The 144,179-nt window shown below is 47.9% G+C and overlaps 1 protein-coding gene and 3 long non-coding RNA genes across 14 annotated transcripts; 2 read left to right on the top strand and 2 right to left on the bottom strand.

Annotated features, from left to right (window-relative positions):
* Window positions 1-1,089: 1,089 nt before the first annotated feature.
* Window positions 1,090-13,930, bottom strand: LOC103692012 (uncharacterized). Of its 5 annotated transcripts, none has more exons than XR_001837492.3 (4): window positions 13,446-13,921; window positions 8,158-8,292; window positions 5,535-5,610; window positions 1,090-1,566 (listed from the first exon to the last, which is right to left on the bottom strand). It is a non-coding gene; the product is annotated as an uncharacterized LOC103692012 (long non-coding RNA). The 5 variants fall into 5 exon arrangements; XR_005503392.2 differs by having other exon boundaries at window positions 13,717-13,917; XR_010066051.1 differs by having other exon boundaries at window positions 1,090-5,610; window positions 13,446-13,918.
* Window positions 13,931-48,502: 34,572 nt separating this feature from the next.
* LOC102546740 (uncharacterized) lies at window positions 48,503-91,498 on the bottom strand. 3 transcript variants are annotated; one of them, XR_010066047.1, is made up of 4 exons: window positions 91,364-91,498; window positions 66,865-78,885; window positions 49,788-66,209; window positions 48,503-49,479 (listed from the first exon to the last, which is right to left on the bottom strand). It is a non-coding gene; the product is annotated as an uncharacterized LOC102546740 (long non-coding RNA). The 3 variants fall into 3 exon arrangements; XR_010066046.1 differs by having other exon boundaries at window positions 49,788-78,885; XR_005503391.2 differs by having other exon boundaries at window positions 59,589-78,885.
* On the top strand, window positions 91,376-99,849 carry Insig1 (insulin induced gene 1). 5 transcript variants are annotated; one of them, NM_022392.2, is made up of 5 exons: window positions 91,419-91,824; window positions 93,559-93,683; window positions 94,547-94,713; window positions 95,142-95,241; window positions 98,011-99,633. In NM_022392.2, the coding sequence occupies exons 1-5, from the start codon at window positions 91,467-91,469 to the stop codon at window positions 98,038-98,040; spliced, it is 780 nt and encodes a 259-aa protein (NP_071787.1). In that variant the 5' UTR covers window positions 91,419-91,466; the 3' UTR covers window positions 98,041-99,633. The 5 variants fall into 5 exon arrangements, with proteins under 5 accessions (XP_063142729.1, XP_063142728.1, NP_071787.1 ...); XM_039108310.2 differs by lacking the exon at window positions 91,419-91,824 and adding an exon at window positions 92,100-92,942 and having other exon boundaries at window positions 93,559-93,696; window positions 98,011-99,849; XM_039108311.2 differs by lacking the exon at window positions 91,419-91,824 and adding an exon at window positions 92,801-92,942 and having other exon boundaries at window positions 98,011-99,849.
* A 24,839-nt stretch (window positions 99,850-124,688) lies between these two features.
* On the top strand, window positions 124,689-142,104 carry LOC134486707 (uncharacterized). The gene is made up of 2 exons (XR_010066048.1): window positions 124,689-130,580; window positions 137,543-142,104. It is a non-coding gene; the product is annotated as an uncharacterized LOC134486707 (long non-coding RNA).
* Window positions 142,105-144,179: the final 2,075 nt, after the last annotated feature.

Here is a 144,179-nt window from a genome sequence, read left to right as displayed (position 1 = left end):
TTTGGAGCTGCAAGCCAGGCATCAGTGGAGCCACAGACACACACAGTTAGCTAATCCTTCATTCTAGAGAAAGCTACGTGGGTCTCAGGAATAGTATAATGCCAATTTAACTAATTCCAGTGATAGTGACTAGTCTAGAAATACATGTGACATAGGACATGAATTACACTCATGGAGGCCCAAAGGGAAATGGGTTGTTCTTGGACAGTTAAGTGAACTTTGTAATGGATGGACTTGAGGTCCCACGGCTTCTATGCCAGTGGCTACCTGCTAGACAAGGGACCTCTCCAGGGGACAAAGGCCAGGCAACTCACCAGGGTCAGAAAGTACTGGCTCCAGCAAAGAAAGGATATGCTCACCTCCCAGGTCATCCCTAGTGGGGTGACCTAAGAACGCCACTTCCAGGAATTGCAAATGATTTATTCTATTACTTGTAACTTCCCAGGATTAGAAATAGCTAATCCTGCAGATAACTCAAGGACCAACACATATTCACACGCAAAAACAGAATTATCATATATCCTGTGAAAATATAATGAAGTCAAGGTCCACCACACCCATGCATGCTGCTCACGGTGTCTTTCTGCTTAGCGATGGCACAAAGTGTACAAAACAATGACTGAATACAATGTGAATGGTGGCTCTCTGGGGACCATGCCATTCTGCCCACCTCAGGGAGGGGACATTCTTAAGGGCCTGGCTGAACCTCACAAGAGACACAGCCACCTGTGTAAGTCACCTGACCCCAAGAAGCTGTGTGAGCTGGGACCTCAAGACCCTGACTATGTGTTTTGGTCTGTGGTGACCATGAATGCATTTGACAAACCATCCACTGGGCTGCCAACCTCCTGCTGGCTTGAGACACTACCCTTCCAACTGAGCATATAAGAAATCAGTCTCTCTAGATTTGCTATAATGTTGTCTCCCGCTGGTCTGAATGAAGCATGCAGTCTTGCTTTATGTTTCTAATGCCTAACCCTGTATAATACTTATGCCACTGTAAGTATTAGGGTTGTCTTAACATTATATATTTTAGTCAATGAATGATGACCAGGTTCCCCAGGAAACAGATGCTAAGATGAAGATATGCATGTGGAAATTTATTAGGGTACACCCTTGGACCAGCGCCTTTGCAGGCAGATCAGGAGCAAACCGCACTGCAGTGTGGAGAGGCCAGTGTTCGGTGCCATGCCCAGTTGACAGCATAAGCAGTATCTTTTTTTTTTTTTTTTTGCACTCCTACTAGCAATGGAGTAGTGTTCTTCCTGCTCCACATCCTTGCCAGTATGTGCTGTCTCTTTGGGTTTTGAACTTAGTAGGCAGTATCTTTGTATCTGCTGTTGACCAGACGTAGGTGAGAGACTGTCCTCAGGGTTAGACTCAGGGATGGAGAGTCATCCTGGAGAAACAGCTCTGCAGGCTCTCCTGAGAAGAGGAGCATCTGTGAGCTCTGCCCTGTCCTAGAGAGGGTCTCAGCTGCTCCCACATGGTGGCATGTGTTCACACGCACATCTACTCAGGACTGTAGGTGTGCCTGCAGCAGCAGCTGGCTTCCTTGTCCGTGTCCTGCAAAGGAAATAACCCAAGCTTTTATTGTTAAACACGGTGCATAGTCTGTTGTCTCAGTTAGGGTTACTAGTGCTGTGGTGAAACATCATGACCAAAGGCCCAAAGACAACTGGGTTTATTTCACTTACAATTCCATATAACCGTTTGCTATCAAAAGCAGTAAAGACAGGAACTCACACAGGGCAGGAACCTAGAGGCTGGAGCTGATGCAGAGGCCACGAAGGGTGCTGCTTACTGACTTTATCCACATGGCTTGTTCATCTGGCTTTCTTATAACATTGAGGATCATCAGCTCAGGGCTAGCACCACCCACAATGGGCTAGACCCTCCCCCACAGCTACTGATTAAGACAGTGTCCTACCAGCTGGACATGGAGGTGCACAACTTCAATCCCCGCACTCAGGAGGCAGAGGCAGACAGAGTTCTGAGTTTGAGACCAGCCTAGTCTACAGAGAAAGTCCCAAGAAAGCCAGGGTGACACAGAGAAACCCTGTCCCAGAAAACAAACATAAAAACAAACAAGAGGAGGCTCTGCAGGCCTGCCTGTGGCCTGGTTCATGGGGACATTTTCTCATTGAGGCTCACTCCTCTCAGGTGACTTAGCTGGGATCAGGCTGACGTGAAACCTAGCCAGCACATCTGCTAACCAATTGTAAAGCTTTCTCTTTCCATGCCACTGTGGAGTGTGCGCATATGGTCGCAGGAGCTCATGGAGATCAGAGGGTCTGGATTTTCTGGAGCTGAAATGACAGTTGCGAGTCACCTGATGTGAGGGTTGGGAACCAAACTTGAGTCCTGTGCTAGAGCAGTACAAGTCCTTACTGCGGAGTCACCTTTCCAACCCCAAAGTCTGCTAATTGAAAGTAATATTCTTGACAAATTAGAGCTCAGTGATAGAGTGCTTCCCCAGCATGCTCGAGGTTCTAGGGTTGACTTCTATAACCAACCCCCTTCCAAAAAAAAAAATTATATCAGGGCTGGAGAGATTCCTCACAAGTTAAGAACACTGACTGTTCTTGAAGAGGACCCAGGCTAAGTAATTGGCATCTACCTGGTGGCTCCTAACAGCCTGTAACTCCAGTTCTAGGTCTGTGTGTGGTGCACAGACAGGCAAACCACTCATACTCATTAAATAAAATAAATAAACCTAAAAAGTAAAATTAAAAACGAAACGTGGACTAAGAAGAGGATGAGCCCGAAGCTGTGCTGTGTCGCTTTCTCGACTTTGCCCCAAGCATCTCAAAAATAAGATCTTAAAAGCCCACAGCTCAGGACTTCTGATTGGCTGCAGGAATTTCACCAGTGATGATCTTGGAACAGCCCTGCACAGATAGGGACTATGAGTGGTTGCTAGGCACTGCATCTGATGGCCTAACCCCAAGTGGGTCCCTCACCTTGCTGTGCCTTACAGGCTTTTATCTGGTGAAGGAGAGAACATAGCTCAATACCTCACCAGATCCTGCCTGGTTCCCATATGATCTATAGAAATAACAGTCCCTAAACACTCCTAAAATGTTCATGTCACTTGTCTTGGTGGCCACTGCCACTCTGATGGCTTATTTAATGACTTCTGAAAGCACATAAAGATGATATATACTTCTAATTTGGATGAAACAACATTAGAGAAGGGAGCACTCACAGCAGGGATCTCTGAGGGGTGATTTGTGTTTTAATATCACAAGGCCATGATGTCACTGTGTTGGTCTATGGATATTGAGAAGAGAGGGTTGGAGAAAGGAAAAAGACCATGGTCACAGAACAGGGACAGTCTCTGGATTCTGACTTAGGTCCTATCACTTCCTCCATTCTTTCTGATGCCCAGATACCCAACCCCACAGGTAGTGGGGATTTGGACAGGACAGAGCTGGACTCTTACTCTGTGTCATTTACTAATGCTTGTGGGAAATGGGAGGGTCTGGTACGGCCCCTGATGCTCTCATCACAGAGGGGATGGAAGAGTGGTTATCTCTCACTGTTTCAAACACTTTAAGAGGGCACAGATCTCTAGCAGATCTGAGCTCCAGCATCCCTCTTTCCAGTCCTCACTAAGATAGTTTCGCCAAGCTCCAGCCTCCCTGAGCTCTAGAATCCCTGAGTCCCAGTCTCCCTGAGCCCCAGCCTGCCTGAGCCCTAGAATCCCTGAGCTCCAGCATCTCTGAGCCCCAGCCTCCCTGGGTCCCAGCCTCCCTGAGCCCCAGCCTCCCTGAATACCAGCATCTCTGAGCCCCAGAATTCTGGTGGCTTCTCCCACTAGATTCAGATTCAAAGCTTGTTGCTGGTATAACCATTGATATAGTACCTGGTCACATATCTTTGCTCTGTCTGCAAGGATGACTAGAAAGAGACTAGCTGGATATTTGGTACCATAGTAAAAGGCAGCTCAGGCCTTGTAAGGAAGATCCCACTTGGTAAAAAGGGTGTGGATTCTAGGCAGCCCAAAACGTGAGAAAGTTTCACCAATGCTAGTAATCAGAACTCATAATTTGTGTTTTCTCTTTGTGAGACACTTTCAAGTGATTAAACATGTTTATCCACAAGGCTTTGAAAGCAGCTGAAAAGTCACCCACCTCACGCCCCCACCATGCCTAAGATACAGAACCAGCCAAGTGAAAACAGCCCTGTAGATCTGTGCTTGACTGCAGGTAGTACCCCAGGATCTTAACAGCACCCAGCTGAGTGCAAGGAACAGGGGTAAAGTGTTTATTGTGTACCCACTGGTTCTCCAACTGCTGCCTGGAAGCTTGGCAGCATCCTCAAATGTACAATCTAACCCAAAGGCTGAAAAGATAGTGGGTGTGCTTCGTTTTGCCTTGTTAAGAGTGATTCCAGGACTTAAAAGCACTCACAGTCAGCTGTTCCCACCAGTGACTGTTTGGCTAGGGTAACCCTATTCTTAGGAGCCTCAGTAGGAAGCTCAGGTTCCCGAGATTAGCATTTAGCCAACCATCAGAACCAGAGTAAGAGCCGGGCTCACCCCCACATGCAAAGGAGAGCAGCTCAGTCTGAGACTAGAGAATAAAGAGCCACATCCCAGTGACGTGGCCAGGGACTTCCTTGCTTGCAGTCTCTGCCTGCCCTGCAGATGCTGGCTATATCCTCTGAGCATCCTCTGTTGAAAGTACCCAGGAAGAATCCAGATGAGGGAAGAGAGCCAGCATCCAGCTGGCCCAGGAAACCATTGTTCCTTTGCAAACAACAGCCACCATGCTAGACAGCCTGGGTGCCATGAATTTGGGTGACACTGGGTAAGAAGGGCTAGTGGCCCTAACACACTTTTAATGTTAATCACGATGAGAACTAACTATTCCATTTGGGGGGGAAAATAACAGGAAATTAACAAATATCCTGGAACTTATCATACATATTTTGTTTTGTATGTTTCGAAATTTATTTCTTATGGGTGTGTGTGTGTGTGTGTGTGTGTGTGTGTGTGTGTGTGTGTGTACCACAGCACACTAGGGAACCGAACCAAAGGACAATTTGTAGGAACAAGTTCTCTCCTCTCCTTGCATGTGAGTTTTAGGCATTGAGCTTGAGTCACCAGCCTTGGGTCACCTGCTGGACCATCTTGTTGGCCTTCCGGTCCACTTCTCACCATTTGTCCATACCTCAGCACACATGCAGGAGTGACTGAGGCGGTCTCATCCCACGCCTCTATCACCTTGACAAAGGCTTCTATAGGCTCTAGGCACTTCATGGGGAAACACCAAGCCCTTCCCAAACTTCTTGAGCTGGGGCAGGCTCTGGTTCTGGTTTGTCCATTTCCTCATGAACATAAAAGCAAACATACTTACAATTAGATAGTTGTTGTATTTTTCCAGAAAGATCAGTAGACATCATTTGTTAATGCTCTCGAGAAAAATCTACCCCACGCAGGGAGGTCTACTCTACGTCCTTCTCACCTGCGATAACACCATGATACAAATGTTTTCTCTTTAGAAATAAGGTCTTGAATATTTACTCACTGTTGTAGCACTTAGACAGAATCATATCTCTTAGCCTTTCTTGGAGACATTGAAATGTTTTCTTCTGCAAGCAAGCCTAAGATGAACATTTCATTACACAAAGGTTTAGTAATACTCATTGTCCTAGGCTATGTCATTAGAAGAATAAATTACTAGATAAAGAATAGTTCTTTTCTAAATGCATTTTTCAGTTTGGGGAAGAGAAAAATAATTAAATAAAAGGCCCATTGGGATTTGGGAATAGCTTAGTGGTCAAAGACTTTGTTATGCACGTGTGGCGATCTGGATGCGAATCCTCAGAACTCACATGAAATCTGGGCACTGTAGCACACCCATTACCCAGGGTCCTAGAAAGAGAGGAGGCAGGTGCTGTGCCGACTGAGGTACAAGAGCACTGACATCCTATCACATGCTCTATTCTGTCTCTTAGATCAAGTAACCATGCATGCCTGGCCATCCTCAAGGATACAGCATAACACAAGCTGTGAATTCCAGGGTCATCAGGGGCCACCTCAGTGACCGCTGGCCACACCTGTAGCATGTGGCCCTCTGATTAAGACATTTTCATTGCTCATGACGGGCATCCTCCCTGAAGCCCAGACCAAATGTCTCACATGCCAAGCTATTGATTTAATCTTTTTCTGAGATATTGGCTTTTTTCAAAAGAAACTGTATTGGAGATAAACAGGGATCTGAGTGCACAGCCCCTTGGGGTTGGACTTTACCTTCTGAGTTTAAAAGAGAAATGACTTCTGAGACTCTACCCCAGCTCTGGCCCCACTCACACAGTATTGGTTCTGTGATGTGTAAATCACTGGAGTCAAGCACTTTTAATTCCAGGATGTAAAGAATGGATCGCTGGGAGTGCTTTGAAAAATCATTCAACCCAAATCATCCAAGAAAACTTGCGTTTACTGGGTGCTCAGACCGGTGCCCCGCAAGTGTTTGTGTGGAGGGAGTGGCTGGCCTGTTTTTCTGTCGAGAGATGGGCATGCAGGAGCCTCTGAGCCTTTTCACAAAGTGTGTGTGTTCACATGTGCATGTATGTACACAGAAGTCAGAGGTCAGTGAGCAACCTCACATATTTGTCAGGTGTATGCTATCCACTTTTTTGTTTGTTTATTTAACTTACTTATTTTGGCCCAGAACTAACCCAGCAGTTGAAGCTGGATGGGCAGTCCCCAGCTCTGGGAATATAGGGGTGAAGCACCACTTTCACCTTGCAAATAACATAAGTCCCTAACTTCTAATGGCTGCATTTCCATTTTTTCCCAACTGTACAATGGTGTAAGAATGCCGTGCATCCTGTAGAAGTTGTACTTCAAGCTCTGAGTTCTGATCTCCCCCGGGGAAGGCGAGCGGGACGCTCCAGCAGGTGGTGTTAGACATCTAAGGAACAGCACAGTTTACCACACTGCCCTGTCTGATGCCCTGACCCCTTTTGGTGATGTTTGTTGGCGCTCTGGAGGTTGTATGCCGATCCTACCCCGTTCTTTTTTTACTCTGACAACTATAATATTATCTAACACTTCTACACATCATCCGCCTCAAATGCTTGCCTGTTAGCCTGTGGAAAGCAGCAGCCACTGAGCAATGAAAGCCAGGGTCCCTCTGCAAGGCCCCAGAGTACCTGATTACCTTACATCTCAGCAGTCACACATGGGTGCCTTTACCGGGTGACCACAGACTGTCAGAATCCTGTGTGACTTTACCTTGATGTACCTCAATGCCACCATAGTAAAACTGCTTAAGGGTGCTACTTAGACAGGCTTTCTTTGGGGAAGATCTGAAAACTGTATGCTGCCTTTATCCTCAAGAAAGTAAGAGAAAGAGACATGAGGAGATGGAGAGGAGCAAGGCCTGGCCTGGGGAGCTTAGAGTCTTTGTCTCCTGCTGTGTATGCAGAAGCCATCCTGAGCAGAATGCTGCCTGCCTCCATGTTCACAGCTGTGAACCCTGACCTTTCCCAAATGTCCTGACCTTTTCCAGACAGATTCGGTTGAGTGTGTAGTTTTCTTATGGTGTCAAGAACAGTGTTGCTTTTCTAGGCTCTCCCTCATGTGGCAGGGTGATGGGCGGTATGGGAACAGCCAACAAAACACCACGAGATGCTGACTCGCCACTGTCCAGGGCCAGCTCTTGATGGCAACTCTAGCCTGACTGCAGGCTACACACTCCAGGGGGAAGCTGACTAGTCCTCTCGTCCATCAGCGCAAGCCTGAGGTGGGACCTCACTTCCCAGCAGATATACCTGGATGTCTCTGTTCTAGGTGAGTACAGTCTAGCAGGTAAGTGCTATCCCAGCCACGTCACTTGTGCTTTATGGTCTTGAGATGGAAAGGTCTGGATGCCTGAGACCCATCCTCAAAGGCCAACCCCAAGTCTTTGATGGACAGACTTTCTGTAGCAAGGTGAACTTTGTTGATGCTAAAGCTTCGAGTTGTCTAGTTGTCTTCTCCAGAGGTGGTCTAGAGGTATTTCCATACTCTATCTCATCTTCATTAACTCAAATACAGCTACTTAATAGAGTCTGGGGCTAAATGTGGTTTATGTTTGCAGCATGTGTTTCTGGCCGTTCTAAACAAATGTATTTACTCCTACCACCCCCTGCATGTTTACTTACATTACAGATACTGCTCAGGGATGATGCTAATGTGGGCGAGGGAGAATCAGAACCACACAGGCGGAGGGATGTCTATGGCCTCATTGAAGCTGAAGACTCCCAGCAACTGACTGTAGACAGCTTTATCCTTGAATCCTATGGGAAAACATTATTTTAAGGGCTAAACTGAGTCCTACCTTTATAAAGATTAACTTATTCATTTTAATGTGCATGGATGTTTTGATTGCATATATGTCCATGCAGTGTCCATTGAGAGCAAAAGAGGGCATCAGATCCTCTGGAGCTGGAGTTACAGACCATTTTAAGAAACCACAGGGTACTGGGAAATGAACCCAGGTCCTCTGCAAGGATAGCCAGTGCTCTTAACCACTGAGCCATCTCTCTAGTCTCACCCCCCTTTTTTTGGTTCATTTTCTACTATTTGCAACCTGGATATCCGATGTTGAAGGAGGGCTGACACTTCAATAGACAGCATGCATTGTCTTGTGGGAGACGGCTGTATCCACTGCACAGATGAGGTAATGCCCCTGCAGTAGTCCACTGTCTCCTCTTCCTCTCACATTCACAGGTATGCCCTCCGTTGTCTATGGCTCCCGTCTAGACTCGAACATCCTTCCTCAGCATCTTGGGTCAGTGAAAGAGATCAGTCTCCTGTACCAGAGTCTAAGACATTCCAGTCTCCTGTCGCTCCTCACAGCATCCTGAGGTAGACTAGGAAGCTCCCTCCGACTCTGCTGTAGCCACGGACACATCATCAATGTCCTCCTTCAGAGGCAGGAGCCATTCTAGAGAGGATTCTTGCCTGATTGCTGCAGAGTGCTCCCTTTTCCTCTTCCCTCACCGTGCACTCTGGGAGCCTTTCTTGCTCACTGGCTTAGTGCTCTTTCCTCTTCTGTTGCCACAGACCCAACACCCCCTGCTCCACAGAGCATGTGCAAATGAGGGCATGGACATTTCTTCTCTTTCAAGGGTCAAGTGGCCCAGCAGGGCTCTTTCCCTTTCTGAGGTGGCACAGCTGGGGTCCCACCATGCTCTGTTGTGGAGAATTTCGACTGGGATGTGAGTCCACTGATTTTGGTCTGTCTCTTCCTTCCCTCACCCTGACCCAGACTGACCGGGCCCTGTCCTTATCCACAGCCATGGTGGGCCTGGTTTCCCCAAACTGGGCGTGACTTCCTAGCAGGCAGAGGGCTGCACTTATCATCTGGAGCATTGACAAATGAAGCTGTGGTTTCTGAGGAAACGAAGTCCTCAGCCCTCAGGTGCCCCTGACATCCTCATCTGTGTCTGGGCTCAGAGAGCCACAGGGCCCTGAACTTATTACTAGGAATAATGGGTAAATGCAAGCAATTATGTGTTGAGTTTGGGCTGTGCTTCAGTGAAGGGGCAGAGAAAGGCAAGTCCTGAGGCCCTTGGGTCATATCAAGGTTTTGAACCAGAGCCCAGTGTGACCCCCGGTTGGACCAGGTGCTACTGGGGTGCATCTCTATGAGTTGCTCTAAACCCTGGCAGGTTACAATCATGTACACAGTAAACGCACCCAATTTCTACTCAGCTGTCCAAGGTAAAGTGGAACAGGTGATGGATGCTTTGAGCCTTGCTGGAACTTGCCCTTCTACCCAGAAGTCTACACACAGGCCCCGGCTGCCCCGGTAATGAAGGCAGAAGACCCCAAGTGAGGCTGCCTGCTGACATACCCCAAGGCCTGTCCTGGAGGAGGGCGGATATGCAAGGACTCAGCACACTGCCTAGACAGCATCCACTAAAGCCACACATCTACATACACTCTGTCCTGGACAGATTCCTCCGAGACCCTGTGGGAAGGCACGTCAGTGGATAGTGTGGGAAATGTGCCTAAGAACATTCAGACAGCTGCTTATGCCTGAAGTCCCAAGTTCAGTCCCCAGCACCTGTGTTAAAAGCAGGGTGTGGTGGCATGTGTCTGTAATCTCGGCACTGGGGAGATGAGACACGAAGTCTCTGGGGCTCACCAGCCAACCAGCTTAGCTGAATGAGGGAGAGTCAGGTCAGTGAGAGACCCCATCTGACAAAACAAGGTGGATGGCTGTCCTAAGGAATGACACTCAAGGCTGACCTCTGTGTGACCTGTGTGTGTGCACATGTACAACTCACACACGTACACACACACATACACGTACACACACACACACACACACACACACACACACACACACACACACACACACACACCACACACCACACACGGGTAAATTCCACAGAATTACTTGGAAAAGGCACCAAATACAAAAAGAGGTCTCTTCTCTGCCTTTGCTGAGAAAGTCAAATGGACACAACACTCATCTGTCCAGCAGACAGTGGCCACTCAAGGAGGACTGGTGTCCCCTGGGATGGCTGTGGTTGCTTGGGCCAGGAGAGCCCCTGAGCTGGGAACCTATGCTTGGCATGTTTCTGAATGTTTTAGACTTCAGTTACCATCATCTAAATAAGAAGGGGAAGGCCCATCGGCCAAGACACTTGCTTGGTTTATATTAGAGCAAATGAGCAGGGAAAAGATTGGAGAGCTAGGGTGCAGCTCAGAGGAGTGGGAGACAGGAGACATCGAGTGCTAACTGAGTGGACGCACCGAGACACGTAGGATGGAAAAGCCAGGGCAACTGAACACCACTCCTCAGTTACTGCCCTGCAGTTACAGCTGGGAGGCCCCGTCTCATTGTGTGCTGCATTTGGACCATGAAATCTCCCTTCCAGGAAATAGTGTGGGAAGTAAATTGGAATCATTTTTCGTTCTCATGAAAGTTCAGACCTCAGACGGAACAAAATGTCAAGTTTAATGATCCCTCCCGGCACTGAGCTCGAAATCATTTTTTACCTCGTTTATCGTGTCACTGCTAGGTCACCATTGGACACTCAGCATTTTCCTTGAAAGTGTAGCTTACAGGTCTGCCTGCTCCTCCTCTATTTCTGCACAAACTGTACCAGTCTTTTACAGAGGAAAATAACCGCATCAATTAGAAAAAAAATGTCTCTCTAGAAATAAACTGAGAAAGTACAGATAATATGATTTACCTCCTAGAGAAAATAAAGCTGCATTGATTCTTTTTATGAAGGAAAAGTTAAAATGTGAAGTCAACACCACAGAGATCATAGGAGAAATTTCAGAATACCTCTTGACCTCACAGGTGAGGAAGCACTTCAAACACACGCATAGGCACGCGCACACACACACACACACAGAAACACACACACATACACACACATACACACAGATACACACATCACACACACACACATACACAAACACACACACACAGAGGCACACACGCACACACACAGGCACGCACACACACACATACACACAGATACACACATCACACACACACACATACACAAACACACACACACATACGCACACACACAGGCACGCGCACCCACACAGGCACACTCAGTGTGTGCTCATTAAGTCAAAGCAAGACATTCTGTTGCATGAAGTCACCAAGGTGACCAGAGACAGAAGCAGAGGACAAATACTTTCGGCCCCCCAAAGACACAGTCATGGGATCCTGAAAACAAATGAGGAAAGAACAGAGACATCACTGCCAGCTGTGGTGGGTAGAGGGTCAGTAGCTTAAAAGCAAACAGGCTGATGGGTGGAAAGGGGACTGGAGAGGATCCAAACTCAGAGTCCTGCAAGAAGCTGGGAATCAATGCCACACATTTAAAACAGTGCACCGTCAAGTGAGGGCCCCATAGACTGCACCCAAAAGTCAGCCTCCCAAAGCAATGTCAGCGTGCCTGATGTAAACTATCCTGCTACATTAATCTCTCCCCTTGTTGCTGCAACAAAATACCTGACAGAAACAACTCAACTAAGTGTTTTGGTGTCCAGTCCATGGCTCCAGCCCGCCATGGCAAGAAGGCATGGTGGCCCCGGCTTGAGGCAGCTGGTCACACTGCATCCTCAGTCAGTCAGGAAGCACAGGGCGTGACTGCCACTGCTCAGCTAGTTCCCCTTTGAGAAAGATTTACTTATTACAACTTCCATTTTATTATTTTTAATTATTTGTGTGTGTTTGTCATACGTATATGCATGTGCGTTTCAGTCTCACGGAAGTCAGAGGCATTGAATACCCCTTGGAGGTAGAATTAATTATAGGTAGTACTGAACCACCCTGCATGCTGATTGAAACTGAACTCCGGTCCTCTGCAAGATCAGAAAGCGTTCTTACCTACCGAAACATCTCTCTGGCCCCTTAGTTTCTTTTTATGTTCATCTTGACACAACCTAGAGTCACCTGGTCACATTCACCAACCCAATTACCAAGATGTCATTCGGGGGCTTGTGTTGTTAATTAATGTGAGAAGGCACAACCCACAGTGAGTGGCACAATTCCCTAGGCAGGTGGGCCAGGTTTGTATAAGAAAGCTAGTGAAGTGCAAACCTAAAGGTGAACAAACCAGTAAGCAGTGTTCCTCCTTGTTCTTGCCTTGGGTTCCTGCCTTCACTTCCTGTCCTGACTTCCTCAGTGATGGACTATGACCTGGAAGTTTAAGCAAAACCAGGCCTTTTCTTCCCAAGTTGCTTTTAGTCAGTGTTTATCACAGCAACAGAAAGAAAACCGTGCAGAAAGGGAGTCTGTCCTCACCCTAGCCACATGCTCGGTTTGACAGCCTTCTGCATTCTACTGGAAGTTTCCTTGTGCACTCTCTGCACTCTATTTTGGTCCCTTTGCCTAGGATATGCTAATCCCACCTTCATTTTTAAATGATTTTTTTGACAGCTATAGATGAGTGTTTTGGTTTGGTTTTTCAGCTATTTCTTTGATGATATTTTCTCATTGTTTTTCGGACTCCACGGTGTCCAACTGGAAGTCAGTGAGTTATTAATGCTTGCCCCTGACCTAGCCACCTACACTGCTGTAATTCATTGTCCTCCTGCATACCAGACCAACGAGGGTAAAGCAGAGCCAGGACAAATAGGTTCCACAGGGCTCCAGTCCAGCCAGGAACACTGGGAGTGTTACCTCTTAGAAGAGGCCTGGGTGACCTGTGGCATGCAAGTAGCTGGGGCCCCAGGTCTCAGGCTACAGTGGCAGAAGAGGGAAGTGGAGCTGCCTCCACTCTGATATGAGCCTCTCTGCAGGCAGCCAGAACCTGGCCAGCCAGGTGGTTCCAAGATCCAGCAGTGAATGCTTGGGGAGAGAGAACTCTTCCTCAAGCATTACAGCTCAGTAAGGACCTTCACTCTCAGAGGATCTTCCGGAAATAACACGTGTGCTTTGTTCCATGTAGACGGGGACTTTACGAACCTTCAGGAGTGGGATGGAATCTCGAGGGTAGATGTTTTCCACTGGCTGAGTTTGAGATGCTAATGATGCTCTATCTGCATGGGGAAAGACTCCAGGTGCTACCACATGACTGTGGTCTTCTCAATAGGCTGCCCTGCCTCCGGAAGCAGCTCCACTCCTGCCGTTCTCAAATCACTGAGATTCCCAGGTCTGAGCTCATTCAACCTTACCAGTGCTTATGCCTGTCTGGAGGCATGACCTACTTCCCTACATGCCTGGCTTCCCCACCCACCTGCAGAATTCCTTCCTCCAGACGGTTCTCAGGGACTGTCCACTCTATCTGTCTGTCCTGAAGAGTAGTAGGCTACTGAGACACCTCACTGGTGTGGAATCAAGAAGGAACCCCCCACTCCAGAGCTTGTGGCAGCTGCCTTGCCTCCTGGCAAGTGGCACTAATGCAAGGGAAGGGCTCACTAGGTCTATTCCATAACAGCTCCAGTATAAACAGACCCCTGATTTGTGACCTCAGAGAGATATAGAATTCTCAGTGTGGTTCCATTTCGTTGTCATTTGTATGAAGTAACAATGAAAGAGCATGTGGCATGATTGTGAGCACATCCTGGCCTCTGATTGGTTGTTCATCTATCAGAATGAGTTAAAAAGCCCTCACAGAAATCAAAGAGAAAGCAAACCCAAGCACACTGGGTTGCTTTAATGGATCCCTCCATGGCCTACGTGTGGAACCCTCTGGTCTAGGATCAGAGCTGATACTCTGTGTTGGCTGCTGAGCCTGGTATGATTCATCCTCTGGAAAGCAATATAGACAAGCTATATAACTCAGAAGGTCACCACCATAATGCCCTGACTTCAGACACCAGCCGTGAGCTCAGGGTTCATACTACTACCTAAGAATATGCTAGAATGACCACAGTATTCAGGGAGCTGGTTCTGTGTTTTGTTGTGTTGTGTTTTGAGATAGCATCTTACTACACAAGCCATAGCTGGCCTGAACTCACTGGATCTGGCTGGTCTCCACCCAACAGATCACCTGATTTTGCCACACCCAGCAGGAGTATCTTATTCTCAACTGGGAAGATTTTATTATAGTGAAAGGATTCAAAGTACAGCTGGACAAAGGAGTGGATGAAGAGAACAGAATTCAAGGGGATTCCAATATGGTGCCCTGGCCGTCTCTGTCCACGAGTCCTGGATGGTGTCACTTTCAGCATGTGACAATCCATTCATCATAGTCCTGCCTTCCAGCCAGGAAAAGTGACTTTGGAGTTCATCATACACTGCAGGCTCTCCTTCCCCAGGTCACAGCTGATAAGACAAGTGTGCATAGCACTGACCAGACACCGGCGGTAGTCGGTGGTGTCTGGGCAAATCCAAGAAGCTAAAGGCCAAGTCAGACCTACCAAACCACCTCCCCATGAAAGAGTATAAAATGCATGGATCTCTCTCTCTCTCTCTCTCTCTCTCTCTCTCTCTCTCTCTCTCTCTCTCTCTGTGTGTGTGTGTGTGTGTGTGTGTGAGTGTGTGGGGAGAGAGAGAGAGAGAGAGAGAGAGAGAGAGAGAAAGCAGGATAGCTAAGACTATCCTCAATAATACAAAACTGTTGGTGACATCATGTCCAATCTTGAATTGTACTAGAGAGCTGTATAATAAAAACAGCATGGTTTTGGCACAAACATGTTGATCAATGGAATCAAATTAATGACCCAGACTTAAGTCCACATAGTTAATGGACACCTGATTTTTTTTTTATAAAGACGCCAAAAATACTCAATGTAAAAAGACATCATCTTCAACAAATGGTGCTGGACTAACTGAATGTTGGCATGGAGAAGAGTACAGGTAAGTCCATATCTATCACCCCATACAAAACTCAAATACAGCTGGATCAAACACCTCAACATAAAACCAGATATGCTGAACCTGAAAGAAGAAGTGGGGAATTGCCATGAAACTTATGGGAACTCACAGGGAAAAGTTTCCATAACAGAACACTGACAGCTCAGGCACTAAGAAAACAATTAACAAGTGAGACCTCATGAAACCAAAAAGCTCTGAACGGCAAAGAACCCCATCATTTGGACAAAGTGGCAAGCTACAGAAGGGGAAAAGATTACCAACCATACAGCTGATAGAAGGCTAATATCTAAAATACATAAATAACTCAAAAAAATGGTGTACCAGCTGGTTTGTGTGTCAATTTAACACAAGCTGGAGTTGTCACAGAGAAAGAAGCCTTCCTTGAGGAAATGCCTTCATAAGATTCAGCTGTAAGGCATTTTCTCAATTAGTGATCAAGTGGGGAGGGCCCAGCCCATTGTGGGATGGTAATACCCTGGGCTGATAGTCTTAAAGCAAGCCAAGCAAGCCAGGGGAAGCAAGCCAGTAAGTAACATCCCTCCATGGCCTCTGCATCAGCTCCTGCTCCCTGAGCGGCTTGAGTTCCAGTCCTGACTTCCTTTGGTGATGAACAGCAATGTGGAAGTGTAAGCTGAATAAACCCTTTCCTCAACTTGCTTCTTGGTCATGAGGTTTGTGCAGGAACAGAAACCCTGACTAAGACAACTGGACATCAAGAAAACAACCCAATTTTAAAATGGGGTACATGTGTATACGTGTTAACATGTACGTAAGTACAAGTCATTAGAAAGAAAAGAACCTCAGTTGAGGAATTGCCTCTATGAGATCTATGTAAGGTATTTTCTTGATTAATTATTACTGGAGAAGGATCCAGCTCATGGTGGGTGGTGCCATCCCTTGGGTGGTGGTTCTGTATGAAAGCAGGCTGAGCAAGCCAGGGGAAGCAAGTCAGTAAGCAGCACCCTCCATGGCTTCTGCATCAGTTCCTGCCCCCAGATTCCTGCCCTGTGTGACTTCCTCCTGACTTCCTCCAGTGCTGAACAGTGATGTGGAAGTGTAAACCCTTTGCTCCCCAACTTGCTTTATGGTCATTGTGTTTCAACCCAGCAATAGTGAGCCTAAAAAACACAAGACCTACACAGAACTCTCAACAAACACAAGACCTACACAGAACTCTCAAAAGGTGAAACACAAATGGTTGGGAAGCTCTTAAAGAACGTTCAACATCCTTGCAAATCAAAATTACTTTGAGATTTTTGTCTTACATCAGTCAGAATGGCCAAGATCAGGAAAACAAGTGGCTCGTGCTGGGGAGGATGCAGAGTAAGGGAAGAACACTCGTCCATTGTGAAGGAAGAGCAAACGTGTACATTACTGTGGAACTCAGTGTGGCGGTTCCGCTGGAAGCTGGGAGCAGATCTACCTCAAGACCCGGCTGTACCACGTGTGGGCACATACCCAAAGGATTCTACATCCCACTATTAAAAAATGAAACCATGAGATTCACAGGTAAATGGATAGAGTTAGAAAAAAAATACATCTTGAGTGAAATAATTCAGACTCCTAAAGACAAACATAGACGTATTTGCTTATGTGTGGACAATAGCTGTTAAGTCTTCAATAAGCAACTACAATCTGTGTAACCACAGAGGATGGTTTAGAGTAAGGGACTGCGGGAAGGGAAAATAGAAGAGTTATGGGGAGGGTGGAACAAGAGGCTCAACAGGGAGGGGGAGGAAGGGGCAAGAGAGGGACTAAAAGGAGGGGCAGCTAAGACTAAGGGGCATTTAAGGGGCTATGTGGAAACCCAATCTAGTAGAAGCTCATTTTCCACATGTTTTTGAAAATAGACCTTTTCTTACATAATATGCTATGGTAAAAATAGAATGGGGCAGTACCAGTTCCCGTGGGTACCCTGGCAGTTGTGTTCTTGCTAGTTCCGGATCCAGCAGGCCATTAGTGCTAACGTATCTCAGCGACTCCACACTCTTAGCCCAAGTACTCTCTGACCAGACGGGTCGCTGCCACACCAGTTTCATACAGAGACCGCCTATCTCAAAGCTCTCTTACTGTGGACTCTGCTCACATTTCCAGCATCCACCCCCGGTCTCAGAGGTGTAATTTTTTGCTGCCCCCTAATAGTTATGGTATAAACTCCCAACAACCCATTAAAATCAAGACTCAACAAACTGTAACCCAACAATCAGATTTACATGTTAAATTCTCAATCCACAGTACATTCATGCAATAAACTCACAACCAGTTGATAAGGATATAAACCACCCACCTAGATAATAAACCTGACTACAGAAATCCATCCCAGCTACCTTGGCAATTCTAGGCCACCCAGATCTGGGTCATCCTTCCCTGTCTCCATCTTGATTCTCCTTCCTTCTCCTTCTCTCCCAAGTTACAAAAACTTTGCCCCTGCCTTATTTTTTTACTGTCCAATCATGACCTTGACTTAACTTGTGCCAATCCTCACCTGCATACAGACATCAACTTATAATAATATATCCTAATTCTTGTTTCCCCTCTTTCTATTCTTCCTAGTCTTCCCCACTTCCCTTTCCACTCTCTTTCTGTTTCTCACTAGAAAACAAACAGCCTTCTAGGGGACAATAGTAAAAATGACACAAAGTATGATATGGTATGATGAAACAAACCCTAATACACCTAAGTTGGACAAGACAAACAAGGGAAAGAGCCCAAAAGAAAGCACAAGAATCAGAGACCCACTTGTTCTCAGGCTCAGGAATCGCATAAAAACATAAAGTCATAACACACACACTGAGGAGCTGGTGCGACCCATGCAGGCCCTGTGCATGTCTCTTCACCCTCTGGGAGTTCACATGAGTTGACAGAGAAGCCTCCTTTCCCCGCTGTCCTCCATCCCCTCTGCCTCTTACACACTTCCCACCTCCTCCTTCACAGGTTCCCTGAGCTCTGAGGCGAGGGATTCAATGCAGACATTCTCTTTAGGGCTGAGTCAAGGTCTCTGCATAACGTCTGGCTGTGGGTCTCTGTATTTGTCCCCGTCTGCTGCAGGAGGAAGTTTCTCTGATTATGGCTGAGCAAGGCACTGATCTATGTCATTTCATTGCTACCTTTTTGGTTTTGGTTTGGTTTTAGAACAGTAGTGTTTGGTTTTACCCTAGATCCCTGGGTTGTCTAGTCTCTGGTTCTTGGACACCCAAGCAGTGTCCGGTATGGGTTCTATTCACTGGAGTAGCCTTAACTCCATCAGATATCAGTTGGGCACTCCTGTGAGCTTTGTGGCGCCATTGCTATTTCAGAGAGAACACCGTTGTAGATCAAAGGGGATGACTTGGTATTTGTGTTTCTCATTTAGTAATGTGCAGAGTACCATCCTGTGCCGAAGACACCAGGGCACAAGGGTGAAGGCTCTGTGTAGGCACCACCTTGACTTCTCCATGTTCAGTGAGTTGTGTAGCTTTGTCTTCAGCAATGGGGCCTTCCTGTCAGTGTGTGTCTTATCAGCAGTCTCGGTTGTTGGGGGATTTCCATGGACCCTTTTGCTAACAACTCCGTTAGCTGTAACCCAATCCCAGTACTGGAAGCTTCATTTGGTGACAAGAGATGTCTGGTTGGGACTCCGTCTCCTCACTATGTGTTTAGAGGCCTTGGAACACATCGGATTTCATTTCGATCACTCTCATGTATATCCATTTTGTTTGGGTATCAGGTATGGCCCTTAATGTATGTCTCTCCCCTGTGTGCTTCCCTTCATCCCCTTCCCCCATCGCTTCCCCAGAAGGTCCTCACCCCTCCATAATATCCATTTTATGTCCCTTTCCTAAAAAGATCTATCTGTACCTGACCTCTGTGGGTCTGTGCATTGTGGCTTGGCTATCAATGACTTCACAGCTAGCATCCACAGAGAAGTGAATATACACCATATTTGTCTTTCTGGGCCTGGGTTACCTCAGTCGGGATTTTTTTCCTAGTTCTATACATCTACCTGTGAATTTCATGACATTGTTTTTAAACAGCTGAATAATGCTCCACTGTGTAACTGTAGTACCAAGTGAGAGAAGAAAAGTAAGCACAAAGCCAGCTACAAACACTCTGAGCTACAGGTGTGCCCTGCCTGCGAGACACACTGTGCACAGCGGCACAGAGCTCGCAGGAGTAACCGACCGACCGTTGTCTGATTGGATTGAAGGCCCAGACCAGAGATTAGATCAGACAGAGACACAGGGAAAACCCGCTTAGTACTATTCTAAAGGAACCCACTCCTAACAACGTTCTGCTCTACTCATCCATCAATGCCTTGCCCAGCCATCATCAGAGACGCTTCCTCCTGTAGCAGATGGGAACAAATACAGAGTCCACAAGAGAACTAAGTGGAGAGAGGGGGAGAGCTCTTGGAGCACTCGGTCCTAAATGGGATGTTGCCATCAAATCCCTCCCCCACCCCCGAGTTCAGGGAATCCTGGGGAAGAGGAGGTGGGAAGAATGTAAGAACAGAAGGGGTGGAAAACACCAAAGAAACAAGGTCTCTAAACACACAGCAGGACTGACTCACATGAATTCACGGAGACTGGCAGTGTGCGGTTTAACCTATGCGGGGGGTGGGGGGAGGTGGGAGGGATGTGGGGGGAGAGGCGGGGGGGGGGGAGCAGCACTGAGAGGGGAAGTGAGCACAAGCCTCCATCCCTTACTCTCTCCAATCAATAACCAAAGGAAGAGTTAGTTTTCTCCAGCAGACTCTCACTGAGTATACAAACACTCTTAAGGCTAGGTCCAATGCCCAGAAGTAGGCAACGTACACACACACACACACACACACACACACACACACACACACACACCAGAGGCAGTTTTGAAGGTTCTTTGTCTCTTATTTCTTTGGTTGTGAGACTAGCCTTTAATGGCTGAGTCATCTCTTCAGCCCTTATCTCATAATTCTTTGAGCAGCCTTCATCATTAATTATTATCATTATTATTAATCAATTATTATTATTATTATTATTATTATTATTATTATTATTCCTTCTCTCCTCCCCTTCTTCCTCCCTTCCCCCTACAGGTCTTTTGCATATATATGCAAATGTATATGTGTATACAAATATGTGTAGGCAAATATGTGCAAATATGTGTGTATGCAAATGTATATGTATATTGGTTTCTGATGTTGTGTTTTATGGGACTTCTGTGTGTGTGAATGTGTGTGTCTCTGTATCTATATGTATTTCTGGTACTTTTTTGTTTGCTCTTTTGGTATTTGTTTGATTCAACCTATTCATGCATGCTTGCTTTTATTTATCTTATTCTATATTACCTTGTAGATGTCTATTTATATTCTAATGAGAGAAAAGGGATATAGATTTGGGTGGGTGGGGAATCAGAGGGGATCTGGGAGGACCTGAGTGAGGGGAATCATAATCAGAATATACTATATGAAAAATACTTTATTAAAATTATACTTAAGGAAAATCAAGTTCTGTCTCACTTCGCTTCTGCCTGTGACAGATTTCCAGTCAGTTCTTTTATGCATAGAGTTTGTAAAGATCAGAGTGCAATGCTCAGCTAGGATGTAAGCCGCAGAACGGCAGCCAGCCCAGGGCAAGAGTCTAGAGGGAAGAGCTGGGCCTCTGAACCATGGTGCCGTCCTGTGCTCCCCCTACTCCAGTACTTACTAGACACCCTGTGTCTGCTGGTTCATGGCTGGCAAGGTGCCCTGGCCTCAGCCATCTAGGTCACAAGGATCCTACTGTCTCTGAAAGCCCACTTGAAGACACCATAATGCTGGGACTTCCCTGACCCTTCTTCAGCCCTTGAAAAGTGTCATGCAGCATTGGTCAGTCTGTCCCTCCAACAAGCAAGTAGGTCCCACCTGCTAACTGCAGACTCCCAAACCCAGGCCTACGTGGCTCAATAGTCAGCAGCCCATGTGCGTCTGTGCGGAAAGGAGCCTCGTCCCCCAAGGCTGTGGCCTGTAATAAAAAGAGCTGTCCACAACCCCATACCTTCAGGAAAAGCCAGTCCTGCCCACATCTCGATCTGGAACTTCAGCTGCAGAGCTGCAGAAGGTGACTGTTAAGCCACCAGGACAAATTGCCAGCTGACAGAGGAACTGCCATCTTGTGGTTGGTGGAGACTTGGCCTCGCAGGAAGACCTTAGAACAAAGTTACTATTCTAAGCCAGTGGTTCACAGAGGGAGATCCCTGGCTAATAGAGCGTACGTGGTGAGATAAATGAACACTAGACACAACTGACTTCTCATTGCCCTTTTCCTCAGGCCCCTTCCCTACCACTTCAGGGGATGCTCTGAGAAATGTTCACAGGAAGGTCGACCTAGGCAAGACCCTACACTACCAGGAGTTGTCACTAGGTGGCACCAGTACCCCTGAGAGCCACAGGTTCTCACAAGGCTGGGTTCTAGTAAAGGGAGTTGGGGAGTCTAATGCTAAGTCTCATGAATTTAAATGGACAAAGGTGTAAATTGCCTTTCCTTTATCTGGTCTTACTGTTCTGGTAGGACTGCCAGTCACTGGCTGTGAGTATTGGACCCTAATTGTAACACATTCCAACTGTAAATTGTGCTGTGCTCTAAATGCAGGGTTTGCATCAGGACTGACACAAAAAGAGCAATCGCTTAGCCGTCTTGATGTTGATCGTTGAGCGCATTGGGCTGTGATGTTCCAGGGCAGCCAACTTGCTCTTCCAATGGGGGTCGGTCCTTCAGCTGGCTGGAATCTGCTCCTGACATGCCAACGTGCAGATGCCCTCAGCAGAATGGATGGCGTCTGCCTGGGGCGGGGGTTGGGGCGGGGGCTGGGGCAGGGAAGGGAGGTGGTACCTCCGAGGTGGCTGCTTCATTTCCAGGAGATCTTGGTAGATTGGCCCCTGACCTGCAGACTCACTGGTGATGGCATCATATGATTGATTACTCATCTGACTATTTCACTGCCTGGTAAACAAATCCCATACAGACAGTGGCTAAGAGCACTTCCTGATCTTCCGGAAGGCTGAGTTCAGGTCCCATGGCTGAAAACCTCCTGTAACTCAGGCCCCAGGACATCTGACAGCCACGCATGTTTTCCGTGGCCACCTACACATGTGTGGCACACACTCCACACCAACACGCTGCCTCCATCATCCTTGCCTCGGAGCCGCCACGACAGTGCCCTGCCAGGCTGCTCCTTGTCCCTGGAGAACTGGATGAGTCCAGGACGCCCTCTCTGCATGCCAGCAGCAGGCTGTGTCTGACCTAATATCCTTGTAACCATCTGGTGAAACCTCTTGGAAAGTAACAAACCACTGGCTTCCAGCAACCGAAAGGCTGAGAATGTCACCAGACAGTACTGAAGTCTACAGTGAATCTCCCCTGCTTTTCTGTACACCCACCTGTCTGATATTCCTGCTGATAAATTGGGAATGTGTCTGGCTATGACTTTCTTCCTTCTGGAAGTATAAGTCTTCTGCTGGAACATGGTATCTGGGGCAATCCATGTCCCAGGGGTCATGGTTATCATATTTTGCTTCAGAACAAACAAGTAAGGCAGTGCTTTACATCAAACCTTTATATAAGAACTGTACTAATTTCGAGCAGAAAATGAAAACAGATGCTTCAATGATGCATGTCCACAAAAAAAGAAAAGCTTAGAAAACTGCATGAGGCGGAAGGAAGGGAGGGAGGGAGGGAGGGAGGGAGGGAGGGAGGGAAGGAGGGAGGAAGGAAGGAAGGAAAAGCCTGATAGCATAGAAATGAACTCAGGGTTACCAGGAGGAGGTAGGAGGAGCCAAGTGTGAGCCTCCCCACCGTTCTCTCCCAGGGGCTGGGGTGTGCCTGGTGGCCCACAGCTGGCCACAAAGCTCACTGTCACCGTCTAAATAGATGCAGTTTCCTTCACTATTAAGGATTTGAGAGGAGCCGATACAGCTGCACCACGACCAGCACAGTAGCTGAGAGAGGGGCACTGTACCATTACAGAGATCCAAACAAACATCTGTTCACCTTGGGCAAGACCCCGTTAATTCACTGAAGGAGTCCACCCCAGGACAACTTGGTGGAGCTCATCGCCCTTGCCTAAAGGAGCACAGGTGAGGTGCTACAGTGTGCAGGTCCCCAAACAGTTGTGTCAAAGTCCCCCATCGTGGATGACAACCCCATAGAAGATGCATTATGGCGCCCCATGTTCAGTGAGCCTTCTACGTCCTATATACTCCAGCATCTCCTAGGATCACTTGCACCTGCAGCAAGGCAGGAAGGTATCATGGCAGGAATCCTGGGATGAGGATCCCGCAAGCTCCTCCTCTTTTAGTATGGAGTGCTAACTGGCCACCCTGTAGACCTAATTATGGCTGTATCCGTCCCATCCTTTAGTTTCCATGGCTACTGAACCCAGATTAGCTCTACTCCAAGGGTCATCATGTTATACCTGAAGGAAAGAGTCACACTCCAACAGGTATAAACCTCTCAGTCAACGGGAGGGGGAAACTGATGAGGCAAAAGGATTGAAAGTACCAAGCTGGTCTGGACTACACAGAGAGTTCAAGACCATCCTGGTCTACATATCAGGATCCTGTCTCAAATAAAACCAACAACAACAACAATAACAAAATTAGTGCCTAGGAACTGGGCACCAGGGTCACACCTGTAGCCCCAGCTACCCGAGCAACTGAGGAAGAATGCTCATTTGAGCCCAGTTAGCAAAACCCTATCTCAACCAGTCAGCCGTCGATTGGACCCTCCTGGGTACAACTCTGAGCTATGACTGTGAAGGTGTGTGATAGATGTCCTCTACTTGCCTTACATAACGGGGTGGCATTCTTCCCAGATAGACATTATCATAGATAAGAAGATCAGAGATCAGGCCATACAGTGGTGCTCAGCAGCTCAGAGTGTTCTGTGCTCCACAATCCAGTCAGTGACATCTTTCATCTAGTGGACCCCAGAACTCTGCAGGGAAGTGTCATGGATACAGACAACAGGAGGTAATGTGAGGTTAATGGCTTCCCTTCGTTCTCAGCTGGAACCAGCACTAGACAATGTTGGAACAACACAGAGGTGGTGTTAGTCACTTTTTTGTTGCTGTGATGTGAACCCTATGAGCAAAAGCAACTTGTGGAAGAAAGTATTCATTTTGACTTACAGGTCCAAAGGGATAAGAGTCCACCTGACAGGGAGGCACAACAGCAAGCCAAGAGCTCATACCTTCAAATGCAGAGAGAACAAAATGCACTCTCAAAGCCTGCTTCCAGCGACACGCTTCCTCCAGCAAGGCCACAGCCTTTAAACCTCCCCAACACCAGCAACAACTGGGCACCAAGCATTCGAACCACCACAAGGATAAACTGCCCTCTTCGTGGACAAGCAAATAGGACCACCCTGAGATAGTCAATCAAAAAAGGCCCGAGTTTCTCTCCTCCTGAGCCACTGTGTGCAGTACCAGAGGCCATTAGTCACATGGATTCCGGAAGTGTTGCCTGTGAACTGCCAAGTTCACATGTGGCTCCTCATCTGATCCACTGAAGCCCCAAGGCAAGGGAATGAAGCTGCCTCTGTTTACCTTCTCTGCCCTGTGGGTCTAGGTTGAAGGACAGGGCGTGGGGGTTGGAGGGTGCATTTCTGGTGCTGTAGTAAAAATCCCTGATCGAAAGAGGAAGAGGGGGCTTGCTCACTGCTTACATTTCCATGATCTGTCAGGTGGGAAGGTCAAGGTAGCAGGAATTGAGGCAGCCGGTCACAGCGGTCACAGCCGGTCACAGCCGCAGTCAGTAGCAGAGGCCATGAATGAATGTATGCTGCTGTTCCCTTAGACGAGAGCTTTTCCTCTTTTACACAGTCCAAGGCCCGAACCCAAGGAATGGTACTTCCAAGTTTAGGCTGGGTCCTCCCACATGAGTGAAGGTAACCAAGATTGGCCCCTGCAGACAAGCTCATGGGCCAATCTGAGGTATCTGGCCTCTCTGATTGATGGGGGAGCTCTTCCTTAGCCCTCCCATCTGGATGCCTTCTAGAAACCACCAACTAGTCTACACCGAGGTTAGTCAGAGCCTCCCTGAAACAGCCAGACACACTCGATGGAGACCCCGACAACTTGGAGGTGTGGGAGCACGTACTCAGGCTCACATGCATTGTCCTGCCAAGTCAACATTGACTTGGTGTTTAGATTTCACCCATATTTACCTCTAGAACTGATATAACCTGGTGTTTACTTCTGTGATCTGCTGAATGACTTTCTCACACCCTATCATTAGCCATGTAGCCTGAGAGTAGAGGTAGGTGAGAAGGAGCAGGTCATAGACCCCTCACAGAGCAGACATCAATGAGACTCATGGTTCCTGGGTGGTTCTGAAGGTCCTGTCACCTGTCAGTGACGTTCACCAGTGCTGCCTCAACTTACAAATGGCAGAATTGGAGGAAACAGCTTTCTAGGTCAGTGAAATAAATAACAATGAAACTAATTCTATCTGGCCAAGCGCGCGCACGTGCGCGCGCACACACACACACACACACACACACACACACACACACATACACACACACAAATTCACACTCACACATACACAATTTTGTATATTTTCATTATAAAAGGGAAGGAGCTTCCTATAAAATAACAACAAGACAATAGTGTCTTCAGTAAGGACAACAGTCCCTGTCATCCAATGTCACTGTTGAGCACAGGGCTCTGCTCTATAATGCAGACTGGACTGTATATGATTAGCAGCACATAGGATATATCCCACAGCATCCCAGACACACTAGACATGCACTGGACTAGGACATGATGGCTGCCAGTGGAGGATGGGAAATTGTCAGCTCCATTACTATGGTTGTATATGTGGTCTGTACTGGTTTTGTGTCAACTTGGCACAAGCTAGAGTCATCAGAGAGGAAGAGCCTCAGTTAAGGAAATGACTCCATGAGACCCAGCTGTAAGGCATTTTTTTCAATTAGTGATCAATGAGGAAGGGCCTAGCCCATGGTGGGTGGTGCCATCCCTGGGCTGGTGATCCTGGATCTATAAGAAAGCAGGCTGAGCGAACCAGGGAAAGCAAGCCAGTAAGCAACATCCCTCCATGGCCTCTGCATCAACTCCTGCCTCCAAGTTCCTGCTCTGCTTGAGTTTAGTCCTGACTTCCTTTGGTGATGAACAGCAGTGTGGAAGTGTAAGCTGAATAAACCCTTTCCTCCCCACCTTGCTTTTTCGGTCCTGGTGTTTTGTCACAGCAGTATAAACCTAAATAAGACATGGTCCACTGATGGCCAAAACATCATTATATGGCATATGATTGTGTGCATACATGTGTAAATGTTTGTGTGCATGCATGTGAGTGTGCTTATATGTGCAGTCATGTTTGCACCCATGTGTATATATATTTATGCATGTGCACATGTATATATGCATGTGTGAATGTATGTACACATGTGTGAGTACACATGTGTGAGTACACATGTGTACACACAGATGTATACACATATATGCATATGTGCGTGTGAGGACATAAGTGTAAGTATGTACACATGTGTGGGTGTATACTTAAATATATATGTTGTGCACATGTGTGAATTGTGTATAGGTATGTATGAGTGTGTGCATGTGAACATATGTGTTATGCATGTATGTATGCTCCTCTGTGTGTGTGTCCACACATAGGTGTACACAAATGCGATTTGTTGTGTTTGTGTATATATGCACACATGTGTCTATCTGAATGTGTTTGTGTGTACACATGTGTACATGTGTGAGTGTGTACACAGGCTTGCACGCATGTGAGCATTATGCAGGTATGTGGGCAAAGGTATTTGTGTGTGCACACACAAGTATGAGTATGTATGAGTATGTGCACATATGTGTATAAATTTCCTCTCCATATCCTGTCAGTTCTTCTTTCTGCAGAGCGCTAAGGTACTGGGTTACACCTTACATTCTAGAGCCAAAAGTTGCCTGCCCCACCATTGGTTCTGCTCTGAAGAAGGTGGGACTATGGCATCTCCCTGAGCCTCATATTCTGAACATGTACAAGGTCAGTTCCCCCGGGGCCTGGAGCAGCAGATCATCCGTGCAGTGACCCTCAGCCATAGCACAGAGCACGGGGCTCGGAGCCCACCAGAAGACAGCAACACGTGAGTGATCCACTGTGTATCCGCTGATGCAGAGGAGAGCAAAGGGAGACAATGATGTCGCTCGAAGGGACTCTCAGGTGGCAGCTCAGCAACAGAGGAGTAACGGTGACTCAGGAGGGGTTCAGTGAGGGTGGGGAGGAGAAACTGAGAGGAATTACAAAAGAAGTGCAGTGAGGGTCGGCAAGCCACAGCCTTAGCAGAGCCTGACTCCCAGGCTCTGCCTCCCTCAGGCTGTAGGGCCTGCAGAGGCTACGCCTTTGGATGCCAGTGAGTCTCTGTGCTCCTTCGCCCAGCTCAGTCACGAGTTCCACTGTGGACAGCCTCCTGATCCTACATGGTCCTTCTAGGTTGAAGAGGGTGACTTGAGACAGGGCACCAGTATAACATGGCAGATTGTGTGAGGGAGGGAGGTTGAGAGCCACATGTCCCGGGCCAGGTGCCACCTGTGTGCACACCACTCCTGGCACGGCTGCCAGCCACCCTTGTCCCTTGCAGCCCTGTGCTGTAACTACAGATGACACATGTAGGTTCCCACAGTCAGGACGGGAATGGTGTGGGGTGTGCCCTGGGCTCAGAGTAGCACAGTTGCTGTACCTTACCCCACTGGGACCCCCACAGGTCATCACACCTTCCCAGGGCTCTGTGGTTCCTGTCTATGGGCCACCTCCAAAACCACTCTAAACCTCAGTCTATACACACTCACCCTGCCACTGCTAGGGAGAGCAGACGAGCCACAGATGGACATTCCCAAGGTCTCTCCTGCTGACTGCATCCCATAGCAACAGAACTCATCACCTCCACTGCAAACCCCAGATGTGCACTGTTCTCTACAAAAAGACTTGCCCCCACCCTGCCCACAGCTGCCCCAGCACCTTCCAAATTGACACCCACTCCTCTCCGTGAGGCCCTGGATCCCCAACACCCCAAAGTGATTTCAGAGGACTGCCATGCCCTCCATTTCCCAACCGCACAGCCTGGCACTGCCAGGCTTTCTTGATGCTCTAAGCACAGTGTCCTCTAAGCCAGACAGAAAGTGGACCGCACCTGCCAAACAACACAGCTCTTGAAAAATCTGTGTCAAGCTGACACAGCCTAGAGTCACCTGGGAGGAGAGTCTTAATGAGGAGTTATTTAGACTGAGTTGGCCTGTGGGCTTGTCTGTAGGGGATTGTCTTGCTTGTTAATTGAGGTTTGAGGAACCACCCTGAATATGGGTGGCACCATTTCATGAACTAGGCCCCGTCCTGAGTAAGAGGGTCCTGAGGAAAGCAGGCTGATCAAGCAAGGACGTGGCTATTCTCTGCCCGGGACTCAGACTGTCACGTGACTAGCTGCTTCAGTTCCTGCCTCAACTTCCTTAAAACAATGAACTGTAAGCCTGCCAGTCCCTTTCCTAAGTCTCTGATGCTTGTTCTCAGGGCATCTGTCCCAGCACTGTGTGCGGGGGCTGCAGTGCAGTTATGGCTTGTGAAGCCCATGAGGAGTTTAAGGTCTTTGCTCAGTTTCTGATGTGGCGAGTGTGTCCCTGGTGATTCGCAGGGTGCTGTGCAGACATGGGCAGGTCCAGGATGTGACCAGGTCCTTCCTACAGCAAAGGTCACGACTCTGAGGTCACAGCTCTGACCCTGAAAACCAGCCCATGCTTCATGTCTCACAGCCACGGAGGGGAGTGAACACCCTGCTTTCTCTTCCCCAGCACAGCCTAAACCCTCCACAAACACTGATCTTCCTGACTCTATTAACTTTGCAAGGCGTTGCCCTGATGATCTGGGAGGTCAGATGAAGAGGTGAGGACACTGGGAAACCCCAGAGCCAGGCTGTGACCCAGGAGTCCAGGCTCTTGCTCAATCAGGTCAATACTAAATTAAGTTCTTGACTACTATCTTCCTATACCTAGAACCAATCTGCTTTCATGTTGTTGCAAAATCTGTACAAAAGATCAAAGGGATCCAAGCCCCTTTCAGCACTGTCACCCAACAGTCAGCATGCCGCTTCCCTGTGTCTTCTCCCACTTCCTGTCTAGGAATAGTCATAATGGAGAGGAAAGGGCTACCTGCCCCTAAATCTGCCCATGCTAATCCCCTCCCTGCTGCCTCACACTCTAGGACGTTACAGCTGAGGCAGGGAACAGAAACCTGAGGTGCAAGCCACAATGGATACAGGAACCCAGGTGCCCTTTGTCTCCTAGGGGACTCTGGGCATATAATTAACCTAGCCATCCTCCTGAACTCCAAGGAGAGAGATCAGTGTCCTCTCCCCATAATAGTTCCTCCTTCCCCAGGTACCCTAGCACTGGACCTGACCTCAGGGGAGCCTGCACTACCTGCCCATCTCTGCACAAACATGGCCTACTTCTTGTCCCCCCAAAATGCTCACTCTGCTGCCTGCCCCTAAAGAGAAAAATTATTGTATAGCTCTGAACGCACCCAATCTTGTCTGGTAGGGTTAGGTCTGGTTAGTGTATGGACGAGAGAAAGCTTCCATTTCTGTGACTGGATGCCCTTGTGTGCTCCACACCTGACAGTCCTTGACGTATGTGTATGTGTGTCTTAGCATTCATGCCTGTCACAGACTACTGGCACACATCCCTGTGATGTACAAGGAGCTCTTTAGAAAAAGAGACTCCAGCTATCACGAGTAAGGCGAAGATGCCAAATCCACAGGGCTACACTGAGAGTGAAAGCCACTTAACAGCATTTGATGTCTGTCTGTCCTCATTGCTAGAGCTGCATCCTCACAGCTGCTCTTTGGTCTCACTGACCCTGAGTCTCTGCTTTTTCTTTATAAGGTCTCTGCTTTTTCTTTATTGCGCTTGAGTTTGACTGGAAATTTAAGGCAGCAATGGGTTGCCGTGTCCATCTGAAAACTCAGCAGCTTTCCTCAGAGGAAACCTATGATGCAGGTTAGAAACCAACGGAGCCCGGTTAAGCCAGTGTCACAGGAGATGCCCCACACACGCCCAGCACAGCTTCTAAACACGATGAGTGCCTTTTGGTACTAAAAATTGTAATAACTTCAGAACGAACATTTGTTGAATCTAATATGTGGAAAATTCCATACAAACACCTTGAAGCTTTCCAGGAAGCCTGGAGTGTCCATTTCTGAGTGCACACTTTCATGTCAAAGAGCATCTGCCACTGCTCCTGATCGTGAACTTGGGTAGAGACATTGAACATTTGGCACCCAGAGGATGGAGTAGGGATACTGCTCAAACCTCCCATGATACCCAGGATAACCCCACTGCATGTCAAAAGGCCAGTACACATATCAAGCCAAGATAAAGTTCAGCTCACAGCACACAGAGCAGGAGGCAGGGGAGTGCTTACAAGCAGCAGCATCTGTGACAATGCAAAGGAAGTGGTTTGAGTGCCAATGGGATACAGGGACTGGGGTGGCTTCAGATGATGCGCTGGGCAGCAGGAAGGGAGAAGGCAACACGTGGCCAGAGGTGGGGTTCAGATGAAAGCAGAACACACAGAGGGTGAGCCACCACATGGTACCCCAGCCAGCTGGTGGGAACAAGACAACACAAGGAGTTCCCAGGAGCCACGTCCTCTAAGGACTCTGGCCCAGTCCCTGAACTCAGTAACCTGTTTCTTGACCTTGTGTTGATTTCTTCCACATTTACTTTCTAGAGACTGATTAAACTGTCCACTTATATTTTCTGCATGTGAGTTTTTAACTATAATGCAAAACACAAAGAAAATGTCAATGTTCTATTTTTCTCATTTTACCAAATACTGTGAAATTTTTTTAAAGATTTATTTATTTATTATATGTAAGTACACTGTAGCTGTCTTCAGACACACCAGAAGAGGGCATCAGATCTCATTGCAGATGGCTGTAAGCCACCATGTGGTTGCTGGGATTTGAACTCATGACCTCTGGAAGAGAAGTCAAGTGCTGCAGTCAGTGCTCTTAACCACTGAGCCATCTCTCCAGTCCCTACTGTGAAATTTTTAACATGGAGAGATACTGATTTTGAGTTTACTGTTTTATACTCTGGCCTTGGGAAGCTGCCACCAAAACGAGGCAGGGAAACCAGAAAACTTCTGAATGGTGGCGTCTGGTCTCAGACCTCATCCCCATACCCAGAGCCTGATCCTTCCTCTCAGCATGAAGGTTCAGCTGCTGTGGTCTGTGGATCTGTGGTTTTGTGGTTCTATGGTTCTGCAGATCTGTGGACCTGTGGTTCTGTGGATCTAAGGAACTGTGGTTCTGTGGTTCTGTGATTCTGTGGTTCTGTGGATCTGTGGGTGTACAGATCTGTGGTTCAGTTCTGTGGTTCTGCAGATCTGCGGATCTGAGGATCTGTGGTTCTGTGGATCTGAGGATCTGTGGTTCTGTGGATCTGTGGATCTATGGATCTATGGATCTATGGATATACAGATCTGTGGTTCAGTTCTGAGGATCTGGGGATCTGGGGATCTGGGGATCTGGGGATATACAGATCTGAGGATCTGTGGTTCTGTGGATCTGTGGTCTGTGGTCTGTGGTTCTGTGGATATACAGATCTGAGGATCTGTGGTTCTGTGGATCTGTGGTCTGTGGTCTGTGGTTCTGTGGATATACAGATCTGAGGATCTGTGGTTCTGCAGATCTGTGTTTCTGTGCATCTGTGGTTCTGTTGGTTCTGTGGGTTTTGTGGGTCCTGTGGATATACAGATATGTGATTCAGTTCTGTGGTTCTGCAGATCTGTGGATCTCAGAATCTGTGTTTCTGTGGATCTGTGGTTCTGTGGTTTTATATGAATTGCCTTTCTCATTGCTGTGATAAGACAGTTGACAAAAACAACTTAAGGGAAGAAGGGTTTATTTTGGTTCACAGTTTGAGGATACCGTTCATTGTGGCAGGGAAGGCATGGTGACACAGGCCTGAGGTAGCTGATCATATTGCATCCATAATCAGGAAGTAGAGAGCAATGGATCCTGGTTCTAACTCTGCTTTCTTCTTTGGGTACCAGATTACAATGGTGTCACCCAGTTAGAGAGGGTCTTTCGACCTCAGTTAACCCAATCTAGAAACATTCTTCCTTGTATGCCCAGAGGTTAGTCTCCTAGATCCTGTAATTCTGGACCTGACAAGTTGACAGTCACAGGTCCCAGCCCCCATCTCCTGCTCCTCCTTGAGACCCTGGCTTTGCTTTGGGTCTTTTTCACTGTTCAAGTCCCTCTGGCCTTGCCAGGCCTTCCTTTCTGTCAGGGCATTCAAGAGCCAACCCTGACAGCAGCTATTGGGTATAGTCACACAGAACTGCTTGTTAAGCTTCCCAACAGGCTCTGCCAAATATGCTCACCTTGTGGGGGACTTGCTGCAAGGTGAGCAGCCTTACTGCCCCAGGAGCAGAGAGTCACATCAACATGATGTGCAGGAGAGCTCCAGGCTACCAAGCTATTTACTTCCACATCTAAATTGTCTAGCCATTAGCTCGAGAGCAATCTACAGCCCGTGTATAGGCAGGTCTCTGGGAACAGATCCTGATGGGAGGTGGAGAGGCATGTGAATTATTGAGGTACTACCTAGAGAGGAAAGTCTCACTGAGGAACAGCTGCAGCACATCTGTCCCAGCCTTGAACACCTCTGTTAGCCTGTGGCTATGAGTGGAGTGGGACCAACACCTCATGGGGACAGAGACTTTCAATATGAGATGCTGACGGCAACCCCTACACAGTGGGGGCAGAAGTCTGGCAAAGTGAGAGGGACCTAGCCCCACCCTCAGCTGAGGTGACAGCTCCTCAAGAGCACCTATTGCCCTTGTCCTGAGTCCAGAGTCTTGTACCAGTTAACTCCACCTGCATCATTAGCAAATCCCTTGGGGAGCCATATTCTCCTAGGGCCATCCTGGGCTACTAGCCAAGACCCTGTCACAAACAAAGAAAAAATAAAGGAAAAGCAAAGGTAGTGAGAAACCACTTAGATTCTGTTTCACCTCCAATTACAAGCAAGGTGACAAAGGATGAGCCAGGGAGAAAGGCATCTCAGAAGTGCATCCTGGGAACAGTCCACACTCTCTCTAATACGAGCCCTCATCTAGCTTCCCAGCAAGTACCATTCATCAGCACACCTTAATCCTAGCACTCAGGAAGCAGAGGCAGGCGGATCTCTGAGTTCAAGGACAGCCTGGTCTACAAAGTGAAATCCAGGACAGCCAGGGCTACACAGAAAAACCATGTCTCAACAATCCAAAAACCAAGACAAAACAAAAGAAAAAACAAAATCAAAACAACAAAAACATCTGACAAGCAAGGAGATCACCTGGGCTGCTCAAACGCCAGTGGCTGTCTGTGCGCCCAGAGGTTTCCTTCTGGGGATATAAGGAGTATGTATCTGGATCTCTGACTTTCAGCTCTACTAGGGACCTTGCCCAGCCACACAGCCCCTCCTTTTCCCAGAACGGTATTTTATTTTTTCCTTTTTTTTTTTTTTTTAGGAACTGGGGACTGAACCCAGGGCTTTGTGCTTGCTAAGCAAGCGCCCTACCACTGAGCTAAATCCCCAACCCCCAGAACGGTCTTTTAAACCAGAGCTCTCTCTATTCATGGACATGAACACTTTGGGGGGTCTACACACGGCTCCATTAGCCACCTCTAGTTCCAGCAAAACCCAAGATAGGAAAAGTGAGCTTCAGGGTGTAGGCCAGCGGGTGCTGATAGACTTTCTACTAGGCCTAAAGGCTAAAATCACAGACTCTGAGGCAAGGAAACTAGGGAGATCAGCCTTGCCCTGGATGCCTGGTCTATCCTTCCTTCTGTCTTCTTCCCATACCTGACAGCACACCTTGGCCTTTCGACACTATGAAAAGGGCTGAAATCTCCTCAACCCAAACAAGGGAGGTCCTCTGTAAGACAGTGAATGTGCTTGGCTAGAGGCAGGGAGGGGAGGCTACCCTGTCTGCCCTTACTTTCCAGACAATCAAGGGCAAAAGCAACAAAAGGGAATCATAAACAAGCAATGCCTTTTACATCTGTTTGTATAGGGTGACCACAGAACCACTGGCACAGCTCGTAAAGACTGGGGTGTCTACGTGCCCTCAGGTAGTATAGTAAAATGTTAAACTGAAAACAAATTAATCAGTAAGAAATTCAGTTATGGTATAACAGAAACAAGATAACCACCCATGAAGCTGTCATGGTGATGGGGCAGAGATATATGGAAAAGCCCATCACATAGTTTTAGACAAGGGAGAACCAGGAAGAGAAGGCACCACTTAGATGCCTCCCAAAAGGTTGCACAGTAACAAGAAGAGAAAAAATACCCTGAGAGTAAAAAGAATTCCTGCACTGAAGGGAAGCCTATAAGTTGGGGGAACTTTTGTGGGGACCACTGTGGAGACCAGCACATCCTCTGACATGTGGTCTTAGCCTCCAGACCCTCATCTCTCTCCATCTCCTGGGGCCCTAGGGTGTCCCCTGGAACACTCAAGTCACCTCTCTCAGTGGTGTGCTAGGACTTAACACCTTAGTTTCTTCTAAAGTCACTGCTATCACCACAGCTCTTCTTCCAAAGAAAACATGGGTTACTCTGACACTAGCCTGAGTGGCCCTGGCAGGGTGCCAGTTATGTTTCTCATTGATTTGATCAAATACCTGACAAGTAGCACCTTAAGGAAGGAAGGGTTTGCTTTGGCTCACAGTTGGAAGGGATACAGTCCATTATGGCCAGGAATGCTTGGTGGCAGGGATATGAGGCATCTGGTCACACTGCATACACAATCAGGAAGAAACTGGGCTAGAAAACTCGCAAGGATGGCCTCCACTGACCAGTTCTTCAAGTGGCCCACTTTCCCCAGTGATGCTCCATCAACTGAAGGCTCCACAACCTTCCCAAACAGCACTACCAGTTGGGGTCCACGTGTTCAAACACATGAGCCTATGGGGGATATTTCACATGCAAACCACAAGAGCTTGGGAACATGAATATGGGTTACCCTAAATTATATGCCCACTGTGGGAGCTATGAACTTATAGTCCCCAGAGCAGAAGACAGTCATAAACCAATGAATTTACCAAATACATTGGTCGGGACATATGTTGGTAAGGACATATGTTGTTAGAGACATATGTTGGTGGGGACTTATATTGGTAGGGACATATGTTGGTAGGGACTTATGCTGTAGGGACATATATTGGTAGGGACTTAGTTTGGTAGAGACATATGTTGGTAAGGACTTATGCTGGTAGAGACATATGTTGGTAAGGACATATGTTGTAGGGGCATATGTTGGTAGGGACATATGTTGGTAGGGACATATGCTGGTGGACATATGCTGGTAGCCAGACTAGTTAGTTATGCAGGGAAATCTCTGCTATAGGCTATAGGTGCTCTCTAAAGACATTCTTAGCTTTTAGGATGGTGGAATCCAGCAAGAGATCTGTAAAGCTAACATACTCTAAAGGTCTTTCCTGACGCCCGGGATGCTAGGTCGGACACTGGAGTGGGTCTAATCTTTGTTGTCAACATGGCACATTCGAAGAAGGAACCTCAGTTGAAGAACTGCCTCCATCAGATTGCCCTGCAGGCACTGTAGGGACACTGTCTTGACTGATGACTGATGTGGGAAGGGCTAGCACACTGTTGGGAGGTACCACCCTTAGGCAGGCAGTCCTATGTTTATAAAAGAGCAGGCTGAGCAAACCACGAAGAATAAGACTGTAAACACCGTCCTTCTGTGTTCCTGCCTGTTTCTGGCTTGAGGTCCTGCCCTGACTTCCCTCAGTGACTGTCATCAGATATGCAAGCCAAATAAACCCATTCTTCACCAAATTAGTTTGGTCAGTGCTTTATTACAGCAACAGAAACCAAGCTAGAACAGCTATTTAAGAGGATATAAGCATCCGGGATAGTTTGACCCAGGACCTGCAACACTTCTGACTCTCCATCAATTCTGTCTGCAGAATCATCAAACACCCACGTGGCTAATTCAGTGAACTCCAGTTTTCAGTGCAGAACTGAACTGCAGGAATGAACCTCATATTTACAAACATGAGCTCAACTAAAAGGAATCTCAAGGACTCTTACACCCGAAAGCACTAAGGTCAACAAATCCTGACGTGCCCAGACTACATGCTGCTTCCTGGCAGCTTCCTCAGAGCTTCCTGGCAGCCTGCCACTTCCCTCATCAGGACGACTGCCCTTCTGAATCATTCGGGACTTTTTCTGGTGTTCCTCATGTTTTTATCTGGCACCCAGTCTGAGCCTCAGTTCTACATGAAGTTGGGGGATGAACATTGTCCCAGCAGCTATTATATCCTGGGGGTGGGGGTGGGGGTGGGAGGCAGGAGTGCTGACATCACAGCCAAGGATGGACCCAGGCAGACAGGCAACTGGGCTGACTCAGCATCCTCACCGGCATCCTTGGGGCGCTGTATACCTTGTCCAGGGAGACGAATAGTACCAGAGGAAACAGACATGGAGCTTCCAAATACTGTGTTGCTGGCATAAAAATATAAACTCTGCTTTGAAAAAAAAAAAACAAGGAAGTAATTCATAACACAATAGTTATGGCCCAGGAACTTGGATTCAAATTCCCCGCATGCCTCACCACAGTGAAGGTTTCCTGAACTTTCATGGTCACAAAATTAGAACACCATGAATCAACATGTTTACACAGTGCACAGGCACAGTCATGAGGAAGGCTATCGCAGCAGTGGGGAGGTGGCTGTCACAGGACTTAGAGCTTGTCTTTGCCGCATTCTTGACCATTGTGTGTGTTAGAGGGTGGGTGTGTCAAGCTTAGGTTTACATTCCAAGGGATTTATGAAAGTCATGAGGAGTTGGGTGACACTCAGAGGTTGAAAGTATGTGTTTGTCTTTTCATGGGACTATGAATCGCACAAGATTGATCATTTTGGCTCTAGCTCTATGCTATAGATTTTATACTCTATATACTCTATAATCTATACTCTATACTATATACTATATACTATATGCTATATAGCTCTTGATAATGCTAGTGTTCTACCAGCCAAGGCAGAGGCCGCTGACTGGCCCTTAGAGGAGTTCCTTCTGAGGACTGTAGTTCAGTGTCACCTTGGCTTGTCCCTGTTACCTAACACCTATCCAGCCCTGCACAATTCTGCATATGTCTAGCAGGAGCTCCCAGGCTCCCACTCGGTAACAGTCACAAAGGCTCCCTGGTAGTCTGGTATACAGTTAGGGTTTTCTAGGGCCATAAGGCATTAGTGTGTTGTCTGACTCCATGGGGCAGGGGGTCCAGCTTTCTCCAGACAGCCTTCTGGGCCAGACCTTCCCCATTGTTTGCTCACTTTCTCTTCCTCCCTCCCTTCCTGTGTGTCAGGAGTCACGAAGGTCCATGTGCACATGGATGAACAGGGACAGGTATATCCCAAACTCTCAAACATGGAGAGAAGGAAGCTTACATAGTTCCCTCTATAGCGTCACTAGAGACATGCCCTACCACCTCCCAAGTACTGCAGACTGTTGGGTCTGCTTTGATGATGAACCAACAACCTATAAGCTGACCAACAAGGCCTGCCTAGCAGCACACCATCAGAGAAACTGAAGGCAGAAACCAAGCCCACCCACAGCTGCTGGGTGGCGACTGCTAGTGTGGCCAGCCTGCGGCCAGCCTTGGGGCTGGAGGATCTGCCCACCTCTGTCTGGCATTGGTGTCTGGGTCCACCTGACCTTCATCTTACAAAGACACCAGTCAGACAGCATTAGGACACACACACACACACACACACACACACACACACACACACACACACACACACCCTGTCCTCGTTTCACCTCAATTACCTTGGCAAAGCCCCTGTTTTCAAATAAGGTTGTATTTCATCCTGGGGCCTTGCTGTTTCTTTGTGGCATGCTCTTCGATGAACATGTGGCTGGATGTGTGGTGCAGGGGTCGGGGGTGAGTTAAAGCTTCCATGGGAGGCGGTGGCCCAGGGAGGTCACAGGCAGGTGGTGCTCACTTTCCCTGGGCTTGCCTCACATTCTTTTCATGTTTAGCCGATCCTCCCTCCTCTTCCATTCAGTGTAGGGTTGACCCTGACCTCAGCTCCTGGAAAAGGCCATGGGCCAAGGCCACATGGAGAGAATGAGGTCACACAAAGACAACTTGTAAACACTCACCATCCTCCCCAAAAGGGAGAGTGGACAGAGCCCACACTGGCCTGTGGGCGAGGCACCGTGTGCATGGCTGCTGGGTTGTCTATTACTGTGTGCTACTTGTTTATCATGTGATGGACCAACCTGCAGCTTGCAACATTCAGATTGGGTTAACGACCAAGTCTTTCCTGTTCTACAGCTAGCACCCATTACAGTTATTAGTGGGATGTGATGCCCATAGTCCCATTTAACCAGGTGACTAAACCGAGGCACACAGGACAACCATGGCCTGGGACTTGCTATGTAGGCCAGGCTGTCCTTAAACTCATCATCCTCCTGCCTCAGCTTTCCAAGTCTTAGGATCCCAGGTATATGCCACTATATCCCCAGCATTTAATCAACCAGGAACTCTCCATTAATAGTTTTCTGTTAGTTAAGGTGATCAAATTTTCACAATTTTGATCTGTCCCATTCTTTTCTAGCTATTCCATTTGAGGTTGTCTTTCAGAACATTAAGCATTAATGAAGTGGCATGTCTCTTCCCCCACCAACAGGAATAAAAGAATACCCACCAAGTGTTCTCTAGGCAGCATCTGAACACCAAATGCTACCCCTGCAAGCTGTGTGCCTATCCATCTAAAGTCCCACACTCAGTGTGAGATGAACTAAGTGGCAGGGTCTGTTCTAAACATTAGAAAAATGCTAACCAGGCCCAATGTGTGCTGAAGTATTACGCAGCCACAAAAAAGTAATTGAGCAATATTGGCAATACAGGTTTGCAAAGCAAAACTGGACCCGTGCAGGTGTAGAACGCAATTTCCTCACACAAGAACCAGAGAAGGAGGGAAGACACCAGCCTAAAGTAGCTGCCTGCAAATGGTGGGTGTATTTCCCTCTAAATTCTTTCCTACGTCTCCCAACTTTCTATAGCGAGCTAAGGTTTGCCTGTTGACACAGTCTGTCCTTCTAGCTCCAGCACTGTGGAAGGATGGGTGACCTTGTCTGAGACACACTTGAGCTGCACAGCCCTTCTCTCCATGGGTCCCAGCAGTTGTGTCCAAGGGCCAGTTGCAAAGCACCATGCGTTGAAATGTAAAAGCAAAAGTGCCCAAGTTGAGGCATCTACGAAGCCTAAAAACACTGTTCTGACTGCCCTGCTCCCCCGATCCCTGCCACATACCCACCCCCGCCACACACTCAGTGTCCTCCCAGTGGCATGATAGGGAAAGGAGTGGCTGCTGCCTGTTTTGGTTGGGTCATATCAGCTCCTTCACAGCCCCACAGGAGCCCAACACTGAGCCAAGCTGAGCCCCCTGGGAAAGGCTGGTGTTGGTGTGGGAGGTCATGTTGTATTGCTATCGTTTCAACAAGCTCACAGCTGCACCATAGGCAGTAGACTTTGCATGTCACAGGCCCCGTGTCTGTCTGTCTGTCTGTTTATATCTCATTCCTAGCTAGTCTCACAGCTGGTCAATCACTTGAGTGAGTAAGCCCTTGCTGGCCCCCACAAGGGAGACCTGAAGATCTGGTGGTAACATGTAAGGCTGTAGTAGTTTCCACTATTAAGAAAGATAGCCATTTTATGAGGGAACTGAGAACTCCTGAGCTGGCTTAAGGATAATCACACCACATCGGTGTTAGACCTGCTTGTGAGGCTGCCAGACCACTTCTTTGTTGTTGTTGTTGTTGTTGTTTCGCTTGGCTTGGGTTTTTGAGACAGGATCTGGGACTACTAACAGTACTGGCTGCTCTTCCAGAAGGTCTTGAGCTCAATTCCTAGCACCTACATGGCAGCTCACAAATGTCTATAACTCCAGATTCACGGGATCTGATGGTCTCCTCTGTTCTCTGTAATAACAGAAACACAAGCAAGCAAATCACCCAGACATAGAAAGTAAAATAATTTGTTTCTTAACATCAATAGGGAGTTAAGTATGGTGGCATAGGCCTTTAGTCCCAGTGTTCAAGAGACAGGTAGGTAAGCCTCTGTGACTTCATGGCTAGCCTGGTCTACATAGTCAGTTCCATGATAGTCATGGCTACATAGTGAGAGTTCCAGAAAATGAATGAATGACTGAGTGAATGAGGTCCATGGGGGACAGGTATAACCTTACCTTGTTGTGCATGCCACTGCCAGATGAATAGGCCCCGGGCACAACCATGTCCCAACAAAAGTTGTCCAGGATTCTTGTGTACTCTCTAATGACCAGTATAAATTCTTTGGGTCACTGAGTTCTGGCCCTAGAGCTGGCCCTAGAGCTGCCCCAAGCAGAAAGACACACGTCTCTGGCCTTATCACTCTGCACCCTCGCTACCGTGTCCAAGGGCAACTTCGTCTTCCAGACGTCTAAAGCCCTGAGACATCTCATTGCTTGGTTCTCTCCTTGTCTTGCCCTGAGCTGGCCCATCTCTTCTTACTCATGATCTGTGCACACACTGGTTACCTAGGAGCTCAGAGCACACCCTGAACAAGCAGAAAGGAAGTGCTCCCAGAGAAGATGGATGAGGCAGAACAACATCCTATGTCACACTCCTTTGACAGATGTACCAAGAGAAAGCCACCCTCACAGCAGCCCTGTTTGCTCCCTGAGAACACAGGGATGGTGCCTTTGGAGCTGCTGCTCACGATGTGCTGTGAAGAAAAGAAACCCAGTAGTTGTGCCCAGGATTGGTTTGAGGCAGCCTTGTCTGTAGGTTACGGCCGTGGGATGGTTTTGTAGACAAAGTCCCTTGTGTTTGTTTTGTTTTTGAGGTGTTGGTTTATGGTCTGTGGTTTTGTTGTGTTGTGGCACAATCATGTATTCATGGTACTTACAGTACAGTCAGTTCTCATTGCCAACACACTGATAACGGTCAGTTCCCGAACGCTGGGTTTCTCACTGGTGCTGAACCTGGTGCATGTTGGGACTAACCATCAGCTCATCTTCCTCAACCTAACCATGGAGCCCGTTACAGAGCTGTTTAGTCTGTGGTGTTAATTCTCTGAGTCATCATTTTGTCTGTCCCTCAAATAGATGTCATTTTGGTAAAATTTATCCAAAACACCAAAATAAACACCTCTAGCATGACAGCACTTGAAAGCTTCAAACACTCGTTTTAAGTAATCCAAACATAAGAACAAATGACCCAGCTCCCTGCAGTGTGCCTGATGTCCCACAGCTGGTGCGTAGGCATCCAACTTCCTCCTATTTCCTCAGAGTGCATTTAGCTGTCTTTCCTCACACATCTCTGCTCTCATAGACAGAGTACTAAGCCATGCTGGGTGCTTTAGCCTTGAACACTCAGAGGGCAGCAAGGCTTCTGAGTGGCCTCCTGACCACTCAGCAGCAGTGTATGGATGGGCTAAGAGTCTTGCTGTAGAGGAATTTTAAGCCAGCAACATGGCTGCTCTGTTCACATCCAAAGACCTTCTTGGTCTGTGTGATACACCCCCCAACACACCTCAATCACTTTAACTGGAATCCTTTAGTACACACCTTTAATCACAAACAATGATATCTAATTGAGGGGCAGACGAAGTGAAAATCAGAGAAAGATTTGAAAGAATGTGTCAGAAAGGAAATGCCCAACTCTTAGGAGAAAAGCTATTTAAAAGCAGTTCAGGGAGAGAGTTAGCTTGTCGGTGAGTTGGGAGTCAGGGCAGTGGGGTTGAGTTCATTTGTGGTCTCATTCAGTTCAGTGCAGGTCAGCAGAGGCAGCTGAGGTCAGAGAATAAGAAGGAGTCAGAAGATTAGAACAAACTGCCAAAGTTAGTTTGAGGCCAAGCAGAGCAATTCAGTGAGAAGCCCAGAGAAACCAGATTGAATCAGTCAGCTTGCAGAGGAGTTTGAGCCGGAATAGCTGACTTGAATCAGTCATCCAGAATGCAGAAAGAACCAGAAAGGGTGAGCATATTCAGCAGTAAGCCTCCAAGGCAACAATTGCACCTGGTGAATATGCAAGACCATAATGTGTGAAGAAGAAGAGAGATCCAGTGTACTGCAGGCACCTGCCCTTGCAGACATCAGCAGACACCATATTGGATGTGGCAGGGGAAGACGTCTGGTAAAATGAGAAGGCAGAGTTGCAGGGTAACCTCTGAATTTCAAGTTTTAGTCTGGATTTCAGAGACAAAAAAGATATCCTAGCAGGGACATATGGGGCTTTATAGCTTAGGAGGTTCATGTCAATGGCGTGTTTTTCTGGATCATGGGGTTCCTGAGAAAAGATCCTGTCAGACAGGGGTAAGAGCAGAGACAAGAGACATAATTTCAGACCTAACACACAACCTATTTGGAACATTACATATAGGGAGTGTATGTGTCTATGAATTAAATGTGGTAGCACATGTCCTCCACATTTAAGAGATGAAGGCAGAAAGATCAAGAGTTCAAGGTCATCCTCAGCTACACAGTGAATTCAAGGTTATCTTAAGCTACACAAGCCCTGTCTTTAAAGAAAGCACTATGGATTACTAGAAGCTGGGCTTAAGAATATGTTAGTTACTGGGAGAATGCTTCAAAATGAGGAGAAAGAACCTGCACAAACAAAGAGACCAATAATAGGAAGCTGTCAATCAGAAGATCAATGTGGGAGGGGCAGAAAGCCAGAATGGGAAAGAGTAGGGAGCAGGCTAGAGAGAGGGGAAGGAAACAAGAGAACATGGAGGAAAGAGACTCAGTCCTGCTCTCCAGGCATTTGGTGAGGCGTGAGCCCTCTCAGGAAGGGCCTTGGACTTGCAGAGGTGTGGAGGTATCTATGCAGCTTGACTGCAACCGTTGGTTTATTTAATTAGAGCAATCATTTCAGGCAGCATCAAGGAGCCCTATTGGAGCTCCATACACACTGCCTGCTTGGAGGGGGCTGCTCACCTCGACCCTGAAGGCTATTTTTATCCTCCTGATCTCAGTGTGATTAGGCAATTTAGCATGGGAAGCAGATCAGCTTCAGATGCTCTTTAACCACTAGGGAAGGGCTTGCAGGCATGAGCTAGGAGTGAGTGCAGTGTGCCAGCAAAGAACACAGGAGAGTGCTGGGAGACTCTGCTCTGCCCCCAGAGGGGACTGGGTCAGAGCAGGGTCCACAGAGGAGGGGGGGACAGTTCTGTGCTGCCCTCAAAGCCACCTGTCCTATTCTGTGACTGTGTATGACAAGATACTGGAAAACCGAGTTTATCCATGTCTGACCAATCACCTCTTCTCTTACCTTAATCCGTGAAAGGTGCTCTCTGCTTTTCTAGCCTTAAACCAAAAGCCCCACCCTGTGTGGTAGTGGCCTTGGCCTTGATTGATTGACTCCGGGTCTTATCCCAGATTGGCCTTGAACTCAGTGTAGAGTCAAGGATGACCTTGAACTTTTGATCCTCTTGCCTTTACCTCCGGAGTGCTGGGATTCTAGGCATGAACCACATCCATGCTTGTTTTCTTGTTTTAGTATTTTAGTATTTTTTAACTGTGTGTGTGTGTGTGTGCGTGTGTGTGTGTGTGTGTGTGTTTGTTCTCTCCTTTCAGCATATGGGCCATAAGAATTGAAATTATGTCAGGTTTAGTAGCCAGTACCTTTCCCTGCTAAGCCATTAATTGGCTGTTTGTTTGTTTGTTTGTTTGTTTGTTTGAGATGGGCTTACACTTCTTTAGGTTTGAGAATTTCATGCCTGCACTGTGCTTTAGTCATATCTACCCCTCACTCTCCAGTGCTGTTTTAGTGGGAAAGTATTAAGCCGGAGGGAGGAAAGTTCTTTCTTTCCTTTCTTCTTTCAAATTTCTGAAACTCAAGAACCAGCAACATTTATAAGTCACAAAACAAACCAGGTAAACTTGATATTCCCACTGATCCTGTGCTGGGGAAGAGCATTGGGTATAGGTGGGGAGGGGTGGAGATTAGGAAACAAAGGACAGAGGGTCAGAGCTCTCCCTGTGGGTGAGGCAGGCCCTGAGCCAGCCCAGGAGGGACAACAGTCCTGAGCCCAGCTGGGAATGGCTGGGTACAGGGAAGGCAGACATGACCCAGGACAGCATGATTCCAGACGCTCGCTTAGAATCCTAAGTAATGCCATCTTCTCAGTTGTTCTCCATGACAGACTGCAGCAAAGCAGGCCTCTGTTCTCCTGAAGGCAAGTGCCCAGTGCAAAAAGGGACACACAGACATAACTTGCCCATAATCTGTTCTTTCCTGTGCCTCATGTCTCATCCTCTGGTTATGTCTACTAAAGTTGACACCAAGGTTTCCCTCAAATCGGTGTGTGTGTGTGTGTGTGTGTGTGTGTGTGTGTATGAGTGTGTGTGAGTGTGTGTGTGAGTGTGTGTGTGAGTGTGTGAGTGTGTGTGTGTGCGATGGAGGGAGGAGTACATGTGGGTGTATGTATTTGTGTGTGTATGTGTGTGTGAGTGTGTGAGTGTGTGTGAGTGTGTGAATGTGTGTATGAGTGTGTGTATATGAGCGTGTATGAGTGTGTGTGAGTGTGTGAGAGAGAGTGAGTGTATGTAAGTGTGTGTGTGATGGGGAAAAGAGTACATGTGGGTGTATGTATTTGTGTGTGTGTGTGTGAGTGTGTGTATGAGTGTGTGTAAGTTTGGGGTATTTGGCAAATTGAGGAAGATGCAAGTCTCTGTGTTTTGCACCTGCTCTATGGAAATCCCCAATAAACTCATTTTACTCGTGGGAATGAACCTGAATGAACAATTCTGTGGGCTGTTAGAAACATTTGGGGTAGATGTTAATTCACATCACCCTGAAAAAGTCAGGCGACAGTTTCCTCAAGACAGTCTTCTTCCAGCAATATTTAGGGTCTACAGCCTCACAACACACATATGCACCTGCACACACACACACACACAGGCACACACACGCACGCACACGCACATGCACGCACGCACACACACACACACACACACACACACACACACACGCATCCACACCAGAAGCCTTTTACTGTGACGACACTCTGAGATCCAGTGGCTACTCTCTAGAGCCTATCCATTTGGCCAGAGTGTGCAGTCTGCATAGCCCCCAGAGTAGAGAGGCACATCCTATGCTTCTGTTTTCTGATCAGGAAAATGTTAATTAAAATATGAATTATGCCTTCTTTCTCACAGCATGGAGGTCATGAGAGCTCAATCCAATTGCATGGGCCAATTGTACACATTGGGCTAAGGGAGGAACGGGAGATGGCCCTTGTGTGAAATAATTAGAAAAAAAGCCTATCTATGAAAGAAAGAACCATGGACTCTTTTTTTTTTTTTTTACTATTGCCTGACTCTTTAATTTTGTATTTAGAAATAGAGGTCCATGTCTGGTGTGGTGGTGCATACTTTTGATCCCAGCAACTGAGGCAACTGAGTCTCTGTGAGTTCGAAGACAGCCTGGTTTGCAGAGCAAGTTCCAGGAAAGCCAGGGCTACAGAGACAGACCTTGGTTTGAATAGGTTTAGCCCCCGCAGACTCATGTGTTTAAATGCTTGGCCCACAGGGAGGGTCATTATTAGCAGGTCCTTGTTAGAATAGGTGTGGCCTTCTTGGAGGAAATGTGTCACTGTGGGAGTGGACTTTGAGGTCCTATGCTCAAGTTCCACCCAGTACTTGAGAGTGACACTTCACGGTTGCCTTCAGATCAAGATGCAGGACTCTTAAGTGCCTTCTCCAGCACCATGTCTGCCTGGACCCTGCCATGCTTTCTGTCATGATGATAATGGACTGCAAGCCAGCCCCAATTAAATGTTTGCCTTTAAGAGAATTATCTTGGTCATGGTGTCTCTTTGCAACAATGGACACCCAAACTATGACACCCTGTCTCGAAAAAAACAAAAGAAGAGAAGGAAGAAAGAAGAGGAGGAGGAAGAAAAAGGGAGGGGGGAGAAAGAGAGAGAGAGAGAGAGAGAGAGAGAGAGAGAGAGAGAGAGAGAGAGAGAGAGGCAGCAGTCCAGAAAACCAAAAGCTCAATACAGGGCATGTGCTTAAGATATCTGGAAAGCTAAACAACAGAATGAGCTTCTGTGAGCCCACGAGTGCAATGTCTGTGTCATATCCAGAAGGCAGCATTTCCCAGCCCTCTACCCTCCAGCTCTCACCTTCTGTAGGGTCTGAACTATGAGGCCAGGGAGTTGGGGGGAGGGGTACCTGGGGCTAGAGTGGGGTCAAGGGAGACAGACAAGAGCAGGAGTGGAAACAAGGTGTGTCCATATCCTGGAAATCTTACCTGGCACACGTAGCCCTGTGCCCTCACTGTCCCCATCCTCCAACAAGAGGTCATGTAGCCTGGTAGCCAGGTTAAACTTCCTCTCTCCTTATAAGGTCGTGTCTGGCAGCACCTGGAATTTCTTCTTACACAATGAAGAATCCCCAGCACACTGGCCTGGCCAATGATATACACTCTCACTGACAGCCCCTACCCAAACCCCAAAGGTTTAAATGGCTTTTGTTCCCCCATTAAACAAGCAGTCTCACTGAAGCTGTCTCCTGAGAGTCTGTTTTCATTGCACAATGACAAATGCCTGTGTCTTCTGCTGCTCCGGCCATTCCTGTCTCCCTTTGCCTCCCAGGATACACCCGTTGCAATTGCAGTCGATCAAGTGATCAGGCAGGGGAAATGAAGCCTGAATTGCAACGGGGTGGGGGTGGGAGTGGGGGGTGGGGGGGAAACTAAGGCTGTATATGAACATAATATTACCCCTGACCAAGGGGAATTATTATTAATAGTGTTAACACCTGCATTCAAGAGATTTTCTTTTTAGAAATCACTTCACTCTAATTAATGCACACACAGCTTGTTTAACGACAACACTCGAACATCCATATGGCCCAAACCCTGTGCCGAGGCAAACAACCAGAAGGATCAACCTGAAACTATGGAGCTCCACTAAGTTTCGCATCTGTATTCTTAACTGTGCTGTTGATTTTTATTATGGTTCATGGTGCCTTATTATCTAAAGAGTTTGATTCAATTATTAATTATGGAAAAAGATAAGAGTACAACAGATGAAGCTGGAAGCTCTCTATCTTTCGTGACTCATCAGTACTCTAGATCCTCCCTCGTCAGCTGGTACTACACTGCCCTGATCTCATTTCTCACTTAGATACTGTGCTTCCACACACCTGTCTACATGTATATGTAATAGGCCAGGATGCATGTATGACAAACGATGTTGTTTCCTCTTTCTGAGTTTGAGTCACCTCACCCAAGTATACTACTTTCTAAGTCCACCTACTTTCCTGAAAATTGCATAATTTCCCTTATAGCTAGATAATATTCTGTATATGTAACACATGCTCATCATCTTTCATCTCTTGCTAGGCATAAATATTTATTTTGTGAGGAAGTTGTACAGGAGGGGATGTAGAGACTGCTCTTGGTTGCCTTCTTGACTGGGTTACCAGATGTCCAGCACTAGACGAATGAATGTGTTTCTGTATGGCTGTGAGGACCGATCTGCAAGGCAGTGGCTATGTGAAGAGTTTGCCTGACTGTGGGCAGCAACATCCACCAAGCTGGTAGCTGGTACAAAGAAGCTGGAAGAAGGCAGTGTGCCCACTCGCAAACCCTTCTCTCCCCTGAGTGTTTACTGCTGTCAGCCACCTGACTCCAGGTTCTTTGTCCGTAAACACCAGTGACTCCTGGAAGCTTTCAGACTTTCCGGGCAGTATTAGAACTGCTGAGGCTGTCCCTCAGCCTCCAAGGCCTGGCTTTCCTTCTGTGTCTGCTCCTGTATTGAACTTACACTCTCTGCCTCCAAGCAGAAACCACACAGCTCTGAGGTGGGACAATGTCCCAGTGGAAGGGCATCCTGAGGCACGGGAGCTCAAGGACCTTACATCTCTGAGGTGGGACAGTGTCCCAGTGGAAAGGCATCCTGAGACATGGGAGCCCAGGGACCACACACAGCTCTGAGAGGAAGCCTCCTCAGCAGAGGGGCTGCAGCTCCCAGGGTAGGGGATCCCCAGACGAGCTCAGAAGCTCGGGAGCCTCGGCCTCGCTCCTTCTCTTTGCTGCTTCTCTTCTCCTCTTCATTGCTTCTTGATGGCTTCTTCCTAAAAGAGAGTCACACCAGGCAGAAACCCTCATGAAGGAGATTTATTGGAGGGTCCAGGGTGTGGAGGGATGAATCCAGGGATGGCTGCCCTCTGCTCCTGGGAGTGGACAGTGGGGAACTGGACAAGGGGGCAGGGCTTCTATAGGACTTCTGAAGAGTGCAGCTTCTCAGGGCAGAGATTTCCAGAGTGACTTCAAGTGATTTCAAGTCCTGGGTTTGGGGGCACTTAGGGATTGCTGGAGTTTCCTGTTTAGGGATTGGTAGGTTTTTGTGCTCAGGGATTGGTGGGCTTTCCTGCCTAGGGATTGGTGGGTTTTCCTGCCTAGGGATTGTCCTAGGGTTTTACTGCTGTGAACAGACACCTAGACCAAGGCAACTCTTATAAGAACAATATTTAGGGGCTGGCTTACAGGTTCAGAGGTTCAGTCCACTATCATAAGGCAGGAGCATGGCAGCATGCAGGAAAGTATGGTATAGGAGGAGCTGGGAGTTCTACATCTTCATCTGAAGGCTGCTAGGGGAGACTGACATCTAAGAAGCTAGCATAAGGGTCTTAAAGCCCACACCCACAGTGAGACATCTACTCCAACAGGGCCACACCTACTCCAACAGGGCCACATCTGAACGTCTTGACTCTACCTCCAAGGTGCTAGCATTATAGATGGGCCCTCACCACAACACCAGAGTGATTTGTTTGTTTGTTTGTTTTGCTGGAGACCCTTTTCTTGGCAGTTTTGTGGTCAGCCAGTGCCATGCTCGTGGGGCTGAAACATTTAGAGATGCACCTTATTAGTGAGCACCTGTCTTGGATTAGCTTTTCCTAGGACAGGAGCCAGTTGGTGGCAGAAGACTGACTCTTGAGTCCTGCCCAAGGGTTGCAGGCCTCAGTGGGCCATGCCAAAGCCTCTGATTGCAGACGCTTTTCAGTCTTGACAGGTATCAGGTGTTAGCTTAGATCCTTCATTGGTGAAAGTGCCAGAGGCCACTTGAGATGACCATGTTCTGCAAGAGAGAGAGAGAGAGAGAGAGAGAGAGAGAGAGAGAGAGAGAGAGCATGAGAATAAAGTCACCTGGGAAAACAACTCCAGTTGTGGGACAAAGATGCCTCAGAAGCTGTCCCAGAGATGTATCAACTCTCTATGAAGGAAGAACCCTAGAAGCCACAGGGACCAGGCTTGGTGGGCAAGGTTTGTGGCCTGGAGACTAAAGCTGAGATCATAAAACATATTCTCTGTGGGGCCTCTGGACATGCAATTGTGTGTCACCATAGAGTCTGGGTGGTGTCTAATTAAAGGACATGTTCCACTCACAGAAAGGCAGGAGCCTGGGAGGCCAGTGGTGTCCGTGAACCTCAGTGACCTCATAACCCATCATTAGCTTGGCCCAGAAGCACGGTCTGTCTTCTTGAAGGCATCCACCTTCCTGCTCACAGAAGCAGGTACTCAGCCAGAAGGAAAAAACAAAAAACAAAAAACAGTTCCTCCTCTCACGCAGAAGACGGCAAACAAGCTCTCATGCAACAACCTATATTTTAAATTTTGAGTAGACACACACGACTGTATGTGTTTATAAGGAACGATGTGGTATTCTGATTGGTTTATCAGTCGGGCACTGACTGAACAAGGCAACTAGCATACCCTACTCTCAGCTGTCTCCACAGTGACATGAGTGGGCATGTGCCCCACTGGCAAGCTCTGAATAGCAAGGAACCAGGCTAAAGGCTGAATCTTGAAGCTATGGGGCTAGGAGGCTGCTAAAGGTGGCTCCTTGTCAGTCCTCACTGGCGCTGTCCTGTGATACGCCAGACACACAGTCATGCCAGCCACTTAGATGCTGGCTTTCCACTTCACTATTTGACTATCTCTAAGGTGACACTTCAGCCTCTATATCCAAGGTTTATTTTCTGACTTGGCTGGCTTGGATTTTAGAGACAAGATCTCACCATACAGCTCAGACTGGCCTGAAGTTCACAATCCTCTTCTTTTAGGTGTGCACCACCTTACCCAGGTCAACGTTGAGGCTGTGGTTTCTGAGGTACAACCTGGGAATCCCAGTTTTAGCAAGTTTCTAGGAATTTCTAACATGGGTTGTTGGAAACTACTATCAAGCTAGGACAGGACAGTCTAAAAACATCTTGTTAATGATTAAACTGGGACAACAACCATGAGGGGGAGGTATAGCAAGCCACACACAGGGTGACATTCTTCAGAGGATCAAGAGAGGGTTGATACTGGCCACTCCTCCGTGACCTTGAGTCACACCAATCCTAAAGCATCCCAGGAGTGTGAGGAACACCTGTGCTCTACAATTCAGACTGAAGAGCAAGCTCAAGTCTTTTTCCTGTGCCTTGGATTATTTTCAAGTGCATGAGTTGGCTCCAACAGACTAATTCTCTTCAAGGTCAAGGTTCATAACTCTCCTTTTTATTGTTGGCCTATCTTCTTCCAAAAGGAATGTAAGGGGCTGTGGAGAAGGTTAGTCAGTAAAGTGCTTGCTGTTCAAGCATGAGAACCTATGTTTGATCTTCCCAGAACCCACACAATATATGTGGGTTTGGTGGGACACACTGTAATCTCCGTACTGGAGAGTCAGAGATAGGCAGTTACTAGGGGACTTGCTGATAAGCTACCTAGATAAGTTGGCAAGCTCCAGGTTCAATGAGAGAGGCTGTCTTAAGAAATAAGGTAGGGCTAGAGAGATGGCTCAGTGGTTAAGAGCACTGACTGCTCTTCCAGAGGTCCTGAGTTCAAATCCCAGCAACCACATGGTGGCTCACAACCATCTGTAATGAGATCTGATGCCCTCTTCTGGTGTGTCTGCAGACAGCTACAGTGTACTTATACATAATAAATAAATAAAAGGGAAAAACAGAAATAAGGTAGAGGGGTGGGAGAGATGGCTTAGGGGTTAAGAGCACTGATTGCTTTTCCAGAGGTCCTGAGTTCAAATCCCAGCGACCACATGGTGACTCACAACCATCTGTAATGAGATCTGATGCCCTCTTCTGGTGTGTCTAAAGACAGCTACAGTGTACTTATATATAATAAATAGATAAATATTCAAAAAAAGAAAGAAGGTGGAGAATGATTGAGAAAGACACTTAACAATGACCTCGACCTCCAAATGCACACACACAGGAAAGCAGACCTTGCAAATTCATGGGCATAGCATGGGAGTGCACATACCCGTGAGCACATTCATGCACACACTGCAGGAGCAGAAGTGGCGTGGCGCTGCATTCACAGCATCTCCTAGCGTTCTGTAGTCCTGCCTCATTCTCTCACAAGCACAGCCAACAGCCTCTAATATTCAGACCTCATGCCCTCCTCAGTAAGAAAAAACAGATTTCTAAAATTTGTTCATGGCTATGTAGAACAAAGATTCTACATCTCATTTCTCAGGCAGCAAATTGAGGCTACATCCATGTTCAGGACATTGTATGAAAACAGGCTCAGCTCAGGGGCACTCAGGAAGTGTACCAGAAGGAATGACCATTCTTTCCTTTCCTAGAATAGTAACCTAATGGCTGTCACTCTGATAGCCAGTGTATCAAAGGGTGTATACTTCCCTCTCTCCACTGACTATTACCAGATAAATCATAGCAGGGTAAAGTTTCCCGTAGTCTACTGAATAACAGGCCCAAAGTGCAGGAGCTGGAGGGTGCTGGGAACTCTGCCAAAGAACCCCCTACAGGTAAAAAGTAAGGCTTCCTTACAGGTTTGCATGTATAGGAGGAAACATATATACACCAGGTCTGCTAGTACTTCAAATCTCAGGCAGTGCTGGGGTTCTTTGCGTTTATCCTCTGAAGATAAATGGGTGATATGCTATCCAAAACAGAGCGTTAGTTGCCGAGACGGGAAGGAAGCGAGTGAGGAGTTACCGTGAAGGGGCATAACATTCAGTTGGCACATGAAGTTGTGGTCTGCTCTGTCACAGCTGGGGTGCTTTAGAAACACACCTGGATGTGGTAAGATGGCTCGGTGTGTTATGTGCATTTTACAATAGTTGAAATAAAACTTCAGAATTGGACTTTTCCTCTCTGCATTTGCCCCTTGTCTACCCAGACTCTGATGGTGGAAGGTCTCTGTGCTGTTGAGGTCTAGCCAGAGCCCGTAGCCCTGTCTCAGCCCCTTCCCCAGCTCTGGTCTGGTCCTAAGTCTTGAACCGCCTATGGCTCCACCCCTGTTCCCTCAGAAGTGTGGATCTTTTTCATGTGACTTAAAAGACATTTATGAGGCTTCAGGGATCTAAAGGGCTGTTTAAACTTAAAAGCCAATCTTAGTAATGAGCTTTAAGAAAGCACATTAATTCTTAAAGCCAAGGTGGGGCTAGGGCAGAAAGGCTAACCCCAGGGCCCGAGGGACCAGTGAGGAGGGGTGAAGGAGCGGTGCTGTGTAAGGCTCGTTCTTGTATGTAATGATCATTTGATGAGCACTTAGTGTGTGCCAGGAGTAAGCATCAGGGCCCCTGACTCCTGGTGTCCACAGCATTGACACAGAGGACACCCTCAGCGTGCCTCCGGGGCTGTGTCTCCTGAGAGATGATGCCCCTTTGTGGTTAGACATCCTTGAAGCTGCAGATAGGTTGTCTCCGCTGCCTCAGAAACTCAGGTGCCAGGACATCCTCTGCACATCCCCCGTGGGGACCTGACCCCATCACAGTTCACTTGCTCTGTGCTTTGGACACCCACCCCACCCTGTTTGGTGGCCCAACTAAAGATTATGGGAAGAAGTATACTATCGAGGAGACGTGGGCCATCGAAAAGGTCATCTTGCACCATGAATATCTGTAATAATGTCTCTAAAATTCACCACACAGAACCACTAGGGTATCCTTCCTCACCCCTTCCATCTTGGGGTTGCCCACCCCAATCTCTCTTCATATTTGTTGGGTTTCAAATCTCGGCCCATGCCCGGACAGAACACGCCAAGCCGCCACGGTTCCACGTGGAGAGGTTTAATAAGAGAAGAGCAGAAGAGAAGAAAGGCGGGCCATGGGCACGTGGAGGGGGGGATGGGGAAGGGGACAAGAGCAGGGAAGAACAAAGAGCAAGAGGGCTTAAGAGGGGAGAAAGAGAAAGAAGAAGAAGAGGAGGGAGCAGTCCCTTTTATAGCGTCAGGCACAGCTGGCTGTTGCCAGGCAACTGTGGGGCGGAGCATACTTGGCTGTTCCCAGTTAGCTGTGGGGGTGGAGCTTAGACAGAATACCAACAGTATTTGTTTTGCTAAATAAAAAGCTGTCTGTGAGGGGCTGGAGAGACTGTAGGAAGTATGTGCTCAGTGGTGAAGAGTGCAGTCTCTCGCAGGGGCCGGAGTCTGGTTCTCAGCACGCTTGTCAGGCTACACAACTACCTATACCTGCGGCTCTGGGGATCCAAGCCCTCCTCTAGCCCTCCTCTGGCTTCCATGGCTACCCACATACACATGCAGATACACACGCAACTGAAAATAAAATGAACCTTAAAAACGGCTTGCATTTTCAATTGAATGTTTAAAATGTGTTTATAATGTGTATGTGGGGGGCAGGGAGTGAGACAGTCAGGAGAGGGCATTAGAGTTCCTAAAACCAGAGTTAACAGAAAGTTATGAGCAACCACATGGGTGCTAGGATCCAGATCCTAGCCCTAAAAGAGCAGCGATGAATGTCTTTAACCACTGAGCCGTCTCTCCAGCCCCTTAATTGAATTCTTTTTGAGACGACAAATCTCGAGGATGCTAAACTATTGTCTTCTCAGATCGCGGATCTCTGAATAAAGAGCAGTTTTAAGACTCGATTCTGTCCCTGTTCATTCCCTTCTACAAGTGACAGGCAGCAGAGGCTGATCGCACTGCGGGACACAGCCGCGGCCCGTTTCTGCAGGAGTCTATTATGCCAGCTCTGTCCCAGGCACCCATCTGGATGGACTTAGGCAAAGTCCTGACATGAAATTGGGCTAAAGGTTAAATAGCGCACAACTCTCAGCTGATTAGAAACACAAGAGAGCAATGTAGGACAGGAAGTGGGCTCTGGGGAGGTGACGTCATCTCATCCAGAACCAGGTGACAGGAAAGTAAAAATGGGAAAGGCAGCTTTAGAGAGGATTGACCAAGCAGGCAGGCAAGGCTGCCGCTCCAGGTCTGGGAGGTCATCTTGGTGGGAGGGGGTAAGGGTGTGGCCACATTTGACCTGGCTACTCTGCCAAGCAGAGCGTGAGGCTGAGCAGAGGCAGGGACATGAGATAAGAGTGGATGTCACAACTGGTCAAGGGTCAGCATGGGGAGGAACGTGGAATATGTCCCTGAACTTGTTACTGTTCTTAGCACTGGCAAACACCAGACAAAAGCCACTAAAGGGAAGAAGGGCTTGTTTGGGCTCAACACTTGCGAACGCAGTCGTGAGGATCCTATCCAGGATGGTGCTGCCAGTTAGTTAGGGTGGGGTAACCACTTCAGTTTACCTAATCTAGAAACTCCCACAAAGTTGCTCAGAGCTTGGCTTCCGGGTGATTCTTGTTTGTTTGTTTTTGTTTTTTGAGACTGGGTCTCTCTATGTAGGATTGGCGGTAATGGAACTTTCTCTACAGACCAGGCCAACCTTGAACTCGTAGAGGTCCTCCTGTCTCTGCCCTCTCAGTGGTATGAGTAAAGAAAGGCCTGGCTCCATGGTGATTCCAATTCTGTCAAATTGACCATCAAGATTAACCATCAGTTCCCAAAGCACAGAGGGCCAGTTTGGCCCGTTGGTTTGGATGTCCAGAGTAAGCAAAATGGGAGGTACTTTTCAAGTGTTTGCCTGAGTGGCCGAATGTGAAAGCTATTTGCCTGAAGTCACTGCTCCCCATCTGTAGAATAACCCCCCCAAGATCCTCTGTGGAATATCCTAAGTCCCCCCAGGCTGTAACCATGAGGCACAGCGGATGGGTGGCTGTAATAGCACATCACTTCCCACAGCTCCAGAAGTCAAGAGGCAGGCACTGTGAGATGCTGGGTTTATCACCTCAAGGGTTGCAGGATGCCCTCAGAGGGTGGAGGCAGCACCTCTGTCTCCTTTACAAGGGTTCCAATTCCTTTCTGGGGGCTCCCACCTCAGGCCCATTTCCTCATATTCCCTTAAAAGGGTGAAGGGAAGTGACAGGGTAAGTGCCACTCTTGTGGCATAACGGCAGGTTCTATGTCAGGCTGGTTAAAGAAATGCTATACCCGAGTCCTCAGTGGCACCACGCGGGTCACAGGCCACCTGTTCAGGGAGTCTGCTAGGAGCTAGACCCTGCTTTAGTCTCCTGCCCCACCACTCTCTAAGCACTGGGGATCTCCCTTCTGTTCAAATTGGTCTGCTGCCAGCTTTCTAACACCCCTATGCACAGGACTCTATCCAACAGAGGCATTCCCCAGAACCTTCCAAGTGTCCGTGCTGTTAACAAGAACCAACTCCAAGTGGGTCAAATGTGGCCCCACAAACAGAGAGTAAGGGTCCCCTCTCCAGTGCCTCTCACCAGCATTTGTTAGCATTTGTTTTCTTGATGAACAGGCTGACGGGGGTAAGATGCAATCTCAATGTATTTTAATTCAAAGTTCCCTGATGGCTAAGATTCTGAACACTTTAAATAGTGTTCACTAAAGCTGGGAAGATGGCTCAACCACTTGTATTTTTTTGAGAAATACATTTATTTCCTAAACCATTTTTTATTGTATTGTATTACGGTTTCTGTTCCTGTGAAGAGACACTATAACCAAAGCAACTCTTCTAAAGGGAAACTCTTAGCTGTGGCTTAATTACAGTTCAGAGATTTAGTCCATTATCATCATATCAGGAACTATGGTGGCATGCAGGTTGACACTGTGCTGGAGAGGGAGTTGAGAGTTCTACATCTGGACCAGCAGGCATCAAGAAGAGAAAGTGACCTTGGGTCTGGCTTGAGCTTCTGAAACCTTAAAGCCCACCCACAGTGACACACTTCCTCTAACAAGGCCACACCTACTCCAACAAGGCCGCACTTCCCATGAGTGCCACTCCCCAAACCTATGGAGGCCGGCTTTCATTAACCTTTATGGGATGTTTGGTCAGTGCTTAGCTTCTGAAGTTCTCTGAACATTCTAGATACTAATTCCTCTGCTGAGGTAAAGTTCCCAAGGATTTTCTCCCAATCTTCAAGCTAGCTCTTCCCTCACTGGCAGCTAGCAGTACGAAAACATTCAGTTTCATGAACTCCATTTTGTTGGTTGTTGACTATCTCCTGAGCATGGAGTCCTAGTCAAAAGTCCTTGTCTACCCTGTCCCTTGATGTGCATTCCCTAGTTTGTCCTCTTGCTGCTTCAGGTCCTCTGTCAAGGTCTTTGATCCACTTGAGGATGGTTTTGTTGTGCAGTGTGACAGATAATGATCTAGGTTCACTCTTCTCTAAGTGGATGTCCAGTTCTCTAGACATGTGCTGAAGAGGCCATCCTTTCTCCTATGCATGCTCTTTTCATATTTGGCAAATCATGTGGATGTGGTCATGTGACCCCCCACGTCAGGGCCCTTTCTCTATTCTATTGACCCGTATGCCTGTTCTGTGCCAGTACCATGTTCTCATTCCTTGGCTCTGTAGTATTATTTGAAATCGGGTGTGGTGATAGCCCCCAAAGTGGTGATATCCCCCTAACCCCCATTCTTGCTCAGGACTGCTTTGGCTATCTGAGGTCTTCCATGCTCCTATATGTATTTTAAGGTTATTGCTTATATTCCTAAGAGGAATGCTACTAGAATTTCTATTTGAGATTGTGCTGTATCCACAGATTTCTTTCATTGGGGCAGTCATTTCCCCAGCTCCCAGGATACACAGAGGTGGGTTTATTTTATGGACACTAGCACACGTTCTCATTAGAGGTATGTTGTCCCCAGGTGTGACATAAATAAAGCTAATGGATAGGGTCACTTCAGCTTGTCTAATGGCTCAATGGGTCTGTCAAGGCCTCCTGGTCACTCATACTCTCCTGGAAGAGAAGGCTGAGTGGACCACCCCTCCTCTTAACTCACCATAAGTACAGGGAGGATGCCAGGAACCAGAGTCCCCACAGCCGTGAGGAGAACTTCCATATTCACCCACACTGATAGTGTCCATCATGAGCAGAGACAGCGGCCACTCTCAGGGTCCCAGGGTCCCAGGGTCCCAGGGTCATCCTCTTCCGTGGCCTTTGCTCCTGCTAAGGGGTGAGCTATGTACCCCTAAAGCTCACATACCACAGCATTAACCGTTAATACCTGGGAAGGTAGCCTTAATAAGTGACAGGCTATTACGGCCAATGTAAAAAGCTAGGAGGAGGACACCTAGGAGGAAGACAAGACCTAATTCCATGATTTCTGTCCCTGTAACAAGACAAGTGAATAAAAAGAGAACGTACAGGGAGAGAGAGAGACAGAGACAGAGAGACAGAGACAGAGAGAGACAGAGAGGAAGGAGAAATGTCATCTGCACACTAAGGTACATCAGCCATCATTACAGGTGGAGAGGCCTAATGGGCTAATCCTTTGAAATTGGGTCCATCCCTTTCACAGTCACAACTGAGACATTATTTACAGTGCTGATGCTGCCTTCTCTGCAGGACCAGGCAGCTCCCATGGTGAATTTCTGCCTGACTCCATCTCTCCCAACACCTACTACTAAGCAGGTAGCACAGGAGGAGGTGTGGAAAGGGAAGTGGGTGGGGACACAGATGGGGACATAGGATAGAGACGCTTATAGGAAAGGAAGGCTCTCCAGAGGTTCTACAGAGTGAACCCATGGGCACTAGGCATCTTAAGGAAGCAAGGGCAGCAGTGGAAGTCTTGGGACTTGTCAGTGAAACAGGCGGTGTCTCTAGGAAGTGCGGATTCAGCAAAGCAGACCTGAGACATCAAGGCTCATTCTTTCTTACTCTGGCCTCTGGTGCTTACTCTGTTAGCTGCTGTCCCAGGAGCTAGCTCAGAGAATGGAGAATAGATATTATATTCTGCTCTGCAGGTGACCACAGGCCAGCAGATCTTTGTCCCAGTAGATCTCTCAGTGGTTGGACACCCTCCGGATCCCCTTACCCCCACATGGTGCTGGCATTAGGTCTTGGCATTAGCTATCAGTGCTGAGACAGCCCAGCTGCCATTTCTCTTGGTTCAGCCCAGTCTTGTGACATTATGTGGGGTGACTCAGCCAGCTTTCCGGAATGGTACGCTCTTTCCAAGGGGTGTTGCCACTTTGCACTTGGGAGACACATCCAAGTTCTCAAAAACATCCTGTTTCTGAACTTGGCTCAAGAGAGGGAAAGCAGAGAAGACTGAAACCTGATCTCTGAGCAGCACTGGCTTCTGGGAGGAATCAGGGTCAGCCAGAGGGCAGGGAGGGAGAGTGGCCATGGAGGTATGTTTGACTAAGGGGCAGGTATCCAAGATGAGTGGCAGGTGTGAGAAGAGGGGCTCACATGCCACCTGCAAGAAGCATCTAGAAAACCGGAGCTGGGACTCAGAAGCCATCCAAGTCACAGAAGCTCCCCGACGTTGCCACACTGGCCTGTGGTGGTGACAGAAAGAAGCAGATACCATATCCAGTGGGCTTTCCTAGAGGACCCGGAAGGACAGAGCTGGTTCCTAAATGCTGCCTACTGTTTACATGGTGGGAAGGAGGTCAGGTTTCACAATCCTGTCTGAAAACACAAGCTCTCAAGTAAACTCGTGCTTGCGACACTGCACCTGAGGAGGGACGCTGCACCTGAGGAGGGACGCTTCTGTGGTGCTGCTGCCTCTCCCTTTCCCCTGCATGTCAACGTGCCAACTGCAGCAGCTGGAAGAATCTGCTGACGGCATTTGGGACGAGAGGGCATAGCAGAGCTGTGACAGTGAAGCCTGCTACGGGGTCAGGATTAATATTTTCTTCATTAATAATATCCTAATCTGCATGATTAATATGTCACTATCCATGAACACAGCCGACTAATGGTATAATTGCTGAACAGAAATGCCACCTGCTGAGCAAAGAGAATGAGATGAACAGTCAATAAACACACTTATATGAAGGAGGGATCGGTTTCCCCCTGAATGTCGCCAGCGTCCAAACAACTATTTGAGGAATGCAAGGAAGAGTATTCTCCAGGGCTCTATGGGAGGAGGAGCTCTGGGCTTACCTGCCACTCCTACACTGCCATTGGACAGATCTGAAAATTCCAGACAAGGCTGATGATAGTCCGCTGGTTGAGCTCCTTGCCTGGTTTCTCCAGCTGGCCCCAGGCCAAGAGGCGGGATGTTCCAGGCCACAGTGGTGCCACCCCATCAGCCCAGATCCACCTCTGTTGACTGCAAACCTCAGCTATTTTTGGCCTGCCAGCCTGTGTCAGGAAGTGCAACAGGATGACAGCACAGAGAGAGACTCCGTGGGATGTCTTCAGCTGCCTGCTGGACGACTGCTGACGTTAGAAACCTCTTGGGAGCACTAGGCACGGAGGTCCCCTGGAGTCTACACTCCATTTTTGACCTGAACTTCTGAATGAATCAGCTGCCTGCTCTGCTCATGGCCATCTTGTTCCAAACCATCGCTCTGCATTATTTACACAAGCTAAGACAGGTCCAGTGTCACCAGGAGATCTGATCTTACAGAGCCACCATCATGGGTGTTGCTCTCTGTCAACCATCCTGTTACTATGTGGTACATGAATGTCTGATATTACATAGCAGAAACTGTGTGCAGAGAGTCTGATTTTGGTAACCTGCACAGACACATGCACATACACATGCATGTAGACAGGGATTTCAGTATACTCATACTCTAACTATAATAACTACTTCATTGTATACATGTTATCAAAATATCGTGTGATCTTTGATGTTGTTTACTAAAACTATATTCAATAAAACACAAATACATTGGCATTCGTGGGAGTTGGAATGATCTTAGAAATACATTTTTAAAATTCAAAAGAAATAATAAAGTTAGTCTTTATTTTATTTTTGAAACAGGGTTTCTCTTTACAACAGCCCTGGCTCTCCTGTCCTGGAATTTGCTTATAGACCACGCTGGCCTGGAACTCACAGAGATCCTTTTGCCTCTGCCTCCCAAGTGCTGGGATTTAAAGTATGGGCCACCATGCCAGGCAAACTTAGTCTTCATACTATGCATTATTTGACCCAGGCTATCCCAAATGTTATCTCAGCAGATAGTTTCAGGTTTCCCAGTTACCTACTGGATATCGCTCATTAGTTTTCATCCTAAACCTTAGGATTTGGTGTACACACAGCAGACTAAATGGTGGTATCTCAAGTGCCCAGAGGTCACATTACTACATCACCCCTGACACACAGCTCTAGGCCTTGCCACTAGATATCATGGGTGGAATGTTTGTGTCAGCCTAATAAACCTCCATGCTGAAGCCCCGCGATGCTGAACTTAGGAAGTGAGACCTCTGAGTGGTAACTAGGGCCAAATCAGTCATAGGGTGGGGCCCTCATATTGCAATTAGTGCCCTTATTAGAGACAGACATCCTCCCTCTTCCCTCCCTACCCAGTACAGACTCAGAGGAGAGGGCCATCTACAAACCAGGAAGAAAGCCGTCACAGGGCTGTCCATGCTACTAGGAAATCTTGGTTTGGACATGAAGCCTCTCTACGCACAGGAGGCTAACTCCTGCTGTGTGAGCCCTTTGTCTATAGTATTTGTTTCCAAAGCCTGAGTTTAGGCACAGGCTCTGCTTGGCACAAACCCAGAAGAATGGGCATCTTTGATAAAGAGCCACAGCAGCAAAGACTGGGAGGTCAAGGACCTCAAAAGCCAAGCTCATCCTGCCTCCTTGCTCATGACTGGGGAGCAAGAGTCACTGGACTTGGTGCTGTGTGCAGAGACTGAAATGTTAGTTCACAGGCCTCTGTCGGTAGGCCAATTAACATGCGATGATGCCTGAACAAAGCTGAGATCATCACTGTAGGATTCAGACAGAAGGTAGGACCACTGCAACCCGAGGAGGGGAGGGACAGCAGTTTCAAAGGCTTCTGCCAACACGAGCACGCCTTTTCTCTAGGGCTGGACTGTTGTCCAGAGTTAGGTGTTTGCCTAATGTTCAACAGACTCTGAATTTGAGCCCCAGTGTTACACACAGAACTGTGCCATGCCAAAGGTCATTCTGGCCTCTGACCACATCTTTCGTGACTCCACTGTGGTTTCAATTGTCCCTGAGTCCCACACCAATGACCCTGTGCATTTTCAGTCATTACCTTTTTCCCATTGTTAGACATAAACAAATCAGAGTCGAAGACAGGAAAGGCTGAGGTCTGAGACTGCTGGAAAATTAATTGTTCATCGTTAGCGTCAAATGCCTCAAGACCAGAACTCTGCATGCTGGAAGGGAATCCCCAGACTGTTGTGCTTAGCCTGTGGCTCCAGCAGCCTCTACAGGACAGATGAAACTGTATCATAGGACCTCCACCCCCAACCCCCACACACCCAGGTATACTGTAAAAAACGAAAGCACTTGAGGACCTCAAGTCATCTAAAAAGCCTGAGAAGGTCAAGTGTCCTTAAATAAGCACTTCAGGTCCTGGGACCAACGGAACACAGTCAAAGGCATCTGGTGTTGCTATCTGTGTTTCCCTTTAAAACAGAAAGTCTGCGGTCCACAACAAGCACAAGAAGCGAGGGCTAAAGCTTCAGGCTGCACAGTGCCTAGATAAAAAGTGAGAGTCTCTGGGATGTTGAGGGAAGTGTGCATAGCCACAAAGGAGCTCGGTGAGAGGGAGACTGTGTGAGAGACGCCCTCTGTGCCTAGTGCAAGGTCTCTGGGGGACTTGGTCGACTTCAAGGCAAAGTTCAGCATTTGAGGATGGAAATGCATTCAGGAGCTTCTGCCAAGAGGCCAAATCACAAAGCAGTCTGCTCACAGTGCTGGAGTGAGGCTTGCCTGAGAGGGCAGGGCGGCCTGATGGTGAGCTTGCTGGGTGCTGCTCATCATTCACACAAGAGGTGTGAGTCATGGCTGTCTAGCGCTAAGGGACTCAACTAAACAGGGCACCAGGGGGCTGGGCACAGCTAAGCCAGGTCAGTGCCCACAGCCAGTCCTCATGGGCTCTTTCAGAAGCCTCACTCATTTGTCACCTCGGTCACGCCCCAGAGCCTAGCCTATACCTCCATCCACAAATGCACTCTTAGCTCCGTCTCCATCCACAGGGCCCCATGCCCAGCCTGGCTGAGTCTTAGAACTGTCCCCAGCCTTCCCAGGATCACTGGGTAGTTGGACGCAGCCTGGTCTCTGTAGCAGCCCTTGACCTTGCTCCCTGCGTTGGGAATGGCAGGCTCTTTGAAGGCAGGAGTGGCCCTAGAATGTAAGCATCTCTCCCGTGTGTAAGGGTTAGCTGGGCTGCACTTGGCTGCAGATCCAGCTCAGGATAAAATTTGAATAACTGGAGTTTTCTAAATAATGCAACCATTTTGACTTCAGTTTACACCAGATTCAGATTTTCTGAATATGAACTAATGCCATCATATCATGGGGAACTGACCTATGGCTTTATATAAAGCTAGCTTTTTTATGTGCTGTTTGGGTTTGGATTGTAGTTTTTTTAACATAGGTTTTCATGTAGCCTAGGGTGGCCTTTATCTCACTATATGGATAAAACTGGCTTCCAACTCCTCATCCTCCTGTCTCTATCTCCAGAAAGCTGGGATTATAAGCACAGGTTGGCCGGGTATGTGGCTTTCACTCATGTTCGAGAACTGAAGCCTAAATTTAGATAGATTTCCCTTAACCATCCTTTATATTTGTATGCACTGGTGAGCATTCACACAGATAGGGTCACAAACATAGTATCCAGTATCTGATGGGCCTACTAGACCCCTATAAAGAAGACACCCCACAGTCCAACTGCTCACCACCATAACAGTACTCATAACAGTACTATTTCTGCATTGGTGACAAAGTAAGACAGAGGGCAAGATACCCCCACTGTACCAGGAGTCATAGGCCCATCAGCAGGTTTCACAGGGATATACAAGACATCTCTCTCTCTCTCTCTCTCTCTCTCTCTCTCTCTCTCTCTCTCTGACACAGTGTCATCTGTCCTCATGCCATCGATCTTTCTAAAGTAGGGCCAGTCAGGACCAGGCAGAGGCAATGTGACCTACAACCTCCTCTGGCACCCTTGGCTTGGTTTGAGTTGGCTGGGCAGAGCTCTCATCTCTAGGGTAAGGAGCAGGCTCACCACTCCTTACTGTAGTCTCTCACAAACACGCTCAGGGCCCAGAAAACCACCTCTGTTCTAAGGAAGTGCCACTCACACATTTGAGGAAGCAGAATTGCCCAGTGGCACACATCCCAGCCTTTCTCCAGGACCCCGGCATTCTCCCAACCACCCAGCCTGCTTTAGCCTTTATGCTTAGAATATGTAGCCAGCCTTGGCCCCAAGAGAGACTGGTGGCAAGTTTCTGAGCCTTACGTCCTCCGGCAGGAGGCTAGCGGCCACATCTTGTCCTAGGAGTTTACAGACACTGACTAAAGGACCGGCAAGAATAGGAAGGTCTATATACTAAATGAAACCCCACGCTGTCCGCTGAGGCCCTTCCCGAGCTCAGAAGGACGGAGTTGAGCTTCCAATATAGTTAACACCCAATCCGCTCCTCCCCCCTAGCTGTCAGCCATGATGGAGCTGAGACCCAGTGAGGCTTATGGAGACAGCTCTGTATAGGACATGGTGCTGACCATCCTAGGAAGACCAGTACCCAGCCTGAACAGCCATTGGAGCTTAGCTTCATTTGTTCTGAACAACATGCCCTGTTTTGCTCTGTACAATGGTCTGCTGAGCCCTGGCCACTCCCTACTACATCCCCAAGAGCATATCTGCAGAGAAGAGCCCTTGATATGGCTCCTCCATCCCAGCCCAAGTCACAAGTGCTATCACATTTGCCTGCAGCCCAGCCTAAGGGGACTGTGACATTCAGGGAATCTTTCCTAGGCCCTTGTTTCTCCAGGCTCTAGAGCTGGAAGCAGAATGGAACTGTCCCTTCTGGTATCAGAGGGACCTTGGCCCATTCCTGCTCGTAGTCACATTCACACAGACAGCCTGGGCTTCCCCAGGCTGTAGCAAATCACTGCCTGACAGAGGCTGGGCGTTAGGGAGATATGAGTCACCAGGGAAGCACAGCTTATGTAAACAACAGTCACTCAAGTAATGATGTGCTCACCCACAGAAAAGTAGTGAGTGGATCTGTGAGTTTTTGTTTGTTTGAAACAGTGCCACTCTGGAGTCCTGACTGATCTGGAACTCATAGCAATCCTCCTGTCTCACTCTTCCAAAAGCTGGGATTATGAACATGCATTACCACACCAAGCTCAGTATGCTTTTGTTATTGTGTTCAAAATAGTGTCTCTGGTAGTCCAGACTGGTCTCCCACTCATTACGTAGTTAGGGATTCCCTTGAACTTTTGATGTCTGCTTCTGTCCCCCAAGGGCTGGGATTATAGGTGTAAACCCCTCACATTCAACTTATGACCTTGTCACATTTTTATATGTAGTGTATGTGTGCGTGCTATGCATGTATATACACATGTGTGTGCAGCACAGGTGTTGACACTGCGTGTCTTCCACCCATGTACTCATTTTACCTTCAGAGACAGGGACTCTCACTTAGCGTGGCTGGTCTTGCTTGCTGGCCGGGATCATCTGTCTCTGCCTTCCTCCCCAACACTGGGGTTTCAGATGTGCCCAACTGCGTCTAGCTTTTATGTGAGTATGGGAGACCCGAACTCCTGCCCTTGTATTTGTTGAGTAGACACTTTGCTGAATAAGCCATGACTCCCAGCCTTGAGTATGTGTAATCTTTTGTTGTTGTTGTTTGGTTTGGTTTGGGCTAAGTAGATTGTCTGTCTGTCTTAAAATGCACGTGTATCTGATACATGCAATTGAGAAACATTTTGTCAGGCTGCATTTTCATTTTATTTTAAATTTCTGCTTATGTTTTCAAAAGAAAATATCCATTTTTTAAATTAAAAATGTACCAAATTCAGACCTGCAACAGCTTCCCTTTTTCAAAAATTTGAAATTCCTCTCACTTATCTTTAAAACCACTTCAAAGATAAAGGCTACCCTGTTAAACATTTAAAATAAACCTAACGGCTTCATGGTTCTTGGGTTTTTAATATTATCTTTTTTAAAGCATCAGCAGCTGTGGTCTAGGAAACTAGGTCATGGTAACACACTGGCTCCATGGAAGTTCGCAACCTTCCAGGTCACCAGTACCCGGCTGGCACCATGGAAACTTCACCATCTTCTTTATAACAGAGAGCAGGGACTACAAGAGGGGCCGTGCTGCTTGGGTGTTCTGTGCCGGTCATCATATCAAGAAAACCAAGCTGGACCCCAGCACTTGACAGTCTTCGGCAGGAAGGGGTGGACACATTCCTGGGACCCAGGTCTTCCTGGTAGGAAGGTGCTGATGGCCTGAGATTGACAGCACTTGGGCCAGAATTGGTGAGTGACTATGTGACTGAGCCTGTAGTGTTGTGTGGTGTGGGGGGCAGATCTGGGGACAGTCTCTGGTCCTATCCAAGCCCATGGGCCACTCTTGAGGTTCCTCTCCCCTCCCACTCCCTGTTTTACCTCCATTTATGGCAAGCCTGTGACTCCAGCCTCCATCACCTCCTTCTGTGAGGAAAAGGGCCCTTGAGTCAGCTGGAGCTGCCTCTGGCACTGACGTCCAACAACCATGCATAAGACACTGGTCTCTGTCACCCGAGTGACTTCTTGTGGCTTCCTTACTGTAACAGAGCTAGGGAATGAGAAAGGTATCACATGGCCCTGTGACCCTTTGACCATTCCTAGGACCAAACCAAACCCAGAGGGGTGTAAAGAGAGAGTTGGGGGGGGCGGGGAAGGGGGCTGAGTTGTTCTCCAGAACCCATAACAGAAGGAAAGAAACAAATCCCCCAAATTGTCCTGTGCACACTGAGACAGGCATGCAGACACCCAGACACACACACATACAAATATACTAATAAATAAAAAACAAAGTTCAGTGAGACACTCAGCTTCAAAAAAAATAAAAAAATAAAAATATGGAAAGGCATCCGATGTACACACACACACACACACACACACACACACACACACACACACACACGAAATAAAAAGAAGCCAGTACCAGAAAGCAGGCAATATTTCCAAAACACAAGAAACAAGAAGGGAAGTGCCATATGTCAAGCCATGTAGCAAGCAGGCATGCTTGAGTCTGTCACAGGGTGTGGCCAGGAAGTATATGGCCCCAAATTCATTTTTAGCAACCCCCCCAAATCAACCAAACCCCCAAAAAAAAAAAAAAGACTGAGCAAATAAACAGGAAGAAAAATGCCTCTTCCTTACAAGAGACTCCCAGTCAGTGCAGCCACTCCCCAGGAGGCGGGATTCAAGCCCCTTGGCTTTCTTACCAGGGTGTAGCAGGCTGGGGGCTTCCAGACCAGGGTGTAGCAGGCTGGGCTCCCTTTTCTCCCAAGGCAGTTCATTACATCTCTGCGTGGATAGCTTCCCCTCACAGGCACTGGGCCATCTTTACAGGACATAAAAACAATGGCACTGGATTGCCACCGTTGCCATGGTGACAGACAGGAAGATGCCTGGCTGTGTTGAGAAAAGGATGATTTATTTCCTGGACTGGACATAGAGTTTACTCACTACTCATACACTAAAACCTTAAAGTACAGTTTTCTGGATACTTTTACTTAAAACCTCCTGTTGGACTTGAAAAACTGAAGCTGAGGCTCCCGGACTGTGGCTCTGGACCATGCAATCCTTTCCTGGGTCTCTAGAGAATAAGGGAGGCCCTTCCACAAGAGTGGTGTGGGAGCGAGGCCTTATGGGCTTCCTGGCCAATCAGATCTGAGAGCTCAGATACTTTCTGGAGTGTCAAAGCTGAGGCCCTAGGTGCTGAACATCTCAAAGTGAAGGTAGAAAGTGGCCTCCACCCTCACGGGGACATTGACTAGCAGAGACAGAAGCCACTGCATCTTGCTCATTTCCCTTCAGCTTTTCATTCAGTTAGAATGTAATTCCCTTATGGCCTCCATAAACCTTTCCTGTAGGTTATTCTCTAGAGACCCAGGAAACTGAGAGAGGGGTAGACACAGCTACTGGGAGGGCCTGGCTGGGATGTGTGGGATGAAGGACCTTTCTAGAATATGCTTGGCTTCCTGGGAATGAACAAAGGAATTGGGGGAGGGAAAGGAACCTGACAGAAGGCTCCAGTCCTACATTTATTAGGGGACCTCCCATTGGCAGCTTAAGAAACTAAGGGCGTTGGATCATTTGCGTAACAGGCACCTAGACAGTAATACATTATAAAAGGAGGCTTCCTGGATTTTCTTTATAAAATCTAAGTGCCAGAGGGATATGGCAGCACACTTCTTAATCTTAGCACTTGGGAGGCAGAGACAGGTGCATCTCCAGGAGTTCAAGGTCAGCCTGGTCTGCATAGCAGATTCCAGGCTAGCTAGGACTACACAGTGACTCTTTCTCAAAAACAAAAGTTTCAAAGATCTAGGGGCTGGAGAGATGGCTCAGCAGCTAGGAGCACCTGCTGCTCTTGCAGAGAGTCAGCATTTGGTTCCTGCTACCCACATCAGGTGACTTATAACTGCCTGTAATTCCAGTGCAGGAGACCCAATACCCTCTCCTGGTCTCTATGAACTCCTTGTATACATGTGCTACATATAAACTTATGCAGGCACACACATGTGCAAACAAGTCATAAAGTACATGTGTTCTAAAATGTACATCCGAATCCTTGGTTATTTTTCCTCCTTGTTGTCTGTATGCCTTTTTTGAGACAGGGTCTCACATAGCTCAGGTTAGTCTCAAACTGGGTTACATACCTGAGGTTTACTTTCAATTTCTTATCCTCCTGCCTTAACACCCTCAGGACCAGAATGATAGGCCAGGGCCTGGCTGATTATTTCTTAAAACCAATTAATGTGTTCAACCCTCTCAATGTTAGAGACTTTGAGAAGGCCATTTTCTTCCCCTCCCAAACAGAAACGGTCACATGTAACAGACCCTACAGCAGAAAATCTGGTTCTGTGCAAACGTGCCCTGCAACAGTCAAAAATTTCAGAAACAAATCCATGTTTCATTTTCTCAACTGAAGTCTAGAAGAGCATTAGCGTCACTGAAAGGCCATTAGCCCCTGTGCTGTGACCCTGACCCTGCCAGGCACTGCCATCGAACGTCACTCCAGAGCACATGCACTGCCCCTGCCTGCCAGGAACCACCCCAAATCACAGACAGTTCTGCCAAGAAGGCTGGTGGAGAGACCCAGTCCTGAAGGTTTGTGGGGAAAGTACAGGAGGGCAATGACCCTGTTCTGATGGTCCAGTTGGCCCCACCTAGCTGGGACTCAGAGCCATGCCAATCCAAGCCTTCCTGACCAGTTGGATGTGACCAGCTATATCTACTGCTTTCCTTATGACTGTACCCAGATTCCTTACAAAATGGATTTTTAAAGGAAAGACAAGCAAAGCGATGTGACTGAGAGATAGTGTACATTTTCAGGTGGATATATTTATTAAAATGTTATTTATGCTTGCATAAGAGAAGACAAAAGAAATCACTCAGGGTGCCTGTGTCTTTATGAGGGTTTTTTTAAAGCTTTGCTGTGGATAAGCCAGGGGGCAGCTGTTCTATGCCTGCAGGGTAGCTGCCTGTGGGAACAAGGTTGCTGCCTGCTGGAGGGCTGCTGGGTGTGTGCTGCACTGAGGCACAGAGCTTCTGCTTGCAGACTTGGCACCTTGTCTTGAAATGGCTGTCAGAGAGAAGAGAGCGGATGTCTGCACTGGAAAGGTGGCTTCCTGGTTCAGAGCAGGATGCTCTTCCAGAGGACTCCAAGGTTCCTGTTGACTGTTTCCTTGTGCTCACTCGCCAGTGTCCTGGGTCTCCCCTCAAACAGAGGATGACCACTCCCTGATAACCTAGCACCTATGTTGCATGACTCATAGCCATCTACAACTCCAGGGGAGCCAAGCATCCTCCTCTGCCTCCATAAGCACTGGACACACTGTTTGTAGGTACATACACTCCAGCACACACACACGTACACATTGTCTTAGTTAGGATTCCACTGCTGTTATAAAACACCATCACCTAAAGTAACTTGGGGAGGAAAGGGTTTACTTATTCTAAGAGTTTACAGTCCATCATCCAGGGAAGTTGGGGCAGGAACTCGAAGCAGAAACCTCAGGAGGTGATGCTAACTGAGGTCATGAAAAAGTGCCAGTTTCTGGCTTGCTCCCCATGGCTTTCTCAGCCTGCTTTCTTAAAGTGCTCAAGACTTCCAGCCCAGGGATGGCACCACCTAAGGTGAGCTGGGCCCACCCACATCAACCACTAATTGAGAAAATGTATTCTAGGCTTGTCCACAGCCTGGTGTGTCTTATAGACTAATTTTCTCAGTTGAGGTCCTCTCTTCTTAGATGACTCATTTGTATCAAGCTGACACAAAAATAACCAGGATAATATTAAATAAATAGACAAGTATTTCTAAAGTAACTCTGACTTAAAGGAAATAAGTAAAGAGTTAACTCTGAGTGAAGTCTGAGTGACTTTATGTCCCAGGAACATGGGCTCAGGTTACCCTGGATGACAAGTCCAATCATGGAAGAAGAAGAAACATGACCATTCTAGCTGCAGAATGAGAGAAAACAATGAAGCAGTATGTTAAAAATGACACAGTGCGGGAGATGCCAGGAGGGTGCACAGCAGTGGTGGTGGAAAAGCCTGCCCTGGGTTTCCACGGTCTCTGGCTCATGGGCTTCTCTAATTTTTCCATTCTTTAGACCATACTGTATGAAAATCATCCTGGGCCACAAATCCACATTTTGCTTATGCTGGTGGGGGCCTGAGGGACATCTGCTCAGCTCAGCGGTTGTTTCCCTAGCCATTCACAAGGATGCAGGGCCGGATTCAGAGGGTGGAAACGAAAAGGAGGCCTGAAACCACCTAGAGGCATTTTGTCTGGCTGCAATTCAGCTCTCCGCTGTGACCTAGTTGCCCAAGGTTAGCCTACGGGATCTCTAACACAAAGCTAAAGCTTTGCCCAGGTCCTGTGCTCAAGGACCATGTGATCCAGTGGTGGCAGCCATGTCTCTTTTCCATTTTAGAAAGAACACTGAAGCACAATTCTGTAACTCAACCAAGCCAGAGTCCCTGACACGGAGGCCTGGAACCCCAGATAAGGACAAGGAGGACAAGGAGGACAAGGAGGACAAGGAGGACAGGGAGGACAAGGAAGGAGGACAAGGAGGGCAAGGAGGCTGAACCTACAGGTGCAGCAAAGAGCAGCTTCCCACGGGGCTCCTGCCTGAGCTAAGTCAGTGTTCCTGTCCTGCTGTGCTAGCCAATCAGCTCCCTGTTCTCCAGGGCTAGTAGAGATTGGGTCATGAGTGCCAGCAGAGGAGAAGGCACAGAGGGCCCCAAGGATACTTACTGGCTAGCTTTAGTGCTACCCTGTTGAGTCCTGGGACTCCCCGGGAATACGGGACAGCCATATCATGCTAACCAAGCAGAACATACAGGCGCTGGACAGGGAGTCCCATGCCATGATATGGGAGCTGGCATGGTTCTGGACCTGTACCTGATCCAACCTTGAGAAGAGAAAGGAAAGGAGGAGAGGAGAGTCAAAGCAATCTAGCCACTACAGATGTGAAACACAATGCCAAGGAGGTAGTATTTTCTACTTAAAATTCAGAAGTATAAAAAGTCCTTCAACCAGCCAAGCCGATGACTCAGCTGGTAAGATGCCTACTGTACAGGCGAAGACCTGAGCTCGGATTCCTTACCATGCATATCAAACCCCTGCAGCCCTGCAATCTCAACGCTGCGGAGGCGGAAGGAGGCTGGTGCCTGAAATTCATCAGTCAGCCTGCATGCACGCATGCACATATGCACACATGTGCACAGATACACACTCTGTCTCTCTCTGTGTCTCTGTCTCTCTGTCTCTCTCTCTCACACACACACATACACTCACATACACATCTGCATCTACATGCACATAAACATGTATACACACACATCTGCATCTACACACCCATATAAACACACACCCTCTCTCACATACACCTGCATCTACATGCACATAAACATGTATACACACACACATCTGCATCTACACACCCATATAAACACACACCCTCTCTCACATACACCTGCATTTACACTCCCACATAAACATGTGCACACACATCTGCATCTACACACCCGTAAACATGTACACACTCTCACATACATCTGCATCTACACACACACACACATAAACATGTGCACTCACACATATACTTCTGGCCTCTTCACTTATATCCTCTCCATAGACTCTCAGCTTATCATTTTAGTTAGATGGACACTATTCTATTATTAGCAAGAATTCGTCTCTTTTTTCCAAGAGTTTATGCAAAAACCTTAAAATTTTCTAAAGCCAAAAAGAGTGAGGAGGAGCTGACTTAGAGATACTCTGAACACCACCAGGTAGGTAGATGGGTACTTTTATGTGCAGTTGGTAAATGCCTCCTGGTGTTTACAGAAACTGGAGTTTAAAGAAGCTAATGGCTTAGTTAGGCTTCCGGGTGAATGGTCTAGTCAGAACTTGAACTTACAGACTAGGCTTCCTGCCCACTATTCTGATACCATTTTGCTGTTAGGGCCAGCAGAGGATTTCTGGGCAAGTCAACAGAGAGTGCCCAGAGAGCTGGTGGGGAGTGGGCCTGGGTCTCCACACTTACACAGTGACAATCTACATAATGTCATACTGGGATATGTCCACCTGTGCATGCAAATCTTGTTTCTCAATATCTAACCTCTTTGCAAGGTTCCTGCACTGTGTCATTTCTCTGATAGATGGATTTTCGTTGTTATGAAATGTTCCCTTGGCCTCCACATGCCTCTTATATTTACAGCACCTTCTTGGCCTCGTGGATACCTCCCGTCCTGGCTTTCCCTGCAGCCCGCCTGTCTTTATACTCTGTGCCTCTCCAGGATCGGAGACAGCTTAGCGCCAGAGTACCTGGCTAGTGTGTTCGCAGCTCTGCTTTGATCCCGGCACTGTGCACACATAAACTAACCCACTGTGTTTCCTGTAGCAGGAATTCCTCCCGGTGGCTCCTGCACCTTCCCGCCTTCCTCTGGGAGGTTCGCTGTCCCACGGTGGAGCTGACCACACTTGGATTTCTTGCTTCTGTGAAAGACCCCAGCCTAATAGCAGTAACGGAAAGACTAACAGTAGTAATGCCATTTTACAAGGCTGTATTTAGGAAGACTGGTTCCGAGAAAGGTCAGAACACTGAGTATACAGCGGCTGCCACGAAGGATATGTGTGGAGAGCCTGGCGACAGGATGATTGCGGTTGAGCGCCTGACAATGAAAAAGAAAAGTGGAAAGCCCCGGGAGAGGTCCCACACCCTGGTGGGAGGCCGAGTCAGCCATTATGTTCCAAGAAGACACTATAGAGAACTTGCCCCCGGGCTGACCCCTGTAACCATGCATCTGCTTATGTATGCTTGCTTCTGCTTCCCAGAACCCTATAAAAAGCCCATCCCTGGTTCTGCTAGGCACGCCAGTCTTCCGAATTGACTGAGATGCCCACAGATATCTGTGTATCTTGATCAATAAAAATCCTCTTGCTGATTGCAGCCTGTGGACTCGGACTGGTCATTGGGCTCGAAGATCTCCCTCCTGAGGGAAGATTCTCTCTGAGGGTCTTTCATCTGTTTTCTCCCCTTCCTGCTGTCTCTGGAGTTGATCTTTAGGATCCTTAGGCTCATACTGCATTTAGCCTGCATTTAGCTGTCTGTTTCCAATTGGCTTTTGAGCTGTTTCCTAATACACTTTCCACTGCCGATAACACACCACCAGAAGCTGGAGCCGGGGCTGGGGATTTAGCTCAGTGGTAGAGCGCTTACCTAGGAAGCGCAAGGCCCTGGGTTTGGTCCCCAGCTCTGAGAAAAAAAAAAAAGAACCAGAAGCTGGAGCCTTGGACAGAAGCGGGGTCCGTTTTGGCCCCAGGAGTCTGGGGCAAGGTCACGTCTGACAATAGCTGTCATGCTGGCAGAATCCAGAGGCTAGCAGAGCACCACTGGGCAAGAAGCAGGGAGTCCCCTAGTCCCAGGAGCTGTGCCTGTGACCACAGATCTACCCACTCTTCCATTAGTAACTGGTGAATGGATCCCAGTGTACAAACAGGAGCTTCTTAAAGGCCCACCCCGTTCCACCTTTTAATATCTCACACGTCCAACCAAAGCTCAATGTGTGTTTCAGCAGGGACAAACCATATTCAAACCATAGACATATCTTTTCATGGTATTTAAAAGGTTTTTCTCGTGTTATGGTAAAATGTGTGATTTAAGATTTATACGTGGTTAAAGCTAACTGCTAAGTGTATACTTGGGTGTCATTAAGGACAGCCACAGTGGTGCACACCCATCACTACCTAATCTCCTATCTCCACAGCCATTCTCATGCACCCTCCTTTTTGTCAGAGTTTCCTCAGTGACTGCAGTACACATCCTTGGGCCTCCTCTTAAGTTACCACCGTATCAGTTTGCATAAACTAAAACTTTGCTACACAGGTCCACTCGGCCTCACTGGCCTTGTTCAGTACCATATAGTTCAATACCCCATGTTGGTGTGGGTTTTCTATTGAAACAGCCGCAGGGGTTCTGAAGAGACAGGCAGTAAGGTAAGTGCACACAAAGTGTGCTTCTAACCACCTCAACTCTCTTGTGATACTTTGTTCCTGATGTCCGCAGGCTGTGGCTCATTTAGCTACTTTCATAGTTGATGGGGCCAGGGACAATCTCACACTCCCACAGCCAAGAAGTTCTATCTGCCGTGTGATGTGTCTGTGCAGCCTGTGTGTTTATGTTCATATATGTATGTGTGCACGTATGTGGAAGCTAGAGGTCAACTTCGAGTATATTTCTCAGTCACTCTCCAGGTTATTTTGTTGAGACAGGGTCTCACTAAGCTTTCTGGTCAGCAAGCCCCAGGGGATCCTGTGGACTTCACCTCCCCGGGAATGAACTTAAGATGCATGTCACCACACCTGGATCCAAACTCAGGTCCTCACGCTTGCAAAGCAAAATACTTTACGACTGAGCCATCTCCCTAGCTTGCCACATTCTGTCTTTAAAACCAAGGTAGTCAAGGTTTTAGATTGCCAGCAAGGGCCTAAGAATGTTGTCTGGATTTTACAAATTATGTCACAAATCCAAAGAGAAAGCCAAGTGGCCCAAAAAAAAAAAAAAAGAAGTGGACCATCAGGATACTGGAGTGCTGAGCAAGCCTGAGAAAGTCGTGTGTGTGTGTGTGTGTGTGTGTGTGTGAGTGTGTGTGTGTGTGTGTGTGTGTGTGCATGCATGATACAGTTAATGGACCAGGCATGTTCTATGCTGCAGGGAACGCCACAGAGAGAGTACAAGCATCCCAGCAGAAAACATGGCTCTCTTGGATGGCCTCTCGGTTGAAACAGATTCAACTCACATCTCTTTTTAAGACAGCTGTCTTCTGCGCTTTACTTCAAGGAAGGAGGATCCTGGGGTCTGAAGCTAGCCCAGCTGGTCTCCAAGAGTAGGACAGTCCTCTCTACCTCTATCCTGTTTCTGAAGAGACTGTTAGATTATGGGCATTAACCTGCTTCATTTCCTTGGAAAATGAGCTCACTCCAACACGGGCTGATTGACAGGCCTGGCACTGCACACACTTCTTAACTTCCTGCTCCTCCTCTACCATTCACTGCTCTTGCAGGACTTTCTTGGTTGGCAAAGTCTCTCTGAAGACAGTCTTTGCTCTCAGAATTGTTTCCTTCTTAAACTTATGAACATCTTTCTGCTGGTACCTATAATCTCAGGTTTCAATTAACTTATAGAAACTTTGCAGATGTTTTTTCTTTCTTTAAGAAACCTTGGCCTCTGCTTCCTCTAACTTCCCTTTGGGAGGGGGGAAAAGGGTGTCTCTGTCTTGCAAAAGTGTCTGCTGCAAAGCAAAGCAAACCACTTACACGAGCTTTCTGTGACTGCTTATTGGCAATGCTTGACTTGGGGTCTCATGCAGCCCCAGCTGGCCGGTGAGCCACACAGCTAAGGATGACCTTGAATTAGTAATCCCTGACTCCACCTCCCAGACTCAGTTGCATGTAACCCAGCATACACCTGAGGGTTATTTCTGTGGGGAGTAATGAGTCTTCTTTTTATCGCAGCTGGGTTTTCAGTGAATTAAAAGGTTTAGAAGGCACTAGAGAGATGGCCCAGTGGTGAAGAGCACTGGCTGCTCTAGCAGAGGTCCTGGGTTCAGTTCCCAGCAACCACATGGTGGCTCACAAACATCTGTCACTAAGTTCTAGCAGACCCAAAACTCTCTCTGGCCTTGGCTTCCCCGGGCACCAGGCACACACGTGCATGCAGGGGAAACATTCATACAAATAAAATAAAAATTAAATTAAAAACATTTTAATAAAAAGGTAAGAGGGGAGCTTGGGAGGTGGTTCAGCAGTCAAGAACACTGATTCATCTTCCAGAGGACCTGAGTTCAATTCCCAGCAACCACTTAGTGGCTCATAACCATCTGCTATGGGATCCAATGCCCTCTTCTGGTGTGTGTGAAGACAGTGACAGTGTACTCATATAAATAAAATAAGTAAATTTTTTAAATGTAAAGGAATACAAGATTTTTCTGTTCTGTTTTTACTTTGTGTTTCTTATGGTGGTACAGGCAGAAGACAGGGCATCATATGCTATGTAAGCCTCTATTGTGGAATCACACGGCACGGCCAGCCAGATTGTGTCTTTTTATTTTTTATGTGTGTAGGTGTTTTGTCTGCTTACATGACAGTATACAACATTCATGCCTGGTGCCCTTGGAGGTGGGGGGTTGGAGGGATGAGGTGTGGGATCCCTTGGAACCGAACTAGAAATGGTTGTGAGCCACCATGTGGGTGCTGAGAATCAAACCTAGGTCCTATAGAAGAGCAGCCTGTGCTCTTAACTACTGAGACATCTTCCCAGCCCCCAAAACTTGATATATTTAATAAATATCTCTAGTTGTGCAGAAGGCAAAGACTTTGAGTTCAGAGCACCCCAGGATTAGATGAACCCCCAGGAGCTGTTGAAACATGGGTTCTGAGGAGTTCTTGGTAGGTGTGAGCCTCAGCTTTGCTGAAACCTGTTGACCGACAGACCTGGGACAGCAGCTGGGGACAGCCATCCATGTTCTGAACACTGCGCTCCTCTGTTTCCACAAGCATTTTCCTGGTGTCGATTATTAAGTCCTCGGCTGTGGACCCTCAGGGTAGAGTAAGCGTCTGTTACATACATGTCATCTCAGCACATAAAACTGGTAATAAACCATGTCCTACAAAACTACTTTTCCTTGATGTTGTAACTAGCAGTTTAACTGCCTAGCAGAAGAACCAGGATCTTCACCCAGGAGGCAACTACGTTTTCCTTGGGGGCAAAACAAGTGCCAGTGACAACAGATGCCAAGTGATGCTGAAAGAATGAGTGTACGCAAACCCAGGCACAGGAGAAAATGGATTTCTGACAGGACAATGTTTACCTGAGGCTTACCTAAGCCTGGTTTTGAATCAGCCTACATCCTGCATCGGGGCCACCAGCAGAGGGCTGGGGAAAATGTAAAGTTCTGGGCTGTCTTAGCCTCGGGGTTCAGGTGTAGGACTTGCCATGGGTTCAATGGCTGAATATCCTTCTCTGAGGCCCACAGACCTAGATCCCAGTTTTGAAAAGCCCACTTTGGGGGGTTCTTTACAAATCATCTACTCCCGGGTAACTGCATGTGGCTGGTGCCTCAGTTCAGACAGAAACGGTGATGTTTATCATTGCCAACTGGACAGGACCTAGAAGCACTGAGAGGCAAACTGCTGAGCATGACTATGAGGATCCCCTAGACTGGGTTTGCTGAAGTGAGAAGCACTACTAGTGTGGGCTATCCTGGACTAAAAACAGGAGGAAGTCCGCTGAGCTCACCGTTCTGCTTCCTGACCACAGGAGCCTCACACTCAGGCTGCCACACCTCCCCTCCTGTGATGGCATACACCCTCAGGCCAAAATAAACCCTTCCTCCCATAAGTTGATTTTGTCACAGCAACAAGACAAGTGACCCTTGCAGAAGACACAGACCTTTGTATGTCACCTTTGACATCGGGCTTCTCTTTTTTCCATTAAAAGAACGAGTGAATAGGCAGAAAAACAAGATCTGTCTCCACTCGGAGTTCCCTCCAATCCGTCCCAGTCAGCTACAGTATGTTCTCTTTAGAACATTCTATTTGTCTACAAGGGTGAGCTGTGAGGACTCAGCCAATCAGGGCAGCAGTCCACTCCTCACCACCCCAAGCTATTCTGACCCAGAAGTAAAGTGCTGCCAATAGGTGAGAGGCAGTGAACTTGGGCTAAAGGGTTCATTGTTCCTGTGTAACTCATTTTTCCAGCACTCCTGGGTGTCACCGAAGCTAGCAGACACCTGGCTGGCCCCCAGGTGCCCTGAGCCTATCTACTCTTGATTACAAGCGGGTAGGTCCGGTGCAGCTTGTGATGTCCCGTGGCAGCCACACCCCCAGCCTCCCAGTGGGCCTCCCCTTTGCCCTCTGGTCAGAGAATAATGATGACCTTGAGAAGGAGGCAGAGAGGCTAATCTCTTTTTTTACTCTCCATGCTAGAAACTTTTACACCCTTATCTAAGCATGAAATCAGTCCAAATTATAATTCCTAGGATTCTGCTTATTGTAAAAATTAAATCCATGGCCTAGATTAAATTGCTATTCAGCAAAATTTAAGATATAGCAAAACCAAAGTAAAGGAGACACTAGTGCATATTCTGGCCTTACTTATTAACAGCACCGTCTTGCTTTAAAACTGCTATTGGATACTGAACACCACAGCAAGGCTGAAGTGCAGCATGAGTGGATAGCATCTCTGAGGCTAGCGATGGACCAGGGCCCTCACGTCCTAAGCAGACCAAGCCTGCTAAGATGCACCCTGGCCCTCCTTCATATCATTTGACATCAGCTCTGGCTAAATAATAAGCAGATGGAGTAGGAGACACGGCTCCATGGTTGAGAATACTTGCTGGTCTTGCAGAGGTCCCAACACCAAAATGGTGGCTCACAGACATTAAGATTCCAGCTTCAGGAGATCAAATGCCATCTTCTGGCCTCCAAGGGCACCAGGCATGCATGTGGCAGACATACATATACGCAGGTAAGACCTTCATATAGATGAAATAAAATAAATCTAAGAAACATTTAAATTATTACATTACATAAAGTAATGCATTCGAGAACACAGGTAATCAGTGGATGAAAAGCACATCAGGAGCCATCTGTCTCTGCGCAGTTGATGGAGGTGAAGATAGGAGAGGCTCTAGTCATATCTTGCACACAGCGGCGTCAGTGCTGAAACCTGACGAAAGAAAAGAAAATAACAGATGCAGTCAACCTTCCTAGTACAGGACCCTCACAGCCATGCCTCCAGTCAACCTTCCTGGTACAGGACCCTCACAGCCATGCTTCTGATTCTGGATTGTATGACATGGGTCATGAACATCCAAAGACCTAAAGCAGGCTGGGAAATCCATGATACACACAGCCTGTAGAGCCAGTAAATATTCTCTAAAGTCCCAGGAGAACTGAGTTGAAAGACAGAACACAAAGTAACATAGACCCAGGGAGGTGACCCAAATCTGTAATCCCAGCATTCCAGAGACTGAGGCAGGAGAATTGATGCAAGCTTGAGACTAGCCTGAACTACAGTGAGCCCATATCTCAGAAAATAAAGAAGACAAATAATGCCAGTCACCAAGGTCTGGCATTATTTTGGACGTGACTTTGCATGAGTAAAGTGGGAAAACAGTAGACTAGCTACAAAACTACTGGTCAGGATTATTCCATGAATTTAGGGCCAGAGGGAATGCTTAAGCTCTTGTCTTGACCTTTCCCCATTTTCTGACTACTTACAATAACACGTGTCCTTCCTCTTTCTCCTCCTCCCTTTCTCTTCCCCATCTTCCTTCTTTGGGAGACAGTGTCTCATGTAGCCCAAGCTGGCCTCCGGATCCAAATGTATGAGTCTGATCTCTTAACTCTCCTGCCTCTACCTCCCCAGTGCTGAGATCAAAGTTGTAGGTCACTATACCTGGCTTAAGCCAAACTTTTTTTCCTTTAAAAATCTGTTTGTTTTCTGTCTTTATGTAAATGACTATTTGCCTATATCTATGTGTGTACCCGTGGACCTGTGGAGGCTCCTGGCATTGGAGTTAGGGTAGTAATATCTGTCTGATCTGAACTGGGTCCTCTTCCAGAGCAGCCGGCGCTCTTAACTGCTGAGCCAACTCCAGCTCCTCCCTTCAGACTGTTAGTCACGTGTTCTGTTAGGAGCGCCGACACTGCCGGTGTGGCTGGAACTCGTTGAATGGACAGTGTGTTTCCTCTCTATGGAACTTAGAAAATACAGTTTCTAACCCAAAGCTGGAGTTGGTTTGCGTGGTGTTCCCAGTCCTGGAGGTTACAACTGGTCCTCCCCGTGATCTCCTCCTCCAAATGGAAGACAGTCCGGAGTGTACTAACTTGTATCCCTCATAAGGGTGTGTTGAACTCTTATGCCATGTGTTCTGCTCACATAGTGTTCACATAAGCTCACAGGCTGAAGGCTTTATCCCTGATGTACTGTATACAGAGGTGAAGCTTCGAGGAAGCAAGTTGGCTTATAATTTGATGGACACTTTGGTAGTAGCACTTATTTGAAGAGAATGGGACCTTATGGGCTACATCTTGTTTCCACCCCTTCCCAGCACCCCTTCCTGAATGTCACGAGGCCAACAGCTTGACCCCCTTACCATGACACGGGAACAAAGTAACAAAGCCAGCTGACCAGGGCTGGACATCAACAAGCAAAACATTCCTTTCTTACTTGACGTTGTTTGTGCTTACGACTGGGTTTTTAATCACCCAGAAAACACACCTCTAGGTGTGGCTGTGTGTCCACAGAGATTTAATTGGAGAGGGAAGATCTGTCCTAAATCCCTAGAGATGGGTCCTGTGGGCTGGGCATCTGGCCTGAATAAAAAGAGCCAAAGGAGAAAGCCAGATGAGCACTGGTGTTTACTGTGGATATGATGTGTTCTCAGTCCCTGTCCACTACTGTAATCCCTTCCCTGCCATGATGGTCTGCATCCCCTTAAACTGTAGACCAAAATAAAGCCTTTCTCTTTAGGTGGTCTCTTGCCAGTGTTTGATCAGAACAATGAGAAATTAACATACTTTTCTCAGGCATTTCATCACAGTGGCTAAAAATCTAACAAAAATCCTGGTAACTGCAAAGTGACTTTGTGAGAAGTGGGGTCTCTGAAGGTATGATGTGCTGAGATGGGCGGGTGGGTACTTGATCCAATCTGATGCCCATTGAGAGGAGAGAGCTGAACAGAAAGAACACTGAGTGTAAACACAGACATGGCAACAGCAAAGCTGGAAAGAGTTCAACCGCACACGAGGAGCAGGGACTGTGCCAGAACCCTCAGAGATGGTGAGGCTGGGAGGACCCTCCCCAAGCCTTGGGAACACAGGCCCTTGAAGACCTATTGTGCTTATTATGTCAGAGTCTTGTCCCTCAGACTGTCCTAAGATGGTCAGGTGTCTCTGCTGTCCTAGGTCTAAACACCCAGGGCGCTATAGTTGTTTTGTTACCATACCAGCCGGTCCAGCAGGCCTGTACCACTGCAGAATTCTCAGCCTTCAGAAGCCTGTTTCCCAAGTCTCGGAGCCATCCCAGAGAACCTGAGTCTGAACAGAGGGTTAACAGGCTTACCCAGGCATTAGATCTTTTTCTTGCTGAGAGGGGAACAAAGGTGTTTATTCTGCTAGACCCTCCCAAGACACAAAATTCCCCTGGATCATTTAAGGAAAGACACAGACTCAGCCAGACCTGAGAACATCAGCAGGTGATGAAAGAATAAGACGGGCAGCCTAGGAAAGCCGTTCACACTGCTGGGGAAAGAAACATGGCTGGACAGCCTAGGTAACTTGAGAGCACCTCAGAGCTGAGCTAGCCAGGAGTCCATACCTATCTTTCCCCAACTCCTGCCAGCACCTCCTCTAGCAGGATTCAGGGATATGTTCAGCTGTAGGTCCTAGGTCAGGTAGGCAAGATAGTGAAAGCAAGAGTAAGTGGAGATCACCAGCATGGGTGAGGGGGGCTTCTGTGGTCGCTTACCCCTAGAAAAGTCAACCAGGGACAGCCACAGATGCAAGGGAGCAAGAAATGCTGATTATGCACTCAACTGTGAGCAGACACTAGCCTTCAGTCTAGAGAAGAAATGCAGGGAGTGAGCATGGGAGGTAAGGTCAAGAGATACCAGAAAGGAAGCTTCAAAAGAATAGGGCTTTGATGAAGATCACCCTCCATTCCTTACCCATAATGCTCTGCTAACCTTTCTACTCACGACCCCTTTTCACCTGAGAAAATTTTACACTACCTCAGTGTGGTGGTTTGAATGAGAATGATCCCCGTAGGTTCACATGTGGAATGCCTGGTCCCCAGTTAGAAGAACTGTTTGGGAAGGATTAGGAGGTGTGGCCTTGTTGGAGGAGGAGTATGTCACTGGAGGTAAGCTTTGAGGTTTTGAAAGTTGAGGTCAGGCCCAGTCTCTGTCTCTCTCCCCTACCCTTCTCTCCACCTTTGGCTTATGAAATCTAAGTCCCAGCACCTAGCCTGACTGCTGCTATGCTCCCTGCTATGACAGTTGTAGACTCACCATCTGACACCAGAATTCCTCAAATAAATCTGGTCATGGTCTCTTCACAACAACAGAAACATAACTGAGACTCTAGGGCAATAACAGGTATAACAATCAAACATTTACAGAGATATTTCTTTTCAAACAATTCTTTTTATACCTCTAATTTATTGTCTCTTAAAGAGAGAAGCAAATTTACATACTAATGAGGTGGCTGTGCTTGCTTATGTTTACATAAGGAATTGACTTATGGCCAGACATTTGGAGCACAGGATGGAGACCATCTTTGGTGGTTTCCAGAGGTGCGTGATGCTTGTGTACATTTGTGTGCAGTGAGCACTTGCGTGCACATCTGCATCTGCACGAGTGCATTGATATGTACACCTGTCTACAAATGCATACGGAGGTCACAACACTGATGTCAGGTTTCTTCTCTCTCTCTCTCTCTCTCTCTCTCTCCACCTTATGTACTCACCCCTGGATTGACAATCCAGTGACTGCAGCTGGCTGCCTTGCTTCAGGGAATGCTCAGCTCTGTGTCCCCAGCACTGGAGTTACGGGCCCACTAATGAGGCTCATCTGACATTTAGTGAGCACCGAGGTTCAAACTCAGGTCTTTACTTATACACAGCAAACACTTTATCCACTGAACCATATCCCCATCCCAGATGAATATTTTGATTTTCTAATAATCAGTACTAAAGTCTTCCCTTCACATAAATATAGAGTACATATTCTGCCCTAATCCAAACCCACCATTCATCGATCAATTGTTTAAAAATCTCCAGTCAACTCAAACAGGAGTTTTTAAAATCAAAAAATCCAACCCAAAGAAACATCACTTTGATACAGCCTAAGGAATGATGGCAAGAAAACAAGGTTTGTTTCCTGAAATTAAATGGTTGTATAAGAACAAAGACTTCTGTATGTACAGAAAAAACACAAGTCACAGCATACAACAATCTCAGACCTGCGTAGAGTGTTTGGCATTCTCTGTTCTCTGGTGCTCTGTGCTGTGAGAGCATGAACAATGAACTCACAGGCTTTTCCCACCATTTTCCATTTTCCCACCACTACCCACTAGTGGCCCATAACTTCAAACACGCCCATCTAACAGCATGTTCCTCACATCCTCCCTTACCCATTCTGTTCCCAGCCCTGTCTACTCTTGCCCAGACTGATCATGATTTTGATAGCATCCCTGTCAACCCAGACTAGAGCTGGCAACCTCTACTCTTCCTGTCTCCCTGAAGAGGCTCGGACCTTCAGTTCCACAGTGACCCATCTTGTATGTTGTACAGTCTGCCTTCTCCATGACTAACATTCATCACTGGCCTGACCTCTTAGGGCTCCATCTCCTGATCCTCAGGGCCCACCCTGAGTCCAACTGAAGAACAGGATGTGGTCTTTCTACTCTCCTTCTTCCTAGATACAGGAACTGACATACACAATGGCTGCCTGTATTATTGTAAGACTCCCCTGCCAATAGTTACTGGGAAACTGACAGACTAGAGGAAGCTGTACACTGTAGAGTACTTCAGAGTTCTTAGAGCCATTGTCTTCCATGCAGCCCTGAGTACACTCTAGAGGGCTTAGCAGGGTTAGTTCTGAGAATGGTGTACCCTGGCCACACCCTGCCTCCTAATCAAGTGGAAGCAAGAACCTGTGTCTACCCCTAGGGCCATGCACCAGGGCAGCCTAGAGACAACCAGAATCTCTCTAGGTCTCATGACTCAGCCCTGAGGGGTGTGATAGTTTACCAGTCCGTGACCTTCATCTTGGGAGACAGAGTGGGAGGCATGTGTCCACTCCCATATTTTATACAGCTCCTCATGCTACTGGACTAGCTCCTTCCTGCTGCCCAGATACCTCCCCATCACAGCCAGGTAGACTCCAAGTCGTAGCCTTCCTTCCGGGCTGCAGAGAGCATGAGAGAGGATCAATCTGCATACCCCCCTGCTAATAGCAGCAGCCGGCAGGGTACGAGCTGCTTCTAGAAGATATCAGTATGTGCTAATACTCAGCAAGCAACCTGGGTCCCTCTCCTCAATCAGACACAGACTCATATGCCAGGACCTATGAAGGTCACAGACCATACAGGACAAACCACCATAGCCCAGGCCTGGACTGGTGCTGCACTGACAATGGAGACCACATGGCATATTTAAAATAACACCTGCCAATCTTGTGGTTCTTGCTTACAGTCCGCATAAGCCGCTGCAGTTTCCCAAGGGATAGGAAGTGGCTGTGAAACAGGAAGTCTGTTATTAATCTCAGGATTAACTACTTAAACAACGCGGAGCTTAAACATGACCTTGAGCCTGTGGTATTGATTTGAGTGCATGCTAGCTTTCTTAAGGAGACAGGAACAGGGAGGAGAGTATGGTCACCTCTATGAGAAAGGGGAATGGGAGTGTCTGGAGTACCCCTGGCTGCCTGGCATGACCGTAACTGTGCATGTGCCTGCTTACATCCTATAGCACAGACTTAGGCCTGGTTAGCACGTGACCACAGAGAGAAAGGATCCCAACTAAACTACCATCAACAGAAGCAGATGAGCAAGAATAGTGTCGGGGATGCCAGATCCCCCACACTAAAAGCCATGCTCCCTGGCACGACGCCCAGGCTTCCCCTCAGCTTGTTTTTCCAACTCTCTCTCCTTGCTCAGTTCTTGGAGTCACATAAGCAGAGGCTGCTTTCTGCCTAACTGGGTTTGCTGGCTCCTCTGTCCACCTACTGGCTGGCACTCCTCCCAGGCTCTCTAGTGGCTAGGGTTGAACTTGAGCCTTATACATACCAAGCAGCTATGGCCCTGCTTCCATTCACCACATCCCATCTTTTTCTTTCTTAAAAGTGAGTTGCCCAGGATGGCCTGGAACGTGTCATTCTCCAGCCTCTGGAGTTGGATGACCAGCCTGGGCCACCACTCTGGCTTTGAACTTCCAGGGCTCTTGGCATAGCTTAAACAGGAGCCAATGTGCTGCGATTTGACAGACATGCCGCTGGTCCTGACACTCACCCTGTAAAGTGTGGCCTGGATGGCAAAGATATGTGCCAAAGCCCCCAAGACGAGGTAAGGCTCCACTCTATCACCCCTGGAAAGCCTCAAGCTGCCTCATGTTGAAAAATTATGGACTTAGAGGACACACACACCTGCATCTGGGTCCTTTAGATGCTTCTGATGTAAACATCAAGTTCTTGGAGATGACACAATCAATAGTGAGAGGGACAAGAGGAAGACATCCTGAGCCGAGGGAAGCAGGGAAGGAGTCAACAAGGGCAGAAACAGGTCTTGCTAGGGGTACACAGCCCCTCACACACTCTAGACCCCTGAGATGATAGAATCATATTGCTATGAGCTGCTATGCTTCTGCCCATCTACCTCAGCAGCCACAGGCAATTCACGGCTGGAGTATTTGAGCTCCTGACATCTGGTCACCTAACTGAGCAATAGGTAGGGAGGGGAAGGAGCCTGTGAGAGAGAAAGGAAAGGGAGAGGGATGGAGAGGCCGTTAGACCTGGAAGTGTGAGGGAGGGAAGGTGCTAAGGGTAAGAGGGGAGCAAGGCAAACCCCACTACTGCTCATTGCTCAGGCAGAGCTGGCTCCTCCTTAGTTGGGCTCATTTGGAGCCTGAGGTTAGGGTAGACACCTCACCTTTCCTTGAGTGCCAGAGGCTGGGGGACCAGCAGAAAGCAGACTGGTTCTGCAGTCTGTGCTGTAGACCCAGACATTGCTCTACACCTCTTTGCTGCTGCAGCCCTACCCCAACAGAAACTCGCCCCTGTCCTGTACTGGAGAGTTTGGAGTTTATGCCCCCTCTGCTGCTGAGGGGGATCTGCCCCTCTTCTCCCCTAATATGGGTGGTCTCTAATTAGGGGAGAGTGACCTCATCCTAGCTGTCTGTTTCTGTAGCTATGCTGTGTCCAAACAATAGTATATCCCAAGGGTCCACAGAGGACACTAAGTACCCAGTACCTGCCACCTTTGTCCCTGCCACACTGTTAGCCCCTGGCTCCCAAACCTGCTGAGAGCCTCTGTCAGGCACATTGGCCTTCAAAAGCCTTAGTCAACCACACCTTGCCCTCCTGGGCGGCATGCAGGCCAGCAGCCCAGCCCCAGGCTGGTTTGGACTTTGTCCCATATCGGTAGCATCTTCAACCCCACCCCAATATGGCTGGGCTCTTTACCAGCTGCCCACCTGGGACCTGAGGTGTCAGGTCGTTTCGATGGTTCGGATGGGCTGCTGCACCAGGCCCAGCAGCTGTCAGAGGGCAGAGCAAAATAGCCTGGGCCCACCTGTGCTAAAGTGTCAACAAGCTGAAACTAAACTGTTCTGACTTCCAAGAAATCAGGAGGCAACCGCCAAGTTCTCCAAACAGGCCCTTCCATAAGTCCCTGCCTTAAGCCTTGCACCAGTTAATCCTTGCAGACCGTGCCAGAAGGCAGTAGTGAGTGTTAAACAATCCAGTGTCTTTCTTCTGCTTCCGCTGGCCTCAGTCTGCCTGTCTTTAAATGGCCTCCTCTGCCATTCTATGGTTCAGGTGCTGCCTGCTCCCAGAATCGACAGCGCAGAAGCAAGTAACATCGGGAATCTAATTCCACACGGCTTCCTCCTAGGCTAGGGGCCTCTTCCCACCTGCTGTCTGCTTCTCCTCCACCTCACAGGGCTTGGGGCCGGATGTGACCCTATTAATTACCAGGCCCCAATCCTACCTCCCTGCTTCCACGGTCCTGCTTTTCCTCTACCAGCAAAAACCCAGGAGGCTGTCTGCTGACCTAGAGAGTGACACAGAGTTACCACACCTTGCAAGTGACATTGCAGTCACAGTTCTCCTAAAGCCCTCCACCCTAAGAAATCAGCTCCCCGCCCAACCTTCCCAACCTCTGCAACCTCAAATCCCCAGTCTGCCATCCCCCACCATCAGCACTTCCTCCCTGTGCTGTGGTTTTTTTCCTGGAGAAGTGTGAATAAATGTTCACTCATCCCAAGTAGGGCAGTGACTACAGACCAAAGAAACTATCCCACTGAGTCTAGATTAGAGCACCAGTGAATCTATCTATTCGGGTTAATTATAGGAGTGTGGATGACATAAAGTTGTCACCAAAGCACCCACTCCAGGCTGCAAAGATGGCTCAGTGGGTAAGGCGACTGCCCACCACCAAACCTGACAATTTAAACTCAATCCCTGGGATCCACATTATAGAGAGAACCCACTCCCAGAAGTTGTCCTCTGACTTCCAGATGCTGTGGAGTGAGCACACGTGTACACACACGCACACACACACACATGCACACACACACGCGCGCACACACATGTCTTTAGTTCTTATGGCCTACTCCAGCATGATTAAAGACGCACAGAATCTGCACCTCTTGAGCTCTGCGCATGCTTTGCAGACATCTCTCTCCCTCCCCAGAAACTGCTTGTATCTTAGATCTCCACATGGGCTCCATGAATTCCTAAGCCTCTCCAGCTTTCTGAGACTTGTGGTCCCACCCCTGCCTCCCTACCCACCCACAAGGCAGAGTTTCCCATTTTCAGGGCATAGCTACATAACACTCCCTGAGAAAAAGCCTTGTCCCTTGGCTCCTGTCTGTCCCCAGCAGACTTAGTGGCCAGAGTCAATCTGCTCAAGCCCCACAGCTACTGGACTTCCTCTCTCTTCCCTCTCACCTCTTCACAACCAAGAGGGGTCTGTGCTGTGACAATCCTGTGACTTTCCCTCCCAGCTGCCCATTACCTCCCGGGGACCCTCATAATGTGCCAGCGGGGCTGCAGAACAGTGTGGAGGTCCCTCTGAGACCTTGTGAGTCTACTCCTGCCATTCCATCCAAGAGAAGAGGAAATGCACACACAGAGTTATGCACACGTCTTTACTGCAGCAGTATTCATAATCACCAAAAAGCAGACACAACTCAAATGTCCATCAGCCAGTGAAGGGGCAGACAAAATACAGTACACTACACAATGGAATACTAGTCAGCCATAAAGAGAAACAAAGCATTATTGCTGAAAGAACCATCAAAGACCACACACTGAATGATTCTGTTTACAGGAATGCTCAAGAACCGGAAGCTCACAAAGGCAGACAGCTTCATGGTGGCCTGAGGCTGGGAAAGGCTGAAGGGGTAGCCGTAACCCTGAGCAACGCTGCACACATTCTGAATACGTGCACAACTACTTGACAGAGAGAGCTGTATAGTATGTAAATGGAGTTCAACTCAGAAGAATTTCGTGGTTATCCGGAAACAGGTTCTACTGTTATCAAATGTGACTCCAGAACGCACGCAGTATGGGGACTAGCAGGATGGCTCAGTGAGTGAAAGCCAGCACCCCAATACCTGGGACCTACATGGAAGGAGAAAAGCGGCCCCACAACCTCCTCTGACCTCCAATCACACATAACAAACAAATAAATGCCTATAAGCCAGAAACGGGGTGACGAAAGGTAGTTAGGAAAACCTGTTGTTCTCCCATAGTACCCAGATTTGGCTCCCGCACCCACATGGTGGCTTATAACCATTTGTAAGTCCAATTCCAGGAGACCTATGCCTCCTTCTGGTCTCCTACACGCATGTGAAACACACACATATATTCACACACACATTAAAAATTATAAATCTTCAAAAATAAAAACTAAAAAAAGCCCATACATTCCCGAGTAGAAACATATTTAGAAATTCATACTTTCGGTGTCTTAACAGCGTGTGCGTGTGTGTGTGCGTGTATGTATGTGTGTGTGTGCGTGTGTGCGCGCACGCGTGTATGTGTGTGTGTGTGTGTGTCCACGTGTATCTGGGTGCATGTACATGGAGGTCAGAGGTAGACATCAGAAGTCATCTTCAGTTGCTCTCCACTTTTTTTGAGCCAAGGTCTCTCCTCTGAACTCAGAGTTCACTTTTGGGCTATACCATCCAGCCACCATGCTCCATGGTTCCTCCCTAGTGCTGGGACGACATGCACTGCTGTCTATGTGGATCTTTATATAGGTTCTGGGGGATCAAACTCTCCTCCTTATTCCTGCTCAGCACTTTACTGACTGAGTCATTACCTTGCCCCAAATAGCGCTCTATTTTCTGAACAGTCTACAGTGAACAAGGGGTGAGGTTACATTAAAATGGCCAATCTGTTTCCTTATCTAGTCCATTTTAAGAATGCAAGTCACAAATGATTATTGATATTATCCCAGAAAGAATGGTAGGGCTCTAGATAAAAAGCAATGGGTGCCTGTGTGCTCCCAGGTAAGCCCTCAGTAGTTGGAAGCACTTGCTTCAGCAAAGCTGTAATGATTAACAGGAAGTGGTACAGTGGAGGAGCTCCACCTCAAACACATCTCCCTAGCAACCCCACTCATCCTCAGGCCCAGGGATGGGGACCCCTGATCTTCCATTTCCAGTATGCATAGGAAAACTAGCAGGCCCTGGAACAACTGAGGACACCCTTGATAGGCAGGATGCATCTCCAAGAGCCTTAGTCCCATCTCCTCTCTACTGTCACCCTATGTAACTTCATTCACTGGATGTGAGGGTAAACTGCTCATGAGCCCACAGCAGGCCCCATAGGACCCCAGAGAAACGGACCACAGGGTATATCCTTTATGGTCAGCAGAGCACGTTGGTCTGTGTACCACAACAGCCACCATGGCTTAGGACCACAGCTTGCTTTGTTCCAGTGCAGATGAGATGGCCAAGCAGCAGCAGAGGTTAGACTGCATTAATACTGGCTTGGGTAAACAGAAGAAACGACCAAGTTGGTAACAGAGCAATTGTCAGAGGCAAGCAAACACAGAATACATAAAGTATTATTAGAACCTCTAAGCCTGCCAGCAAGAACTATAACAGGGGGAAAAAACGTGGGAGGGTCTGTAAAGACAAGCAAAACGGCTTTTGAAAAATGGACCGGATTACATCTCAGTACTCACAAACAAGATGCATGGCGTTGGGGCGTGGGTGTAGGGTCGGAGCTACAGCCTGTCCCATCATGCCAGCTTCCTACAAGTGACTGGCATGTCTGTTCCTTAGGGCCAAGTTTCCTGTGAGTGATGTGTCTGTTCCTTAGGGGCAAAGTTGCGTGTATTTACACAGGTGTCGCTTTCTCAACATCTGGCTAGAGTACTTGCAGCTGATGAGGGGTGGTAGCGACAGCACCTGCTACACCCCACACCCGACTCACGGGCCTCTAACAACTTCCTGTCAGCTGGAACTGGGCAGCCCCTCCTGCTTCTTAGTGTCAAAAAGGCTCCTGTGTCGCTGGAATACAGCATACAGTACTGATGCCCACCACCCGTGTGTGTGTGTGTGTGTGTGTGTGTGTGTGTGTGTGTGTGTCCATGCAACTTCACATGCCTGAACTGGCCAGAGTGTGGAAAATGGCCAAGACCCAAATCACAACATTTCCTTGAAGCCAAAACTGCAAGCCCTTCCAAACAATGCATAGAACCACCAACATGGCTAAGAGAGGAGTGGACAGATTGTGAGGGAAAGACAGCCGGGTCCCCACAACCGTGTCACGCTGGGAAAGTGACAGCCCCCATGAACTCTGAGTACAGCCTGCTTAGGAGGGTGACTTTATTTTACACTTTTGGCACAGAGCCACACTCCTTACCTAAGGTCACACACACGGTGCCTTTTCAGGCCTGTGGCTTTAGCCCATAAGGTCTTGGCTAGGGGGAGCCCTGGACTGAACTGTGAACTTGCAGACCACCTGCCACTAGCCACCAGTCCAAGGGATCCCACGTCTTTTGAGCACTCAGGAGGGTTTACGCTCTCAGTGTGCGCCAGGACCATGAAGGAAAGGATCTGCGCGGACCGCTTTATCTCAGAAACCGAGGTCCGGCAGCGCATTGCAGGGCAGGGCTGGGTAGGGCAGCGTCGTACCATCTGACTCGCGAGCCACCCGTCCTGGTGCCCGCCCCGGTGCCTCCCCGTATAGCGCGCGCTTCAGCGCGTGCCGGGCACAGCCCCACCCCCCGGTGGCGTGTGCATACGTCATATGGGCCGCCCTCCTCCCATTGGCTCCCGCGGCCTCACCAGACCACGAGCGGACTGGCGCGCGGACAAGGCGGGGCCGTTGGAAGATACGCCCTCAGCAGGGCGCGCGGGAGGCGGATAGGCTGGGTGAGATCACGTGGCACCGGCGACAACCCACCTTATAAGCGGAACCCGCGCGGGGCCGCGGCCGCTCCTGGGCCGTCCGGGCGCGCTACGCGTGCTTTGGTGGCGTGCACCTCTCACGGTGTGCCTAGCCGCCGATGCCCAGGCTGCACGATCACGTCTGGAGCTACCCAAGCGCGGGCGCTGCGAGGCCGTACAGCCTCCCGCGAGGCATGATTGCGGCGGCCCTCTGTCCGCAGGGCCCCGGAGCCCCCGAGCCCGAGCCCGCGCCCCGGGGCCAGCGAGAGGGAACCGCAGGCTTCAGCGCACGACCCGGCAGCTGGCACCACGACCTGGTGCAGCGGAGCCTCGTGCTCTTCTCATTTGGCGTGGTCCTGGCTCTGGTGCTCAACCTGCTGCAGATCCAGCGGAATGTCACGCTCTTCCCGGACGAGGTGATAGCCACCATCTTCTCCTCCGCCTGGTGGGTGCCCCCGTGCTGTGGCACGGCAGCCGGTGAGTGTCCTTCCTTGTTCTTGGAGAGGGGGCAGTGAAGGGACACGTCAGCTGTTAAGTCACCCTCGGTACAAAAAAGGGAGGACGGAGAAGGTAGGGAACCCCAGACGCTGGCGAGCGACAGGCGGAAGTTGGAGGGACTAGTGATGGAGATGAGGTCAGGAGATAATTGGCAGTTTAAGTGGAGGAGTCGCAGATGTCTTGCTGAGCCAGAAGCCAGGATTGGCCGTCTGGAGAACTGGTGAGGGCAGCACCACGCGGCCATTGGCTGCCTGAGCAAACGTGCTACCTCGCTGGATAACTGAAAACAAACCATCACGTGCGCTCAAGAGGCAGTTGCCAGGGGACAGACTTCTCCGGCCTGCCTTCTGCAGATAGTGCTTTGTGGCTGGCAGCCAAAAACCCTTTGGAACTCTGTGGCCCAGTAGACTTGGGACAGGAGGAAGAGAGGAGCCTTTGGGCCTAAAGACACCTATGGTGTCACTTCTCAGGCCTAATGAAACTTGTGACAGTGCCTCAGACATCTTTTTTCTTTCCTTAATTATTTTGCTGGTTTTGCCAAAAATGTTGAGTAATTACAGCCCAACAGATCCCTGCATACCTTACAGTGTACAGCAGTGACAAACATTTGTCACCCCCCTCAGCCCCGCTTGTTTTTGTCCTGTGGAGGTGGGCAGTATATGCTCTCTGGTGGACCTTCCTCCAGTCTGGTGAGACACACCTGTACCTGTAGCCACAGGACAGCAGGAGCGCTGCCGCTCTGCTTTGAAGCCAGCTTTTATTGACTGTCTGCCGATGCTTTATACGCTGGGCTTGGTGCTGTGCTGTAGCTGAGTCATGGGTTAAGTGTAAGGAGCAGGACACTTGCTGTTGATTCCCAAGGCTGCTGTTTTGGAATGGGGGTAGCCCCTACATGTTAGGCAAGTCATCTGCCACCAAACTATTATCCCCAGCATTTAATGGTTCTTTGGGGAATAGGTGGAGATTTGAATTCTGCTTTTCATAGGACATAAGATTTGGTTCTTTGAATTTGAAAGTTTATCTTCAACATGAAGCATCACGTTTGTGATGAAAGTTTGAAGGAATTCCAGGAGTATGTGAAACGTGAGGCTGAACTGGTAAGCTCTACCATGAGAGGGTAAATGCCTCTCATACCACACAAGGCAGAATGGTAACCTCATTCTGAGGTCTTGAGCTTAGCTGCAACTCACATAGGCCTTGTGTCCACGGGACCTCTCCCACTTGTACTAGCTACAGTCCCTTCCTTCTTGTGTGTTAGTCTCCTGGTCTTTTCTGGAATGCCCAACTGTCTAAATGCTGCTGTCTAAATGCTTACGAGTCCAATCTAGGTTTGTGACAGTTCTAACTCTGAGAACCACAGAACCTTCTCTGCCCTTCTTTACTTACATAATCCTCATTTCACACATGAGGAAATAAATTCGAGGAGGCTTGTCCACTCAAGGGCAGCCTGGGACTGACAGCAGAGCTCTCCCTTCTTGGGGCCCTGCCCTCCTCACGGTGTGAGACTTGTCTTCACTGGGGCCAGGTCAAGGCCAAGAGAAAGCAGAGTGGGGTGGCCTTCCCAGCCTTTTCTTATGTATATACACAGTAGTGCTTTGTGCTACAGGTGACAAACTGCCTAGGAAAATGAGCAGTTTGGATCGGCTAATAATGACCACACAAGGACTGATTTTCACTAATGTGTCCTAATCCTGTTTTGTTTTTCTTTAATAGCTGTTGTCGGCTTATTGTATCCCTGTATTGACAGTCACCTGGGAGAACCACACAAGTTCAAGAGAGAGTGGGCCAGTGTCATGCGATGTATCGCGGTGTTTGTTGGCATCAACCATGCCAGTGCCGTATCCTCAGTTGGTATCTGTGTTCAGAGGATCATCTGGGTTGTAGCAGGGCCTATTGCTGCTGTGACCAAGTACTGCTGGTGGCCACCTCATTCCTGCATGTCAGAGTATGGCTTAGCCTTCATTTAGCAGGAATTCTGGGGTTCCATTCCTAGGGCCTTTGGGCTAACACCAGAAGCAGAGGTTTACTCTGCTTCTCAGTTCCTGTGGCACAGTGGACTTTCATCCTCACTTGCCTTCTACCCACTGCTGCATTATTCTGTGGTAGTGAGAGCCCTGTTCTGCTCTCCGTCACAGAAGTCCAAGGCTGGTCAGGAGGTCCCCAGGCTTCTACTGTCCATAGCTGACATACATACTCCCTTCATGCAGTATGCTGTGGTCTTGTGCATTTTCTATGAAATGGTCAGTTTGATGGTAAACTGTTCACATGCTAAGTTCCTAGAGCAACTTGGAGTAAAGGATACTGTTGAGTTGTATACCCACTTGGAGGCCCTTTCCGCTAGCCAGCTCTAAGAATGCTGGTTGACTCACTGAATTAACTCACGTCCCTACTGCCCACGGAGACCACATGGAGGTAGTGACGCTTATTTCTGCTCACTGAGAAGTAAGGGAGGGGTAGAAAGAATGTCTTAGTAAACTCGTGGCCAAATGCCAACCAAGTCTCCCAGTGTCCAAAGGTTCACAATTAGAAGCCAGTGCCCTGAGTGTAGTCCTCCCTCGGGGTCTCAGGATTGTTCATGTGCCATCATAAGCAGTCATTACTGTGTAGTGATACGTCCTATGAGTAGTTCTAGGGCTCAGGGGTCTGTTGTTGTTTTTAAATGATAAACTGTGAAATGTTTCCTTAACTTTTGGGTCACTAGAAATTAGATTTCGCCAATAATGTGCAGCTGTCCCTGACTCTGGCAGCCCTATCCTTGGGCTTGTGGTGGACGTTTGATCGATCCCGAAGTGGCCTGGGGCTCGGGATCACCATCGCCTTCCTAGCCACGCTGATCACTCAGTTTCTTGTTTATAATGGCGTCTACCAGTAAGTGTGCATTTAGAATATTATTTTGCTTTTATAATAACACCTGTTAAATGTAAATGTTTTTATGCAAAATAACATGAAAATCTTGAAATGTTTTTTCTCAATGTAATTGAAAACTCACCACCCAGCTGGGTGGGGGAGGGTGGCACACACCTTTCATCCCAGCACTCAGGAGGCAGAGGCAGGAGAGTCTCTGAGTTCAAGGCCAGCCTGGTCTACAGAGTGAGTTCCAGGATAGTCAGGACTACAGGAGGGAAAAAATAAAACAAGTCACCATCGACAGACAGCTCAGTGAGAGGAAAGTCAGGTGACCATAAAACATGATGCACTTGATAACTTTAGCCCACAACTGTCTCCCTTGCACACATTATGGAAGTCCTGATCACGGACTGCCTGAGTAGTAACGGCTGTTTCGTTTTTCCCCCTAGGTACACGTCCCCAGATTTCCTCTATATCCGTTCTTGGCTCCCTTGTATATTTTTCTCAGGAGGTGTCACAGTGGGAAACATAGGACGACAGTTAGCTATGGTAAGTGCTGCGGTTGCTGTCTTTGGACACATACATTGTTGGTTTGTGTCTTCTTCAGATTCATTAGCAACAGTTTATGTTAAAAATAAAATGGTGCCCGGCTGGGTCCTCCCTGAGTTACAATACATAGATTTGTAAACACTTGTCATACTAGAGAGCGACCAGAGTTTGAGAATGCCTACATGCATTGCTCTGTGCTCTGTGGTTTCTCTGAGTTCATCGGGCCACTAGGCAGCCACATTTGTCAGGAGTTCCCAAGCATCTGTTAGCAAAAGCAGTGGATGCAGACGATGCTGCAGTGGTGGCCCTTGTCTGGACAAACCAGGCAGCAGCTTGAGTCAGCAAGCACGGCCCTGCCAGACAGCACCTAAACCCATGCCCAGGCCAGGAATCATCCAGAGATCTTTGGAGCATGGCTTGAAAGGAACCATCTTGTTTGAGTACTGCCTCTTCCCCCTGGGAGAGAAAGCAGTGCCATCCCCCTCCTTATATCCAGGGCCACTTCCGAGGCAGTTGGGCAGCTGAATCCAGAGTCTGGTAGCAGGACTCTTCAGCAGGCAGCAGTTGCCACTTGAACACTATAATTTTAAAAATAAATGTGGACGTTAGTTCAAGTAAAGAGAGCTTTCCGGAAAGGTGACTAGAAAGAGACGCTGTACACAGAGATGAGCTCTGGAGTGTTCACTGAGTGCTTTTCTCAGTATTTGATGCTGTTTTTAAACAGTCAGCTGACACCCACTCATGAGGTTGAATTTGAAGGCCACTTGGATATCTGACAAAATACAAGTCATTGTTAAAGGATAGAACTTGAGGTGTCTTTCTCTTCTGTTCCTGCTAACCCTCTACCAATCGCAACCAGTCAGAACCTGAGTTCTGTTATCCATAACAGACAGTTAGAAACCCTTTCTCATTAAAAGTCTCGTAGGAAGCCAGTCTTGTCAGATCACACCTGTGATCCCAGCACCCAGGAGGCTGAAGCAGGACGGGCTTGAGTTGAGGCCAGTATGAGCTACACATAGAGACATTATCTTGAAACAAAATATTCCTCCCGTCCAAGCTGGATTAAAAATAACAAATCCATCTGAAAGCATGAGGGCACTTCTCCTTCTCACGACTGCCTCCCTTGCATCACACCCTGGTGGTTATCAGTGGAAAGAAAGGGCTTCGGGTGCCTCTTGTTTTGAGATTGGTTCATAGTCTGGCAGAGAATTTCTTGGGCTCTTGGCCTAAGTTGTCCACAAGCAGATTGAGTAGTTTCTGCCAGAGAGGAGTTGTGACTCTGGGGTAGCCTCTGTGGAGGCCATGGCTCTTTTGTCTGTCCTTTTAGGAGGTCAGCATGCTTGGGGAGGAGCGGATACTGATGCATGTGGGTCTGTATACCTGGAGATGACTGACAGAGGGGTGGGCTAAGCAAGCTTTGGAGACTGTCCTTCTAGGAACCCTGCTGCCCTCCTACTGTTTGTCCAGCCTCTCTGTTCCTGCGTGCAAGTCTCCTGAGCCTGGTTATTCACAAGGGCACCCGAGCCAGGGGCCTGCTTATAGCACCAGAGCAGTTCTTCTGGGCGCTGGCGTTGTTTTCTCTATGTGCCCTTTGTTCCATGTGTCTGAAATACAGCAGGCTCTTCGCCAGCCCGTATGTTCAGAGAAAAGGAATGCCACCATTTCTAGAATCTGCAGTTGTTGCTGTTTGCATTTAAAAACTTTTCTTAAAGTCAATTTTCAGATAGCAGCCAATTGTATATCAGCTTCTTGTCAGCTCACCTCACAGGACACTACCTGTAGAGCTTGCACCCTGCTTTTAGATTGAGTTTGTCTCTCCTGCTGTCTGCTGATGATGTCCATTGTTGTTATTAAGGGAGCCCTCAAGCTGTGAAGCAGAAGCCATTATTACTGTATGGAACCTGATGTTTGTTCACGTGTGTGCATTTGAACCATGCTACTCACTAGTATGTTATCCGATCCTGTAACATAAAGCCTGTGCCTGTCCTTCGTCCTGCAAATGCATATGAGGACAGTCGTATACAAGTTTGTACCCACCTGCAGCCTTGCTGTTTTGTATTGCACTGCTAGCCCTAATGGGCAGCCCAGTGCCCATGTTCCAGTGAGTCTCAGCCCATAGTTTTGTAGAATCAGTAAATAGTATAATTTGGTGGCTTGATTTTTCTTTCCAAGTAGCTTGTCAAGGGTCTGACTTAGGTTAGATGTGGTACATGCCTTTAATCCAGAATTTGAGAGACAGAAACATGGGTCTCTTGAGTTCATGGCCAGCCTGGACTATACTCAATAAGGAAGAAAAAAAAAATACCTAAACTACTTTAAGTTTGGGGGAACTTTGTTTTCTAGAAGGCATGCTACACTCCTAGGTGGCTTGACTCCAATCCCTTTTCTATCCATCACAGGATCTTAATGTTATTCTCTAAGGATGGCTGCTGACTGTGGGAGACCTGAACCCACAAGTAGATCCCATTTAAAATAGTACCCTCATTGCACCGAGCCAGCTCTTGGGTGCATCTGTCTACCTTGGTGTGGTCGGCAGTGCTCTGATAGTGCTCTCTCCTGTGCTAGAAGCTTAGTCACATATTGTTACTGTGCATAACAGGCTTTATGGAAAGGCATTAGCAGCACCACTCTCTCTGAGGTAAGGATTGTTGTAACTTTGTAGGGAAGGGTTAGGTCTGGTGGAGCTCACCCTGAGCCTGTGGCCAGCCCCAAGCAATTGTTTAGGCCCCATCATTGGAGCGCTGATTTTTCTTTTTCTTTTCCACACAGGGTGTTCCAGAAAAGCCTCACAGTGACTGAGTTTGAGCACATGATTCAGGGCGGAAGCAGAATGTGGAGACACTGGTCCTGGGTGTGGTGAAGAGGATCTTTTTCTCAATGTTCCATTTAGACTGGGCTGATGATAAATGACTCCTAAAGATGCGTTCACGTAGTCTAAATAGCAAGTGGAGGCAAGGACTACTTACCTAAAGTCTTACCTTGCTCACCCACCCTCACACCTGTCTGCACTGGAACATTCTATCCCAGGCTGTATGTGAGAGTTGGGTAAGGGGGCCGGTTTCCCGAGTATTAGATTTCACTCATCATTCAAAGCAAAATGCCATATTTCAAAGCCTTGAATCAAAATGAATTACCAACTAGCAGTTTTATATCAGTGCCCAAAGGAGAGAGGTTGATGGTGCTTAACAGAGATGAAGTATGTGCAGTAAGAATATTTATCCAGAATTAAAATATAGGGTTGTGTAAAGAGGGGCTAAGGGCAGCAGTAAGTTGGAGGAAGATCATGCTCCCCGGAGGACCCAGTGCAGCCACATCTCCAGGTCTCGCTCAGGCTGGCGCTCACACGTGGGTCTCATCAGTGTGGGAACTATGCTGTTTACTGACAGGAGGTTTGTAGACAATCTTACTGACAGCCCAGGACAACACAAAGTCAGGATTCTGCATTGCGATGCTGGACTTTTCATCTCAATTTAAGTGAAGTTTTATCCAAGATCTGGACCATCTAAGAGTGAATAGCTGTCTGCTGTTTCAGTCGTAATGAGCCGAAATTGTGTCTCTGTCACTCCAGAGTGGAGAGGACTTTTCCACAGCCCTATGGAGCTTGCAATCTGTGATTGCCTTGTAAAAGGTTGAGTGTGCACGTCACTGCGTTCGGTGCGCAGTGTCCTGTGTGTGTTGGACAGCGTAGAACACATGGGACCTTGCAAGTATTGGGTCTTCAACTTCAAGTGCAATGTGTATGAAACCAATCTGAGCCTTGTATTCTCTTAAATATTTATTATTTTTTTTAACCGCGCGAGCTGTTCTGGAGAAGGGTTCTCGGGTCATTTCAGAGCTGTGTGGAGGCACACTCAGCAATACTGTGTCAGCCGTGACGCTCCCCAGTCACACCCTCCACTACACCCTAGTCCTCTGACATACTCCAGGTTTGTAAGTTTAGTGATTTTTACTTACAAATTTACCCTTTTTTGCATTCTAAAATGTGTTTGTTTTAAATTATATGGAACTGACTTGGTGAGGCAGTCATTGGTCCCCGGGCAGGCAGAAGCTCTGCCTGTGGGAATCGGGTTTGGGTTCACTCTTGCAGGGCTCCTCATAGAGGCTTTGCTTATTTTGTTTTGAGGAAAATGTCTGGAGTAAACCTTTGTTTTCTGAAACTACTTTAGCTAAAAGAAAATGGGTTGTTCTAGACTTTGGAATGGTTCTTAAAGTTTCCTGGAAATAAAAATAAATGATTGGCACTTCAAAGACATTCTTTAGCCAAGACTTCAGTGTCTAGCAGAAACCACAAGTGACTAGAAGAGCAAGTGATCTTGGTGATGCACTTGATTGTATACAATGAGTATTTTTTCTCTTAAACTGGAAATAAATCTGTTAGAAATAATGTAGCCAAAAAAAAAAAAAAAAAGGTGAATCTGAAGGATGCTTTTGCCAATAGTTAGAGCAGTTACACTGAACCAAAGTGACTGAGTTTGTACAGACGGTAATCCGTACCAAGCACACTCACTGTCCTGATCTGAACACCCAGCAAGGTTCATGTCCGTGCTAAGTTTGCAGCATTGTGTTCTTTTGCATTCTTTTTTTACTTTTATTAAAGGTTCAAAACCAGCTTTGTATTCCTGAGGTTTTCTTTCTGAGGAGACTGGCGCTTCTGCACAGAGGGTTGGATTTATGGGGAAAGGAGTTGTTCCAGTGTGATGCAATTTTGACATAACCTAGGGTGTTTCTTATATGGTAGGAGCTAAACAGAGCCCAGCAAAACTTAACCACTGCCCGTACCTCTACTGGTATGCAGAGTGACGCGGCAGGTTATAACGTGCTCACCTGCTCTGGCAAGCTACTGGCATCAGGGTTTGGGGTAGAGTGACTATGTAGAGAAGCCTCTGGTTCTCCCTGTGCTGAAACACAAAGCCTCCACCAGGCTTAACACAAAGATCCCCTCAACTCCAGAGCACCTTGCCGTGCTTAGCACAGCCCAGCTGCTGGAGCTTTGGGCACTTAGCACCGATGGCCTGTTGCTATGGCAGTTGCCCTAGTGCATTGTAACATGGACCCAAACCATAGGTTCCCATGGCATCCAAGTCAGGGTTGACACAGCAGTCACGGGATGTTGGAGTGCACATTCTCTGGCTGGACACCAAGCATTTGCTGGAGGGAACCTAGCGTGTAGAGGCTCAGCAAAGGGAAGCTCACTCTAAACTTTTTTTTGCAGGCTAAGCTTCACCTGAAATTTTACTGCTCTTTGTACAAACTACCATCTCAGGAAAGGCACAAAATGAGGTTGACAAAATACTCCTACTCCACTGAAGCCTTGTGAGAAGCCCAGTCAGTAGGGACTCAGGACGGACTCTAGCAACAGCACTTACCAAGTTCTTCAAATCTCTGTGCCCTTACATGGAGAGATGCCTAACAGATTTAATTGTCCTATACATTGTTAAAGTATGAAAAGGATGGCCAGCATCCACCTGCCTCTCTCACCCCCATAGAGCCAGACAACCTGTAGCTACAGCCCCTTTCCCCTCAAGCTTTAGCCTCTGTGGTACTAAAACCACACAGCCTTAGGGTCAGCACAAAGTCACAACAAAGACTCAAGTGCTCCAGGAAGCTAGCCCGTGCCCAGCCCACCTGCCTTCTGGTTTATGCTTGAGTTTGGGGGAGGTTCATAAACACAACAGATGTCAGCCCGCTATATTACCAGACAAGAAAGGCTCCAGAAATAGATGAGTCCTGATACCCAAAGAATACTCTGGATTTTCTCTTAGATACTTCTAAGACATACCTGAATATGTTTTTTGGTTTTTTTTTTTGTTGTTGTTGTTGTTGTTTTGTTTTCTCGGAGCTGGGGACCGAACCCAGGGCCTTGCGCTTGCTAGGCAAGCGCTCTACCACTGAGCTAAATCCCCAACCCTGGATATGTTTTTAAAGATTTATTATTTATAATATGTGAGTACACTGTAGCTGTCTTCAGACACACCGGAAGAGGGCATCAGATCCCATTACAGGTGGTTGTGAGCCACCATGTGGTCACAGAGAATTGAATTAAGGACTCTGGAAGAGCAGTCAGCAGATCCATCTTCCACCCCACCCACCCACCCACACACCCCTGAATTTTCATATTTACTGAGACAATTGTCAGCACCTGGGATGAGGAAGGACGAATAGCAAAGGGAGGGCAAGAGGGGCTTAGTCCATTGCTCGGGTGTGGGTGTTAAGGAAGGAGCAGCAGTCTTCAGGCTAGCAGCCAGTCTCAGTCCCTGGCTGTTAGGAACATGAGAAATAAATCCCCAGGCCCTCTCTGGGTTGTCTGAAGGAAGAAGGAAGCCAAGTCCAGGAAAGTGTCCCTGTCTCAGGGTGACTAGCCTCCACTCTTCATCTAAGGACAGAAGTCTGCATCATACCTCTGCTGATCTCACTGGGATTAGCCTTGCATTCTGGGTTAATTGCGCCTACCTGAAAAAGAGGTTCAAGTCCCAATCTCCTAACAGCTCAGACTTGCTTCCTATAGAGTCCTTTTACAATAAACATCCATTCTAGAGAACCCTGACTAATGAAAGGCCACCAGGGTGACCCTAATCCTAAATGACTGGTGTCCTTATAAGGATAGGTATTGGGACACAGGGCACTGATGGGAGATACCATGGAAACCTGTCTTGGTTTGAGTTTCCGTTGCTGTGAAGAGAAACCATGACTCTCACAAAGGAAAACATTTAATTGGGGCTGGCTTACAGTTCAGAGGTTCAGTCCATTAATGGTGGCACATAGGCACATATGATGATGGAGAAAGCTGAGAGTTCTAACCTGGATCGGCAGGAAGAGACAGACACTGGCCTGGCTTGAGCTTCTGAAACCTCAAAGCCCACCACCTAGTGACACTTTTCCTCCAACAAGGCCATACCTCCTCATAGTGCCACTCCTAATGGGCCTATGGGGGTGGAGGGCACTTTATTCAAACCACCATAAAACCCAAGGTTAGAATATCTGTGAGGACTGGACTGAGCTTTTGTAAGCACTAGGAAGCCAGAGCCTGTCTGAGCTGGAGAGGTATGAAACTCACCCTCACTTCCCAAGGTAACCAGGCTTACACCTGAGCCTACACCTCCTGACCTCTGGAGAGCCAGCTGGTTATGTGAAGCTTCCTAGAGCAACACCATCCAAGTTGAACCTCACCAGGTGCTTGCTGGGTGTGTGACCAGGAGGCACCAAGACTGCTTGACCCTCAAATACAGCCATGGTGTCTGTTAGGCTGCAGGACTGTGGAGACAAGCAGGAATGCACAGGTCATTTGTCTGGAAAGGCCTCAACATAGAGGGAAGGAGAGAGGAAGGGAGAGGGAGAAAAGGAGGAAGCCGAAGACAATGGTGGTGTCCAACCAGAAACACTCTAGATTCCACCCAACCCATGGGTTTCTAGCAGTGGTATCAAAGGGACAGCCCCAGGGACGACTGAAATGGAAGATACCACTCCAGTGATGAATGTCCTTGGCCACTCTCCTTCCTCTTCCAAAGAGTATTCAGTGCCGCAGACAGTTGTGAAGACAGGTGGCAACAGAAAACCTCTCAAGTCATTTCTATCCAAGATGGCCAGATATAAGAGATTTGAAGCCATGTCCTTTCCTGAGGGAGTCTACTGAGGAGAACTATGTATTTCCCAGCCACAGTGTGGGAGAAGAGGCTCTGTGGTCTCTCTGTGAAGGAAATGTGGATATTGTTTCATCTTAAATGAGTCAGGATTTGGAGTCTAACAAGGCAGAAATAGAACCTGCTCTCTTTGTGAACAGAGAAAAGTTTTCTAGCCTCAGTGGCTCAGACTTTAAAACCAGCAGCAACCAGGAAGGGTTCCAGTTCCCAGCCCTGAGCCTTCCTTTTGCTATTTATTGTAATGCTAAGTGCAGGCCCCCAAGACCTGGTAATTTTGGAGATGAGAGTCTGCAGGGCAGAGTCCTCATGTATAAAGTTATTTCTTTTTTTTTTTTTCTCAGAGCTGGGGACTGAACCCAGGGCCTTGTGCTTGCTAGGCAAGCGCTCTACCACTGGGCTAAATCCCCAACCCCATAAAGTTATTTCTGATTGGTAAAGAAAGACGCCAACAGCTAGTAGTTGGGAAGAAGAGACATAGGTGGGGTTTAGGTTTCGCTGTCTTGAGGTTGGAGAAGAACCGTGAGGAGGAGAGTGCAGCAGGAGGAAGCTGCTGTGGGTTAGCAGTGAAGAGAATGTCACCGTGAGGACTGGCCCGTTTGGAGTTCAGAGCAGCCCAGATGAAACATAATAGTAATGGCTTGGGGTTATTGATAGGAAGGCAGATTCCAGCCACCCAGCTTTTATACTGCTTAAAGCTTATTATAAATATGAAGGCTGTGTGTGTTTCATCCAGGAACTAAAAGGTCAAAGGTGAGATTAAAACCCGAGATGGGTTTCAACAACACTTCCCTACCCAGATCTACCTGTGTCCTTTTTGCCCTGTCCCACCCCCACCCGGGTACCTCAGAAGCTCAGAGGACAGTTGGGAGTGCAGGCAGAAGCACCTTACCCTTTGGCAGCCTCACCTACTCCAGTTTTTGATGACAAGATCCTCTGAGTCTAGTCTATGACTGCTTCTCCCAGGGCACCCACAGACGCCTCAGAGACCATGTGCATCTGCTGTTTGATCACCTTCACAGTCTGTTTCTACCCTGCCTGTCCCCAGCTCCAGTCCAGTCCCTGCTTCAGCTATTCCTGCTGATCCAAGCCCTGACCTGTGGTCCAGACCCTGCTCCCATGGTCCCTGCGCTTTGTGATGACCTTTCTCTCCTTCACTAGGGCACTCTCTTGGGGCATTTAACAAGCACTGTGTGCCACAACTCACTTCTAATGCTGTGATCTCATGAATCCCCTGCCCACCTGGAGAGAATCTGTCCCCCTCCAACCCTCCTGAAGACAAACTTGGTAACTAAACCGTTCCCACTGCCACCCAGGTTCTGAGATCATCTCCAGTGCTTTGTGATCTGGGCAGCCTCTGGCCACAGGCTCAGGAACTAAACTACCTCTGATGAAGGTGTCCATGTGCCACATATGGTTTTGCTCTTCCTGAATGGTTCCTTCCCTGTGTGCAGTTGAAGATGTAATTCCAGGGCTTCAAATTCCAGACAGAACCTATGAGGCATGTCAGGCAAGGGAGGTCATGACCCCATGACCCTGTGAACTCCAGTGATGAGGACGCCACTTACATTATTTGGAAAAGGAAGGTGATAACAGGACACACCTCATGAAGTTGTGATTGTATGACCAGAGTATGAGCTCAGGAAATATTAGCTAAGGTTGCTATTATCATCACCACCATAGTCATCATGCTATCCACCATACCATCATCACCATCATCACCACTGTCCTCATCACACTGTCATCACCATCACTGTCCTCATCACCTTCACTGTCCTCATCACACAATCACCATCACCATCACTGTCCTCATCACAGCGTCATCACCATCACTGTCCTCATCACACAATCACATCACTGTCCTCATCACACAATCACCATCACTGTCCTCATCACACAATCACCATCACTGTCCTCATCACACAATCACCATCACTGTCCTCATCACAGCGTCATCACCATCACTGTCCTCATCACACAATCACCATCACTGTCCTCATCACAGCGTCATCACCATCACTGTCCTCATCACACAATCACCATCACTGTCCTCATCACACAATCACCATCACTGTCCTCATCACAGCGTCATCACCATCACTGTCCTCATCACACAATCACCATCACTGTCCTCATCACACAATCACCATCACTGTCCTCATCACACAATCACCATCACTGTCCTCATCACACAATCACCATCACTGTTCTCATCACACAATCACCATCACTGTCCTCATCACACAATCACCATCACTGTCCTCATCACACCATCATCACCATCACCATCACTGTCCTCATCTCACTGTCCTCATCACACAATCACCATCACTGTCCTCATCACACCATCATCACCATCACTGTCCTTATCACATCACCATCACCATCACCATCACTGTCCTCATCACACTATCATCACCATCACTGTCCTCATCACACTATCATCACCATCACTGTCCTCATCACACTGTCCTCATCACACTGTCATCACCATCACTATCACTGTCCTCGTCACACCATCATCACCATCACCATCACTGTCCTTATCACATCATCACCATCACCATCACTGTCCTCATAACACTGTCCTCATCACACAATCACCATCACTGTCCTCATCACAGCATCATCACCATCACTGTCCTTATCACATCACCATCACCATCACTGTCCTCATCACACTATCATCACCATCACTGTCCTCATCACACTATCACCATCACCATCATTGTCCTCATCACACAATCATCATCACCATCACTGTCCTCATCACACCATCATCACCATCACCATCACTGTCCTCATCACACCATCATCACCATCACTGTCCTCATCACGCTGTCCTCATCACACCATCACCATCACTGTCCTCATCACACCGTCATCACCATCACTGTCTTCATCACACTGTCATCATCATCACCATCACTGTCCTCATCACACCATCACCATCACGCCCCTGCTCTCTGTGGGCTTGGCTGGTCCTCTACAGGGAGCCTCCAATGAGATTCTACAGTTCCCACCTCAACACCTCACTTTTCCTTTTCAGGATCAGCAGTCAGAGCCCAGGACACGGCTTGGGTCTTTAGAGATGGAAACCAACTATCTCTTCTGAAATGGCACGCTTGGTTTTAACCGCCAGCTGCTGCCCGTCTCCCTGGCTGCCTACTTAAACTGTTGAAATATTGATTAAGCCCTGCTTTTACAGTGTTTTAGACTGCAAGAGAAAATATCCTTGCTTTCTGAAAATACCAAACAACATCAAAACAGATAAGGTAAAAGTGGAGTTCTCTCTTTCTACTTCCCAGGAGACGGGAAAGGTGGAAGCCAGTACCACAGGCAGAACCGGGCTCCTTTAGGAACCAGGGCTGCTTGTTACTTCTTCTTTGCCCTGGCTCAGTATGACACATTCCCTGTCACCTCTCTCAAAGCCCCAGGTGATTCTAGGAGTGCTGAGATGGAGAATCCCTGTAGTTCATGGCCAGCTAGTGTACCAAATGGAGCTCTGGCCTCAATGAGAGATCCTGTTTCAAAAAATAAGGACTCATGTCCACCTCAGCCTACACACACACATGCTCACATGTGTTCACACCTAGTCTACACACATATAAACCACACACCACACACATAACACACACACCACACACCACACACCACACACACACCACACACCACACACACACACACACCACACACTACATAACACACACACCACACACCACACACACACCACACACCACACACACACACACCACACACTACATAACACACACACCACACACCACACACCACACACCACACACACACCACACACCACACACACCACACACACACACCACACACACACCATACACCACACACACACCACACACACACACCACACACTACATAACACACACACCACACACTACATAACACACACACCACACACTACATAACACACACACCACACACCACACACACACACACATACCCCATACCACACACACACCACACACCACACACACACCACACACCACACACACACCACACACCACACACCACACACACACCACACACACACACACACCACACACTACATAACACACACACCACACACCACACACCACACACACACCACACACCACACACACACCACACACACACACCCACACACACCACACACCACACACACACCACACACCACACACACACACACTCAGGCAAATGCTAATTATATCCCACATGACTCAGCACAGCAAACTTAGTACCCTTCCTCAAGCTTCTCTGTCGGGTATTTTGCCACAGCAACAACACAACTAACTAGCCTGCCTTTCCTCTGACCCATTGATGCTGTACATTGGAGCCCTGGTGTGGCGTTGTTTGATGCAATTCCATAGTCTTGCTCTTATTGTCTGTGTTTCTGACTCCACAGCCAAGAAATCACCATCCAACACACACATCCACAGACTGTGAACACCTCTGACATTACAGCACCAAAGGGACAGTTTCTAGATGACTCACGTCTACCCAGTTCATTTCCAAACAAGCTGGCATCCTCTCCAGGTGTGCTGCACCTGTTTACCTCCAGGACTGAAAACCTGGTACCTTGCCAGCACCAGCTGCCCCTTTTGTACATGCACATAAGGGTATCTGTGTGCACATGGGTATGTAGGGATGAGCACATATATGTATGTGGAGGCTAGAGGACAGACGGTGTGTGCCCAGTGCTATTCCTCTGTCTCCTCAATCACCCTTGAGACAGAGTCTCTCAGTGAAACTGGAGTTGCCATTTTTTAGTTAGCCTATGCCAGTGTCTTTCCCCTCCAGCAACACAGTCAAGCCTTTTGACGTGGTTTCTGGGAATCCAACTCTGATCCTTACAACTTCACAGCAAACTCTCTCACCCATTGAGCCTTCTCCCCAGCGTCCCTTACAGTGGCTGTCAACACAAATGAATATGGCTCCCAGTTTTCACCTTGGTTCTGTCAGAGCATTGCCTCCTGCTTACTGGCTTTGTGTGTTTCTCTTATGAATTTCCCATCAACCCCTTTGCCCATTTTCCAGCAACAGCCCATCTGCATACCAGGGTTGTTGCTCTTTTGTCTCTGACATATGATGACAGACCTAGTTTATGCTTCCTCTTCCTCTCTCCCGAGTGTCTGGGATGGACCAATAACCACAGGGTGACGTCACATCCTGCTTATGTGTGCCTCCCTCCTTCTATGGCATCAAGCTTGCCTTAATTTGCAAGGGCGAGTATAACGAAGATAAAGTCAACTGTACTGTCTAAAACACACCAGACTCCATTTGTCTCTGGAGGGCAACAATTCAGTTCCTTTCAGAGGAGACTTTTTTTACTTAAAAGCTACCAGGATTACTCTTCAATACAACATAAGACCTCACAATATACAGCCAGTAACTACATTAGTGAGCAATAGCCATGAGGGCATGCCTTTTGGGCTAGAGGTTCCATTTTGGGCGGGATAATGAAAGCTGAGCAAAGAGTGTGAATCGAGAACTTGGAACTGGAAAAAGGAAGCCCTGACTCACCTCCCTCATGGTGCCTATAACCTGTTCCCGAGGCCTTTGGAGAATCATGTGCTGGGCTGTGTGCATCATGACCGTGACCTCAGCTGTGCTCTGTAATAAAATCAACAGCCTTGGGGAAAGCTGTGAAGAGACACAGGTAAGCAGAGGCCTCTGAGTCGGTAGCCGCGGCACCCCTGTCAGAGAAATGCTGGGTTTGTCTAAGAGCATAAGAGACCATCATGTTGAAGGCACTGATGGCACTGAGTGACGGCTAAGATTGGTTTTTTGGGGCCCTGAGCTGAGAGTACCCCAAGACTATCTAGACTGAACTGGGCATAGGACACATGGGGTGGTAAGCACCTAGGACGTGTCCCTGACGCATGACAATCCCTTCATTGGCACACACAGCACACATGGTTCACAGAGTACCTAGCACCTTCACAGAAGCACAGCCCTCAGTCAGACGAACCCTTAAGGTCCTGAGAAGGTGTGAAGTCCTGAACTCATTTCCTAAAGAACATTCCATCACTACGCAGGGGTCTCCACATCTCCCAGTGCCTTCAGTGTAACTGAAACCACAGTCACTCAGAACCTCTAGCTGGTGTATGGCTAAAGTACTCTTATCTACACTCCTGTCCTGATTAGCCTTAATTGTCAACCTGACACAGTCTAGAGTCATCTGAGAAGAAATACCTCAGCTGAAAAACTGCCCATATAATGCTGGTCCATGCACATGTCTTGATTATTAGTTGCCCAGACCACTGTGGGCAGCACCATCCCTAGGCAGATAGTCCTGGACTGTGTGGTAAAGTAGCTAAGCTTGAAACTGAGAATGCACTTACAAGCAATGGTGTCAATGGTCCCTGCATGCAGGTCCCTGCCTTGAAGCCCATCAATGCAGCTGAGACCCGCCAGTATAAGAAAAGCAAATCTTTTCCTCTCCAGGTTTGGGGAGTCTGTTTTGTTGCAGCAACAGAAAGGACACTATGTGGTACCCCTCAACACAGCAATGACTATTTTCCTAACCGGCAAGACAGATGCTAAGAGTAATTGTCGTCATTACTAGGTTTGTGCTTGACTTCCATGATCCTCCATCCTCGCCCTCAAGAGCCCCACACGCTGGCCTCTAGGGCTCCATCCCAGGGGCTGAATATGCCCTGAAGATCACCTTACGCATCAAAGCAAGACACCCCATCACATGTAGATAAATTGGGACTGTCCAGATGTGAGGTATAGACTTCAAGGTTCCTAAATGCAACCTTACACACAGCAAAGAGAAGGCAATGTGTAGGTGCAGCTGAGGTTGTGAAGACCCCGGCCTTGAAGGCTGAAGAGGCGTGGCCAGATGCCAAGCAATGCTAATGCCACCCAAAGCTGGAGGAGGCAAGGGCTACTCCCGTGAGCTGCTCTTTGTGAACTGCCAGCACTGTGGGCTTCTGGCCTCCAGACCGTAGGAGAAAAACTGCTGAGGTCACATCCTTACAGCAGCCTCAGGTACTAACAAACACCCACAGCAAATGCCACCCCGCCAACCACCAGCCTGTTCTAGGCCAAGCAGTATATAGCATGGTAGAAAATAGTTCAGTGCACCACTATAGTCAGCCAGGCTTTGAGTCTGACCTCCAGCTCTCATGATGTAAGGATCACCATGCAATGCCCCAGAGAGTAGTAAAACCAAGAGAACCAAAAATATTTGCAAAGTTTGGTGCAGAGGCCACTCAGGGTGTTGAGTCTGAGGGCACATACCAAACCATAACACACTAGCAAATGTAGAGTGCCTGCTGGATAAGGAGGTCCCCTAAGGGGACAGTGAACTTTGAAGGTCTGTGTGGATGGAGACACGGGTTACTTTGTATTCCTAGAACACAAGGCAGCTACCACCAATTCTTGTGGTTACAGAGAAGAAGCGAAACCTTTGGTTCTGAAAGTAACCAGAAGAGAAAAGCATGTGTGCGTGCGTGTGTGCATGTGCATGTGCCTGTGTGTACTTGTGTGTGTGTGTATGTGTGTGTGTGTGTGTAGGCATGTCTGTGTCTGTCTGTGTGGGCATGTCTGTGTGTGTGTATGTGTATGTGTGTGTACACCTGTCTGTGTTTGTGTGTGTGTGTATGTGTGTGTATGTAGGCATGTCTGTATACATGTCTGTGTGTGTATGTGTATGTATGTACGTAGGCATGTCTCTGTGTGTCTGTATGTGTCTGTGTGTGTAGACATGTCTGTGTGTATGTCTCTGTGTGTGTGTGTGTAGGCATGTCTGTGTCTGTCTGTGTGGGCATGTCTGTGTGTATGTGTGTATGTGTGTGTACACCTGTCTGTGTTTGTGTGTGTGTCTGTGTCTCTGTGTGTGTGTGTAGGCATGTCTGTGTCTGTCTGTGTGGGCATGTCTGTGTGTATGTGTGTATGTGTGTGTACACCTGTCTGTGTTTGTGTGTGTGTGTGTGTCTCTGTGTGTGTGTAGGCATGTCTGTGTGTATGTCTGTGTGTGTGTGTGTAGGCATGTCTGTGTGTGTGTGTAGGCATGTCTGTATATATGTCTGTGTGTGTATGTATGTATGTATGTATGCATGTCTCTGTGTGTCTGTATGTGTCTGTGTGTGTAGACATGTCTGTGTGTATGTCTGTGTGTGTGTGTATGTGTGTGTGTGTGTGTGTGTAGGACCTTAGCAGTGATCTTATAAACAAATACCAGCAGGGTCCTCTATGAGCTATTGCTTAAGAAAAACCTTTCCAGAGGCTGAAAGTTCATGAATAAAAACCACAGACTTCCTCTAGGGTTCATGTGAACATACTTTCCACAGCTCTCGCCAGTCTATCCGGACCAGTTTTTGATGGCTACAAAGTAATTCTGACCTTAAGGAGTCCAGAGGAAGAGTGACCTTGGATATGGCTCCCTCCAGAACACACACACACACACGCACACGCACACACCAGCAAGCTCTTGGGATCTGTCTGACCCTACTCCCGGTACTGGGGTTACTGGATTTTACATAGGCAGTGTGGATTTGAACTCGGGTCCATATGTTTGTATGGCAAATGCTGTTTACCCACTGAGTCACCTCCCCAGCCTCTACTGCATATATTTTTATGAATCATAATATTTTAAAATTATAACAAATACTAGAAAGAGAGACCTTTGCATGTCAATCATATCTCTTGACAACCCAGTATACTCCTGTGCTTGCTACACCCGACTGCCTCCTTTTGTCGCTGGCTCTCCTGCCAGCTCAGTTTATTTTCAGGGCCTGATGGAGACCGAAGTGGTTTCAGGGCTTTGTTACCACAACATTGTCACCCACCTTTCCCAGCGTGCACAGGCAAAGTGTTGGGATCCCTGTTAATGCTCCATGTGAACCTGGTGTTTCCTTCAAGCAGGAGACCCTCCTCTAGCAAGAGACCCCCCACCCCTGCAACAATACGGGCCACAGAACAGAGGGTAGTGCGGCAGGCAGGGGTGTGTGATGAGGTTCCAAGCTGAAGGCCATGATCAGGGTGCAGTGTCACAGTCTTCCCCTGTTACAGGATAAAATGCATCTGTTGACACATGGCCCCAGTTTCATGTGGTTGTGTTTAGTGACAGGGTCTTTAAAGAGGCGATAATGGAATGAGTCTAATCAATGCAACTGGGGTTTGTGTTTGAAACGATGAGGCCACAGACACACATGGTGGCACGGCCACAAGTCATAAACAGAAAGGACCACCTAGGAGCTAAGGAGAGAGGCCTCAGTGGGAAGCAGCCCTGTCCACACCTTGGTTTTGATATTGCAGACTCCAGAACTCTGAGGGATGAATGCTCTGTCTAATGGACCTGTCACTGAAGCAAACTGATATATACTGCTCCGAACGCTGCTCTGAGAGAAAGCCTACAGTGGTTCCAAGTGAATTAAGAGGCGAAATAGCTGACTCAAGAAACAGGAAAGCCTGGGTGTGCCCCCACCTCACTCCTGTGGAGGAAGGGATGACATGGGGGGAAGGGTGGCAGTGTGCGGTTTCCTAGAACTGTGTGGGTCTGCTAACCATGGGAACTGTAACTGCTGTCATGATCTGGTTAGGGATGACTGTGATACTGGCAATGCTACCGTCTGGCTCACTAGTGAGGATCCCAAAAATATATGACATGTTTGCCAGGTGTGGTGGTGCATGGTTTTAATCTCAGCCCATGGGAGGAAGAGGAAGGCAGATCTCTGTAAGTTCAAGGCCAGGCTAGTCTATATAGAGAGTTCTAGGACAACAGAAATAATATATAGAGACCCTGTCTCAAAAAAAAAAAAAAGGAAAGAAGGAAGGAAGGAGGAAGGAAAGGAGCAAGAAAGGGGGGCTCTTAAGGCTGGGAAGATGGCTCAGTGGTTAAGGGAGACCCAGGCTTGGTTCCCAGCACCCACATCTTGTGGCTCACAACTGCCAATACCTCCAGCTCCAGGGTGTCTTAGTTAGGGTTTCCATTGTTGTGAAGAGACACCATGACCAAGGCAACATTTTTAATTCTTTTTTTTAAAGGTTTACTTATTTATTATGTATACAGCATTCTACCTGCATACATGCCTGAAAGCCAGAAGAGGGCACCATATCTCATTACAGATGGTTATGAGCCATCCTGTGGTTGCTGGGAATTGAATTCAGGACCTCTAGAAGAGCAGTTAGTGCTCTTAACCTCTAAGCCGTCTCTCCAGCTGACCTGGGTTTTTCAAACATTGTTGGGTTTGACTTTTGCATAATTGGCAGGTGGCAACTGGGGGTACAGCTCTGGTGGGAGAGTGCTTGCTTACCATGCACAAAGCCATGGGTTCCATCTTCAGCACCACATAAGCCATGTGTGGTGGTATTTGTAATCCTAGCAGCTGACTAAACCAGAAGTTCAAGATCATCTTCAGCCACGTTGGAGTTCAAGGACAGCCTGGCAGGAGAGCCTGCCTATCTTATCTTATAAAAGGGTGAGGCATATTGTCAATGTTTTATTCTTTACATTTTTCTTTTATTATGTTTAATTATGTCTATGTCTATGTCTATGCTCCTGGGATTGAGTGCAGGTGCGCATGGAGGCCAGACCATCTACTCTGTGGAGCTAGACATGGATGCTGGGAACTGAGCTCAGGTTCTTTGCAAAAGCACTGTGTGCTCTTAACTGCTGAACCATCTCTTCAGGCTCCATTTTAATTCTTTAAGAAGTTCCTCAGTACAGTTCCCGGGAAACAGTTTTGCAGTCTGGGGGTCTGGGAAGAATCCACGTAGTGATGTGTACTGTGTTGAAGCGGGGTCATATGATCTCAGAGCCTCTCCACCTATCCCTGTGCCCTCTGTCACTCAGGGATAGCACAGGGGACAGTTCCAGGAGAAAGGTGACACTTAGGCCTGCCTGTTCTTCATGCAGATGTGTGTACGCATCAGCAAATTCCTGATCACCTCTGCTGCAGCTTGAATTGCATTGAGAGGACTCCCTAACTTCAGGTTTCCACAACAATGTATTTTCAGAACACAGCGTCAGCGCCCCCTGGTGGCCACAGTAGCGCCCTGGTTCCGCCCCCAGCCGGGCAACACCTTATTAAAGAGAAAGGGGAGCCAGAGCAATTTTAAAAAGGCAAATCTCAGCCTTTACGTTATATGTAATCCATTCTCTCGGCTACATTGGAACCAACCTACTAGTCTTATGCAGTGGAGGTTCTGTGGCTGTGATCCAGCTTGCTGAAAATGGGAAGGGCCAACCATGGTCAAAACCACAAAACGATAGGTCAGATGTGAAGGCTGTGCCAACAGCCATGAGATGCATCAGACTTGTCCCAGCCACCTCACGAGCTGTCACTGGCCACCAGTTCACACCCTTGGGCAACCAGCAGTTTCTCTAACAGTGCAGGGGAGCCAGCCACATCAAGTGGGCCCTTGCTTTTGCCCACAGTTGAAAGGCACAGCTGGATGAACCAAGGGTCCAGGGCACTATGGGGTGAGGTAGTCAAGATGCGGGTGGGAGCCAAAACCTTCCACCACTCCTATGCTTGGATCCACTCAGATGCATCCTGCATTCAGACTCCAGCTGTCCAACCATCTACCTGGCTTGGTGCAGATCAGAACATCCACTTCTTCCTCAGCCTTGCCTGTTACGGGAAGAGAGAAAGTACTTCATGATCATTTGAAGCCAGCCAGATAGGAAGCTTTGCCCCTGGGGCCAGGTAAAGATTGCAAAAGATGCTTCATCTGCTGCTAGGATGGGTTTGTAAATGAGTCACTTCAGAGGTAGGCACGTAATAAAGACAATGTGCCAATAAGAGGAGCACATGAATAGAGACCAGAGTGTCATGTGATTCTGCCCACATGAGAACAGCAGAGCAACTCCTTTAGTGACTTTAGTAGAGGGGACACAAGCCTCCGGTCACACCTGCTATTCTACTGTGTCCCTTTATCTCGACAGGTCAGTGGAAGGCAACCCAGAGAACAGAGCTGCGACCAGCCATAGAAAGTGCTGGGCAGGGGGACCCACGGGCAGCCAGTCGTTCCTCTAACCATGCAGGGGAGCCAGCCACGTCACGGAAGCATCCCACCTGGCCAGCCAACACCCCAGGCTCCTTAGGAAAGTGGGCCCTTGCTTTTGCCCACAGTTGGGAGGCACAGCTGGAAGAATCAAGGGTGCAGGTGCTAGAATACGGAACTCAGCGCACACAAATCGATTTTTTACTTTTTATTTTATGTGTGTGGGTATCTTTGCCTGTCACATGTATGTCCACCATGTGTCCCCAAATGTTGCCTACAGGCCACAGTCACCAAGGCTGTCCCATTTGCCCGGGTGAAACCGAGTACTGGAGAGATCCAGGGCCGGGTGGGGATGCCAAGCGGCTTTCAGCAGGAGGTGTGGCCAATGAACAGCCTTGCTAGGCCCTCAGCCAGCTGCTTTATGGTCAAGCAGAGATGACAGTTTAGCTCTAGGAGATACAAAGATTCCGTCATGGGTGATTCAAAGGTATCTTCACAACTCCAACACTTCCCTGACACTCACACCAGTGTGGACAGTGACTCTGCCCCTACTTTAAAAATGCTGGTCTGAGCACAGCTCTAAACCTATTCTGAATGTCATAAATGGAGCCTGGCCCTGATATCTAGTAGATAGAGCGCACTGGTGCTGTAAGCAGTCCCCAGCCACTGGAGGACAGTCCTCAGCACAGATGGTCACCTGCTACAACCTGTCTCAAAGCTCTAGGTACTGAAACACAGAACTCAGCCCACACAAGTCAACTTTTTTATTTTTTTATCTATGCATGTGAGCATTTCACCTGTGTGCATGTGTGTGCACCATGTGAGTACAGTGCCCAGTGAGGCTCAAACAGCTCATCAGATCCCCTGCCATATGAGCCACCATTTGGCTGCTGGGAGCTAAACCCCAAGCCCTGTACAAGAGCAGGAAGTGCCCATCAGCTGAGCCATCTCTCCAGCCCTGTTACACACGCCGAGTTTTGATGCATCCATCAATGGTTGGAGAGATGGTTCAGCAGTGAAGAGCAGGGCTCCTCTTCCAGAGGACCTGGATTCAATTCCCAGTACCCACATGTAGGTTCACAACTGTCCTTAACTCTAGCTCCAGAGCATCTGCCGTCTATTGGTCTTTATGGGAACCAGGCAAGCATGCAGAACATAGACACATATACACATAACAGAATAATGCTTTAGAAGTGTTCAGACTATGCCATGATCTTGACCTTGTTACACCTGGTGTTGTAGGCCTAAACCAAATATGACCCTGTCTGTCCTAGGGCAATGTAGATGTGTCAGACATACGGGGGGCGCCATATACAGAAGGTGAAGCCGTCATGAGCCTGGAGCCACCAGAAGTTGGAGGGAGACCAACTTCTTAGCACTTTTCCTGGCATAGCCAACACTTTGAGTCTGGGCTTCCAGCCCGTGGCATATGAAGAGGCAGTGTCCCTTGTGTAAGCTGTTGTCCGTGCTCCTTGTTGACAACAGTACCTGGAAATGGGTCTGCCTCACCCCAACACCCATCACCCTAACACACTTCCTAGTTCCTAGGTCCATTTGTGGGGGGTAGTGGGAGTTTGGCAGATGATAACATAGACAGGGCTAGCAGGTGCCTGAGGCCACAGTGGGAGAGCCTAGTGGGGACCAAGGCTACTAGCATCCGCCACCCCAAGCATGTTCAGATAGCCTCGGCTGGGACATAGCCATGTTGTTGACCCCTCTCCTCCACTCTGGCCAAAGACTCCTTCACCAGGTTAAAGAGCCTCTGAGGCACCTCCTGGACCTGGGTTGTAGGAGCACCTCCTGGACCTGGGTTGTAGGAGCACCTCCTGGACTTGGGTTGTAGGAGTGCCTCCTCTTTGGCTGCCCAGTACAGTGTTGTGCCTGACATACCAATGACATTAATTATGCCATTTAGGACCTTCTAGAGTCCCCTGGGATCCCTGAGAAGTTACTCACTCATCATCCTCTGGCAGTTAAAGGATCTGTGACTGACTGGACCTAGATCACCCGTGAGAGCGACTTGGGAACTCCCCAGGCTCGTGTATCTTCAGGCTCTATGCTCTCTCCTGTATATAGGATTTAGACACAAGAAACCAGGAGGCCACAGGGGGGCAGTTCAGAGTGGAAAGGCACACCCCTGTAGCACCTCACACCTTGCCTGAGACCAGAAATGGCAGTCCCACTTTCTCCACATTGCATGAGGAACAGTAACAAGGAACCGCAGTCATAGGCTATCACAGCACCAAGGCAGCTCTGACGTTCCTACACTACTTCACCTTCATGAAGGTTCCACAGAAGGAAACTGAGACTCAAAGAAACCAGAAAACAGTGAGGCTGGGATGGGACAGAGCCATGATGTCACTCACCCTCACATCCACCCACTTTTACTATCTCCCAGCATCCCAGGGAATAGAGGAGGCTCCCCAAAGCTGCCATGAGCATTAAATGGATTCCTGGGAAGGCAGTTCTGACATTCAACTAGGCAATGGCTGCCACTCCACATGGTTCATATTCAGAACCAGCCCCCACCACACTTGGTGTCCATCTTCCAAATGAACCATCTCAAGGAAGACTACAGTTAGACAAGGGAACTCCTTCAAGGTCCCAGAGAGCAGGAAAGACAGCTTGACTAATAACTGTTCCATGCAGAGTTCTGTGGGCAGAAGTGCTTTGCATGTCTGTGTGTGTGTGCATTCTATGTGAAAGGTCTGTAGTATGTATGTGTGTATATGTCTGAGTGTGTCTGCATTATGTGTGTGCCTGTTTCTGTGTATGCACATTTATATTTGTGTACATGTGTGTATGTATGTACATCTGTGTTCATAACTGTATCCTATGTGTATATTGTATGTTTTCCTGAATCTGCATATGGGTCTGCATGTATAATGCATGTCTACATGTACATATGCATTTATGTGTCTGGTTATATGTGCACATGTATACACACATATATATATATGTTTTGCATGTTTGTATATCCACACTATGTGCACATATGTCTGTGTATCTTGAGTGTGTCCACATTTATATGTGTATGTATTGTCAACATGCATGTATAATGTGTATTGTGTGCATGTGCACAAATCTACATGTATGTGCATATTTGTAGATGTTGTTTGTGTGTGTGTGTGCGTGTGTGTGTATGTACAAAAGGGTGTTGCTACTCTTCATTTTCCCCTCAGACAACAGTGCAAGAAACATCTATCCCCACACAGAAAGAGACATCCATTGTCTTCTGGTGGAGACTCTGAGCTACAGATTGGCGCAGGCACAGCATTACCATTTGATTCATCTCCATGCCACTCCTCAGGCAGCAGCCATTGGACTCTCAGCCATCTCTAATCTAATGCCTTTAACAATTTAAAAGCATCAATGTGCAAAAAAAATCACCTGTCCTCTTGCATGAGAACATCAAGGCCATTAACTGCAGACACAACTCTTTGCAAAGTTATGCACACAAACTTTATTCCAGACACAGATCTGTCATGGTGGGATGCTGTCACCAATACTGTCCTCATAGAACACAGGCACTTTCACCCAGAGAAGCTCAAAAGATATCCAGGTATAGATTCTGGTTCCCTACCTCCTGCTGAAAAGAAAACTGAGGAACAACCCCCAGTGAACCCACCCTCACACATACAAAAGTTCAAGGTCGGCCTGGGCAATGTAGTACAACCTTATATCAAAATACAAACTAAAAAGAAAGGAGGGGCCATGACGAGGATGTGGAGAAAGAGGAACACTCCTCCATTATTGGTGGGATTGCAGACTGGTACAACCATTCTGGAAATCAGTCTGGAGGTTCCTCAGAAAATTGGACATTGAACTACCTGAGGATCCAGCTATACCTCTCTTGGGCATATACCCAAAAGATGCCCCAACATATAAAAAAGACACGTGCTCCACTATGTTCATAGCAGCCTTATTTATAATAGCCAGAAGCTGGAAAGAACCCAGATGCCCTTCAACAAAGGAATGGATACAGAAAATGTGGTACATCTACACAATGGAATATTACTCAGCTATCAAAAACAATGCCTTTATGAAATTCATAGACAAATGGTTGGAACTGGAAAATCTCATCCTGAGTGAGGTAACCCAATCACAGAAAAACACACATGGTCTGCACTCATTGATAAGTGGCTATTACCCCAAATGCTTGAATTACCCTAGATGCCTAGAACAAATGAAACTCAAGACGGATGATCAAAATGTGAATGCTTCACTCCTTCTTTAAAAGGGGAACAAGAATACCCTTGGCAGGGAATAGGGAGGCAAAGATTAAAACAGAGACAGAAGGAACACCCATTCAGAGCCTGCCCCACATGTGGCCCATACATATACAGCCACCCAATTAGACAAGATGGATGAAGCAAAGAAGTGCAGGCCGACAGGAGCCGGATGTAGATCTTTCCTGAGAGACACAGCCAGAATACAGCAAATACAGAGGCGAATGCCAGCAGCAAACCACTGAACTGAGAATAGGACCCCCGTTGAAGGAATCAGAGAAAGAACTGGATGAGCTTGAGGGGGCTCAAGACCCCTTATGAACAACAATGCCAAGCAACCAGAGATTCCAGGGACTAAGCCACTACCTAAAGACTATACATGGACTGACCCTGGACTCTGACCCCATAGGTAGCAATGAATATCCTAGTAAGAGCACCAGTGGAAGGGGAAGCCCTGGGTCCTGCTAAGACTGAACCCCCAGTGAACATGATTGTTGGGGGGAGGGCGGCAATGGGGGGAGGATGGGGAGGGGAACACCCGTAAAGAAGGGGAGAGGTTAGGGGGATGTTTGCCCGGAAACAGGGAAAGGGAATAACATTCGAAATGTAAATAAGAAATACTCAAATTAATAATAATAAAAAAAAGGAGGGGCCATGACTCAGCAGTAGAGCGCAGTGTGTGTGTGTGTGTGTGTGTGTGTGTGTGTGTCTGTGTGTGTCTGTGTGTGTGTTAGTGTGTGGTGTTTGTAGTATATGTATGTGTGTATGTGGTAGTATGTGTATGGTATGGTGTTTTTAGTGTCTGTGTGTATGTGTGTGGTGTGGTGTTTGTGGTGTGTGTGTGTGTGTGTGCGCGCACGCGCGCGCGTGTGTACTGGGTTCAGGCCCCAGTGTCGGGGAGACTTCCTGTCTTAGCATTGCTCTCCAATGAGTCTGGAAGAAGTCTAGTGAGCTATGGCCCCCACAGCATTCCCAGGGCTCCTGGTGGAGATGGGAGGCTGCTGATATCCCTGGTATGTAGTGCCAGCCTGTAGACCAGCAACACAGCTCCTCCCTACCCCTCCTCATCCCCCTCCTCCCTCTCCTTCCTCCTCCCCTCTTTCCTCCTTTCCATTCTCCTCACCTCTTCATCTTTCTCCTCTTCTCCTGTCTTCCCTTCCTCCTTCTGCCTGCCCCCTTCTCTCCACCCCACTGTCACTAACAATCCTTACTTTTTTTGTTTAAATTGTGATCAGGAAACCAGAAACTTCCCCTGGAAACAGAGCTCTCCAGTGGCTAGGACTTGGCCCTTCACCAGGATGCATCCAGGGACTGGGAAGGACAAACACCTCTTAGCTTCTCGGGGCTCCAGCACAGAGTGTTCTGGACCTCTTACCTGGTGGGCCTCTCACTGCATACTTAAGGACTTGGAGTGGGGGGTCTTGCTTTCTTAAAAGGAACAGAAAATGGCTGGGGGCTGAGTGTAGGAAGCCAACCAAGATCTGTACTAGCCTCTCCTGGCTCAATCGTCGGGACCCTCGAGGGCTTGCTTGTTGACTGGATCATTCAGCAAACATTGACCCGGTACTGCAGAGGGCGGGTGATGAAGGGCAGGTAGAAATTAGGAGAACATACAATCTCCTTGAAGACACAGGCCTTTCCGGAGCTGAGACGTGGCAGACAGAACACGACAAACAGTCTTTGAGCCGTTCTGCCAGATACAGAGTGTAGGATAGGCCTCAAGATTTCCCAACCATCAAACACACAATGTAAAGGAAAATTCTTCTGAGTTTTGCGCCCAGCATTGGGGCCCTGACTTCTTTCTTCCCCTCCGTGGTGTGTGTGTGTGTTGATGTGGTTTAGCTTTGAAAGGAATGGGAACAAAGTGGTGTAAGTGATATTTCCAAGTTGGAGACATCAGGCCTCTCCAGGTTATCACAACACAAATGACCACATGAAAAGAGAAGCTGTGTGGCCCACATGGCTACAGACTGCAGTTTCCTCTGTCCCTGTCCTTCATGCTCTGCCTGGCACCACTTCCATGGCCACCATTTCATGCTTGGTCTAGAGTGAGCTGTGCTCATATGAGGAACATTCTCCTGTCTGTCTTCAGGGGTCTGCCTCAGTGCCTTGCTCAGCACCGTTCGGCCTCACTCGTGGCAAGTGCTTCACGGACTCTTGTTGAATACATGGTAGTGCCTCCAGCCAAGTTCTCCATGGTAGTGCCTCCGGCCAAGTTCTTGGTGTTGGTGTAAGACAAGTTAAGAAGTGTTGCTGTGCTTGGAGACATCCACCATGGAGCATGAGAACAGTGCACACAGAGTCCCTGCTCACACAGGATTTAAGCCACAGTGACTGGCTAGTCATCTGAAGTCTAAGCATGCTTTTCTACCCTGTCCACAAAGGATGACTCGAAGGACAAGAAAGGCGCAGACACACAGTATTAGATGTTTGAGCAGGTTGGATGAGCATCTCAAACAGGAGAGAAGGGGACGAAAGGGATAACAAGACAAACATCCACTACAACATTCCTTAGGGGCTGGCCCACATCACAGCTCTTCCAATCCTTAGCAGCGATAGCGCTGAGTCAGACTGCAAAGCAAATACACGGCCTTGGCTTCTGGACTGGGCTGCTTTTCTTCTATTTGATAAAGTGAGATTCTTCTGAAGTGTTCCCACAGCCCCAAGGTGCTCTCAAAGCCCAGGTCCTGAGCTATCACAGAAGGAAACCATACAGGGAAAGGCCTCACTACAATAGGGCCACAGAGGTGGACCCTGGACTTCATAAAACCTTCACCTGAGCACTGGGGCTCAAGGTAGTCCAGGAATTGGAATGGCTGCTGTGCATCTTAACTTCAACCTCTCCCTTGCTGTTTGCCCAACCTTGCACTTCCTGGAATGCCACAGTGCTCAGCTCATATGACAGTGCTCTTTGTCTCCCTGAGACAGTCAGACTGGGAAGACTCAGGCTCTTGCTTGCTTCTCTCATTTTTATCTGAGATACACACAGATAAAGAAGCATCACATGTGGCCAAATGTCTCCTGTACACAGTCCTGCCCTCAGAAGGGAAAGAGGAACATTGAGAATATTGAGAAGGGAAGGGGTAAGTAGAATGGTCCTTGCTCCCTGCAACTGCCTCTTCTCTCCATCCTCTGCCTCGGCCTCAGTCCTGAAGCCTAGGGCAGACTTGCATGTGTAGACCGAAGGCATAGCATGAGTGGATCTCAGTCTGTGGTCAGTCCTGATCAAGGCCACCACACTATCACAGCAGGACATCATCCCCATGTCCCAGGCTTCTGCTGGCATGGCTGGCTGATCAACCTGCGGCAGATACAACTCTAAGCCATATTCCTTTGCTCAAGGTCATGGGCTTTAGATCTTCCTTGCTCTGAGCAAACACCTCCTTTGCAGCATGTCGTGAGCAGATGGTGGGCAGTGTCACGTCCTCCAGCACGGGGCAAGGCGTAAGGACCCCAGTGGAGTTTGCACCAGAGGATGCAGAGAACTCTGAAGCAGGCTCAGCAGTGAGTGGACATCTGCAAATGAAGCCACTGGTTCACCTTGCATTCCATCTTCTCTAGGGTCTATGCTCTCCTGGCCGGAATGAAAAACTAATGCTATTGCCCTAGAGGAGTAATAACTATGTACCTACCTCTTATTTTTCTTTTTATATGATAGTTTTTGTTTTGGTGTCAGGAACTGAACTCAGGGCTAATCACATCCTGGCTATCTTATAATTTATTATCATTATTGTTAATTATTGTTAATTACTGAGAGAAGAACTCACTACTTAGTTCAGGATAATATCCTACATGGGATTCTCCTGCCCTCGCATCTCAAGTGCTGAAAAAACAAGCATATTTCAGATATTACAACTTTTTTTATGTGTTCATGTGTATACATACATGTATGTGAGAGTATATGTGCATGTGTGTGTATACATGTATATGTGGAGGCCAGAAGTTGACATCAACTTTCCTTCAATCTCTTGCCATCTTCTTTTTCTGATACATGGTCTTTCATGAACCTGGAACTCTCCACTTTAGCTATAGTGGCCAGCCAGCCTCGAGAACCCATCTGTCTCTGCCTCCCCAGGGCTAGGTTACAAATGCACACCCTCATGTACACGTTTTACATAGATTCTGGGGATCCACTTCTGGGTCCTTATGCTTGCACATCAATCATTTTATCAACTGAGCCAGCTCCCCAGCCCCAGCCGCAACCCCAGCCCCAACCCCAGCCCCAGCCCCAACTCCAGCTCCAGCTCCAGCCCCAGCCTCCAACCCTAGCCCCAACCCCAGCCCCAACCCCAGCCTTGGCCCCAGAAAGATGTGTGTAAGACAGGATCTTGCTAAATAGCCCTGGCTGGCCTGGATCTTGCTGTGTAATCCAGGGTAGCCTCAAATTTACAAAGATCTGCCTCCTTAGTAGTAGGATTAAAGGTGTACACAAGGTTTTCAAGAAATGCCATGATATAGGTTCTATTAGCAAAATGCTTATTGCATAAACATGAGGACCTGAGTTCAAGTGCCCAGCACGTATGTAAAAAAACAGGAGTGGTGGCTCACACCTATACCCAGTGCTGGGAAGGTGGAGGCAGGAGGATCCCTGGAGCTTGCTGCCCAGCCAGTCTTCTGAGTTGGTGAGCTCCAGGTTCTGTAATAGACACTGTCTCAAACACCAAATAAGGCAGGAAGCAATTGAGGAAGACAGCAGATGTTGACTTTGGCCTCTACACACATGCGCACACTGACACACACACTGACACACACACTGACACACACACACACACACACTGACACACACACACACACACACACACACACACAGTGACAATTCTGGAATTTTGGCTTCTTTAAAACAAAAAACAAAAAAGCAAAAACAAAGAAATAGTATAAGAATGTGTTTTCATATTAATCCAGGTGTGGGGATGTGGGTCTGCTCCAGACTGTTTGCAGCAACTATGATTTGCTTCATGCTCTAGCAGGGGCATGGTAGAGTTTCTGTGATTGTGTGATTTTGGAATTCTGGGAAATTTTCAGGTAATATATAAATGCTAGGGCCCTAATAAGTGGGGTTGGTGGTTGTGGTTTGTTAGTTATCTCTCTCTCTCTCTCTCTCTCTCTCTCTCTCTCTCTCTCTCTCTGTTTCTACTCTCTTCTGTCTCTTCTATCTAGTGTTAGGGGAACAAAACAGGGAAATAAAGGATGGGAAAAAGAATAACCCACAAAATACAAAGACCAGCTATAGTGGTGGGCAAAAGTGGAGCTCAAAAGTTAAAGATAAAAATGGGAAATTTTGGGCTGGAGAGATGGCTCAGCAGTTAAGAGCATGGATTGCTCTTCCAGAGGTCCTGAGTTTAATCCCCAGCAACCACGTGGTGGCTCACAACCATCTGTAATGGGATCTGATGCCCTCTTCTGGTGTGTCTGAAGACAGCTACAATGTACTCATATACATAAAATAAATAAATCTTTTTTAAAAATAGGAAATTTGATTTCAAATACTGTAGAGAAAACTGCAGGGGATGAAGGAATGGATTTTTTTTCAAGACACAAGAAAAATTTATTGTGGTTACTACCACTGGGATATTCCCCACTCTGTTCGAAAAGGGATTTTTCTGGTCATTGTCTCCTCCTCCTCCTCCTCCTCCTCCCCTTCCTCCTCCTCCTCCTCCTCTTCCTCCTCCTCCTCCTCCTCCTCCTCTTCTTTCTATTCTGTTTCAAAAAAGGTTGGAAGAATGACTGAGCAGTTGGAAAAACTATGGATGGAAATGGAGAGGCCCAAGAGACAAACAAAAAAATGGCTGAAATGGGAAAATAAAAGGGGTCAGTCTGCTTCCTTTTTGAAATGGTTGCAGAGTTGGAGGTGCAACTGGAGAAGTTGCAAATAGAGGTGGAGGCTCCTGGGAGGGAAGGAGTACAGGAAAAGAGGCTCAGTCCCAAGCGACTGAGCCAGAGAGTGGGGTACCCCACAGGAAGAAAGACTGAAGGAAACTGCCAGAGTACAGCTAAGTTAGGACAAAGCTGAAAAAACAGGAGGACAATCTGTTTTGCAAGAAAGGGTTAGGGCTGGAGAGATGGCTCAGCGGTTGAGAGCACTGACTGCTCTTCCAGAGGTCCTGAGTTCAAATCCCAGCAACCACATGGTGGCTCACAACCATCTGTAATGAGATCCGATGCCCTCTGCTGCTGTGTCTGAAGATACCTACAGTGTACTTATATATAATAAATAAATAAATCTTTAAAAAAAAGTAGAGATGCTGTCTTTAAAAGAAAGAGAGAGAAAGGTTTAATCTTGAACCAATCATACTGCCACAGTAGGAGGAGGGGTGGCCCAGGATGATGCAATCTCCACCAACTTTCCCAGTAGTCATAAATGCCTGAAACAAGGTTATGATGAGATAGGATGGCATCCTATAGAAATGATAGATCTAAGGTCTTTCAGAGAGGCCATTATTTCATATGAGATGCACTTGCCTTATGTGCCTAAATAACTGGGCTACTCAAAATAGAATTACTCCCCCAGACTGGAAAGGATTGGTTGCAGCTGTGCTAGAAGACAGTCTGAGTTGAAATGGTGAACATGGTGGAGGGAAGAAGCTGTGAATATTGAACATCAAAATAGAGCAATGGGAATGGCAAAGACCCGCTGCTGAGTGGAGGGCAGGACTTTGATATATAAGAGCAAATTTAATTTGATGGTGCTACTGTAGAACTTGGGACAAAGAGCTTGGGACGAAGTTGAGGAACCCTGGGAAAAGTCCACCTCATTTACAAAGATTATAGAAGGCTCTGGAGAAGCCTCCACTGATTTTTCACAAAAATTAGTCTCATTTGTGAACAAGGCCATTATCAGACCCTGATGCAAGGCAGGTGTTGATAGAGACGATGGCATTTGAAAATGCAAACACTGAGTATAAAAATTTATTAGACCATTAATGGCACAAGGAGAGCTTATGAACAAATGCATAAGGGATATGACTAATATTGATTCTAACATATACCAGCTAATATAATAGGTCAAGCTATAGCTAGAGGTCTCCAATACCAAAATGTCCAGTGCTTTAATTGTAAGAAATAGTCATTTGCCAAGAGAATATGATTAACCCACTAAATGTTTAATTGTGGGAAATATGGTCGTTTGCAACAAAATTGTGAACAAGACATCTCCAAGGATAATGGTTTTCCTAAATATAAACCAGAGAGAAGGCTAGGCTTCTAGGTGTATTTAGGTGATGTGACAAGGGTTGCCATTGGACCAATGAGTGTAAGTCCAAAGGAGATATTCAAGGTAATTTATTATTATTGGGAAATGGCCTGGGCGGGAGGCAGAGCTCAAGGCCTCACAGCAAAAGCATGGGGTGTTTCAGCTAAGGAGTGACCTCCACTTGGTATTGGAGATTTAATGCATGTTTGCTGCAAGCAGTGTGGCTGTGGACTTGGCTACAGGTAGACATCTTACTCTAGCCTCAAGAACTCAAAGTTATAAAATAGCTACTGGAGTGTAGGGTCCTTTGCCTCTAGGGACAGTAGGGATGACCTTGGGAATAAGTGTATTAATTCCCCAATGACACATTGTACATCCAGGAACTACAGATGAAGATGTCAATGGAGAAATTAAAACTATGGCCTATGAAAAAGAGAGGTACAATTTAACACAGGGGATGGGATTGCTCAGCTGCTACTGCTTCAAAGGCAAAGCCACTCCAGTAGGAAGAACAGGAGGGTTTGGAAGGGCTGGAAAACCTGTGTTCTGGCAAACAGTTGTTAATTATCAGAAGCCAAAATTGAAATTTCAAGTAAATAATATTGAAATAGAATATTTGGTGGACACAGGAGCTGCTGTGACTATCATCTCATAAACATCTTGGAATTCAGAATGGCACTTTAGAAGGTTTATACCCAGTTTCCAGGAATTGGAAAGTTATCTCAGATAAAACAGGGTATGTGATGGGTTAAATGTGTGGGACCAAAATGCCAAACAGGAAAGTTAAAGCCTTATGTGGACACCCATAAATTTATGGGGAAGGGATCTTTTACAACAGTGGCGTACTCAGATCACTATTCCTGCAATCCCATAGACAGAGATAAATAAGGGGTGAAATGGCAGATGTTCCCGCAGAAGGTATCAATATAGGTTATCAAAAACACTCACTATTGTCTTTGATGTGCCAATTGTCCAAACACAAGGTAGGCAGGGATTGAGTTTCCAAATTTATAAAAGGGGGCAGGAGGAAGCGCTGCTGAGTGCTGACAGCCGTACCCTTAAAGCGGTCAAATGGGAAGCCTGTGTGGATAGAGCAAAGCCTCTAACTAAGGAAAACTTACAGGCATTTGGGCAGCTAGTGCAAGAGCAGTTGGGAGCTCAGAACATAAGAGTCTACCAGCCCTCGAATTCCCCTGTATTTGTTATTTTAAAAAATCGGAAAAATGGAGGGTGTTAACGGATTTAATTGTGGTGACTAGAGTAATACAACCAATGAGTCTGTCACAGCCTGGAATTCCTTTACATTCTTTATTACCTAAGGCATGGCCTATGATAGTAATTGATTTAAAAGATTTGATTTTTTTACCATCCTCTTGCATGAGCAGGATAGGGAAAGGTTTGGTTTTATAGTACCTACTTATAATAATGCTCAACCTATAAAAATGGGAAGTTCTTCCACAAAGAATATTAAACAATCTAACTTTATGTCAATATTTTGTGCAACAACTGTTAGAAATAATTCATAGGCAATTTCCTCAATCCATTATTTATCATTACATGGATATTTTATTGGCTGATTCCGATACAGATACTTTAGAGAAAATGTTTAAGGAAATACAAAGAATTCTGCTAGGCTGAGGTTTACAGATCCTATTAACTATTTGGCTTATAAAATAAGTCAACAAAAAAAAATTCAGCCACAAGATACAGATCAGAAGAGATCAGTTACAGACTCTTAATGATTTTCAAATTAATAGGAGATATTAATTGGAAACAATCTACCATTGGATTAATTACTCAAATGTTAAGTAAATTGTTTCAAATGTTACAAGATTCAGACTTAAGTAGTCCAAGATAGTTAACAGCTGGAGAAGAGAGAGAGCGAAAGAGAGCAAGAGAGAGTGAGAGAGAGCGAGAGAGAGAATATTCTGGTAGAACAGAGACTACAAGGTACACACATATGAGTTACATAGATATCAAACTTTATTGTATTTTGGTTTTTTTGTCTTTAGCTCATTCTTCTACTGAGCTCATAAAGCAAAGGGAAGATAGTATTATGGAATGGATATTCTTAACACACAAAGTAAAAATTAAAGACTTACAAAGAAAAAGTTTCTGATTTAATTATATAAGGTAGACTTGTATAATTATCAATTATCAGAGCAGATCCAGCAGAAATTGTAGTACCATATACTCATGCTGAGATAATGTCATTATTGGTAATCAATGGAGATTGGCCAAGAGACTGCAGCAGCGGTTTGGGAGTTCTGAGAGGCCGATTCTGTAATTGCACATTTACTGTTATAGGGATACCGTGTACATCAAATCTGACAATGTCCCTACATATGTCTCCAGTAAGGTGAACCCACCCTTTACACATTATAATATAAAACATATTATAGGTATTCCACCCAATCTTATAGGACAAGCAGTTGTAGAAAGCTCTAATCGCACCTTAAAAGAAATGCTTATAAAGCAAAAATGAAGAATGAAGATCCCCAGGTATTGACTGAATAGTGCTCTGCTAACTTTAAACTTTCTGAGTGTTGATGAGAAGGGAAGGACAGCAGCCTAGAGAAACTGGATTACTAGAAAAAACTGTAAAATCAGACACATACTGAAGGATGCGGTGACATCGGGTTGGAAGCCAGTGTAGGGACGTGAGCCTGCTTCACAGCAGCTGACTATGATTCGCCTCCTTCTCTAGCAGAGGCATGGCTTTGCCGGCTGCAGATGGTTTCTGTGATTGTGCGATATTTGAAACTCTGGGAAAATTTCAGAGGATCTATAAACACTAGAGCCACCATAGGTGGAGTTGGTGGTTGTTGGTCATTTAGGGGTATTGGATGTGGTTCGTTAGTAGTGGTGCTCAAAAGAAACAAAAAATAATTAATCAAAATCAGAAGTTGCTCTTCTCTCTCTCTCTCTCTCTCTCTCTCTCTCTCTCTCTCTCTCTCTCTCTCTCTCTGTCCTATCTAGTGATGGGGGTGAACCAAGGGACATAAATGATGGAAAAAAGAAGAACCCACAAGGTAGCAAAGACCACACACGCAGACACACACACACACACACACACACACACACACACACACACACACACACACACACCCCTTTCCTGGCTGAGGAATGGTCTTTGTGGAAGCACCAGCCAAGTAAGAATACATCTCTGCCAGCTAGGAGAGCCCAGTCCCCATGGCCAGAGGAGGAAGCTTCATTCCTGCATCCCAGGGCCACGTTCCAGCAGCTAGCAGTTACCTTGAATAAGAGCTACCATGATCATTTACAAAGGCCAGTTCTAGACTCTCCACCTTGTGCTGTCTGCCTGTCCCCAGGATTCATGGTAGGGGGATGTGGACTAAGCCTGTCTTACACTGTTTTCTCCCCTGACCCAGCCCACTGATTGCTGCTTTTTCTATGGCCCTGTGCCATGTCTCTAAGACCAATGGGGGTGACAACCATCTACCTTTCCAAGTGCTGCTCGTGGCCCCTCTGGCTATATGTATGTGCAAGACTCTGCTCCAGGCCCAGGAAGACAATTCTAGAAGGGCTGAGGTTGTAGAGAAGCAGCTCTCTTGCTTCCTATTCCAAGGCCCGTGCATCTCCCCTTTCCTTAAGGCAGACAGGGAGGGCACCAAAGAGGCTAAAGTGACAATGCAGCCGGGAGAAGGTGACTCCAGAGTGGCTGACCTCACTAGTCTCTGTAACAAAGTCCCATGCACGATGATTAACAGAAGTGCACGCTCTTGCAGGCTTGGAGTTGAAATCTGAGAAGTTCTGAGCAGGCCATGCTCTCCCTGAAGTCATGTGCCAGCCGACCCTGCAGGCCAGTCCTTCCTAGTCCTTCTCTTGGCTCCTTCCAGCTTAGACATCTGTGTCCATCCCTGTCAGGACATCTTATTCTTGGCCTTATTGTGAAGACAAGCCATTGTCCATAGGCCACACCCACTCCACAGTGACCTCATCTTAACCTAGCCAATAGTATCTTTGGTCCAAATAAGGCCCATGGCCTGAGGCTGTGAGAAGAGTGAGCTTGGGGGACACCATTCATCACTGCATTCACACGGTCTGCTCCTGGGCCACACCCCCGCTGCTGGGAATCCTCTGTCTCCTCAGAAACCAGCTAGAATCCCTGAAAGACATCATCAGAGAAGAGGAAAGGCTGACTGCCACATCTTCTTCCCTTGGTCAACAACCAAAACCCATGACCAGTAATTCTGTTCTTACTTGGAGACCACCCTGGTGACCCCTCTACTTCCCTGCAGGCCCACAGCCTGGTGCCCCATCCCAGGGAAGCAGCAATTGCTAATTTATCCTGAAGAGGTTAGTAGCTGCAAGGACACACAGCTGACAGATCACATGGGAAGAGATGTGTGTGCGTGTGCGCATGTGTATGCACATGTGTGTTGGTGTGTGTGCATGTGCACAGGCATGGGCATACATATTAATTACTACTTGGACTTGAACCTAAGACTTCATGCATACTAGTCAAGCTCTCCACCACTAAGCTATATATCCCAACCCATTTTAAAAATACATTTTGAAACCAGATCTTACTAAATTACCCAAGCTGGGCTTGAACTCAAAAACTCACCCTCTCACACCTACCAAAATAGCTGGAAATTATAGGCCTGAGCTACCAGGGAGGGGAAATCTCTTTCTCGGACTACCTCAAGAAAGACCTCCAGCATGGCAGGCCGTCCCACCAGGTGCCTGAGGCTTCATCCCATTAGCAACTTTTTTTCTATATGTCTGTATTAGGTACAATTCACAGATTGCCAATGATTTCATGAAAAGATGAGAGCTGCCAGGTCTGCTGGGATGGGGAATGGCTCAGCGGTTAAGGGTGTCTACCTCTATTGCGGAGGACCTGAGCTCAGTTTGCAGCACTCACATAAGACAACTTACAACTACCTGCAACTCCACCTCCATGAGACACACCCATCCACTGCACACACCCGAGGAATGGAGGAGACTCAAGGCCTTCAGGACCCCAGAGCTATGGGGCCCAGCACTGAAGCCAGGAGCAAAAGCCAGGCTTCTGCAAGCCCAAAGGCTCCCTAGAATGTGAGATGGGTATGACCTTAAGGCTCTGAGACCGAGCTGCCAAATCTGTTTGTAAGGTGGGGCCAGTGCTCCTTATACACAGCTTCCCTGGGATAAAGCCGCGTGTGTTGTCAGAGCATTCTCCTATACACACTCCAAAACCTGAGCGGCAACAGGATTGAGCCCAGACCACTGGGAGCACCTCATCCTCGTCCCCTTACAGTGTCATTAGATCCCTAAGTGGCCAGGAGGAGACCAGGACTGGAAGATCAGTTTCCCCAAACTAGTGAAGAAATGAAGCAACAGTGAAGGGAGATTCCTGCAGACGTCTCTGGTGCGGGAGTAAGTTCACAAAATCCCTTCTGGGGTGAAGGAACCCCACAGTCCTGGGGTGAAGACCCAGTCTGGGGTGAAGGAGCCTACAGTCCACAGGGCTGGCCTGACCTCTGAACCTCATTGCCCTGCAGATGGCGGCTTAGCCTCGAGGCTGACCTTCTGTAGCTGGGGAAGAGAGTTCAGTTTTCCAGACAGACTCACCTCAGCTCCGTTCATCTCCTTCCCACACCAGGCCCCAGGTCTGATTTTCTGTGAATGAAAATCTATTTGCCACCTGCATAGTGCCAAGGAGCCCAGCTCCAAGACTTCAAAGACGAGTGCCGGCTGCCCCCGGGGCCTACAGACGCCTTCCCTTCACAGCTAGAGCTTTCCCTTTTCAATTTAAACTTTAATTTTAAACTTTAATTTTGCAAGTCTGGACAAAGTGAATGTCAAGAGCTTGGGTTTCTCCCTCATCAGTGGAGTCAGTAGAAGCTGGCAAGGGACCTTGAAGGCAGGAAACCCCACTCCCTGAGAGTCCCATACAATAAGGCCAGGGCCATCGAGGCAGCCTGGGTCACCGGGGCAGGTAGCTGTAGCCTTAATGACTAATGGCCTTGGCAGCTTTCTATGGCTTTCTGCCAAACTGTTTGCTAGTTTGGGCAAATATTTTTCTGCTCCACCCACAGAGACCCTGCATCATCCACGTAGTCCAGGAGGGTGAGCAAAGAGGATGCAGTGTACAGCACAAGGGCATACCAGAGGTCAAACTAGTACCACCACTGTCCAGAGGACCACGCTGGACAACTACGGCCTGAGAGTCTGAAAAGTCTAAGTGAAGGCCCTAGGTCAGAGTTCTTCCCTCTTCTGTTGATGCCTCTGTGTGTGTGTGTGTGTGTGTGTGTGTGTGTGTGTGTGTGTGTGTGTGTGTGTGGTGTACAGGTGCATATGGGTGTATAGGTGCCTGTATGTGCATGTGTGTGATAGATCAAAGGTCAATATCAGGTTCTTTCCTCAATAGCTTCAATATCTCTCTCTCTCTCTCTCTCTCTCTCTCTCTCTCTCTCTCTCTCATTTTATTTTTCAAGACAGGATTTCTCTGTGTAGCCCAGTCTGTCTTGGAATTTGCTTTGTAGACCAGACTGGCCTTGAACTCACAAAGAGCCGCCTGCCTCTGCCTCCTGAGTGCTGGGATTGAAGGCGTGTGCCACCACCACCCCGTTTCACCTCAACTTTTGGAGACAGGGCCTCTCACTGAATCTGGAGCTCTTGAATCCAGGGTCGGAGAGCCTCAGGGACCCTCCTGTGTCTGCCACCCCGGTGAGTGGGTGTTGGAGATCTGGACTCAGGTCCTGCTGAACCCACAGCGCTTCACTCACTGAACTCCCCATCCTTACAGTTCTCATTCTCTCCAACACACCCTTATCCAGCACTGACTGAGTCCCAGAAGATAAGAGGGGACTTGCTAGCCCTGCTCAAGTCTAAGGAAAGGGCAGCCAGAAGTCAGAATGAGTCCCATCTGGGCCTTGGTACTGTCTAAGCCTAATGGCTTCTTCGCCTGGAAGGAATGGTGGAGAAAGCTTAACTTTCCCAGGGAGCTCAGTCTTCCAGATGTGCCGTCAGACAGCATCTGCACTGTCTGTCTTTTTGAATTGTTTCTAGAGATTTAACCCAGGGCCCTGTGCATACTAGGCCTGTCTCTGCAGCTGAGATCCATTCCTATCCGGCCAGCATCTACTTGTTGAGTCTCATTTTGCCCTCTGTAGAGGGAGTGGCCCTGTCTGTCATTACCCATGGATATAGCTTTCCTTCTTAGGACTCCAGGGGCTTCAGCCTAGGCTCTGGTAGCCTCACCCCAGCAATGTTGGTGTCTCCCCATGAGAAGGCAGGAGGTCTTGGGAATGCAAGTTGCTGGCGGGAACAGGTGTTCAAGATGGAATTCCAGAGAGGCTCGCCCCACTGCACAGGTAGTAGACAGAAGCAGATGGATTGGGTCAGCTGCCCACAGAGATGATGGCCAATACATATAAGCCCAAAGAAAATGAGCAAAGGGCAGGACAAGAGGCTACACTCACATCTGTAATCTCTCTGCGGGGTGTGACTGAAGAAGTGAGACCAAAGGAACCTTCTCTAATGGATGACAAAAGTAGCCTGCCTGTTTCAGGCCTGTGCACCAGTCTGGGTCAAGGAGAGGGTTGTTGTGTCTTTCTACAGGGTTTTTTCTATATCTATCTGGGCTTATTCACTAGATGTTAGGCAATGCTCACACTGAGAGGCACCTGTGGGAGAGGCCCTGCCAAGGAGCGAGAGCCAGACCGTCTGGGTTTACCGTCACCGTCCTATTTGACCTTCTAGTGCCTCAGTCTCTTCATCTGTAGGATGGGAAGAACATTGACCTTTGAGGCTAGTTGTCGGCTTCCCTCACAGAGTGACAGAGTGATTCCTGGCATGGGCAATCACTGTCATTCACATGGCCTCCCTCTTCCTAACACAGTCTAAACTCTCAGAGTTGAATGGTTAGTCTCTCTCCGACCTTTTCCCTGTCTGTACAGTGGACTCATGTGCAGGGACAGCTTCTGACACAAAGCTACCTGGAAAACAGATCACTTGCACTTCTTCCTATCCCACCAGCAATTTCCACATGGCCACCCTCCAGCCCAACCGTCTTTATGGTACAAGCCCAGTATTTATGTCCCAGTGGTGATGGGAAATGGGAAAATCTGTGTTCCTTATGCTGTCTAGAACACTGGCAGGCCTGGGGAAGCCTCTGCCAGTAGGTGTAACTCCAGTGCTAGACCATGGATCATTCTAGTCAGCCATGTTGTTTAAGAATCCACACTGCAATTTAGGGCAAGGCTCTATCCCTGAGTAAGAATATGGATATTGCAACAAGTTTTGTTGGGACCGTAAACCAACATTTACCTATGTCCTGAGGAGGACCTAATAGAACAGTTAATGGTCTGCAGCAACAATTTGATAAATATCTGTTAACTCTCATAGCAGAAGTCTTAGGGATTTGGCCCCATTTGTCCTGGATGACTCTACCTGGCCATCTCTTCATCTCACAGCCTTGTTGACTGGTTGTGTGGAACTCAAGTAGACACTGTGGTCACTTTCTATAGTTCTAAAATTCATCACAGTGCCAACAGTATTTTGGAAGCTCCTCCCTTTAGTGGCAAAGCCAGAGAAACCTATCTTGAAAGGGCCCACCAAGGAGCTGGTGCCCAAGATCAAACAGACCTCTCGGAAGCAATAAAGCAAGCTTGCCCTTTGGTGAGGCCGGATTCTGAAGCTGTGTATAGCTCAAGGAATGTGTGCTCAGTTTGAGCTTCGGTCTGATGAGGGCGAGTTGGTTATTTTCATTTTCCAAGTGAGCAAACAGAGGAAGGAAGCACCAAGAGGGTTCCACAGGCTTTGCCATCTCTCTGGACACAGAGAAGAGCTCCACAGTCTCTGTTGCCAGCGCTCCAGGGTGTCTGTAGCCAAGTTAGACAGACTGCAGGACTTCATGGCATCCCAGGACTATGCATAGAAGTGGAAAGAGAACAGTGGAGATAGGATCTCTAGAGGCATGTCTCCTCAAGTGACAGTCCTTCATAGTCATGCTGCCATGGGAACAGTGTGCCTTGGCTTCCTATGACACACGTACAGTGTTGCAAAGGCCCCTGAGTTGGAGAAGTCCCTAGGGAAAGGTAAGTCACAACTATGAAAGCTGCTGCTAGCTCCATGTTCCACTGTTCATTCCTCTTCTTGGAGGCCACAGGACAAGCTTGTTCATCCATCTCCTAGACTCCCTAGACTCGGTATGTTTTGCTAGAATCCTGCAAGAGACCAGCAGGCTCAAGAGAACAGTTTAGGAGCCCAGCAAGACAGGCGACTGTTCTGCATCTAAGAACTGAGTCGTAGGATGTGAAGGAAAAGGAAATGGAGCAGATGGGTGGTCACTGCCACAGAGATAAAGAATAAATTCTGCTTTGAATTTCCTGACTCCCCATGTAGAGACAAGGAAACAAGCATGCCCAGAGGATAGATTCCCCACCTTCATCTTTTTGCAGAGCCAACAAACTGTACCAGGCTGCTTGGGTGCCAGGCTGCTTGGGTGCCAGGCTGCTTGGGTGCCAGGCTGCTTGGGTGCTGGATGCCAGCTGGATGTCTAGATCCTTTGAGTAATTTAAGGAGTGAGAGGACACAGGAGAACTTTTCCTGGGAGTCAAAAGCATGTGCTATTGTGGGGCCCAAGGCTTTTAGAAGTCTACATGCCCAACTTCCTGAGCTGAAAGGGTTCTGCTCTCTCTCTCTCTCTCGCTCTCTCTCTCTCTCTCTCTCTCTCTCTCTCTCTCTCCCTCCCTCCCTCCCTCCCTCCCTCCCTCCCTCCTTGGGCCTCCTCAGTCTTCTGGAGGGCAGAAGATGTTAGAATAAAGAAAGAGTATGGTCAGTGTTACCAGAGGTCCCAAACTTCTAAGTGTCTGCCTAGCTTCACGACCACACACCCATAGCTGTGGAGGTTCTGGTGGACTCTGACAACATCTTTGGGACCTACTGGAGGGCATTTTAAGGAGACGGTGTGCCTGACACTAGACTTCGTAGGAGTTTACGGACTACAGTAGGATGGCCTGGCCGTAAGAAAGAATGAGGAGTGCTGCCAGGTCCCTTGGGAGAACCTACAGTCAGTTCTCTCCAGAGAGGGAAGGTGACTGAAACAGAAGTAACTGAAGATGGGGTCGGGGCTACCTTGTCCTGGTCTTCCTGTCCTCCCCCTTGCTCTAACCTGTGCTTTCTAAACATGGTTTAGTGTCCATTCCCTGGTGTTTGAGGTGTGTTGCCAAGGACTGCAGTGGCTTTTGGCATGCTTTTCCCTGGTGAGATGCCTATGAGAACCCTACTCCCACCTCTGCAACACAAAAGCTGCAAAGGGCCTGGTCCGAGGGGAGTAGGGAGAGAGAGACGGGAGATGAGACAGACAGACAGAAAGACTGAGAAGCAGAGAGACTCTGCCCCCACCCCCAGCATTGGCCACCTAGGCATGACTATCTATCTCCAGAACAAAACTGGTCAGTATCTGCCCCTGTGCCCCAAGTCAGTTCCAGCTAAGAGGAGAGACCAGGAACTCCTGCCTACTGGGCCTCAGTACAGCAGTAAAGCTGAACCCCCTCGCTGCCCACACCTGACCCACAGCCACACCTATGGGCAATACCTCCAGTTACTGCCACTCTTATGCTCTTGGCCTCTAGGATCCCTACACCTTCAGCAGTGTTGCTGAGTGTTGCTGAGTGTTGCTGCTGCTGCTGCTGGTGATGGTTTGATTTTTTTGTTTTGTTTTTCAGACTGGGCTCCACCCATAGGACAAACACAGATTAATAAAGGGTCTATTCTGCTAGAAAGCCAAAGGGGTTGCAAGCAAGAGCCTTCGTCCATAAAAAGCCAAGTGTTGTGGCCTGCTCCCTAACACACCAGGGGCCACTGAGCAGCCATCAACAATTTGGCTATTTCCTAGCTCACTACAAAATCAGCACCCCAGCTTTCAGACCTCAAGCGCCGAAGGGCCCCCTCTGCAGACTGGCCCACTCTTGCGTGGGCAGCTCCACATAGCAATAGCACAGGTTCTCACTTCCTTCTTCAAGTCGGGACCTGCTGAGGACCGTGCCTCCCTTGGCTGCCCACGCTCCTGGCAACCAAGCCTTGAAGTCCACGGGCTCGGATTCAACCACTCAGCTTCCTTGCACGCATTCCATCCCTCTGAATGCACACTCGTTTATTTATGTTTTTAATGTAACAAAGGGGCAGCTAAATGAATTGCGATTTGTAATTTTTATGGTTAATTTGAAATCTCGCTCTTGTTGGCTAATCCTGTTAGTTGATAGCAAAACAGAGAGGAACTGTCGCCCTTGTCGTGACTCTAACAGGCATTTGATGTTAAATTACAGCTGGCCAGAACAAAAGAAGCGGGACTTCTTGGCCCAGCGGCCTGGAGACCAGAGAAAAAAATTCCACAGCCCTGACTCCAGCTCGATTCTCACCACAATGCTCATCCACCTCGAATTGGAAAGGCCCACTCAGCACCCTAGTCCAGCGAGTGAAGGTGCTCAGACCCAAAGTGGTGCAGAGCTTTTCCGATGCGGAGACCAAGGGCAGAGATCCAAGCTTTCTCTGTCCTTTTCCAGTCCTTCCATCGGGAAGCCATCTGGGGAGCGAGATGTCCCTTCTCAATCAGGGACCCCAGCTTCCTGCTAGCCAAGGTGAGCCAAGGCGGATCCAAACCATGCAGGCGTTTTTGGGAGGGTGGTGGGGACACCCCTGTATCTCTGTGACCCTGTAGCAGCGGGTCCTTTCCGCTACCTGAGCAGGCAAAGGCGGGTTCCCTGCGCTAGGCGCGCCTGTGAGAAGCAGAGCCGGAGCTTGCGCCAGGGCTTGTTTGCTTGTAGTGGCGCAGTGTTTCGTGTCCCTAGTGCCTGCTTCACGCCCTCCCAGTGAGTTCCACAGTCCTAGGAAGGTGTGGAACGGGGAAGAGGGTGCTAGGCCGGAGGGCAGAGGAACGGAACCAGGAGAGAACCGGAAAGGACAAGCCAGAAGTCGCCGCAACGGCTCTGCTAGCTGCTTGGGGACTGCTATTTTGAAATGCAGCGACCCGGGCGCAGGATACCGGGGTCAAGTGTCACTTCCTCTGGCAGTCAATCTCCAATATTCCTTGTAATGTTTTTAAATGGACGAATTCATTACTTGGGGACGTGTGAATGGAGAGTGTTGGAGAGCAGGCTCGATCAATAGCGTCCACTGATGGTTCATTTTTCACAGCGGAGAGGGGACCGCGGAGCTGAAGGAAGACCTAATCAATATCGCGCACCACGGGCTGGAAAAGGTCATTTAGGGAAGGTGGAAAAGTTCAGGCTCCCGGGCCGAGAAGCCTAATCGCCCCGTGTCTTTGTTGCGACTCCCTCTACCCTTGTCCTTCCAGCACACAGTCACAGAGAGCTGGCTGCTTAAGAGAGAGACAAGTCGGGTCCAAACACGCTATCGCGACACGCCCACGCCCAGTGTCCACACTACTCCTACGCACACATAGGTGGACTCAGCCGAAAGGCCACACCTTTTTACCGCTTTTAGCGGTGTAGCGGAAGAGTCATGAGAAAACACAGACACACAGACACAGACACAGACACAGACACAGACACAGACACAGACACACACAGACACACAGACACACACACACACACACACACACACACACACACACAGAGTCCTCTTAGTATCTGGGATGAGTGCCCAGGTGGATTGGGTGATTGGCCAGTCAGCCCCGCTGTTGTTAACAGAAAAGGTCAAGTAAAATTAAAAAGGGAAATACCTCCAATATCCCCTTCTGTCTTGCCAATAGCACCCTGGGACTCCAGTAGGCAAGACTGGGCACATGAAAGGCTCTCCAGGAGCCCTCAACGGGAATTACTGCAAGCGGTCCAGCAAATGCAATAGCAGAGAGGGCAGGCAGTCTCTGCCGGTTCCCTGAGTCCTGATCAGGGAGATACATTTAAGAGAATGTTGTCTACAGATTAACATGGCTGAAGGACTTGCCTCGTGACTGGCCACATCCCTGAGTTTGTTGAAAGGAAATGACCTACACTCCATCCCTGGCTACCTCAGCATCAGGAAGTGTTTCTCTCCTTTCCAATTTTGCTGCTTGGCCAAATGGTTTGACCCACCAAAGCTTGTGGGCGTTCTCTGGTTGTGTATAGTATAGCTATTGTCTCATTTTGTGCACACACACACACACACACACACACACACACACACACACACACACACAGTGGTGCTCTCTCTGCCTCCTCAAGGAACAGAGAGCAGGCTTCCTTCTGGCTGTGGATAAACGCTGCTCTAGATCTGACTCTCATTGGCACCCTAGCCCCCACCCCATCTTTGCTTCCTCTGAGATAGAGGGCAAGATGAAGAAGAAATACTGCCATTCAGTCAAAACCGATCTATTGACTTGGTTGTCCCGTTTGTTGCCATCTCGCTTGACCACCTCCTAAGTTGGAGATGGTTGGTGCTCCACGTGGGGTGTGTTCAGATGTGCTCAAGTCTGCAATGGTCATGAGACACACTTGACTTCAGCAGCAGGTTTCAAACTGTGTGCGGCTTTGCCGAAAGTGTTTGCTCCGGTACCGATCAGGTGGAGCATGCCAGAGATGTTACTCTCTATGCTGGAGTTCTTTTCAGTCAGTTGAAATTGGTGGGGGAAAAAGATCAATTTCCTTGTTTTGAAGGGTTTGTTTAAATATGATAATAAGATAAAATGAAAATCGTTTGCAAATTAGACCTTGAACTTCCTCACAAAAATTCATCTTTTAAAGAACAACCTTTAAGGGGCCTTTGTTCTCAATGCTTTCTGGAGACCATTCTTTTTACCTAAAGTTGCTTTTGATCAAGCTACAAAAGTGGCTCTTATTCAAGTGTAGTGCTTTTTTGTTTTTTTTAATTTACAATATTGACATTTCTCCTGGGAGTTAAGTTTCCAGGCACAATGTGTCAGGACAAGAGGCAAATGCCCCCGTTTTTTAGGTGCAGGTTCTTATAACAGCCCCATTTCTAGGAGCCTCACTCAAGCAGAAAGAATCCGTTTCTGTTCGTTAACATTTTTTGAGCCAGAAAATTAAAAACAAATATTTAACTTCCCAATTTGGAATTCAGGTGGGCATTGCCAGCTAAACTTTTGCAATGCATACTCAATGAACTAAACGCAATCTTTACTAGCCAAATAAAACTACGTTCCCATGGTTCAAAAACAAGTTAGAATAAACTGAAGGATGGATAAAATTCATGGGGAGTGTCCGCAGAGGGAGCTGACATGTTTGAACATGGCCAAAAAGACAGCCTTTGGACACTGCTCAATTCAGGGGCTTTGATACAGCTAGTAAAAGTACATTTAGAAGAGATGAATATTAAACAAACACGTATACCTACAAACCTGTTTATAGTTTTCTTTTTCTCTTCCAGTGCAGCTTTCCCAGCTTCCCCACAGCTCACCACAAACGTGGCAGGCTGGCAAAGCTTCCTGAGTCTTTATTTGGGTCTCTCCACCCGACCAAAGGTTTTCCCTGCGCAGGATAGCAGTTGGAAGCAGGAATTTAAACCACCAGGGTCTATCCATTGTTGCAGGGCTCCTTGTCTCTGGTGCTAAATTCTTTTCAATTCTCTTATTTCTCCAGTATTTCCCCTATATTTTGTCAGCACACAATTAACATCTCTGATACTTCTCTCCCCAACAACAGCAAACGATCTTTAGACTCATCTCCAGAGCCAGGCACTGGAGGGTCAAGCCTGCAAAGAGCAGGGACTCCAGGAAGCCCATCAGCGCCGACGTGGCACTCCCTGAATCTGGCCTCCTCTGAGCAGCGACTCTCAGCTGTCAGTTTCTCACCCAGCTAGGTTCCTGCAACAGCATCCTCAGCTGAGTCCAGAACCTGGATTCCATGGATCATTCAAATTCAGGGTCCTTGTGCCAAGGCTACTGACATGAGACTGCTGGCACCTGGCTGATGAAGGCACAAATCCAGTGGTCTCGTTAACAGTATCTGTGAGTTGGGTGTGGGAAGGCAGAGACCTGGAGGAAAGGCAGGTTGGGAGTTCTTACTTCCCAAAGGATCCTCCCACCACTGAGTAAACCTTTACCTTCTTCCCTCAGCCTCCTGGTTCAGAGCTGTTCTCACAGCACCTATCTCTGTTCCTGTGACTGCACTCCATGCTTCTTTTTTGAGACTGGCTGACATTTGCCTTGGTCTTCTAGCTACAAGAGCAGTGCTAGTTATAGGCACGAAAAGCAACGGGATTTCTGTCACATTGACAAGGGGCTCCACATACCTAGAGCCAAGCCAAGGTGTATCTGATCTGAGAATCACAGTGTTAGGGCTAGTTCCAAGCATTTGCCGTCTTCCTCATAGCTGGCTCTCTTTTCTGTTTTACCATGTTCTCTAGCCTGCTTCCTACACACACACACACACACACACACACACACACACACACACACACACACACACACGTCCCAGACAAGTAAGGTAAGGCAGGAGAGAAGGTTCAAGTTCAGATGAGAGGGGCAATCCAGTATGAGTTACCTCCTCCAGCTACTCAGGCCCAGCAGCTGGGAACATCAGAGCCTTCCTTCTCCACAGAGTCGGTAGTTTAAAGGCCAGAGGTAGAAAGGACGGGCCTTCATAAAACCTTCTGGAAACAAGTAACTTTTAAATGAGCCTCTACTGTGTAACCAGAATAGAGTTGAGACCAAAGAGGTTCTGGTCTCACCCTACCTCCTAGAAGATAACAGAGCCTAGAGCCCTGTGCCTTAGCAATAAACTAAATCATCGATTCGTTTTTAAAGAGGCACCCAACCATGAATTAGCAACCCACACCATTAAAACGTGGCATCAGCAAGATTTGGCTTCGCAGAGCCCATTACTTCTTGCATGCACGCATGTCCATGTTAAATATGGAAAAGAAGAAGAAATTGGAAAGGAAAACAAAGAATTTGGATCTCAGGGTTTTTTGCCAGACTAATAAAATTGTTATTAACACTCTTTTCAAATCACCCAGAGAAAGAAAGACACAGACAATGCCCTGCCTGGAAATTCTGCAGCTTCTCTGCTACAGACCGCTGGGTAGCAGAAAGGAGAAACACAGGCAGAAACAAACTGAGTTCAAACAAACGGGTGTCTCCCACAGCAAGGAGACCCGGCTGTCTGGGGTCTGACAGCTCCGAAGACCCTGTCTGCTGCAGCTTCCCGGGAATCTGACGGTCTTTGGCGGGGGATACACCTGTCTACATCTACAGAAAAAGATACCGAGACTCTGAAGCCTAAAAGGGACTCCTCCTGGCCTCTCTCCTTCTCAGCAGTTCCTCAGAAGGGGAAACTTGGATCAGCCCACACTTCCTCTCCTGTGGAGCTGAGCTTTCCACAGACCCACATCCCACTCCCAACCAGAACAGCACAAACATTCCATCTTGCACTGGGTTTTGTCCCTTTAGTTCTCAGCCTGGAGAAAACCTTCAGAAAGCCACAGACAGACAGACAGACTCCAATGTCTTCCAATGAAAGCTTCCAAATGCTTCCGGAACCGACCTTGGCTACTCAGGGAGCTAGTTACAGCCCTCTGCCCCGAAAGTTAATTGCAAACTTAAACGATTATAAATTCTCTCTTGCCTCGCCCCAAAGACATTGTGTTAATTTATAACACACACAGGAGCCTGGTTAACAAACCCAGACTAAATTTACATGTGGCAGAAAGCAACAGACTTAGTTTTAAAATAATAAACGGGGCAGACTTTTGCCAATTCTTCTCTCTCGAGGTTTGATGATCTATGATCCCTGTTCATAAGTTTTTAAACACCCGACTCTGCCTGGATATTTTTAAAAAATGAATCGATTTGTAGTCCTCGCTGCGGTTGCCTGTGGGGAAGGCGCCCGAGTTGGCAGACACCTCAGCAGCGGGAGTGGGGTGTCCTTCCATCAAAGAGACGCCAGGGGGCAAGAAGCGTTAACAAAGGCCGCGCTTGGCGCACTTCCTTTATCTACCCGTGCGTGTCACACGTTACAGGGCGAGATGTCATTTTGCAAGGTTATAGTCTCCAATCCCACACAGCCTTCTGGCTCATCATTTACCTCTTGGGCACAAACAAACAGCCTCTTTAAATAAAACCAGAGAAGGGAAGCAGATACCTTTGTACAATTAAAATCACAAAAGAAAGCCAGAGCGTACTGAACCTTGCTGCTAATCCGACTTACCTTGCTCAGACTTTGGCCTAATCCTATTTTCTCCTCGCACGACGATGCGTCTGCAAGGCCACGTTTTTGTTTTTTTGGTTTTTTTCCCTGTTCTTCCAGAAGGTAGTTTAACTAGGCAGTTAGACTGAGGGGTGCTGACCCCCTAAACCCCTAAAGTGGAGAGAGGCTCGATGGGCTGCCTTCCTGCCTGCCGGGCCTGGAGGTCCCAGTGCAGAGGCTGCTGTGCCAGACAGAAAGCAAAGGAAATCACTCAAGGGAAACTTGGCTGTGGACAAAACACATTCAATTTCCTGACGACCTCGCTTTCTCTACCGAATTATTTGCTTTTACAAAGGCACGTTAAACAAATTAAACACCCCCCAAAAGGAGTTCTCTGGCTTAGAAAATAGCGTCGCAAAAGGGGGGGGTGTTATTGTAATAATAGAAGAAATGAAAGAAAACAGGTCGTTAAAAGAAACTCTTTTCGACACCTCAAGTCCTGGCAAATTTGTAGCGTCATCCTTCATAGGCAGCTTAGACAATGGGAGCCTGTGCTAATGTCTGCGACAGTCCAGGAAGCCAGCACACGGCTTATATGGGCATATTTTCACACCTTCCCCTTCCAAACCGCAGCACCCCCAGGACTGATCAGGGTTTCAGCCTGGCCCCTCGTTTACAGATAAGTCTGGAAAAGGAGATTTGTTCTGAGGTGGATGGGGTGAGGCGCACAGCGGGGAAGGAGCCAAATATTGCTACCTTTGTATTTTAGGGTTTTATTTCTTTGCTATCCCCCCTCCCCTCTCACCTCCTCCCAGTATCG

The sequence above is a fragment of the Rattus norvegicus genome, chromosome 4, assembly GCF_036323735.1.
Source record: "Rattus norvegicus strain BN/NHsdMcwi chromosome 4, GRCr8, whole genome shotgun sequence".
NCBI classification, from domain to species: Eukaryota; Metazoa; Chordata; class Mammalia; order Rodentia; family Muridae; genus Rattus; species Rattus norvegicus.
Note: the sequence above shows the minus strand (reverse complement) of the source record. Positions and strands in the feature narration are given on the sequence as shown.

Bases quoted from the DNA above. Each gene is read 5' to 3' on its own strand.
- Insig1 (XM_063286658.1), top strand. From the start codon at position 91,467: ATGCCCAGGCTGCACGATCACGTCTGGAGCTACCCAAGCGCGGGCGCT. The intron at 91,825-93,558 runs GTGAGTGTCCTT...TTTCTTTAATAG, and splicing joins GTGCTGTGGCACGGCAGCCG to CTGTTGTCGGCTTATTGTAT. The intron at 93,684-94,546 runs GTATCCTCAGTT...TTGGGTCACTAG, and splicing joins GCATCAACCATGCCAGTGCC to AAATTAGATTTCGCCAATAA.